This window comes from Rhynchophorus ferrugineus, unplaced genomic scaffold (assembly GCF_030347505.1).
Source record: "Rhynchophorus ferrugineus isolate W39M unplaced genomic scaffold, kcgeb_rfMv2 rfM10, whole genome shotgun sequence".
Lineage (NCBI taxonomy): Eukaryota > Metazoa > Arthropoda > Insecta > Coleoptera > Curculionidae > Rhynchophorus > Rhynchophorus ferrugineus.
Genome location: NW_027472589.1, coordinates 31699692 through 31827180, shown reverse-complemented (window position 1 = coordinate 31827180; position 127489 = coordinate 31699692). Strand labels below are relative to the sequence as shown.

The 127489-nt window shown below is 33.2% G+C and overlaps 12 protein-coding genes, 1 long non-coding RNA gene and 1 other non-coding gene across 21 annotated transcripts in view; 7 read left to right on the top strand and 7 right to left on the bottom strand.

Annotated features, from left to right (window-relative positions):
- The window catches only part of LOC143203469 (ionotropic receptor 75a-like), a 17309-nt gene extending 11169 nt beyond the window's left edge, over nt 1-6140 (top strand). Inside the window, exons 8-9 of the mRNA XM_076415641.1 lie at nt 5436-5703; nt 5827-6140. Coding sequence (XP_076271756.1) covers nt 5436-5703; nt 5827-6076 — 518 coding nt within the window. The 3' untranslated portion in view covers nt 6077-6140. The remainder of the gene's footprint in view (nt 1-5435; nt 5704-5826) is intronic.
- Nucleotides 6141-6600: 460 nt separating this feature from the next.
- On the top strand, nt 6601-8556 carry RnrS (ribonucleoside-diphosphate reductase subunit M2). Of its 2 annotated transcripts, none has more exons than XM_076415638.1 (2): nt 6601-6719; nt 7170-8556. In XM_076415638.1, the coding sequence occupies exon 2, from the start codon at nt 7174-7176 to the stop codon at nt 8311-8313; it is 1140 nt and encodes a 379-aa protein (XP_076271753.1). In that variant the 5' UTR covers nt 6601-6719; nt 7170-7173; the 3' UTR covers nt 8314-8556. The 2 variants fall into 2 exon arrangements, with proteins under 2 accessions (XP_076271753.1, XP_076271752.1); XM_076415637.1 differs by having other exon boundaries at nt 6687-6903.
- A 695-nt stretch (nt 8557-9251) lies between these two features.
- On the top strand, nt 9252-15017 carry LOC143203465 (uncharacterized). Its single transcript, XM_076415635.1, has 9 exons — nt 9252-9410; nt 9467-9624; nt 9685-9841; nt 9896-10251; nt 11167-11389; nt 11448-11567; nt 11624-11794; nt 14431-14539; nt 14600-15017. The coding sequence occupies exons 1-9, from the start codon at nt 9359-9361 to the stop codon at nt 14769-14771; spliced, it is 1518 nt and encodes a 505-aa protein (XP_076271750.1). The 5' UTR covers nt 9252-9358; the 3' UTR covers nt 14772-15017.
- Nucleotides 15018-15763: 746 nt separating this feature from the next.
- LOC143203466 (putative serine protease K12H4.7) lies at nt 15764-18277 on the bottom strand. 2 transcript variants are annotated; one of them, XR_013007338.1, is made up of 8 exons: nt 17888-18272; nt 17548-17838; nt 17366-17495; nt 17096-17314; nt 16785-17027; nt 16488-16735; nt 16036-16428; nt 15764-15981 (listed from the first exon to the last, which is right to left on the bottom strand). XR_013007338.1 is itself a non-coding variant. In XM_076415636.1 (8 exons), the coding sequence occupies exons 1-8, from the start codon at nt 18092-18094 to the stop codon at nt 15872-15874; spliced, it is 1503 nt and encodes a 500-aa protein (XP_076271751.1). In that variant the 5' UTR covers nt 18095-18277; the 3' UTR covers nt 15764-15871. The 2 variants fall into 2 exon arrangements, 1 of the variants encoding a protein (XP_076271751.1); XM_076415636.1 differs by having other exon boundaries at nt 16036-16135; nt 16533-16735; nt 17888-18277.
- Nucleotides 18278-18280: 3 nt separating this feature from the next.
- RpL36 (Ribosomal protein L36) lies at nt 18281-18982 on the top strand. The gene is made up of 3 exons (XM_076415640.1): nt 18281-18419; nt 18542-18746; nt 18811-18982. Exons 2-3 carry the CDS (start codon nt 18543-18545, stop codon nt 18937-18939), a joined length of 333 nt encoding a protein of 110 aa, XP_076271755.1. The 5' UTR covers nt 18281-18419; nt 18542; the 3' UTR covers nt 18940-18982.
- A 1111-nt stretch (nt 18983-20093) lies between these two features.
- On the bottom strand, nt 20094-37927 carry LOC143203463 (uncharacterized). The gene is made up of 14 exons (XM_076415633.1): nt 37796-37927; nt 37618-37744; nt 36514-36682; nt 32675-32847; nt 30574-30761; nt 30265-30514; nt 29074-29214; nt 27190-27414; nt 26918-27136; nt 25944-26857; nt 25736-25889; nt 24846-24968; nt 24545-24788; nt 20094-23125 (listed from the first exon to the last, which is right to left on the bottom strand). Exons 4-14 carry the CDS (start codon nt 32834-32836, stop codon nt 22989-22991), a joined length of 2757 nt encoding a protein of 918 aa, XP_076271748.1. The 5' UTR covers nt 32837-32847; nt 36514-36682; nt 37618-37744; nt 37796-37927; the 3' UTR covers nt 20094-22988.
- Nucleotides 37913-40741, top strand: Polr3E (RNA polymerase III subunit E). The gene is made up of 7 exons (XM_076415634.1): nt 37913-38253; nt 38566-38926; nt 38979-39443; nt 39774-39982; nt 40040-40162; nt 40216-40415; nt 40470-40741. The coding sequence occupies exons 1-7, from the start codon at nt 38188-38190 to the stop codon at nt 40591-40593; spliced, it is 1548 nt and encodes a 515-aa protein (XP_076271749.1). The 5' UTR covers nt 37913-38187; the 3' UTR covers nt 40594-40741.
- Nucleotides 40742-41116: 375 nt separating this feature from the next.
- On the bottom strand, nt 41117-47804 carry LOC143203462 (HEAT repeat-containing protein 6). 3 transcript variants are annotated; one of them, XM_076415630.1, is made up of 16 exons: nt 47721-47781; nt 47321-47612; nt 47124-47270; nt 46972-47073; nt 46696-46926; nt 46428-46643; nt 46219-46373; nt 46022-46166; nt 45779-45966; nt 45318-45544; nt 44678-44991; nt 44179-44619; nt 43349-43768; nt 43158-43295; nt 41483-41644; nt 41117-41422 (listed from the first exon to the last, which is right to left on the bottom strand). In XM_076415630.1, exons 2-16 carry the CDS (start codon nt 47468-47470, stop codon nt 41168-41170), a joined length of 3291 nt encoding a protein of 1096 aa, XP_076271745.1. In that variant the 5' UTR covers nt 47471-47612; nt 47721-47781; the 3' UTR covers nt 41117-41167. The 3 variants fall into 3 exon arrangements, with proteins under 3 accessions (XP_076271745.1, XP_076271747.1, XP_076271744.1); XM_076415632.1 differs by having other exon boundaries at nt 47321-47551; nt 47617-47742; XM_076415629.1 differs by having other exon boundaries at nt 47321-47804.
- A 98-nt stretch (nt 47805-47902) lies between these two features.
- Nucleotides 47903-49813, top strand: LOC143203470 (uncharacterized). The gene is made up of 6 exons (XR_013007339.1): nt 47903-48035; nt 48093-48405; nt 48465-48615; nt 48673-48817; nt 49186-49510; nt 49632-49813. It is a non-coding gene; the product is annotated as an uncharacterized LOC143203470 (long non-coding RNA).
- A 1653-nt stretch (nt 49814-51466) lies between these two features.
- Nucleotides 51467-53367, top strand: LOC143203414 (uncharacterized). The gene is made up of 4 exons (XM_076415532.1): nt 51467-51494; nt 52024-52064; nt 52112-52151; nt 52224-53367. The coding sequence occupies exons 1-4, from the start codon at nt 51467-51469 to the stop codon at nt 52571-52573; spliced, it is 459 nt and encodes a 152-aa protein (XP_076271647.1). The 3' UTR covers nt 52574-53367.
- Nucleotides 53368-56217: 2850 nt separating this feature from the next.
- Nucleotides 56218-81008, bottom strand: Aplip1 (JNK-interacting protein Aplip1). Of its 4 annotated transcripts, none has more exons than XM_076415627.1 (10): nt 80868-81008; nt 71816-71940; nt 71645-71758; nt 71441-71591; nt 71231-71383; nt 71073-71173; nt 57353-57469; nt 56899-57062; nt 56492-56667; nt 56218-56437 (listed from the first exon to the last, which is right to left on the bottom strand). In XM_076415627.1, the coding sequence occupies exons 2-10, from the start codon at nt 71868-71870 to the stop codon at nt 56365-56367; spliced, it is 1104 nt and encodes a 367-aa protein (XP_076271742.1). In that variant the 5' UTR covers nt 71871-71940; nt 80868-81008; the 3' UTR covers nt 56218-56364. The 4 variants fall into 4 exon arrangements, with proteins under 4 accessions (XP_076271742.1, XP_076271743.1, XP_076271740.1 ...); XM_076415628.1 differs by having other exon boundaries at nt 71819-71940; XM_076415625.1 differs by lacking the exon at nt 80868-81008 and adding an exon at nt 74772-74913.
- Nucleotides 80749-93767, bottom strand: Trhn (tryptophan hydroxylase). The gene is made up of 9 exons (XM_076415624.1): nt 93404-93767; nt 91875-92105; nt 91724-91814; nt 85284-85449; nt 85170-85220; nt 82911-83192; nt 82731-82857; nt 81224-81456; nt 80749-81169 (listed from the first exon to the last, which is right to left on the bottom strand). The coding sequence occupies exons 1-9, from the start codon at nt 93671-93673 to the stop codon at nt 80881-80883; spliced, it is 1740 nt and encodes a 579-aa protein (XP_076271739.1). The 5' UTR covers nt 93674-93767; the 3' UTR covers nt 80749-80880.
- An 8864-nt stretch (nt 93768-102631) lies between these two features.
- On the bottom strand, nt 102632-108100 carry LOC143203459 (methyltransferase-like protein 22). Its single transcript, XM_076415623.1, has 6 exons — nt 107953-108100; nt 106593-106683; nt 106431-106541; nt 106106-106291; nt 105876-106043; nt 102632-103801 (listed from the first exon to the last, which is right to left on the bottom strand). Exons 2-6 carry the CDS (start codon nt 106678-106680, stop codon nt 103524-103526), a joined length of 831 nt encoding a protein of 276 aa, XP_076271738.1. The 5' UTR covers nt 106681-106683; nt 107953-108100; the 3' UTR covers nt 102632-103523.
- Nucleotides 108101-121545: 13445 nt separating this feature from the next.
- On the bottom strand, nt 121546-121627 carry TRNAS-AGA (transfer RNA serine (anticodon AGA)). The gene has a single exon. It is a non-coding gene; the product is annotated as a tRNA-Ser (tRNA).
- Nucleotides 121628-127489: the final 5862 nt, after the last annotated feature.

The window sequence follows — 127489 nt, the reverse complement described above, 5'->3', positions numbered from 1 at the left end:
TTTCAGCAAGATGGGACCACAGCACACACAGCTCGTTCAACAATTCAATTATTGAATGACGTTTTTCCACGTCTAATTTCGCGAAGTGGCGATTTAGCAGCCAGTCAGATCTCTAGTTTTACCAGCACCAGACTTTTTCTTATGGGGTTTTTCAAAATCAAAAGCTTATATAAATAAGCCCCAAAAGATTCAACATCTTAAAGACAATATACGTCACGAAATTGAAGAAATTCATGAAAAATGCCGTCCTAACGAAAAAAAAATAAACTAAACTAGAAAAAACTAAAATAAAAAGACCAAATAAACTTGTTATGGAAACTAAACTTACTTATATTTTCTTTGAGCAAAGTTATAGGCAATCAAAATGGCAGCATGACTTTTGCCCCGTGTTGTATTTAATTTGTATTTTATTTTTTGAGTAGTTCAGTTCCAACCTTCGTAGGGTGAAGACGTATTTTCAATACGGTCCAAGCTATAAAAAGATACCTTTCTTTAAAAAAACCCAGTATTTTATTACGGTTATTTAATTGAGTGTTAAAAACGCATAACAGATGCGGCTACCCGTCTCTCAGTGGACCTAAAGTGTAGTGAATACGTGTTTACGTGACCAGACAAAAGGACTGCATCTCATTTTTATTAGTGTTAAAATTATTTCATCTTATTTTACAACAGTCCTTTTGAAATTCATTTATAGTATTTATAGTAAAAAACGTGCTAAAATAACGTAAGTGAAAAATGAAGTGCGTGAAATAAACAATGTATTTATTTTTTTTTATCCTCTGGAAGTAAATTAAATAAAATATTAAAAATTAAAAAATGGCAAACCATAGCGATTCAACCAAATCACCTGCACACTTTGATATAAGATTAGAACAAACAGCAATAACGCAAACTCCACCATCAGAATGGACTACAGTCATTAACAAAAAACGATTGAGAAGTCCAGAAGAAGAAATCGCGAGGAAACAAACAAGAATCAGTGACTATTGGTTGCAGAAACCGATAGAGACAAAAAACAGTTTTAGCAACCTGCCGGAAGAAATTGAAGAGAACATACAACCAAGCCCTGAAAAAGTTGTTCCCAAACCACCACCAATAACAGTCTATAAGGTAGGAATAATAAAAAACATCCATGATTTATTGAAAACCATTACTACGAATTACACAATTAAAACAGTGAGCTCTGAAACAATTAAAATCCAATTGTTCGAAGCGGATCACTTTAAAGTTCTTATAAAAGAATTAGATGAAAGAAACACCCAATACCATACATTCAGGCCAAAATCCGAGAGAACATTTAAATTCGTATTAAAAGGATTACATCACGGGACGGACTTTAACACCATCAAGCTAGCACTAGCTGAAAAAGGCCACGAGGTCGTAAATATTCACAATATACGACATCACACGACAAAAAAACCTCTGCCTATGTTTTATATAGACATAAAACCTAATGGAAATAATAAGGCGGTGTATGAAATCACCAAATTGGAAAATAATATTATTAAATGCGAACCACCACATATAAAAAGAATCATACCACAATGCACAAGGTGTCAAGCGCACGGGCACACAAAGACTTACTGTCGCAAATCATATAGATGCGTAAAATGTGCAGGAGAACATAAGACAGGAGATTGTACTCGTAAAGTTCGCGATGAAAAAGTGAAATGTGTTAACTGTAACGGAAATCATCCGGCGAACTACAAGGGTTGCGCAGTTCACAAGCAACTACAGCAGAAACTCTATCCTGCATTAAGGGAAAAAAGGCATCAACAAAAACAATCCACTACTGCCAATCTACCCACCAGAACAAATCAACCAGACATAACTTATGCCCAAATAGTTGAAAATGGTTCAGCACAAAAACGAGAGACAATATCTCAACCTACTGAAACTAGCAATATCTCAAGATTAGAAAATATGATGGCCAAACTAATGGATCAAATGAGTACGATGCTTGGTCTACTCACAACCGTCGTAAGCAAACTTGCCTAATGCCTGAAACCAATAGCTACAAAATCGCCGTCTGGAATGCCAATGGGCTCCAACAACACGCCAGGGAACTAAAAATGTTCGTAATTGAACAAAATATTGACGTTATGATGGTTTCCGAAACACACTTTACGGACAAAAATTATTTGAAAGTTCCTAAATATAAGCTTTATCATACAAATCATCCTGATGATAAAGCACATGGAGGTACAGCCATAATAATTCGAGATGATATAAAGCATTTCGAAAAAGAAAAATTCCGCAAAGACTACCTGCAAGCCACCAGTATAACCATAGAGGAAGCCCATGGACCATTAACAATTTCTGCGATTTATTGCCCACCCAAACATAACAACAAGGCAGAACAATTTCAAGAATTCTTCAGTACGCTAGGTAATAGATTTATAGCAGGAGGAGATTATAATGCAAAACATTTAATGTGGGGTTCAAGAATAATAACCTCAAAAGGTAGAGAACTGCTCAAAGCAATAAGGATAGATAACTTACAACATATCTCTACTGGTGAACCAACATATTGGCCTTCAGACAGAAATAAAAAACCAGATACAATAGATTTCTGTATTACAAAAAATATTGATCCAAAAAAGTGTCAGGCAGAATCATGTTTCGACCTGTCTTCTGATCATTCACCAATAATAGTAACAATTTCTTCAAAAATTACCATCAAAGATAAACCCCCTTCTCTGTGCAATAATAGAACTAACTGGCCCTCATTTAGAGAAAACTTAGACCAAAATATCTCTCTAAACTTACCGTTACAAACTGAAATGGATATAGAAATAGCAGCAATAAATCTTACAAAAAATATACAGGAGGCAGCATATTCCGCGACTCCCAACAGTGAAACATTTCCAAGAAAAAATACACATATATCATGTACAATACAGAAAAAGATAGCAGAAAAAAGAAATTTACGACGAAATTGGCAACAGTAAAGGACTGAAGAGAATAAAAGAAAATTTAATAGGGCCATAAAAGAGCTGAGAGATCTAATCCAAATCGAACAGAACCAAGGCATTCAAGAATACCTAGAAAACTTGACATCAACTGAGGCTACAGACTATTCGTTGTGGAAAGCAACAAAAAAGCTTAGGAGATCCCAGCAGCATAACCCACCTATTAAAACAAGCGAAAATAATTGGGCGAGAAGCAATAAAGAGAAGGCCGACATTTTCTCAAAACATTTAAAGAATGTTTTTAAACCTTTCCAGTCTCAGCTACATAAAGATGATGAAAATAAAATTACTAGCTTTCTAGATTCGCCATTTCAAATGGACTTACCGCACGAGAAATTAACGGTCAAAAAAGTTAAACATACAATAATGAGAGAGATTAATATTAAAAAAGCTCCTGGTTATGACTTAATTACTGGCAAAATTTTAAAAGAACTATCAGAAAAGGCTATAAAACTATTAACATATATATTTAATGCTATGCTACGAATTAATTATTTCCCTAGTATCTGGAAAGTAGCTAAAATATTAATGATACTTAAACCAGGAAAAATACCAGAAGATGTGACCTCCTACCGACCTATAAGTTTATTACCAATAATCTCGAAAGTTTTCGAGAAATTATACATAAAAAAACTAAACTATATAATAGAAAAAAGAAAAATTATTCCAGAACATCAGTTTGGCTTTCGCAATAAGCATGGGACTATAGAACAAGTGCATAGACTTGTAAACCAAATAAACGCTGACCTAAATGCCAAAAGATATTGTTCGGCTGCTTTTCTAGATATATCTCAGGCTTTTGACAAAGTATGGCATACGGGCTTGCAGGTTAAACTAAAGAAACTTCTCCCTCATCCGGACTATCAGCTACTAAAATCGTATCTCACTGACAGACATTTTATTGTAAATCAAGGCGATGAACATACCGAATTAAATCCCATATATTCAGGAGTTCCGCAAGGTAGTGTACTGGGTCCAGTACTGTATCTTCTGTATACGGCTGATCTGCCCACCACAAAAATAACTACTGTGGCAACATATGCAGACGATACAGCAATCTTAGCATCCCATGAAGATCCAAACACAGCATCAATAAACCTACAAACCCACCTGGAGCAAATACAATTATGGTTGAAGACATGGCGCATTAAAGCCAATGAATCAAAATCCACGCATATAACGTTTACCCTGCGTAGAAGAACATGTCCACCAGTAAATATCAATCATCGTCAACTCCCCCAAGCAGACCATGTTAAATACCTTGGTATGCATTTAGATCGACGCCTAACCTGGAAGAAGCACATACTCTCTAAACGGAAACAACTAGGACTAAAATTATATCAAATGTATTGGCTCATTGGGCGCAAATCCAAGTTATCATTAGATAACAAGGTATTGCTGTATGAGTCTATACTCAAGCCCATTTGGACATATGGAATTCAACTATGGGGTACCGCTAGCAAATCTAATATATCCATCATTCAACGGTTCCAAAATAAGGTGTTGCGTGCCATTGTTGATGCTCCGTACTATATTTCAAATAAAGTGATACAACGCGATATTCCTCTAGAACCTATAACGAGTGTAATCCAACGTGTTTGTGTGAAGTACTTCGAAAGAGTGTCAGTGCATCCCAATGTACTCGCTAATCAGCTAAATATGCGACGTGATAGTGAAGTGCGTAGACTAAAACGTTTAACACCACCTGATCTGATTACTGGACATATGTAGAGTTTAGAATAAGCATTAGAATAAGACTAATTAATTAAGATAATATTTTATACAGAAGATTACTTAATGAAGTGATTTTCTACATGCCATGTATATATAATATAAACAGAAGAAATACTTATTGCCAATAGGGCAGATTGTGGACTCACGAAGAGTAATAAAAAAAAAAAAAAAAAAAATTTTTTTGAGTGCATATAATCGTTCAGTATTGTTGGAAGCCCATTACTTCTAGTTGACATTTAAATCTTGTTATTAAAATAATATATCAATAAGACTTGTAACCATTCAAACTGTCGATTGCGACCAAAACAACTACGTCACACAGAGATGTGAAGCATTTTAGCGTGCCATTACATTATTTCAAACGTCAGTTTTTCTTCCGAATCCTTTTTTGAGGAAAAAAAATGTATATCAAGAAAAGTAAATACGTGGAATTGTCATAAAATAGTTTCAAAATTAGTCATCATTCATCACTCCCCATTTGACTATAATATTATCACTTTTGGAAACTTCCTGTTAAAATAATTGATGACCTTATGTCACTGAACAGTTCGATGAAAGCAGCGCAATAATCCAAATAAATCCAAAATCGTTTCAAACAAAATCTAGCCCAAAAGAACTTTTAACAAAAAACAAACTTATCTTAGGTAATTTCATAAGTATATTTAAAAAAAAACATCAATGATAATCCCGATTTGTGAAATCAAGTTATTCAAAATACGTAATTCGCAGGTGCTACCGATTATTATCTGCGCTTATTGAACAACACGAAGATATTCAGCAACAACCAACCACATTACCTGTCCGTGGAAGAAGGGATCCACCGAGTGCGCCAGGGCGGCTATGCCTATCATACCGAATCGATTAACGCTTATCCACTAATATCGAAAACATTCGATCAGAGCGCCATCTGTGACCTGGCCGAGATAACCCTGATAAAAAGCGCCTCCTCACTGGCCACCCAGAAAAAGAGCCAATTCAAGAAATTGTTTCAAATCAGGTGGGCTGCTTTAATAGTTTTCTGTATTCAGTTGAGAGATTTTAAAAGGAATCTGTTGAATAATAGTTTTCATCCAAAAGATGGCGCATTAAGACAATTTCTAAAAAATATTCATTTTTCCAGCTTACGAAAGGCTTGGGTGAGCGGTATATTGAAGAAACTACTTCTGACGTGGATAGCAAAGAGACCCGAATGCCTTTCCAGTTCTCGTGTTATCACAGTGGGAATAAATGATTTATTTTTACCCTATTTTATACTGGGGTTTGGTATGACTTCAGCTTTGGTCATACTAGGCCTCGAGATAGCTTATAAAACATTTAAAGAAAGATACCAGTTTAGGCTTGATAATCCCAGAATTCATTTTATTAATTAGTGTTATTCGTATTATGATCAAACATTCAAGTACAAGAAGCAACTTTGACACAATGAGAAGGAAATTATTATATAACATTAAAAATATTCATCAAAACAAAATTAATAGGAAATGATACAAAATAGAACTGCAAAATATTGTATAAATTCATTCTTTTATGTAATTGAAATATGCGGAAAATAAAAATAATTGAATGTTCTGTTTCTGTCTCTTTCACGCACAAACACATAAATATACATATAGGAAAAAATTGCTAATATGTTTATATAAAATATTTAGTTTATGTATGTGTAAATATTTTTTTATATTTCAGTTTGCATTTTAGATTAGTCATCTGCATATATCCTAATTGTAACAAAATATATGGATTATTGTCCTATACATTTATTAATTAATCAAATATTTGAAATAGTTCATTAAATGTAAACTGATATTCAAGGGTCACAGTCGTATTATTTTGTCGATATCCTACAAACCTAAACTCCTAGAACAAATTAACTATGACAGGAAAAAATTCCCGCCAAATATACCACACTCGTTACAAGGTGCTTTAACAAATTGGCTGGGAGACAGGCGAGGAAGGATATTGCCAGTCATATGGGAGTAACAGAGACAAAAATAGTTGTGGGTGAAGTTGGAAGAGGTAAATATAAAACTAATGTAATCCAATGCATAATGCCTTAATTTCGCGGTATTTTCATTGTCGAGTTGGAAGCCTTGTTAAGTAAACGTATAACTTGCATCAGCTTTTCTATTTTCATTTTCTAGTTGTTCTTTCTTTAGTTTCCATACTTGCATAAATAAAAGTATTCGTTTTAATATTGCCGGTAAGTTTTATTTATTTTTACTTTTTAACGAATTTTTTCTAAAATAAAAGAAACAATTTCTATCCCGAGTCAATAAGACGAGATATTCACGTGTCTTTTACATGTTCCTACAAAGGAAGTTTTAAATTAATTTACCTATAACCCCCTTTCTGCGTATCATCGATTTGTTTACACTATAAAATATCGCTGAACAGAAAATTATGAAATATTTCACAAAATTAGCTATAAGTGTAGAAATTTTATGTAACATGACGTTTTGTCTTCAGAACGATGTCTTTCTCCAACAAAGAAAATGAGCTTATCACCGAGAACCGCCTCTGCACCAAGACGGGTCGTCTGGTCCTATCACCCAGTAAAATGAACGTTATTCAGAACGACAAGAGGCAGGATTGTCCAAACCCCATCCAAGAAGGCGAGAGTTATAAAGAATTTGACCCAGAGATCGAACCCTTGCTGCAGTCCAATCCCAGACGTTTCGTTATCTTCCCCATTCAGTATCCAGATATCTGGGAGAAATACAAGAAGGCCGAAGCTTCTTTCTGGACTACAGAGGAAGTTGATTTGTGCAAAGACCTGGATCATTGGAGGAACTTAACCGACAATGAGAGACACTTCATTTCACATGTATTGGCATTCTTTGCTGCTTCTGACGGTATTGTAAATGAGAATTTGGTGGAGAGATTCAGTCAGGAAGTTCAGGTAACTGAGGCTCGTTGTTTTTATGGTTTCCAAATTGCTATTGAGAATGTCCACTCAGAAATGTACAGTATTTTGATTGAGACATACATCAGTGATCCCCAGGAGAAGGAATTCTTATTCAATGCCATTGAAACATTACCCTGCGTGTGTAAGAAGGCTGATTGGGCTCTGAAGTGGATCAGTTCGAAGACCTCCACCTTTGGGGAGCGGATTATCGCCTTCGCCGCAGTGGAAGGAATTTTCTTCTCTGGCAGTTTCGCCGCGATCTTCTGGCTGAAGAAAAGGGGCCTGATGCCAGGACTTACCTTCTCAAATGAGCTCATTTCCCGCGATGAGGGTCTTCATTGCGATTTTGCTTGCCTTTTGTTCTCGTATATCGTCCAGAAACCCAGCAAGCAACGAGTAGTCGATATCATCAAAGATGCCGTAATGATTGAGCAAGAATTTTTATCAGAGGCATTACCAGTCAGTCTGATTGGCATGAACTGCAATTTGATGTGTCAATATATCGAATTCGTCGCGGACAGATTGCTATTGGAATTAGGCTGTGAGAAGATTTATAACGTCACGAACCCATTTGATTTTATGAACATAATCTCAACCGAAGGTAAAACAAACTTCTTCGAGAAAAAAGTAGGCGAATACCAAAAGGTTGGTGTCACAGCAGCGGCTGAAGACAATAGCGTATTCACCACAGATGCCCAGTTTTAATTTGATTTTAGGCCCCGAGAATACTTAATTTTTATTTATACAATTTTATACTGTATATTTAGTTTATTTTACCGACAGTTTTAAACTGCCGTGATAACGTAGGCTTTAGTAATATGTCTGTGTTAATTTTTACTAACATTTTTTTAGCCTTATAATATTTTAATAATTTAGATTTTACGTTTTAGAGTTTACCCAGAGTTTGTATATTTCGTATCGTTTTAGAAATAAAATTAATTTTATATAGGATAGAATTTTATTTAAAATCAGTTTCCCAAAGTACACCTTTGCTGATTTGTGGTAGAGAGTATATTTTTTTGAAATGAATACGTTTCTGTCAATTTTGTTGTTAGGGGCGATCTTCGAGATAGTCATAAACACCATATGCTATATAGTATATCTTGTTATTCCTTTTACATTAAAAAATAACACAGGTGGAGGGAAAAACATGCGTTATAAATAATTGCTATCTATTTATGTAATTCAAAAACAAAAGTTTGAGGTAAATATAGTAAATTACTTATATAGTTATTAGAGGTAAATATAGTAAATTACTTATATAGTTATTAGCCAGTTCTATTCTAGGATATTTTCTTTGTAGCTTTTTGTCTTAAATTATTTATGAATGTTCGTTGACAAACTTACTAATTTTTATTTTTCCAAAAATATATTATAACTTTAGCTGATTTAATTGGCTTTTTAATATAAACTTTTAAATACATAAAGATTATTTGTACATCGCAAGCTGAAATATAGACTTTTAAAATACTTTGGTGGGTACGCCACAATGCGACCTTCAATTCTCTATTCTCTTTATTCTATGTACATCACCTCGTATTCACAGATTTGCAAAATAAGAACAGAATTATATTGTTAAAAAATAAGTATGATTAATTACCGCCGATCTTACGACAGGTGTGCTAACTGTTATCTGCGATAGGGACAGTCCCTTACCCTAAATAAAATTTATTTTAACCTAACCTACGAATCTGTCAGTGTCATCTTTGACGTTTCTCCAGTGTTTTTGTTTTAGTTAGCTAAAAAAATAATGGATTTCCGCATAAGCGTAGTTTTAATATTATTAGGCCTTTGTAGCGATGGTGAGTCTATAACTATTAAGTTTTACGGGGTTTATAGCCAAATCGATAATTTGTAGTGTTTTCATATCACTTGAACATGTCTTGTGATAGTCCCACTGTATTGGGGGCTACGATCAATTGTACAACTAGTGTGATTGATGATTCTGATAATTTGGCTTCCGGAAATTTTCGATATACATGGATAACTGATTTTCTGCATGTCGGTAAACGTGTGGTATGTACGGCGCAAATAAATGTGTTTATTTAATGATAAATACAATTTTTCAACAATCAGATAGAAACAGGTCCTACTGATACCTGGAATATTACCTATGACATGTCCCTTAACAATGCTGGAACGTTTGTGGTAAGAGTGGAGGTTTGTGAACTAATAATGTTAGGTATAATATGTTCATCTGTCGGATCCATGGGAAATATTTTAATTGTAACAGGTAAAATATTATCTAGTGAAGACAACCAATTTTAATATAATATTGGCATTATAGATACACTGAATGGGAAAATAGTGACAACCCAGTCAAAAACTGAGAGAGACACCTTCGTATCTGTTGCCGAGCCTCTTCAAAATATAATTTCACTGAAAAGTGCTGATAGAGACTTAATTTCTGGGGCACCCACTGTCTTGTCATACTGGTTTGTGGACTGTATTTATTACGGAATCACCACAGATTTCAGATATGACCACAATTTTACCAAGCCTAATGAAATCCATTACATTGAAGCATTGGTGATGGCAGATTTTACACCAATACCACCCCCCACTACTCAAGCCCCCTCAACAACTACCACCACCACTACGACGACAACCATAAAGCCAACTAGCTTACACTTACCTAATAATGTAAGTATAGTTATTTGTAATTGTTTATAGACAGGGACGTAAATCGAGTAGGTAATCAATAGAAAATAATGCAAAAATGAAATAGAGAAATGTATCCGTTTGGTCAAGTAAAATTATTGAAGAGCTAGATTTGGCATCATGCATAATTTCTAAAGCGATTAATTGGCAGACATGAATTTCCCTCTCTGTCTCTCTCATGTGAACCTGTGAATATTAGAGGAGAAATTGACAACTGGATATAATTTTTTTTTTAATAGGAATTTATAGGCATTCATTAAAGAGTTTAATTTTTATACCCCTCCGGTTTAGATCATTTTATATAATATTCTATTGTACGTGTTCTGTTCCAATTGTTTTTTAAAGATTCATACCCTTAAACAAATGTTATTTAAATTCTCTTACATCTGATTATTTTCCAATCGTTAATATTATTATTTACCTAGTGAAAATAAAATATTAGTTTGAGGATTACATACACCTAAAACGATCGAATTATATATCGATTTTTTAGATTAAATCTATTTTGAACGTATCTATTATGTAGTAGCATTTGTTTAGTGAAGCCATACTACAGCGCGTTTGAAAGATAGCAGTCCATGGAACATTCTAGATCAAGGCTGCTTGTCTTTTTAATCAGTTTGGCCAAACGGACGATTCAGAAATTTTTGACGAGCCATTGACGGTTCCTATTTTAGTAACAGAAGATTCCGGAAGGTCATTTTCGTTATATTTTGATTTTTTATTTCATGAATGATGAGCCTCGTCCTGGATAACCGGTCTCTTGACTAACGCTATTGAACCAGGGAATTAGAAAAAGGTCAGGATTGATCAAAAGGAAAAAAATCAATTCGATTTGAAAAACATAAAAAATAGAATAGAAATGACGTTTTCCCCAGCCCGTTATTATTCTTTTAGACCGCACCTGTAAACTCCACAACACCTCAGAGGATTAAAAGAGATGCTGCCGCGACACCCGAACCGACAGGCACGAGGAATAATACCAGCAAAATCAAAATGTGGCAGAACGGTACCCTGGTGCCCTATAACGTATCATTCCCTTATATTTGCAATAATACAAACGTTGCTACGGATGATCAGAAACGTTATGGATATTTTCATAAGTCAGTCAAAACGAAAGGTACCAATTTACGATATTTTCTGAACCTGATTAGACTTTAACGATACATCCTCCACAGCTCCTATTTCTGGAATCAATATCTCCGGAACGAATTGGCTCAGATATGGCGAATTGCTGGACCTGAACGTGAAATGCAGCGGTTCCGATCAAATGTCGCATTGTGTGCTCTTTAAACCAGGTACGCCCTCAACATCCTACCTTCAGAACTTCCTTAATACTCAGGTTTTCCTCCAGGTATTTACAACGTTACCGGTAACGAAACATGTCGCAATTATGAACCTCTGAACGTCTGCGACTTCCCCATCAAGAGGTTCCTGATGGTAGAGGAGAAAAACACTATCGTGATCATCATCAAGAACGACGTCAGCATAAAGGTTTCGTCGGTCACCGTAACTGTATATAAAGGTAAGTCTTTACAATACTCTTTTTGTTCCCATATTTCAGCTTCTTGTGCAACTGTCAAGTGAATACTCAAAGCGGATTCTGGATTGGTGGTTAATCGGGCGCTAGCCAATAAAAATCAGGCAGTTGTCATGACAACTGTAACAGTTTGTTGAGTTGGGAATGAAAAGTGAATCTACTAGGAATAGATTCATTGATTTATTAACTTTTTCATTGTTTTGGTGAAATTATTGTGTGACAAAAATTAAGTAACCTTCCAATCTGACTCTGAATTGGTCATAAATTGACCGCTGACCAATAGCCAGCTCAGATTTTTGTCATGCCAAAAGAAAACAAAAATTTACTAAAATGTGTTATTGTTTGGGGAAATGAATTAATTTTTGTTTATTTTGCCCGATAATAATAGTAGTGTTTAGGAAAGATAAATTTCGTTTCGGTTTTTTCCACGTAACTGTCAATAAACATTACAAATCTAATAGAATTATGTCGTAAGCGTCTTGTAGTTACCATCTCAAAATATATATACTGAGACTAATTTCTCAGAGATATATTAGGAACAATTGAAAGAATTTTTGCTAAAATCAAACCATTAACTCAACTGACTCAATTAACTCAACGTCACTTCTATGAAAATTTTAGACTATCAAAAAATCGTGGGAAAATCTGAATGGTTCGTTTTACACACCACAATAAAGATAGGAGAAAAGGTATTTTCGTATGCATCATTCGCTATACAAGTATTAAATTGACGTTTTTCTTTTAATATCCCGCTGAAATGCATCACGTCGCACATTATCAGCTATATAGAAAATATCACTTCTAAACTATTGAAATTTTACTTGCATGTACTATTTTTACATATATAATTTTTCTGTCTATGTATTCACTGAACTGCTAAATGGTTGGACTAATTTTGATGGACTTTTTTGTATGTGTTTATGTGAATTCGAGAATGGTTTAGATTTACAATCGGACACGGTAGTTGGCGCTGTGATAGGGCTTCAACATTTTTTTATCTTTTAAACATTGTTCGATTATAAGAGCATATCACAACAAATCAGTAATGGATGTTATTGTGATCATATTATAGTATTTGTTTTATTGTTGAAATACATTATTTCATCCAAAAAAGCCACTGTTCGGGCGTCTCTTGGGAGCGCTAATATCAATATATATATTTAAACAATTCTAAATAATATTAAATGCTTTTAGTGTTTGATAAATGTTATATTAACTAACATTTTGCCTCATTAAATAATCAGTGAATGATTCATCATGCTAATATGAAACTTTAATCGCTACCGATGTGGGTTGTTTGATATAGTGATTCATATTTATATTATTTCTGTTCGTTTTTGTAAACACTAATGTGGTTTTGATCGAAACACAGATCATAGCGGAAAAGCTTACCATTATTTTCTAATAAATAGTTGGATTATTAGGGAAAGAATAGAAATTTTATTACAGAAAATAAAGTATGATTGGCAAACATTATCTTAAATTAACCTTCTCGTTTAATTGAATCGAAAACTATTCTCGTTTAATTGACAAAGAAGTCCAGGAACCTCCCAGTAACAACAAATTAACTCTTGGCAAATTAGAGCTGTTTGCCTTTGCAAATCCTTGTTCCATGGCCAGCTTTTCTATCAACAACTCTAAAACTAAACATCTTTGGAAACCATGGAAAATGATAAACACAGGGAGTGCTGGACCTAACTCGCTCTGATTTGGTGTTTTATTTCATCAAATAAATTATCAATCTCAGCCTGAACATGAAAATAAAAACATTTTTATAAATCCGTTAGACCTATTTCATTAAGTAAGTTTCTGTTAATCACGTTCATGGTGCCCACTGTTGATTCATTAATCCCGTCGCTCATCATCATGTTACTTTTACGAGTTTGAGCTGAGTTTATGCCCATTAATTAATAGCACCAATGAGACTAGCACTAACAACACAGCCCAAGAATAAAAATGTTTGTAAAAACCTTTTAAACCAATTTACCTAAATTGTATGTCTTTTGTGCTACTTATATTCGCTTTATTTTCTTTACAATATGAAATAAAGAAAATGTAATGTATTAAATTCATTGTTTCAATATTTATTTTCAATATTTTTATTTTCTTGTAATTCGTTTGCCTTTTATCTTAACGAATTTTGTTATTCTCTCTTTGAAGTGATGGTGTCCTTTCTCGATTTCTTTTATATTCTGATGAAATCGAAACCGAAGTTGGAATCAAACATCAATTTCCTTCAAGTCAAACCCAATTTGTTTAGCTTCGGATAAATGAAGACATTTTCAATAGAAATATTAAACAAAACTAATTAAAACAATCGTCATCTTGAGGCCAAAATTGTAAAAAATGTTTCATTAAGCCTAACTTGATGTGTAGTCATGGTAGAAGAATTTTTTTAGAGTTTACCAAAATTTTATGGAAAATGCTCTTCCTTAAAAGAAATTTTAAAAATCCCTTTTGTTGAACAATAAGCTTGTTCCTTTATATAATCGTACACATTATAAACTTTTGATATTGCAATGTAAAAATGTGAAAATTAGGTGTGGGTGGTACTTTTTTCTTTACCAAAATTACCATTTTCGTTGAGATATTGTACTTAATTATTTATAATATGTTTACAGTGAAACCACAGGCTCAACTATCGGTAATCGTTGTTCCCGTAGCCTTCAGTTTAGTTGCCGTTGTGACGATAGTATTCGGCGTAGCCTACTATCTTCAGAATCGCTCCAGGTATTAATATAGATTAAAAAAAAACAATGGAATCAAACAAAAGTGCCTATCATCTTGTAGGATAATCGTCGAGGTAGCAGATTTCGATTTCGGCCAACAGTACACCGACATGGAATACAAGACATTCAAAGAAAGACTGCGAGACTCCATAGTGAACGCGTTCACCAGGGACCCGTCAACCTCTGAAGCCCCCAACTGGCCACCAGGTCACAAATATGGCAGCATGACGTAAAGCAACTGGAATATCCCATCAGCACGAAGTTATCTGTGGTTAATCATTAGTGAGACTTATATAGACTTGATAATTACATACTATTGTAATGGATCTATTTCTAAGGTAACTATTATTCAGTTTTTCTTATGAATTATGCACTCTTTTGTAGGAGTTTACTAATAAGCGTAATATATGATGTATATATATATAAATTTGTTTTATGGTCATAAGTGTTATTTTATTTTCAATAAAAAAATATAATAATAAGTTGTTTCTTCTACTATTTATCTAGATTAAGGGGCTTTTTTACTAACAATAACAATATAAGTTCTAAACTTTTTACTATATATTTCAACAGTTCCAAACCAAAATATCTATGAAGAAAGCTAAGCTGTCTATGGTATACAGGCTATAGCTGAATGGATTACATTACTATTAAAAGGTCAAATATGATAAGAAAATACAGACTATGAAATATTTACTCACCATTATTCATATATACACGGCCCATAGAGATCCCTCCTTTCATCTCGCACTTAGTTTAATCTGACGCCATATGCACTAAGATGAATATTGCAAAAAGTCACAAGCCCATTCTCCATGTTTATAAGAATACATATATTAACAGGTCACGAACACAGAGAACTCTATGGTCATAAACAACAAACCGACAGATTACACTCACATTACCAGACTATTGTTAAGGGAAGAGTTTTTTCTAAAAAAAAACCGATTTGTGTCAATACCGCTTGAAACCGATTTGTTACTAAAATTCAACTGTTTACATGTTCTTCCGGGCAACTGTCAAATAAATTTTCAAATCTGACCATGGCCTTCTATTAAAGTTAAGTCGCCACTAACCAATAGAAGACACAAGTTAAAAGATCAGCCAGTTGTCATGACAACTGTTTTTTTTTGTTGGGGTGTTAATGAAAAACTAGAAACGGAACGTTAGATTGTCATAGTATTAGGGTTGTCAATTTCCTGTGCCAGGCAATAACATATATAGGTTGAAAACCAGTATTTAAATCTATTTATTTTATGGCCATAATTGTTATTTTATATGTAATAAAAATATATTATAATATGCTTTCTCATCAACATGCTTCAAGCTTCAATCATGCTTGAAGCCATTTGGTAATATATTCTAGAATTTGTGCTCTAGCTGCTTGCAGCTGTGGCAAATCATCGTCACTTGGTGGGTACATGTTAGCACAATGAGCAGTACCTAAACATTGAAGTACTTTTATGCTTTAAATAAAAACACACTAAATATTGTTACCTTTAATGTATATGGCTGGTGCATCTTCATTATCTGACTGTGTTATTCCCAAAGCATGCCATGGGTCGACTGAACCATGAACAAAAACGACATTAGTTACCTGAAATGTTAACGGTCTTAAAAACGAAAACATATAGTATATATTCTGCAATATATAAACACAACTCATACAATTTGGCAATGTTGCGAACAAAAATATATTATTTTATAAAGTACTTTGGTGGTTGCGTTATTTTGTGAAACGGTTGGGATTACAACACTTATTCCGTATTTGAAGGAAACGCAATGTTACCAATTTGCTTCCATATATTGTTTTAGTAAGTACGCCCGCCATATATAAAGTGACGGGCTTCTTTATATTATGTGCCCCATATATAATCTGGTAACTGCGAACTGAAAAATATTTTTTAACATTTTATTTTTTCCATTCAAATTATAAGACATTTGAATACCCGCTTGTCATAAAAACTCCTTTCCCTACAGCTTGCCATACTCACTTTAATATCAAGGGCCCCATAATTAATATTGGTAAAATCCACAGCCCTATTTACGTAAGACGCGCTGAATTCCGAACCATAGACGTCGGCGCATTGTTGCAGATAAAACTCCACCGGAAACATGGTCCCGAAAATCTGGGGTTTCTTGCTCGACGTTTGGTAGAACCCGAATTCGTTGCACGTTTGGAAAGTCCACTGTCTCCCTAAATCGAAATCTTTACCATCGCACATCTGCTAACAGAATTAATTTACCCCCTTCCGCCTCGGGTCCTTCCCAACTAAAGTTACGCATATCTCTGATCATATTCGAGTATTTAAAATCCAAGCAGGTGTCGTTGGTGGCGTTTAACATTAGAGAGTTGAAGTGGGCTAGTCTCGTGATTTCCGATTTTTCAGTTTCATTCGTCATTATGTCACAAACCGTGTCCAATGTTATGTTCCCCAACTTGGTGCCTTTAGTACTCAGTCTGTTATCTTTATTATATTGGGCAATGCCTAGGTAAAAAAAAAACGGATAATAAATAGGTACTTGAAAAAACACTTAAAAGTTTTTTTTTTAATACCTGCAAAATTTCCTGCTAAGTGATCATAGAGATTTGCTATATCATTCTTGTTATTAATGCTGTTTTCAATTGGATCACACAATTGGAATAATTTAGATAATGTCCTTTGACCCACCATGTGTTGCAAAAATGTATCAATCTGTGCTGTGCCTTTCTTCACAGCTAAGTAACATTCTTCACTGATACCACGAAGGTCATCTGCTACTACTTGAAAATAGTCTAAAAAACAACAATTATGTGGAATCTTGTCACTACTGCATTAATTAATACCCTGAAAATCAGCAATTGCCAATAATGGTCCACTAGTACTGACAGCACCATGGATCAAATGAGGATATTTTAATCTTGCCCAAGCAGCCAAAGAACCCGGATATGACCCACCAAAAACAATCCATTTCACCTAAAAATAACAAAACTTAAAAAATTACATATTATCTCTATTAATGAATTACATCAGGAGCTAAATTAAACTCCCTATTTGTTTCTGTAATGAAGGCAGCTATATCAGCTAGTGCTTGCTGACTGGTAAGGAATTTTAAATTCTCCACACTCAGATCTTCAGTGGGATGACTTTTTCCATAATATCTGTGCTCTAATTGAAATAAAATAGCGCTAAGATTCTTGCCATAATTAGTCCAAGCCCCGTTCGTCATCCAAACATCCGTTGCTTCTCCTTCTCCACCAATCATTAAAAATGCAACATTTCTTGAGCTACTTATAAAGTCGTCATTTACGTAGTATCTCTACAAAGTACCATAATTATCTAAAATATTTTTGTAATTTTATAACCACCTGCTGCCAAGTAGCAAGATTCCCTATGTCAAAGTGGTCTAGTGTTTGGGTAAACCATCTTGTGAAATTCCTGGCCTCCCCATGTAGCGTTTTTCCCTTTGGCTGGCCCAAATTGCCACCCCTCATTCGACCATTATGAAATATTCTATAGGAATAACCTGTTGAGATTAGAACACACAATAAAATGTAACCAAGTAAGAGCTTCATGATTAACTAATTGATACTACTTAATATTAAGTAAAATTATTTTTTGATATATTTGAGATTCTTTTATCACAATATCTAAAAGCTAATTACAATCATTGATGAACATAATGTTTACTCATATTTGAATGATAAACATTTAAAAATAGTTAAATGTCATACATAGAGAAAATGTCACAAAGAATCATTGTTGAACTACGGTGTATCAGAGCTACAATAATTTTGACGTTGCGCTTGCGGAAATCTCAAAACGCCATCTTTCTTTCCTTGACAAGTATTTAGTTGAAAAACACGCGGTGTGATATACCTCCGATAATAACGGAATAAAGTAAGTTTTTTTACAAAAGTTATCGTTATAATTTGTATTAAATCCCTTGATAAGTGTAGAAGGATATTAGTGACGTGTTAAATTAAGAAATATTCAATATAACCTCGTTTAATTTATCGTAGTATGGCACCACGATATGAAATAGCCGTTGGGCTCCAAAAAGGCCACAAAACCACGAAGATCCCGTCTGGTAAGACAAAGGCGGACAAAGTACGCCCCGCCAGGTTGAAGGGGATCCAAACAAAACATACAAAATTTGTTCGTGACTTGATCAGAGAAGTGTGTGGTCATGCCCCATATGAAAAGAGGGCCATGGAATTGTTAAAGGTACAAATGAAACACCATAAATGTATTTTATTTTTTTATTATTATTGTGTTTTTAATTATTCAGGTATCAAAGGATAAGAGGGCCTTAAAATTCTTGAAGAGGCGTTTAGGAACACACATCAGGGCTAAGAGGAAGAGGGAAGAACTATCCAACATCCTTACCCAAATGCGTAAAGCTGCTACTCACAAGTAGACTTTATTTTATATTCCCAATTAAATAAAGTTAATTATAAGTTCACTATTGTTTTATTTCATCACTGTCTATGGTGTAAAGGAAGATGAGAAAAACTCTTTTTTAGTTTTATATAACAATTTTAATATGCAACATTATAAGCTTTATGAATACAGCTTGAGGAGGTTGAATGTATAGCAGGGGTTTGCGGGGCTTTAGGCAAAGGTACAATGTTATTAAATTATTTTTATTAATAACATAAGGCATTATATATATACACATGGAGGAATTTTATAATAACAGAGATATAAAGGCAATAAGACATTGGTGTACAAAAAATTAACTTACAGCCTATTCCTAGAAACAAATCATGGATTTCGAAATATTTTGAAAATAGCGGTTTTCCAGATGGGAGAGAATTCGTCTAATGTAACTTTCCTAAAGCATTTCTATGCCTAATGCCCGTTAAAGAAATAGAAAAAAACAAAATAATACTTCTAATTAACAAAACAAAATTATAATATATATTGTATATATATATTTATATGTATAGATACAAAAAATCCAGTGTTTTAAGTGCTTAAGATGATATAAACAAAACAAGATGTATCCCCTGCTGCTACAGTTCTTTTTCCTAGTGACTGGATTTGTTGAGCTGACGATGATCGAAACCGGGGCGGTCGACCAACTTCAGGGAAAGAAACTAAATTAATCGGGTCAGAGTTGTGTGCCGGATGGCACCAGGGCACAGGTCCAATGTGTCGTACGACGATCGAAACAAAAGAACAACGAAAACAAAACCACACGACATGGGACGAAATTTCAACTAAGATTAAACATACAGTGTGCTTAAATTAACGTTCTACCGATTACTTATAAAAAACATATAAGCTATGTTAAAGCACTGATTTTTTTGGGGCATGTTTCTAGAGCGTTTAGAATGTATCTCTTTGTTCCAGTCTATTTGGGTTTCTTTAGTTTATTTTATTTTGATTCGTATGTACAAGTTACTCTCCTGAGAGGTCGTCGTTCCTTTACAACTGGCGACGTTCGAGTATTAGTGCCGGGCACGTGACCAGTTATTACAGAGTATTGTGAACGTGTGCACAAGGGGAGGACCGAAGAGTGAGAGAGAATGACGAGACGTTTTGTTCGAATGATTAAAAATAGTCCGATTTTCAAATATAATTTATTGAATAGCAAAAACAGGGTCAAAATTAAACAATTCCACTCCAATATAGACTATTAGTTGGCCGAATTTGACCTCAAATATAAGCATTGACTGTTTCCTACGAGAACTTTATCCCTGTATGAACCGTTTTTTTTTGTGTCTCTAAAAATTGGTGACTTGATTAACTATGCTCGATCTTATATTTGCTGCAAACCGACATGCTCAACTATTAAGCTATATCTTTGATATAAAACGTGCTTACAGATACCCCAATGACCTCTTATATCCTAAACTTTATACAATATTTATACATTAAAATTTTAATAGTCAGTCTAGTAGACGATTTCCTTCTAGTCTAGAAGCCCCGTTGCGGGTCCGCAGAGGGGGGACCCGCGATATCTTTTGATTATTCAGTTAGTCGGTTGTCCACAGACCCTTTTGCGAGAGATTGAGGAGGAGAATTGCGTGCCTGCAACGGTAACGGGGCGCCCTGCTCGCCCGCGGACCCCCCTCACGTCTTATAACACGAATATCAGCGTCTCTAACGTAGGCGAGAGTCGTTTAGTACTTCATAGGTAGCTGAAATTATTGAAGAGCCGCGGCGGGGTCCGAGTGACAGGGCGATCCAATGAGGTGGGGGGAAGGGGTAAGGTGCTGGACCAAACTACACGTGAGGATCGTGGCGGTGCTCGTTCTTGGGGTTTGAATTTAGATCTACTCAACGGCGGGGGTGATCAGAGAGAGATGGAGATCGCGCGCAATAGCAAAAACACATCTACACGACAGTACATCGAAAAAGGTATAGGAACAAAACTACCCTACCTACCCCCTGACGTAGGCGCGATAAAATAAAGAAACGGATCCGGTTACGCGACTATGTCTGTCTAGAAACATGCGTTTTTTCATCTTAAGTATACTTCTTGGTCTCATATGTTATTTGAATTGTGTGAGTGTGTGTTTAGGGATGGGGGACGAGAGGGGGAGGAGAGAGACAGAGAGGAAGCGACGGGGCGCGGGCCCCGTCGCGGGACCGTCAAGAAAGTAACAATTCTCTTAAAAATATCCACGATCGGCTAACAGTCTTAAATTAAGTTTTTTTTAGTTATATATAATACATATTTCTGCGCGTCCGCGTCGGCTCGGGGGGGCCCGGTCGGGAAGCGGGAGCCGGTGCCCCCGCAGCCGTCGCGAGCGCGTTTCCACCTCCTTACTTAGTTAGATTACGGGACCTGACGCAGATCGATCCGCTGCTCGGGCACGGAACTCTGTTACGTTTAGTATTATGTACAAACACAGCCTAAGATAATACCGTAACGTCGGTCGCGATCATCATCGACGACCGCATTACCAAACTAACCGAATCGAATAATTTTTTTTTTGTCATATAACATCCAGGGTGGCGACGAAAACTCAATTTAAACAACAAAAATGAGCAAAAAAAAATAGAATGGGGGGGACATCACTAGTAATCGTGTGAGCAGGTCAAACGCACGCTGAATATTATAAATGCTTTTTCTTTTGATCGTCCGTTAAATCATATCCTAACAAACAAATTTATCCTAAAAAATAAATTAATTAAAAATTTCAATAATAATAATAATAATAAAAACAAAAACAAACCAATACTAGCAACAAATTAAAAAAGGTATACGTAGCCGGTGTGCATCTCATCAATTCAGAGACCCGCCCGATGTCGAGCCGGGTTCAGACCGTGGCCAAAAAAAGGGAATAATAATAATAATAACGTAAAAATAATAAATGATAACGATAACCGACCCCGCCGGATCGAGGGGCGGGTTCCTTCTCTTGGAAACTTCCGGGTCCGTTCGAATTAAACTTAGGCCTCTCTTTCTCCGTCCCGGGGTCGTGCACCGGACGAACGGACCGCCGAACGTTTCCGGCGGGGGCGGCGAGGTCGCTGGATCCGTTAAAAAGAAAGAAAGAAAAAGACACGGTGGTGTCCGAGCAACGGCGAATGGATGCGTCGTCGTCCATCTCCGCTATGGAAAAAGAAATTACCCAACAACTTTTTTTTTGTTTATACATTATACCTATCATTTTTAAACCCAACTATACAGCTTATACATTAATTGGTAATATTTGTCAAAAATAATTTTTCAAACAGCCTATACATAGATAAAATGGCGTAAAGTTCGAAATAGCCGCGCGCACGTAGAAGGGGCAGCCCGGGCGAGAGAGGGACGGCAGGGCGGCCCCATCGCGATATGTATCGCGACGAACAAGGGGCGGCGCCTTATCGCGCCCCCCTGCCCGAACAAGCGGACGTCCACACATATCTTTTGTTAATTATTATACAAGTTAATATTAAGAGCTCGACCAATCACAGACTGTACCACGCGGGCTGAAACTTGACATCACTGCCGCCAACACCACCTTATATCCTATATATTTTTCTCTAAAGAACATCTATTATTTTTTTCGTTAAATTTCGGCCGGCTCTAGGAACAACACATAATAAATTTAAATCGCAAGATGCTTTTTAGTCTTTTAAAGATAATAATAACAGATTGGCGTGGGTGTGTGTGTGTGTTTGTTTGTGTAAGAGTGGGGGGAGGGGGTTATTTTTCAGAGAGAAAAGGGGGGAGAACAGAGAATGTCCGGAGTCCGTCAGCGCTCCCTCGTTCAGGTCGCATTTTTTTGCCAAACCATTTTCTTCTTCTTCTTCTTCAAAAAACGAAAAAAAAAACCTCGAACACTCAAACAACCTGCGCACAATATTAACACCTAGAAAATGCCTCCGTGTGGGCAGTAGCGGTGAAGACCGTTCCGTTGTGTGTATGGGGGCGATGGGCCCTGTGTTACTGTCGACAGGGCCGAGCGGCCGACGCGGCCCCCTGTATGTGGGGCCCCTCGTGAAGGCGTGGGAGCGGACGGTGGCCTACTTGGGCGAACGAGGCGTGGCGTAGTCGCGCAGTTGCGACTGACGGGCCTCCTGTTTCCGGCGTGGGGGACGATCGTGGCCGCCCTGGCGATTGCTGGGGTTGGCGCGCGCCCCGCCAACCTTATGACCGGCATCTGCGAAATAAGAGAACAAATATTAATAAACAACTGACGCTGTTTAACCAAACGAGAATAGTTTTCTGATCGAGTTTCTTTCTAAGACTCTTTCAATGTTTGTTCAAATTTTTTGAACGTTAAAGCTTTTTGAACTAATTAATCGCATGTTATAAAAAGAAGACTCGTTATTTTAGAGAACCTATTCAGTATATCTGTATTTTTAAATCCAAAATTTACGCACATTTCGCATTACCAATAATGCTGATGCAATTCAAAAACTTATCATAAATGAGTTGCCATTCCTGCTTTAAAAATTGCAAACGAAATTCAAGATAAATATTGATAAAGAAAATGCTGATACCTACACTCACCTTAATAAAATAGCTAGAACAAAAAAATATAACAGTAACCATACAAATTTTAAAATGAATGGTATCAGGAAAAATGATATAAATAAGTTAAGGAGGAAGGGGGAAAACATGAAAGAAGATAAAAGAGATAAAGAAGATAAAGTGGTAATAGAGCAAGCTTGCACAAAAAGCTATAGCAAAAGGGCAAGAGAATGTTAACAGAAAAATGGCAAGAATGAGCTCAAAAAACATAGAAACAATGATCACAGAAGAAAACTAAAAAAGGAAAATGGGAAAATTTAAGAAAAAAATGTTGAATAAAAGAATGATGGTAGAAGCTATGGCAACGAAACAAAATTGGAACTGGACAAAGCCTGATCAACTCCTAAGGATAAAGCTTCTATAAAAGCAGCTTACTATTCAAAATTTACAATCAATGAAATAGTTATTTTATTTTAAAAAAATATGACAGTTAGTACCGGGCGTATAGGAAAGACTTTTCATTATTATTACTCACTGTTACCATTCTTATTTAATCAAAAAAGAAAAACCGCTAAAAGTCGTTGTTTGCTGGCAAAACTTGTCCGTGTCATAAAACAAAACTGGCCAAGGAAGCACTCAGATAGGATATATTATCGCATCCGCCATACTATCCAGACCTTGTTCCGTCCGACTCAAATTTTCGCATCAATGGGACAAATGCTTGCAGAGCAGCACTTCGCCAATTTCGAAGAAGTTAGAAAATGGCCCGAATTTGAATGGTTTTGCTCAAAGTACAAACAGTTTTTTTGGGATGGCACCCATAAATTGCCTGAAAGATGGGTAAGATATATAGAATCAAATGGTCAATACTTTGAATACATTTTTCAATATTCTTGAAAATCACGTAGTTTTTTTTTGAAAAACCGGTAATGGCTTTCCGGTACACCTGGTAATTAGACGTCAAGGACCTAATAATAATAGATCTTCCTCAAAATTAGTTGAAATAATTCGAATAACTATTTTCATTCGGTCACTTTTTTAAATATCGAATGTTTGGTTAGTTGGCATTCGAAAACTCCGATCGCTAATAGAAACAAACACTTACCTCTATTCTCTTTAACACTAGTATCACGTTCGGCTGGCTGTTGCGGAGGCGTGGACCGTACACCCTGAGCTTGCGGCGTGACGATCGCCGCGACACCCTTCGAAGTGGTCGTCTGTACCGCTCCTCCGACCTCCGTCGGAGTCTTCTCGTTGGGGGGCTGCTGTTTGGCTGGCTTGCCTTGGTTGTCTCTATGATGCTGAGCTACTTGGGCGTAGCTCATCCGCGGCGGATGACCCTGTGATTCCTGCAAAACGATGATGATTTATCTCTGCGGACAACCAAAAAACAAACAATTATGTACCGGCAAGGGAGGCGACGGTGCTTGTACAGGCTGGGGACATCCCCCTTTCGAGTCTTGCCGCGAGTAAATCGAGTTCGAGGTTATGGTATTTGATGGTCTTGCGGGAGCTTCCGTTGGCGAAATCTATGAAAAAACAAGCTTTTACGTTTTACCTTCAACATCGTAGACTATATCATTAAATGTAGGTTATTGTTTTTCAGTTATTGTGTAGGAAGCGATCAAAGCGGGCTGTTTCTATCACATAAATATCTTCAACAAATGGCTGGTAATTTTGCTCCAAAACCAAAATCAATCCGCCAGTTTTGATTCAAATGTTATAATTTTCAAGAGAAACAGCACCTGGTAAAATATCTTAACAAAGAATGGTTCTGGGTATTAAACAGTTTTTCTTTTGTTCATTACATTCTAGCCAAATAACAAGGTTTCCAGTCACACTCACAACATTATGGCACAAGTTTTGTAACCTATATGCGCAACTCATCGCCAAAACAATGCTGGTCTAAACCATCTTTATAATAGTCGTTAGTTACATTCAATATATTCAACATATATAATATACATTCACAAACTTGTGAATTAAGTTTTGTAAGTTGTCGAATAGTTGAAGCAGCAATTCCAAAGAAGAATTCTTCAAAAAATGAACTATTTCCATGCCTATTCACTGCCTATGAAGAACTAACAGAACTACCTCAAATAAGATGTAATTTTTTTTTATTTGTTCATTATTTGCTAATATTAGATGTAACATATCAATGGAAAACCTCACTATAATTATGTATAACTATCTATTAACCATTTCATAATTGGTTTTTTCTCAAAAGCTGGAATTCATATAAAAGAAAACTACACGGAAAAAGATATACTGGCGACTTTGATATATTCATACTCACCACAGTGGTCATGGTAGCCGCGTTAGTGGTCGTGGGACACAACGGTCCCAAATCTTGGTCGCAACCATTTAACAACGCGTCATCGGTCTTGGTCGATTTATCCGCCATAGTGCATTTGGTTGTTGTCGTAGCGCTAATGGGCTTGCTCTTAAAACTAAATAAAAACAATGTTACCGATTACTTCATAATAATCACCGAACCAACATACCTGTGGGGAGAATCGGGAGGAGATCCAGCCGAACTGTTGACGGCCACCACCTCCTCCTTCTTTTCCGCGACCGACAACTTGGGCGAAACTGCTCGGGGAGACGCCTCGCCCTCACCGACGCCTCCCGCTTCCTTGCCCGGCCCCTCACCCTTTATCTTGGCCTTGGCGACGCCCTTGACGACGTCCGCCAGTCTGTTCTCGCCCCAAGCCGCAGCGGACGCGGACTCGCCCAAAGATCCGCCGCTGTGGTTCACCGTCTGGGTGGAGCCCTCGGCGTGTGACTGCGTCTGTTGCGCTTGATGTATGTGCTGTTGCTGATGGTGGTGGTGCTTGCCTGGCAGAGGTCCATTGGCGTCTAGACCTTTACGGAAAACCCTCGGATTATTACCAAATCGCATCGGCGTTTCGGAAGGCTCACCGGGCAGCGGGGGGAACGCTTCGTCGACGAAATCGAACTGCGACTTGATCGCCTGGCTATGCGTCTGGGTCTGGGTGGTGCTTTGGCCGTTCGCGTTCGAGCTGATGCCGCCGCTACTGCTGCTACCGTTGGCGGGCTCCTCGTCGCGCTTTTTCCGCCTATGACGCTGGGCCTCCTTAATACCGAACAGTGGCGGGGCTGCCACGTAACTAAACATGTCTAGGCGACTGTCCGGGTGCAGGATGGGCACAGCAGCCATGGGCGGCATTGACGCAGAGATGTAGTGTGCGCCCACCGCCTCCTGCGGTTCGAGCGAGGCCCTGGGCGCCGCGCACTCCCCGCCGCTCACCTTGGAAGACGTCTTTACGTTACCGTTCGAAGGATGGCCGCCCGAAAACTGGTGATTTTGGTGCGCGTGGGTGGGGGAAGCGGCCCGATGGCCGGCTCCTTGCTGGGCGGTCGAGGGAACCCGGGTTTGTTGACTATTCGATGGACCCTTGACGAAAAAATAAAAGGTTCATAACGACGTCCCAGACCATCCCAAGAGACCACTCACTTGTTGCTGTTCACTAGATCCTGTCTGTTGTTGCTGCTGCTGCTGCGGGGCGTTACGTTGTTTATTTCTTGGCCGGCCCGGTGTGGGTCTGTAGCTCTGATGCTTGTATGCCTGCGGGGCCAAACCGTTGACTTGAAAAACACTGCTTAGGTCAAAGTAGCTTGGCGCTGACGGTGCCCAGGCCATGTATGGGAATTGCTGCTGTTGAAATGGGCTGGGCTGTGTAAAGAATGAAGATGAGCGAGGGATACAATGGAAAAACGCGTACTTACGTAAACCATTTGATTGTAGGCCGCTTGTGCCGCTGTTACCGGCTGTCCGGGCGCCCCGTTGGCATAGACGAACCTTTGTTGACCGGCGGGGAAAGCCGCCGTTTCAAACACCGCTTGCGGCGGGGGTGTGGCGCGGAAACCGTTCTTCGGCGGTGGTGGTGGTACCACCGGCACAATCGGTCTACACATCGGTTTCGCCTTTATGCGCGCCATGATTGGACGACCCTGCGTACAAGAATCGTTAAAAATATATTCCACAATGTTACAACACAACACATAAGTTGAGTATACTTGAAAACAAACAATATGCGCTATTATAGAATTGTTTACGTTCATTATTTATTTATTTTTATAAATATAATAGGGACTCGCCAGCCATATAGACGTTTTAGGGTCTATACATAATACCATATAGCTGTTAATTGGCTAAATCTTGTCTATGTGTGTAGATCTAATCATGTGTGTATGTATAAAGTAGACGTTTTAATCTCTCTGCAAATACACGTATATCCGCCAGTTCATTACCAATGACGCCGACCTGGGAGGGAAGCCAAAGAATACAGGCGCTTTCACATACTGCAAGCAACCATGTGTTTTTCTAAGATACATAAGCTCAAAGGGTGACGAGGGCAACAGGAATCGATAGGATCGAGTGAGCTCTTAGAATCAGAAGCAACCACAAATAGTAAATGGCTGTTTGCCAGGACGAGCTCGAGAGCACAGTTGATGGCAAAAACTTCGGCCGTTAAAACTCCTATCATAAGTGGAACGCTATGTCGGGGATGTGTAAGCAGCTCCAAAGAAATCCTGCTCTTGGAACCATCAGTATAAATGTAAATTTTAATTGCGACAATATCAACAAAATTACTAGGTTAGGGTAATTTTCAAAACACCCATAAAGAAAGCGAAAGAAAAAAGTTATAAACACTGTTTGTGTGGGCACGTTTTGTATGTATTGATATTAGTGTCATTGTTCATAGTAGTAGAAATATATAGGCCCTGCCTGAACATAAAGTAACAATGAAAGATTTCTATGACATACGAGGTATGTTTAGAGCTTATATATAGTAGAAAATATGTCAACATTTCGTCAATATTGAAATATACCACATATAACATCAAATTTGTTTTATTTATATTATTTTTAATTATTTAGCGAAGAAGGGTGTATATTAGTAATTTTAAGCAACATAACAAGTATCCATTCATATAAGTTTGATTTTATTTTGGGTAGTTGTTCAACTCTCAATCCCTTTGATTATCCCAAAATATGAATAATCGTAATCTCATTGCCATGAAGTGGACTTCAAAGAGAATCTTTAAAAAAAAGCTTAAATAATGAGGCAAACAACAGCGTTAGCTAAATTCAGTCGTCAACGAAATATGGACCTTTAAACAATAAAAACGTCACATATAAACACATGCATATAAGTACGCATGCGCTCAGTAAACCAAACATAACTAGATATTGTTTATTTCCCTCTAGCCTCAGGACCTGCCTCGAGTTTCCGGAATTATTTTCTCCCGAAAAATAATCCTGGTTAACTTCCGAGACAAACCCTGTATTTTTAAAAATTATCCCGATCCCATAAGATTATTAAAAACAAATCTTAAATGTCTTGGTTATTTCGCTAATAAAAATAATGAAATTTGAAATATTATCAGGAAAGATACCGTTCGTCATGTACTGGGGAGTTACACGAGCAACGACATCTTTGGTTATCACAATGTTATCAAACTATTGTAATTGACTGATGGCGACAAAATTCGAGCATCCATTGTGATCGTGATTTACCGTTATACTAATTATTATATATAGATTGATGATACTATTACTAATTGTTATCTGCACTAAAAATATTGCTACAAAACAAAGGCGCTTACCTGGAACACACGTACTTCCTCGCGGAGGAAGCGATAAGCTTTTTGCGCATCGTCATCGGATTCGAACGTCACATACCATGACCCATTGTGAGCAAATTCACACGAAATCACACGGGGACAGTTCTCGCCAGAGAACAAGTTCTGAAACAGCAAATAAAATTTAAATACACATTACGATACAGATATTAAATTAATTAATTAATTCCAAAACCCTAATCCCTTTTATGGGGATGGTTTCATAAAACTTTTGACGCTTTTTTCTCTTGATCATTTCAAACCGTAAATGTTGCGATAACGGGCGTCTCTCCCGTTATCCTCCCCCGATTAGTATCAACCGCATGTGAAAACTTCATTGCTTCATCTTATCAATGGCTTATTATAACAAAACATTAACCCACAAATACCACCAAAAGCGCTATTCGCTTGTTTTTACAGGAAATACTAATATGCATCAGTTTAATTATCTATTCTTGTTAAGTGCAACCCAAAATAAAAACAATATCATAAATTGATATTACTTGTGGTTAATCCTCTCGAAATGCTCAATAATTTATACATCTTGCACAGTGTTACATCATGTCCAATCCCATATTTATCTTATAATAAAAGCAGGGTTAAGGATAAAGGTTTTACAGTAAAAAAGCAAAATAAATGTTTATGCTTTTGTTGGTCTCAATGCGAATAAAACAATATATTCATTCATTGGTCATTTGGATGAGCCATCCATCGCTAACTTGATTTATATTATTAAAATTATTATGATAGATAAATATGTTTAAAAAGTGGTCAAGATATTTCTTTCTGCGTTAAGATATTCAACTAAATATATATTTTATGACATATTTAATAATTTCCCTACAATACTTCGTACACTTACAGGAAAATCCTGTTGAATTTAAGCAATCACCAACTTCTTCGGTGTTATTATAATTATCATTATCATTAAATAAATGCAATCAAGATTCTAGTAGAAATAAAATGTACATTCATCACCTAAGTGTTAAGTGATTTTAAACAGCATGAGAGTTACAAAGTAAATTAGCATCAAGATTTTGTCCATTGAAATTAAAATTCTGATATCGTAGATAACGTAAGATACCGATTATCTCGTATCCATTTTCATTTTTTCCTTAAATAATTGATTTGAATCGCGTCATCTCAATATGTAACGATAACCATCCTTTAACTTACCTTGACTTCTTCTAATGGTGTATTGTCGGGTATCTCTCGCAGGATCACAATGCACCTCTTGTGATTTGGCCGCACCTTGAGGCCCTCCTCGTCGACCTGAACGTTGGGCGACTCCCGCAGCACCTCCGTGATCAGTTTAATATCTTTGGTCAGCTTCTTCACTTGGTTGAAGTTGGCCACCGTCCATATGGGGACGTATTGGTCGTTGTCCATTTGTGAGAGTAGGTAAGTGTCGTTCGCTAAATTTTCGCTGCAACGGAAAATGGTAAATTAAGAGAAAGATTTCGCGGACGGTTCGTTCGTGCTTACCGTGAAAAATAGTACTCCAACTGCTGAGAGAGCATCTGTTTGAGTTGCGTTAATGAGTAGGAAGAAGACGGCGGTTGCTGGGACTGGGCCGGATGAGCTGTGGGGCCTGATGCCTCCTGTGGGCCCATCATGGAGCCGTCCGCTATTTCGGCTACCCCGTTAACGATTGGAACGTGTTGTACTGGGACCTGGAATCGACACGACATGGTTTTAGCGAAAATGCACTCCTAATCTCACCTATCGTAAGTGCAAATTATTATTACTTTCAATAAATACTAATCTGAACAACAATGAAATAAACACAGTTTTTAATCTATACATATATTTCCATCTGGACAAACTCCTTTATGATATAATGAGCAATTGACAAGATCAAATCATCTGTGATTAATAAGATGCTATAATTAATTTGATGTTTGTGTATCAAGTGACGTTGAATCACGTGTGCCGTATTAAGGTAATAGTGTTATTTCGATTAACAGCACAAAGATGGACGGAGAGATAAGATATGGGAATGCTGTTCGAAAAATAATGCGGTAGTCAATGTAATTGATTATTACGACTGTGATGAGTGTCCCGAAGGATATTTGGTGCTCTATACTTATAAAATTATTATTGCCTAAGGTTGGGGAAACAGTAAATTTAAGGTTCTCTTCTAATAGTGACTTCCTAGAAATGACCAAAACGATACAAGATTTAAAGTAACAGTTTATCAAAATGGATTTTTTTCTTCTTCCACAGATAAGACAAAAGTGCTAATGATAATATTCATCTCTGACCAGGTTTTCGATTGTACCAAAATAAATAAATGATCGGAAATAGTGAATAAGCCAATAAATATAACGAAAATAACACCAATACTAATAGAAACTACTAAAATTACACACAACAGGGTAAAAACACAATGAAAAATCGAAAGTAAACCAAGAGCTAGAAGAGGCAGAGATAAAGAGAAAATGGAGAAAAATAAAAAATAAATCAAAAATAAAATCAAAATCATAAAGACAACAAGTAAACGTAGAACACAAAAAATGTTACAACAAAGATCAAAGAATACAAATGCAGAAAAATTTAAAGATAAATGAATTGAAAAAAAAGTACGTCTAATAAAACAGCTGATGCCGCATCAAATTTGGTTATTCGTTTGCAACGTTTGTCGGTTTGTAACCTCTATTTATATTCACTAAAGCTTTGAAAAATGATCCACTAGTACTAATCCAACGTGTTTGTTATTGTTTTAATGGAAAGGCTTTTAATTATAAGTCGTTTTATTTAGAATCCTAATTATGTCATAGAACAATTAATTTTACTTTACTTACACTTCTTTTAGTCATTATGGTCAACACCGTCAATATGGTACTGTGATGAATAGGAAAAACCAAGACCAGTTCTAATCAAAATAGGAGTTTTGTATGGCCATATATACAAAAAACAATACGGTAGTCAAGATGATTGATTGGAGTCAGAAACTTATAAAATTGTTATTACATGGAGCTGGAAAGAAAGCCGATTTCGCTTTTTGTTTGACAGATAGAATAATCCATAGAACGTTCTACGGTCCATTGGTGAAACGGATGAGTATGGAATGAAGATTAAAAATGACTACTGATAATACAACGAAGAAAAAATAAAAAAGGGTTCTGGGAAGCTCCACAAGCGGTTGCTAAATTACCAGGATGGTGTAATGCAATTTTGAATCAATCGCCCAGAAGACTGCTATAGAATAATTTATTTTACTTTACCAGTATTTTTTGTCACGCAACTTTTGTACAGCAAAACCAAAGCTTTTATAGCAAAAAATGTAAAATACTATATATAAAAACAAGTACAAAATATAGTAAAAGTGAAAGACATTTATTTAGAAGGCACTCAATAAATAGTAAGGCATGCAGGAAAATTAAACATATATTTTTGATTAAAACTAAATAGATAAACAGATTTTTCAATCAACTAGTGTAAAATTTCTTCCGGTTGTGATTTAAAAGAATTACAAAGAAACAACTGACGTATAAAAATGGAACAGAAACAAAAATTCTTAAAAAAACCTCACAAACTTCCCAGGACAATTAAACATTATACATTTTTCATTTACAATACTCACCACGGGTCCCTGTGTTGGAGGTATATATTCGTGATGGTGAATGTGGGTCTGGTGTGGTGCCACGGCTCCTCCTGGTGGTCCTGCCATCGAAGTCCCTGAGGGATCAGGAACGGCGTTGACGTACGCTGCTCCTGAACTGTGTTTGGCACCTTCCCCATTCATATAGCTAACGCCTAAGATGCCGGGCAGAGAAGGATAGATAGGCATTAGTGAACGATTCCTGTGATGCGTCCCGTAGAAAGCGAACAGGTTCCGACCGAAAACCGAAAAATCAAGTGAAACGTGCCACGAAAACACGACTAAAAATCTTATCGGAAATCGATAGGGCGGACCGAAATTAAGTAATACGTCACACGGAAACACGACCAAAAATCTTATCGAGAATCGATGGGGTGAACAGGGAGCAAGTTCAAAATCCACTTGAGAACTGAAAACCGGAAGTGGAAAACCAGCTATTTAAGGGTAATTGTAATTTATAAAAATGTATACGACATCAAATAGTTAATAACAAGAGTTAAAACGACAACAGTACCATAAAGATCTAACAATACCCCGGTACTTTTCACAGGTACAACAAATATTAATTACCAGTACATCCCCGAGCTGAACGGCAATATATCAATATATAAAACGGATCGAGACTAGTAGACACACGTATTTTCGCAAGTGAATGTGCTTGAAGGTTTTTGGGCTTTCAATTTTACATAACAATATTCACGCTATCTCGCTCTATATGAACCTTATCAGAATGTATGTAACGTATTGTGTTTGCTCGATAAACGAAAAGAACCGAAAAAGTGGTACTGCATCGAGAAACCGTTATTTCTCAACGATGCACCACACTGCAACGAACGTGAGAAGCCAAAAATCGATAAATCAACGAAAATAGATAAACACGTTATTATAATATTGATTCGTCTATTTTTGGCAAAGAAACATGGTTAAATATAAAGAGTAAATAACGTTGCAACGTTAGGGACGGACGACCGATTTTTTTTTCATATGGGCGAAAGAGAGAATATTGATGAAATCACCCTAACAACACAGGACACCACCGGTTACATTTCTATGCGGTAAGAGATCTACGATCCTTTCATTTCGCTGCAAGTATCGCATCCCATTATCATAGGAATTCCTTGAATGGCGATCAACAAACCTTTTACGAAACTGATTTCGCCGAATCATTAGGAAAATGAGCTTTAAATCTATTTCGAATATCTTCCTGGAACGGTCAATAAGATAAGAAAGCAAATGTGTAATTTTAACCTATGCCCTAAAACATCTTTCACATTAGTCAGATACCATAAAAGGTCAGCTTATTACTCTATTATTTACAAAGCTATAAAATAATTTCGAATACTGTTTCAATAGTTGTACAAACACCACGTCGACTGAAATGGTGTATGAAAACCTTGATGTCGGCCAATGCAAACTTTTTTGTTGTTGTTTTATGACAGGTAATAATATCGGACCCTTCTGCCAAACAGAATTCCTAAAATCGTTAAGAAAAACATATATATTTTTAAATAAAATGAAAAAAACACGCAACAATGGGCATATATGACTAGTGTTCAATAAAATGAATAAGAACCGACTAAATTATAATACATAGCGTATGATATATATCATATTAATATCATCACAACACATCATTCAGGTTTTATTTAATTTCATAATATGGCAAAGTTATGTTCAGTTCCCTAAAAACCGAAGAAAAGAACTTGAAGAACATCTAATATGAAGAGATTTTTTTAAATAATGAATCTCCACTGGTTTATTCATTCATCAAGAAAAGTGTATAAAAACACAATATTTAATCAAAATGATGAAATATTATTATACTATTATTATCATAATTCCATATCAAAATTAAGAATTAACTTGGGCCAATTATTAAATTTGCTTGATGAACACTTTGCGGTAGTGTTAAATAATACTCAACGAAATGTCATGCAGAAAAACCGAACCAGTGCCACCCTGTTTATTGTCAGCATAATTCGCACAGCCTTGAACAATCCAAAGCCTGTTCAATAAGATTCAAGTCAGGCAAGTATGGTGGCCAATCCTTTATGTGGGTAATACCACTTTCCCTAGGTTTTAATACCGGTAAAAATAAAGCATTTTCTTCACAATCGATCTTCTCTCAATAATCAAGAGAAATAATATCGAGAGAAGAAAGTTCTATCTGGGACGCGATCTGAAATGTCTTAATAACCAATCTGCATTTTTATCTATTTCTTTTTTATTGTCGTGACGCGATCGAACAATGCCACGATTAACAATAAAATAAAATACACTATTTCTAATCAAGTGTGTGCAAACAATAACGTTTTAAAATATTTATTACGTTCACAGATTGCCTGTTTCAACGCCTGCTTGGAGAAAAGTATTGAACCACGGTACAACTGATTATCAATAACTTTTTTTATCTGTTAGCTATACTCTTAACAGAAAACGAGATATTTGTACAAGTTCCTTAATAATGTAACGTATGAAAATCTCAATTTCAAAAAACACAATTATAAAGAAATTTTATTAATCCTACTGACTGACAGACGAAATTAAACGCTTGGTAACCAGGTAGGAAAAATAACAAAATAGGGAAATATAAAAAGGGCCATTATTAATACGATTTAAAAACTATACGATAATCCTGAGAACTATTCGAAATGATCATTTAGAAAGCCTGGGTAATTGTAAAATACCCGAAACAAGCAGTCAATATGGAAAACAAAGTGAAATAAAGGTCTAGAATTTCAAGTATTTCTGCCAAATCATTGGCTGACAGTTTGGCGTGGATTTTTAACTCGCAATACGAAATACGAAAGAAAAAACTGATGGGTGAAAGTTAGTTGTATTCAACGTATAATATATATAAATATGTGAATCTAAATATTATAAAAGTACATACCATGCATGGTATTAAAGGTGGTGACAGTAGCAGCAGAAGTGGAACCTAACCTTATTTTGAAAGTGATGGGTGTAATATTTTACTTCAAGGTCATTTACACTGAACTAACTCGAGAACTAATTCTAGCAATCGTAATGGCATTTACGAAAATGCATTTCCGCACAAAATATCCACGAACTGAATAGGCCCGACACAAAAACGCCGATCTATCGTCTGGAGGCTGCGAAATCGCCTCGGGTTTAATTTTACCAATCGGTTGGCATATTTTCGTGTTGACACATATCTGTCAACTTCAAAAGCGGAGAAGGTACGGTCTATGGCAAATTGGCGACGAAAAACAGAGACGGCAAGGCGTGCGAATGCCCCCCGAGATACGTAACAAACCGCCCTAGCGTTCGCAAAAAAGGGCAGGGACGGTTTCTCGGCGACACACGGATTCTCGTCGGAATTACAGCGTGCGGGGACCAGCGGCCGAGACAATTCACTCAATCTACAAAAATAAACCGCGTACGCGAGGTGCCGTTGGCGATCTTTAAGGCGAAAGCGGGCTCGCAACGATACGGTTCGTCCTTACTGGTGGCACGGGACATAAATCGCCGCTGCCGCAGATGTTTTCGTCGCCGTTTGTCGATTTTTGACACACGAACCACGACCGACTCGGATGCACCTCTACTAACCACAAATTAACCTACACAAACAACAGGGAGCTTGGCTTACCGCTTATAATTACTTTGGAAAACTCAACACAATTTCACACCGAACTGGCAAAATGGCCGTCGCAGGGGCACATGCCACACAGAACTGGTAAATCTGGACGAAAATAGTGCGCGTGGCGCCACCTGGCAGCCGACGATCGAACCCGACCCGTTCCGGCGGCAAGTTTGATTCGGTCGACTCGGTTCGCGCGGAATTATTGCTTGGGGCTTACCGTCCGCAGTGTGATGACACGTATAATCCGGATGGGGCGCGAGGAGACAGTGATCCCAGCCCAAATTCACACCTGTCTCTGGACCGCTCGCCTCGATTTCATTGGAGAAGGTACCGCACGTCGCTGGTCCGAACAGTGGCGGGGAAAGGGGCAATCCTGGCGGGTTCACCTGCAAAAAGGACACACGTATCAGGGGAGTATCGCAGCGGACGAGTTGGGTGGCGCACGTACGATGAAGAAAACGGGCGTCTGAACGCGAGAGACTTTATCATCGGCTGGCATACTTTACGAACTGAAATCATTATGCCAACGGACGTTGTTGGCATGTTTCTATCGCGCCAATCGGCACAACAAGGGAAAGTATAGGCCAACTTCCTGCTTCGGCCGTATGTTTTTCTTTATTTCGAATCTAACCGGCGATCGTGTCGTCGAATCGACTGCAGGCAAGCTACACGGAGCACCACGCAAAAAATACACCTTGAAAGAAAGACCGTCTCAGTCAGTCAGTCGTCATACCTTGGCACCAGCCCGCTTCCATCGCGACTGATCCATCCGAACGCGTCCGAAAAAAAAAGCAACACAAATAATAAACAACAACAAAAGGAGGCCTTGAATGGATTTATTTCGAGCTGAAATCGCGGTATCAACACCAGACGCTATTATTGTATAATATTATTATTTAACAGCTGGCTCCTACCTTTTTGATTCATTTTCTGTGCGGCTAATGTAAAATTATCGATATCGATACCCATCGAATCTCCCACATACTTTTATCAATAACGTATCGATCTTGAAGAAAAACAAATGAATTTACCGCCCGTTACCCCCATTCATGACATACCACAAAACGATGCTATTCGGAAGAACAACAAAAACAACGTTAGCGACGGAATTCGAAAAATGTCATTATGGTTTTGATTTTTAAACTTTCACGGCGCTTATTCCATAAAAACATTAAAGTAAATAAAGCTTCCACTAACATTAACGATTCCCGTCACTTTATTTCCTATCGTTTTCGCATATTCCCGGATTAAAGCCCATCCATAAAGGAACGCACAAGGATTAAGTTAACCTAGCCCCCCAAGTAAACATATGGTAACTCACCTTCTGAATGATATAACATCTGGGGTTAAACGCGGTACAGATGTAGGTACCGTCCGCGTCCAAGCAAGCTGTGAGGGGGTCACTGGGGGCCCTGCCGGCGTGGCGACTTTGCGGCGAAGGGCCTTTCCTAAAGGGCATTTGGGTTAGCGCGGGGCACTAGGTCTAAAAGCATGCCGACCTGTTGAGCGGAGGGACATTTCCAGCTGATTGGGAGACGCGCCGGCGTCGAACGCCGTCCCGACGCCCAGAACAGTCCTTGGCGAGATTCAAATTGGCCGCATTCCCCGGAACCCGAAATATCTCAAGCGCAGATTAATAATCGGTATTCATGAAATCGAACCGACCGATTACGTTCTATCGTTGATGTACCCAAATACAGAAAACAAAACCGGAAAGATCGAATTCTAATTATTTTTTAATCAATAAATACCAAAAAAATATTCGGAGCTTACTTCACTTGTCAACCTCTGCCAAAAACTAACTTCACTTTAGTTTTTATTGTTGATGTCAAACTAGGTTATGTTACAACCATAGAAAAAAATTTTTTTGCATTTTAAATACTTAATAGACATGGAAGAGGCAGGACCTAGCTCTAAAACAGATAATAGCGAAGAAGATGATCCGATAATTAAAGAGGTATTTGTTGTTTTTTAATATATTTTCAAAATATGTTTTAAAGATCATTTAAAAAGGTATGACCATGTGAAATATGGTCTAATATTGAACATATATATATTAATTATAGATTACTTGTATTAAAGATAGCAATTTAAATAAATAAAGTTAATACATATCTTTTAATTTTAAATCTTTTAGGTAATTGATCACAAACAATTTTAAAATATTTATACAACTTAAGGGCTGTCATTACTTTGAATCGTTTCAATCATCCAAATAACAAGGTAATATTTGTTTTTACAGACTTTTTATGGTTATTAATGTTTACAGATTCCGTTAATTCATTCGACCAGGCTTGAGTCGATGTTGTGTTTATTCCAATTCCCATTTAAAAGAAAAAAATGTCCGAATGAGAACAAAATTAAAAAGTGCTTGTATAAACCACAAAATAAGGAGGTGATGTTAGAGATGTCTATTAATACAGACTCTCCTAACTTTGACTCGGGTCGGGCCGAATTAATAGCTAATGAAATTGATGGAGATTCTTCCAGCAACAACAAAAATAAGAAGTATTTTGAAAATGACGCGGTCGATAAGGTTTTCTTGAAATCCACGAGGGGTGTGAAGAATGCCAATAATTATGCAATAGCTGCTTATAATGGAAGAGAGGTTCACATTACATCAATTACAGGTACTTTGTGTTAGCTAATACATATTTTCAGTGTAAAATAGATGTATTTTAGATGTTTACCAGTTAAGGCCCCATTTTCCTTACCTGGACAAAGGCCTAAGGAAAAAGAAAGATGTTCTGAATAATATGGATTCAGATGGGGAGGAAGCTGGACCCAGTACTGCCCAACAAGTCACTGTGAAATTTAAACAGTCTGAAGATCCAGACAAGAAGAAGTTCCAAGATCTTAGTTATCATGCTTTGCAAGCCCGAAAAGAACAGGAACCCTGGATTGAATGTGCCTGGCATGACGAGAATAGCACCTTGAGCAATGTGGAGAAATTAAAATTAATTTCAGACAATGTCTTGGCTACTGGTCAAGCCCAAAACCTGGGAACGGAAGATTATTTGAAGCTCCTGGTCCCTGAAGACAAGGAAGAGAAGCCTTTGGAACCCACCCTACCTAGTCACATTTTATCACTCCATTCTTTGAGAGGTGTGCCTTTACAGGAACAGTGCAGTTTATTACTGAAAGAAGGTAAGTGTTACATTAGCTAATCTAGACTTTTCGTTATTAATAAGTACATGTGATCAGAATCATTTTTCACCTTTTCCCATGACATATTAATTAATATCTTTTAAATGTATATATATATATATATATATATATATATATATATATATATATATATATACATGTATTCTTTATTATCAATTAAATAACTCGTCTATGGTTATTAATTTACTCAAGGAAGAGAGAAAATAAATTGTATTTAAGTTACAACCTTGTTTTCTCTCCCGCATCTCAACAGTAAATGATGATGACTTAATTTCATGTTAGCCTTCAATGAATTTCATTTGTTTCTAGCACAAATTATACAATTTCAGCAAGTAATGTTGCTGTTGGCCGGGGTCGAGGGAGCCACGGCCGATTCCTTACTGAAAACTCTTCAGAAAGTTGCTGTGTTGGTGAGGGGTAACTGGGTAGTGAAATCTGAGGTCTTATATCCTGATAATAGTCTTTCAGCCGTTAGTGGTGTACCCGCCGAATTGATGTGTAGAGCCAGAGATTATATAGTAGGTATAACCACCCTGGCGAAGTTCATTTGTACTGACATGTTCACTTGTTTTCAGTTGTATTTATTTACAAAGCATCAATATGTGGAAAGAAAAAAAGTATCGTCTTTATTGAAGATCCCAGCTGAAGAAGTTAAAGAAATATTTTCCGGGATATCGAAACTCAGAACCCACAATAAGGTACTGCAACTTATATCTTAATTTTTTTAACCGACCGCTATCCATTTGTTTAGGGCTGGGAGTTGTCACAGCCTACTGATCAAGACTTCATCAACAAACACGCTGACTTAGTGCAACGACAGAGTCAGTTCTGGGAGAACCGATACGATCAACTCTGCCGGTTCTTGAACCAAACCAACCGACAGAGGCGGAAGAGTAAAAGCACATCGGAAAGCGAAGGAGGTAGTAAAACCAGGACTAACAGCATTAATTAGTAAGGTCAATTACCCTATAATTGAAAATTATTTGTTGAACGTGAATTTTTTAGTTCCGACAACGATTCGGGTACCGAAGGTAAGTCCCCGATCTTGGCCAGGAAACGGATGAGACAGGAAAGCTGCGGTCCAGTAACCCAGGTCAGTGTGCCAGCTGATAGTGTAGCTGCAAATTGAGAGTATTTATTTATAGTTTGTAAGACTCGCTGACTGTTCATTTTTTCTAATATGTTATTTTTTATAACTGCCGATTGATATGGATATAGATGTATATGGTAAAGCTGAAGGACAGGTTAATAAAAACCACCTTATTGACTCGAAAAAATAGTGATTTTATTTCAGACTTATCTACTAGAGTTGATTATCATAAATCTAGTTGTCATGTTGATCAATTGTTTGTTGTTTCTGTGACATTTAAATTTACCCTATTAGCCTAGATAATAATATAACGTTGCGGTTGCGGCAATCTGATTTTAAAGCAAAATTGTAATGTCATTTTTATTTTAAATTTTTAAACGTAACTTTGTCTTACGGCTAATATGAAAGCTTTGCGGATTATTTTAGGTTTGTTGCTGATTTGACAGCAAAATGATATTTATTAACTGTTCTATAAATGAGTATGACTTTATCTTATGAAAATTATTCTTGTAATTCATCTGTTTACAAGTTAATGTAGTGTTGAATGAAAACTAATTGACTCTTATATAAAATATTGTATTTTTTTATAAAAATGAGAAGTAATTACAATAAATTAAATCACAGAATGGGAGAATATAGTTTTAAGGCTCCGTATAACGTCCTTTTTGTTATCGCCACACGAATTCTCAAGGCTATCCAGATAGCATGCCGCGGAGGACAGTTCCGTCGATTTTTCAGGCACCAGGCGCTCCAAAACCCTCAACATGTGCGCTCTGAGTAGGTCATAGTACAGTGCGATCGTGTTCTCTAATGACGTGAGGTCCTGCATCGTAAGGAGGGCTGTCAAGTGGCCTAAAGTCAGGCAAATCTGAAACAAAAGAATTTGTGGTAACATACAGGTTGGTGTGCGACGTGTTAGTGACTGTACCTGTTCGATCAAATTGTCTCTATGCTTGTATTCCGTAAAGTTGTCCATATGTTGAGAATTCTCCAGTGCTTTAAGCAGATACGTCCATATCGGAACGAAATACGGACCGTAGTGAGATCTCGAGTTGGGCGACGCTAACGCTAAAGCGGCATTGATTCTGACCTGATGAGGATTAGGAAATTAATAAAAATATGCTTGTGTTTGTCTAAATATCACATTTCTCATGCCTCTAAAACATTTTCTTAAACCGATGGCGTAAAAGTTTAGGAAAGAGAAGTTGCTGGTGTTATTGAGATGGTGCCAGTCGCAAGATGATACCTCCAGAGTATTATAAATATCAAAATTAATGCAGTGTTTGGAATATTATTCGCATTTGGAATTAAAGAAAAGCAACAGAAAGTTGTGTTTCCAGTATAAGTTTGAGACGACAGTTAGGAAAGGCGACAACCAATCTGTTGTTGAAATGGTGACCAAATTCAAGAGTAAATCTGACCTGAAGCAATATATGCCACTCCAACTTGTTAAGCAGAGAATGAAGGTTTCGCAAAGGTGCGACTCTTAATAGTTAAATCTACACTGCTATAAAGCTATGCTAGGTTTTTTAAAAACTTTTAAAGTGGTGATTCCTCAAATCCAAATCGTCGGTTGATTTAAATGTTTTTAAACTGAGGCTGGAACCAACTAAGACAATCATTCCAAGACTTATTGGGCAAAACCGCAGCCCAAACCTTCAAAGTTTAACGGTTGAATCAAGATCTAAAGGGAGGGAAAATGGCTACCACTCGAATTGACTGAACATTTTGACTATTTTATTGTTTCGTATGTAAAAGGAAGAGTTTCCTATGACATTATGATTAGAAAATGGATCTGCTACAATTCAAGCCAAAAAATATAATCGATCTCATATAATCCACCATAAGACGTAAAAAAAACGTAAAATTTTAAAACTTTTATCTACTTCTTTAAACGTATGATTTTGATCTAAGAACGTGACTGGAAAAGTAGTGATATTTTGGTTGTTACACAAAGGTTTTAGAAATATCGTAGTGAAGATTGATTCGGGAAAAGACCACGTCCGTCCATGCACCGTCCATGATGGAATGGAATAATTAGATGTTAAAAAAATAAAGAGACGTCATTGAAGAACTTATCCGCTTAGCATCACACCGACAATTGCAAATTACTTACAGATTCATTTTTTACTGAATATTAGACATCATTTGGCAGTCTGAACCTTATGCCAACGACGCTGCGTAAAATGCGCAGAAAAATACATTAAAAGATTATGTCCGGTTGTTCAAATAGTGCTAAACCATCGTGCCAAGCCTCCTTCACTTCGTATGATTCATAATTTCAATTTTTTTACCTCCTGTTATATTCGAAATCTCTACATTTTCATCTTTTCTCTGATTCCATGAATGGATCTTTTAAATCAACATTTTATTTGTACCTTGGCCATAAATAATTAGCAATATATGAATATTATAACTTTATAAATTGGAACAAAAAAAGTTAGGTAGTGTTGTGATTAACTAAAAATTTAAGAATTAATTCCGATACATCACACTATCAATTGAATTTTTATGAAGTTAATTTTTTAAAATATCGAATAGAATATTTACTAGATAAAATACTTTCTCGACCTATCGGATTATATTCACTAATATATACTTACCTTAAAGTTTTTGAAATTCACTACCAGTTCTGTTAGAGTGGTAAACACGCTGGACTGCCACATATTCTCGCTTAATTCGTCGTATAAACACGGATTCTTCAAAGCATTTCCCAAGGCATAACAGGCATTCCATCTCACCTGAAGAATCGAAATAATAACAACCCACATATTATGTACGGTTAACCAGTTACCTTCATATGAGAACCCGATGACGTCGCTTGTACCAGAGTGTCCAGAGCCCGCTCACAGACCAGCCTAAACCGTTCTTGCTTCAACAGGCAGTGGTTGGCCAACTGGAGCAGATTCCCCAGGGCCCTCACTATATTCGTCTTGATCTTGTCGCAGTCCCGGGAACACTTGATGCTCTCTTCGAACAAATCGAACAAGACGCTTTCGGGAAGACGGTCTTCGGCCGGGGGCTCGTTCAATTTGTTGTTGAGAACTAGAGCATCGCTGAGGTTACCCAGCGACCAGGACGCCTTGATCCGGACGGTCAAATTCTCGTCTTTCAACGACGTCAGGATGGATTCTGCCGTATCTACCACGAATCCCGGATCTTCCCTCAACGACGGGTACAGGACGCAGAGGGCCAGTGCTCTGACGGCGGCTCCCTGAAAAGTACGTGAGTAAAATGCTGAAGGATGTAACACATGAACTGACACATGGCTGAAAAGTCCCGAACGTAACAAAGAAAACGCGTTTTTTTGTTCAAAATTGGTTTTATTCATTAACATAATCTCCATCAAGAGCCACACAATCATTATAGTGTCGCTCTAACATTTCAATACCACTTTTGTAGAACGATTTATATTTTGCCTCAATGCTCAATGCTCATTGTTTTGAACAAAAGTAGTATTTTAGCCTAATAATTCACAAAGTTATGAGTAGAATATCATGAAATTTTAACAGCTTTCTTTTGAAACTTAGTATTAACTTAAAAATCAGTGAATGCAAATAAAACTAGCGACATCTATGTGTTAGGCCCGGGACTTTTCAGTACATGTGTTAAAACGAGACATACCCTGACGGAGTGCTCCTCGTCCCTGGCGCAAGCGAAGAGCAGCGTAACGCACAATATCTGCTTGTCCCTCGGCAGTTGCTGGAAGATATACGGACCGATGCTACCGATACAGTCGCAACCCACTGCTCTCAAGGCGTGTTGCTGTTCATTCTGGAGGAGGGAAACCAGGGGCCCATCTAGCAGAGCCTGCCAGAAGTCGAGACAGGCCAGAGAACCGTCGCTCTCGGCCAAACGCCCTATGGCCTGTCCCAGGAAATCCACCGCTCTGCCCGCGTGCAGCCTCAGATCGATATACCTATCCACCAGGGACATCTCCAAAGCTCTGGTGATGAGACCGACGTGAGGCAGCATCAGCGAATCGAAATAATTGCGACTCATGGCGGAGATAATTTGCAACGACTCCAACTTCACCGGTGCTGGTACCACGCGCTCTGGATGGTCCTGCGAGGGCGATATCGACACGTTAACACCTCGTCGCTCATGACGCAATCGTACTCACCGTTTTAGCGGCACGCTCGTTTTGATCGATCTTCACTCCGAGGTTCCTGAGACACTTGTGCAGCAACCAGGGCACCTGACCGACCTCCCGATCGCTTTCCTCGTCATCGGAAGAGAACTGGGCGTAGTCGAAGTCTTCCGTTTCCTGGGTCGGCGTCCGAGTCGACGAGACCGTCGCGTCGCTCCCCGTTGGTTCTGCTTTAGCCCTGCTGTACCATTCTAATGTCGTCATCGATTGTAGAGTTTCGGGAACGGCCGGTTCAAAGGCCAGGATGCAGCCCAGCACTATAAGAGCCGTTACTTGCACAGACGCATCTAAAAATTTGTGGGATTATACCGAGACAACCGGATTAATTCTATATATACTGAAAAACGTATATTTGTGTCCTCAAAACGCGAAAATAGTGGTTGTATTGGCTTCAAATTTACTTAAAACATTACATTTTAACACAAAAGTGATTTTGTACGCTTTTTATTCAGAAGCTCCAAGGAACTATTGAGTTTTTGCTGTATTTGTGTTTTGAAAACACAAATAGTTGGTCATGCATTAACTTCACTCAATACAGAATGCTGCTATATATAATTTAATTCTAATAATTAGTATAAGGCCCCCAGAGAATAGCCCGGTGAAGAGTACATACCTCTGTGATAAATGAGACTCTTCACATTTCTGATTATATCCGTAACCAGGCCGGTGTTCATACGATGATATGGCGTGGCCTGAACAAGGGCGGCCATGCATTTCAACACCAGCGCCAGCACAGGCACCGATATCTGATAAACCAAGGCTATACTGAGGCTTCTGTGGAGTTCGATTAAACTGAGCCCTAATTCTACCGAGAAAGGTGTGAAGCTAACTGATTTTTCGCTGAAAGAGAACAAAAACGTGTACTTTCCGATAACGATTAATCGGGTTTGCAATTTGCAAAATAGTTATTTAAAAATATCATATTACAAAGATCAATATTTGCTACCTCGCAACCAGCTTTTCATAATAACCAACTGCCATCTGAAACCTGTAGTTATATACTAAAGTAGAAATAAAAAGATTTCATAAAAAATCTGAGCAGTTCTGGAAATAAATCAAGTTTACACGATTTACCTTGACTCTGCTTGTATCAAATATAATTTCGATGAAGTCAACAGCAACAATAAGGCATTCAGAGCGTACATTCGCCCTCTGACCGAAGCTTCTTTGAGGATACAGGTGATTAGATTGTGTTTGTTCAGAGAAGATGTGTCTGGGATGAAACTGGTCCAGTACGAGAACATGACGGGTTTTTCGGTATGCTGTAAATCGAAATTGGTAAACATATGTTTTCAAATAAGATTCGAGAAACGTTACCTTTATCGTATTGTACAGAAGATCAAGGGCGGCCTGGCGTATTTTCCCGAAGCTGCGATTCAGTTTGGCTAAATTCCCCGCCTCGTTGTCGGAGAAATCAGAATCTGACGTTTTTAAACGAGTGTTTAAAAGAGAGAATGGAGAACTGTAAATAATAACTCTGTACTTTTACATATTTGCACAATATAACCACTTACTTTCCACCACCATTGTCTGAATTGTAATCCAAACTGAGGGTGGCTGGGGTATAACTGGAATTGGGGGAAACTTCTGCCAAATCTCCATTCCTTTTTGGCCTCTCCTTCTTTCTGTTGTTGGATCCTGAGGGGATGGGCTTCCTTTGTTTTGTAATCTTGACAAAATTAGTGGTTAGTATATTTCAGTGGAGTATAAGACCTATACTAACTTTTCCACCAGATTTTTCTCTAGCAATTGCACTGGGCAATTCTGGCAAGGTCAGGGTGCTAGGTTTTAATTTTTTCACAGGTAGATGACTTAGATCTTTAATGTTGTACAACATATATGTTTTAACTATTCCCAAAATCAGACCTAGTTCTATGTGTAAATAATCTTGATGAAGAATTACAATATTTCGGAGACCTATCAGACATGTCTCCAACATCTGGAAGATAAGTTCTTTAAAGCTACTTAATAAAACACTTTGCCCAACAGACCTTGTTATAAAATACACTTGATGTGTCTGGTTTTACTTTACAAAGAAATGAAATAAATATAGCCGCACATTTTTCAAAGTACACAAAGAATTTTTCAATATTTTTGTCAGACTTGTTTTCATTGGAGAATACAGTACAAGCTTCTAGGCACTGAAGTGCAATAAGAGAAGTCTCCTCATTTTCTGTTTTCTGACCTTCTAGACTCACCTCTGCGATTACTCTGTCTAAAATCTACTAGATTGTATTGAACTGCTGGGTGATTAACATGATACTTACTATTAAAACATTTTGGACATTGTTTCTTAATAATGAATCTAAAACTCTAAGGATATCTGGTGCCGTTTGCTTGGGGTTATTCTTAAGAGCTTCCAAACACCACTGAAATCAATAATGGCAACTTTTACCTAAATAACTTGTTGAACACTTACTTGTATAGAAACAATCAATGTTCTCCCAGTTATTGTGATGTTCTGATTCTTCACCAGTGAGTTTAACAACTGACAACATTTTGGAACCAACAAAACGTCGTCAAATGGAATGATAGTGCAACACTGGTTTACCAAAAGTACTGCTTTCTGTTTAAGAAATATGTTATCAATGATATCATAATTGTTAAGATTATTACCGTGGGATTTCCTATTATTGGATAACGGTAATTTATAGAGTTTAATTCATCCAGAATCTGCGAAATAATATGTCTTTCTCCTTCAGTTCTGGAAAACCTTAATTGTCCAATTCTTACGGACAAATGGTCAAATGTTTGGGAGCTCTCCATTTTAAGCGATATGATAGTTTAGCAGAACATAGTCAATGCAATAATAACAAAAAAAAATTAAAAAATGACTAGAAATTAGGTCTACAAAAGATTGATATTTTCAATAAATAATTTTAAGTTTGCGATCTGACAGTACGGTAACCTACAAATTGGTTGGTTATTTAAACAAACAATTCGCTAAAGCTGAAAAAATACTATAGGGTGAAATATTATTAAAAACTCTATATCGTATTACAATGAGATGATATACCCTTTAGTTTTTGTGATTAATTTGGTAATAATATTTTTACTAAACTTAAATATTCAATTATGAATTCTATAATCGAAATATATCGATCATATGGATCATAAATCACAATATATCCCTGAAACCGAGATATTATTCCATTATGGTAATAATATGATTGAAATAATCCGAAAATTTTAAAACATATTAATTTAATAACAAAAATTGATGTATATGATATGTAAATCCAATTGTATATACCTTAAAACTTAAAATAATTCAATGGGTGTAATCGATATGTATAATAGAGTCGAGAATGATTATAAATTTTGTACTGAGGTAAACAAAACAACCTCTTTTTTTAATTTGCTAACTAATACAGATTTTTGTGTTTAGGTGATGAATTTAAAGTTATTTTTGTAGTATATTAGTAAGTTTTTAACAATATTTAGTTACGATGAATTACTCCGGTACAATTACCCACAAAGTATGTCCCGTTCCTGGATCTTCAGATACAGGATGGTACTATTATTTCCCGAAGGATCCAGAGCGGGCATAAGAGTGGCTTTTAAAAGTGAATAACGAAAAACGTATGAATCTTCCAATTAATCTTTTATCTAAGAGGACAATTTGTAATAAACATTTTCTTGAGTGTGACTATGCTCCCAAATGCTTATTAAAACTGCAGTTCCTTCATTGGATCTAAATGGTAGGACATATTTTATTTGCTATTAGATGAGTGATATAAGTAATTGTGTTTATCTGTAGAAACCTGAGAAATATCTCAACCACTTGCAGATAATGTGTAATGCATAAGCCTCAAGTTCCACTTGGGGTCCACTAGAAACTGTTCCATCTCCTTCCATGCATAAAGAGATTGTGTCCGATTGTAGTGACAATGCTTCAAATGTATTAAAGAGTAAATACAAAATGTCAAAAAATAATAGTAAAAGGGATTATTGTTATATTGTTTTAGAACAAAGGCCTTTAATATTAGGTGAGGTTTCTGGACAAAGGCCAGCCTCACAAACAGATAAACAGGTGTATGTGTTTGGTGAAATGTGCATTGATTTGGCTTAGCATCACCGGCTTATTGTATCAGACGAAAGGAAAATAATTTGGTGCGTTAGTTTTCATTTGTTTGCTATTTACATGACTTTATAGTAAATTTAGTCGGTAGTTTTGACACTGTGTTTTTAGCATTACTGTTTAAGCCATTTTTGTTTGAAATGTACATAATTTCAAAATGTTTGTTGATATATTTTTGTGTGTTATACATTTGTAAGATAGATCTTTCTATCTTTTTTGATAAGTTATAATATATTGATCAACGTTGGGGAAAAAGTAATTTCGTTCATTTTGATAATTTTTTCAAGGATTTCGATGATCTTTTATCACTTTTCTGATAATATCATCATTTTATCACTGCAGAACTTTTTACATATATGGGTGAAAAACTGAACCAAATGCAATATTAAGTGTTTTACAGAGTAGAACGAGTTGTTTTTGGATAGGGAAGATACAGCCACAGCCAAAAAGTCAAAAGTGGATTTAGCGTAGTTGTGATAACATTGAATAAGATATACCTGCTTTCAAAGCCATCTTACCATTAGGAGAACTTTTTCCTCAATCTTTTAAATTAATGATTACCATGATTACATAACTGTGACAAATTCTAAATCAAACTAAAATGCTTAAAATGTTATGTTTTCATTGGTATTGAGGTATTGAAAAACACCTATTTAAATGGTTCTGCACGGAACTCCTCAGCCAGAAGTTGGCCAATGTAATCAAGAGGATTTTGGGCAACTGGAGTAAGTGTACTTATTATTAGTTCTGTGAATTAGTTTAAAACATTTTTTTTGGAAAATAATTATAATGTATTTTATTCAAAGTATTGTTAATCGATAGCTGCTACTTTGTCCAATATTTCAGGCAGTTTATGGATTCCATCTCGAAAGAACGATCGGGGCTATACACGAATTGACCTATTTTTTGGTATCTTTGTAAGAAGCGAAGCGCTGTTCAGACAAGTCATATCGAAACAAGCAATAATCAAGAAACAAGGTTTGGCGATCATGGCAATGGTGTAGCATTTCCCATTTTAATGTTTCCAGGTATGTCTTTAGCGGTTTTGCAACATGTGATGGAGCGTTGTCATTTTTTTGTAATTTATTTATTATTCTGTTACTAGTCGCTGTCGACTAACCTACAATTTGTCTTTATGTTAACTTATATCTAGGAAAACCCATCGGTCCTGTCTTAGTCTCTGGTGTAATAATCTTTATGTATTAACCCTACTGTTTTTCTATTAAATGCACTTCACTACTCTACATCAATAATACATCATCATAGATCAAATGGTTTGATTCTTGTTAGTCTGTGTCCTGTTCTGGTTATATCGAAGAGTTGTATTACTTCGATGTTGACAAGAGATTGATGTTCTCGTGTCTCCTTGAAATTCTCTTGATTTCTTGGGTGAAGTCAGCATCTGAATGTCTCGATGGAAGTCATCAGTCCTGTAGTATCTCGGTGCGCTTATGATACTTCTCAGAACTTTGTTCTGGAAAACTTATGTTGTATAATTGTCCTATATTTTCCATTTTCCTATATTTTAATTTCACTTCTTTCCTTTTCTCTTTTCTCCTCTTTTCAAGGTTTATTCTGAGATACTTGGCGTTGTTGCTATATAGAATGATATTATTATTTATTGTTACTGACGGTTTGGCGTCTGATTATACATGAACTGGTTACTGTCGTGAATGATTTTTTTTAAGTTTGCGTTCAATTATTTATATTGTTACTTGCCTGTTTTAATTTCGTGTAGGTTTTTCGTAATTATCTCAGATACCAAGAATCGCGGTGTCATCAGCAAATGTAGCCATCGTGATAATTCCCTTTCGTGGTATATCACATGTGTAAAGTAGTAAAGAGCGTTGTCATGGTGAGGAATAACATCGTTGTGTTTTTGCTCGTATTGCGGATGTTTTTCGCGCTTTGTTTGCCTCAAACAAAGCAGGAATTGTCGATAGCGATCTCCAATAGTGTTAAAATGTATCGATATATAACTACTGGTAGAACGCACACATAAGTAATCAGCGTTGCCAGTAACCCACAAAAAAAATTCTATACCTTGACTCTTACTCGCTGTAAAATGGCAATATTATCATGTGTCTTCTTTTCTTCATTAGCGAATGTCATACCTGTCATCCTGACGGTTTTTTGTGACGCTTAAACTAAAGCAATGCTCACCGTACATTTTAATATATCTAATAGTACATCCACTTAGGGATTTTGGCCACCGAAAAAATATCCCAAATTTAAAAAATATCCAGATATATTTTTCGATATTAAAAAAAAAAATAAATGAATATATATTTTTTGCAAAAAGTATAAAAACATCAATATTTTACAAAAAATATATCGATACTTTTAAGAAAAAATAAAAATATTGAAATATTAGCCTAAAAATATATTTTTTCTTTAAATATTTTAAGGAATAGTGATTTTTTGATAGACATTTAAAATTCATAAAATTAAATACCTATTTTAAAGGCTTTTTGAAAGTTATAATTAGTTCAGCATTTTTAAGACACAGCGCCATCTCTTGCTGATGACGACTTTTCATTCTCAGTTAAAATTATATATTTTACATAGTTCTGTTTTCATAACTTCAAAAACAGGAGTCTGTATGATTAGTTTAAAAGTAAAGGTAGCTCTTGAGGTTACCGCTAGATGTCAGTAATATCAGTTCGACCAATCGTTAATAGATGGCAGACCAAGATAATTTCTTTAAAAGTAATTCTTTTATTGATTTATAGGGTGTATTACTTTGCCATTTACACAGAGTAAAAGGAACATCTTTAATTATATGTATGCATATATTATTTAGGCGTTTTTAAAGCATAATCGAACTGTTTTTTTAATGATTATTACCCATTTCGTTTTGGTACTTTACACAGATTGAGTTGCTTTTTGCTATTTTCAAAATATTTAATTTTATGGGGAGAGTTTTGTAGAGATCAGAACAGACAAATCGATGGAGGAAATTTACTATTAGGTGTACTTTCTGGTGGCTCACGGGGCTCAAGTCGTGAAGAATTAACACATAGAGCTTCTTTTTGTAATTAGCCTGGTTTGTGAACAATGTCTAGCTTTATATCGATATCGATACTGACTATATATATATATATCATATTGACTTGATGAGCTTTCTCGGCTTTTTTCGATATAAAAACGAAATTTTTTCCCCAACTATATAAATTTTTTTCCGATTGTAAAAAATCTGGGACACGCATAAATAGTAATTCGTTTTTTTTTTTGCCAGAATGCCAAGTTAACGTACACCAAGGGACCTACGTCACAGGAGTACTGCTGGGATATATCGATCAGCTGTTCGACAGTGCGAATTCTAGGCGACTCACCACCACGTCTGGAAAGCCGCTAAAGGTTCCTGTTAGTATTAACTCTAGATACTTTGCATTTTGGAGAGACGGTATTACAGACGATGATTTTCTACTGCCATAGGTCAAAGAAAACTTTCAGGCCTTCAGGCCCTTTCATACCATCTTCACCATAAGAGGCCTGTTGATTTATGCCCGAAATTGTTGAATAACGACGAACATCAGACAGCTGGGAGCACGGGAGTGTTCTTTTTTGCCATTAAGTTTCTCATATTGAATAATTTGAAGTCGAAACATACCCTAGCGGCGAACTGCGAGAAGGATTTTTTCGAAGGTGTTCTGGATAATCGGCGAGGGTTCATAACGGGAGAGTTAACTAGCGGTGGAGCCAGTACGTTCAGACAATCTAACTTGCGGCAAAAAAATATAGAACTGGAGGAAATAACGAGGACCGAACCGATCTCTGCGTTCTAATAGCCAAGAAGATAACCGAGATGGTCCAGTGTATCACTTGCAAGACGAAGATGCTGTTCGGCATAAATAATCCAGTTCGAGCAGAACGGCAAATGCGGTATAGACACCCCCGACATCTATTTCAAATTACTGGTCAAACAGGCGCTGACCCGACTGTTCTACTGAACCTGTGCACCAGGCCTCGTATTCTGAAATGCCTGGACGACATGTTGTACGACTACATGACCCCCTTTTTTAAGACGATAAATTGTCCAGAACACCCCGACCAACACGCTCTGGTCAGGAGGACCATAATCAAGAGCTCGCTGCTTTCTTGGTGCGAGGAGGTGAATAAGATCGCCAACGACCTGGACGTGTCTAAATCGAGAGTGTCTTGTATGGACGGAGTTAAAATGAACGCCCTTAAGAAATGTCTAGCCAAAAAGAAGCATAAATTAGATAAGATTTAATCGCCTTAGTTATTCGTAAAACCCCTGGCATGTTGACTAATTTCACGAAATTGTTTTGTGATATTCTAATGTATTTTTACTATTCCTACAGGAAATAAAATTTCCAGAAAAGAGCCTGTATGACATCACTTTTACGTAATTTTTTTTTGTAAAATAAAATACCCTTCTCATCAGCTTACGTAAAAGTGACATAATGCGCTTTGATAGGTGTGAGATTTCACCATATAAATCTGAAAAAAACCTACATTTTCTGAATCTGTTAATCCTATTTTGTTAGATAATGATAATTTTATTGATTATGATCATGCCTAACCATGCCTTCGTTAAAAATTGTTATACCAAAAATATTTTATAAATTTTATATATATAAAACATGTTGTTTAATTAAAAATAGGAAGATTGACTTTAGAATTAGGGATATTTCACAGGAAATATCCATTCTTTAGAAATTTAGTAAACAGTCTGATTATTAATAATCATTTAAAATTAAGTACCGACTAATGCACTAAAACCTTTAAAACTAATAAATTTCTAGTACTAATTTCAAAGATTTATCAAGAATAAATAAGAGGTTTTTTAACACGTTTTAAAAGGTACTTTTAATTTATATTTGGGGAAATATAAGTGTCTTTTGAAAGTGTTTTGATGATAAATCGATATTTTTTCGATATCCCTATTCAAATTTTTATTTTTAACCACAATAATTTCCTTTTTCTGTAGTTAAAAATTGTCATAGGGCTGGCAATAATTATTTAGGAAAAGTTGGCCTAAAATAATAACTAGACCCAAACCGATTTTCTTTTAATCTTATGAGTAATTAAAGACTAATTTGTTGAACGTATATTTAAAAAATTACTAGAAGCAATTCAGCATTTTTATCACACAGCACCATCTCTTGGTTATGACGATCTTCATTTCCCGTCAAAATTGTATGATTTACAGGGTTCTGTTATCATAATTCCAAAAACAGGAATCTGTAATATTTGTTCAAAAAAGCAATGTAGTTCTCGTGGCTACCGCTAGATGTCAGAAGCATCGGTTCGACCTATCATTAATAGATGGCAGACTAAGATAATTTCTTTAAAAACCATCCTTCTATTGCTTTATATAGTGTATTATTTTAGGACTAATTTAAATGTTTAATTATATTTAAGTATATAGAGCCATATTAAAAAATACGGATTTTTTAAATTATTTTTTGCTCCATCAACACCTGTTAAATTTTGGGTGAAAATTGGGATTTTCGTACAGTAATTTTGTTTTTAAATTTTTTCATACATATATGCAGATTTTTTGTAAAATTTTTTACACTATCAACACATGTATTAAATTTTTGCAGAAAATCGAGATTTACATATGAAATTTTTTAAACCATTTTTTCATATACATATGTGGATTTTTTGTTAATATTTTTTGCTCCATCAACACATGTGTTAAATTTTGGTAGAAAATCGGGATTTACATCTGAAATTTTTTAAACCATTTTTTCATATACATATGTGGATTTTTTGTTAATATTTTTTGCTCCATCAACACATGTGTTAAATTTTGGTAGAAAATCGGGATTTACATCTGAAATTTTTTAAATCATTTTTTCATATACATATGTGGATTTTTTGTTAATATTTTTTGCTCCATCAACACATGTGTTAAAGTTTCGCAGAAAATCAGTATTTGCATATAGTAATTTTTTTAACAATTTTTTTCAATATATATATATATCAATATATATAGATGTGAATTTTTTGTTACTTTTTTTTGTTCCATCAACAAATGTGTTAAATATTAGGAGAAAATAGTGATTTGCATATGGCAATTTTTCAACTTTTTTTTTGATATGCATATGTGAATTTTTTAAATTATTTTTAACAGAAAACTTAAATTGTACCTAAATCGTTTATTGTTGTACTGGCGAATGCCTTAGGGAATTCAAAATAAAATTTTCCAAATAGGTTTTTAAAGTTTTTTATTTTACACACATGAAAATATTTTTTTTCCGATTAGAGTAACATAACTAATCATAAGCGAATTATCAAAATTAATATTTTTCAAAAAATAAACAATACCTATACATAAAAAAATTCTTATGATATGACAAATGCGCTGGGAAGTCAGCGCTCTTAACACGTGGCGACATCTATTGACGATGATCTTTATTTTACTATTATTCATTAAATATTTTACAGAGTTCTGTTCTCGTAATTTTGGTAACAGGAACCTATTTAATATTTTGACTTAATTCTGACAGCTCCCAATAGATGTCTGCGGTGTCAGTTCTGTCTCTGGTTAATAGATGGCAGAATAATAGAATTTTTTTAAGCGATCGCATTTTTCCTCTAAGGTATATATGGTGGCCTGAATATTGACAAAGTTATTCTAGTTGTTTAAAATTTATTTTAGAATTTTTCAAAAAGTAAGAATCAATAATAATAATTAGACGCAATAGTACAATTGTGAAGAAATTAAATATTATACAGTATATAATGGTGGTAAGTAAATTGGTAATTTGAAATATATTATTTTGGTTGTACGATATTTGTGTATGTTTACTATTACAATATAACTATAAAATAAAATAACATGTAACAAAATGGTATAATATAAAAATAACTAATCACATACATGACGTTTTAAATTATTATTATTAATTGATATTATTGTTATTATTGCTAGTAATAATACTCACATTTTTCATATAATATTTATTAAATGAATTTATTGGCAATAATAAACCAATGATAACAAAACAGAAGAGATAAAGTCTTAACTGTAATATATAGTGGAACAGAATTTATAAAATCATGCGATCAAATAATATCAGATTACTCGATAGCTATATCAAAAATATACAAAGTTTCATCTAGTATTCACATCTCAGCCGTTTGTTTTTATTGCACTCTTTCAATCAGAGACATAATTTATAATAGTGTCTTTCCGAGAGGGGGTGGCAACACGAACCAAAAATAACCGTACAATCAAAGGAAACTAAACAATATAAAAGGGTCCTATAAACTGATCTCTTATAAGGTAAACACTTGATAATATTCGAGATTCGCTTTTGAAGCCACAATGATATGACAAGACATGGGGGTGAATTTACAAAACCGATACAAAAATGAGCAATGAGAGATGAAGGGTAACGGAACATAAATCGCCTATTTGATCATATGTACATGTTTGTTTAATGTAGTTTGAGTAGTTGACGTGTAGGACGAAAGCCCAGCTGACCGGATGGTTGACCAGCGGTAGAGGACCAAGGGGCCAGGGACCTCCTATCTCGCCACGCAAGGCCGTAAGTAGAGTATAAGTTGAGGGTATTCTATATCTATCGCAGAGAATGGCTTATTCTATATAGATGTCCTCTACGGGATACGCAGTCTCTATGAATTTCTGGTAGAATCGTTGGAAAGCTCGCCTGCGTGTGAGAAATAACTATTAGACGTGACCACATTAGGCGAGTGAAGCTTACCCGACGGCTTCGGCAACTGGTCTGGTCGAGTCTTGACCTCTAAACACGTGACAGGCGAACCTCTGCAGCGTGGGGTGCTTGGTGATGAATCCTAGGTATCGGTGATCGCGGGGATGAAAAGCGCAAAAACTGACGTTCTTCAGCGAGTAGAAATAGTCTATACAGGGTTCGCTTTGCTGCAACACAGAATCATTATTATTAAAAACAGTTATAGTATCATTTTCAAATATTAAAAGTACCTTCACCATTTTCACCTCAATATTGAATAAAATTATATTAATCATACTTTTTAAGTACTTTATTTAAATAAGTATTCGAATTCAATAAAATAATATAACCGTTTATTAATAAATGTTTTAATAAACTGCCTGATGCAGGAAATGATAACAATGTACCAATAAACTTACATTTCTTTTTCGCCTATCCACCATCCTGAGGCCCTGATCGGAGACTTCTAGAGTGCAGGGTTGTATTTCGGGTTCAGTTCCTCCATTGCCAATTACCCTTCTCACAGCCTGACACACTACCGATGTACCTTTATGGGCTAATGTTTCAACCGAACCAATGTAACCTAAAAAAGTAACATCAATGTTAGTAAAAATAAAATTCATATTACATTCACTGTGGTGTTGTTGGAATATTGTGAATATGGTAACCATTTAGCTTCTTTCATTGAAATTAATGTTTTCTAAATTTATGTTCTGTTAATTCTTGTAATTATTATAATCACCTACATCATTTTCGATATATATTACTTACAAAAACATGATAAAAGTATTGAAATATATTGAAATATTATAAAGAAATTCTAACGTTTTATAATTCTATGTTGCTATACAAGAAAAGCCTATTTTGTCTTACCTAAAACATAACGTTCCCTCCTGCCGTGTTCCGTTGAAGAATCCCAATCACTGTAATCACAATCCACTGTATATGCTGAAGGAAATATTCCCATCCTCCCAGTTCTCAAATTTACACCTTAAATTATAAAATACGCAATTAAATTACTGTAGATTATAATAGGTGCAATTAGAAATTAGTTTTATAAATGAAATGTAAAAGTTCCTAAATTTAAATTATTCACTATCCATTATAAAGATATTGTAGAAATAAAACGTTTTTTAAACTACCTTCGCCATTTTGTAAAGAATATAATATTGTCAAAATATATATTGTTATACTATATTATAGCAATTTTATACATTTTATAATTTTTTCTACATATATTAAAAATAAAATTTCCACAGTCATGACCCTAATAGTCAAAATTTTATTAATAGTCAAAATTATATATATAATATATATATATATATATATATATATATATTGCACTTCATGACAAAACAGGCTGTATAACATTTAAAAATAAACTTTTGTCTATTATTATAGTCATTACTGTGGAAATTTTATTTATAATATATGTAAAACAATATATATATATATATATATATATATATATATATATATATATATATATATATATATATATATATATATATATATATATATTAATGCATTATTACATATTTAACAAGTTACCTTATACATACTAACAACTATAATCCCTATCCTCATAGTCATGAGAAAAATTAATATAACACGAAAAAACAATTTTTATTTTGAATTTTACTCTATTTTGATATTATTAAAGGTAGCTTCACCATTTTGTCATTAATTGTGGATGTTTTATATTATTAATATTTGTTATGGTTATAATATTATAGTTTAAATTATAATAACTATACCTTCACACCACAGATCGTATGCTTCTTTCTGTACATATACCGGGTCCCCAATTATAAATTTAAAAAATTTATTAATAAGTGAAAACTCAGTTTCTATTTTTATTCTTTCTGAAAAATTTGATTTATCATTGCCATGATGATGGGTACTGTAGTCATCAATATATATATATATATATATATATATATATATATATATATATATATATATATATATATATATATATATATATATAATTTCATGACCAAACAGTCTGTATAACATTTAAAAATAAAATTTTAACTATTAAGGTCATGACTGTGGAAATTTTATTTTTATTGTAAAACAATATATTTTCACTTATTAATAAATTTTTTAAATTTAATATTGGAGGTACCTTGACCAATTTGTAAAGAATAGCAATAAATTATATTAAATTATGATAATTTGATTATTATATATATATATATATATAATATGATTAATGATGATATGATATAACACGAAAAAACAATTTTTATTTTGAATTTTACTCTATTTTGATATTATTAAAGGTACCTTCACCATTTTGTCATTAATTGTGGATGTTTTATATTATTAATATTTGTTATGGTTATAATATTATAGTTTAAATTATAATAACTATACCTTCACACCACAGATCGTATGCTTCTTTCTGTACATATACCGGGTCCCCAATTATAAATTTAAAAAATTTATTAATAAGTGAAAACTCAGTTTTTATAATATAAAAAATTTCATGACCAAACAGTCTGTATAACATTTAAAAATAAAATTTTAACTATTAAGGTCATGACTGTGGAAATTCTGTTTTTAATATATGTAAACAATATATTTTCACTTACTAATAAATTTTTTAAATTTAATATTGGAGGTACCTTGACCAATTTGTAAAGAATAGCAATAAATTATATTAAATTATGATAATTTGATTATATATATATATATATATATATATATATATATATATATATATATATATATATACAATTGATTATGAAACTTACAGTAATTTAATTTATAACTTTAATTTTATTTACCTTGATTTGAAAAATTTGTTAAAATATATTTTAAAGTTCTATTGTATTGCATATTTAACAAGTTACCTTATACATACTAACAACTGCAATCCCTATCGTCATAGTCACGAGAAAAATTAATTTAACATGAAAAAACAATTTTTATTTTGAATTTTACTCTATATTGAAATTAATAGAGGTACCTTCACCATTTTGTCATAATTATGATTGTTTTAGATTATTAATATTTGTTATTGTTATAATATTATAGTTTAAATTATAATAACTATACCTTCACACCATAGATCGTCTGCTTCTTTCTGTACATATACCGGGTCCCCAATTATAAATTTAAAAAATTTATTAATAAGTGAAAACTCAGTTTCTATTTTTATTCTTTCTGATAAATTTGATTTATCATTGCCATGATGATGGGTAATTAAGGTCATGACTGTGGAAATTTTATTTTTAATATATGTAAAACAATATATTTTCACTTATTAATAAATTTTTTAAATTTAATATTGGAGGTACCTTGACCAATTTGTAAAGAATTGCAATAAATTATATTAAATTATGATAATTTGATTATTATATATATATATATATATATATATATATATATATATATATATATATATATATATACAATTGATTATGAAACTTACAGTAATTTAATTTATAACTATAATTTTATTTACCTTGATTTGAAAAATTTGTTAAAATATATTTTAAAGTTCTATTGTATTGCATATTTAACAAGTTACCTTATACATACTAACAACTGCAATCCCTATCGTCATAGTCAGGAGAAAAATTAATTTAACATGAAAAAACAATTTTTATTTTGAATTTTACTCTATTTTGAAATTAATAGAAGTACCTTCACCATTTTGTCATAATTATGATTGATTCAGATTATTAATATTTGTTATTGTTATAATATTATAGTTTAAATTATAATAACTATACCTTCACACCATAGATCGTCTGCTTCTTTCTGTACATATACCGGGTCCCCAATTATAAATTTAAAAAATTTATTAATAAGTGAAAACTCAGTTTCTATTTTTATTCTTTCTGATAAATTTGATTTATCATTGCCATGATGATGGGTAATTAAGGTCATGACTGTGGAAATTTTATTTTTAATATATGTAAAACAATATATTTTCACTTATTAATAATTTTTTTAAATTTAATATTGGAGGTACCTTGACCAATTTGTAAAGAATTGCAATAAATTATATTAAATTATGATAATTTGATTATTATATATATATATATATATATATATATATATATATATATATATATATATATATATATACAATTGATTATGAAACTTACAGTAATTTAATTTATAACTTTAATTTTATTTACCTTGATTTGAAAAATTTGTTAAAATATATTTTAAAGTTCTATTGTATTGCATATTTAACAAGTTACCTTATACATACTAACAACTGCAATCCCTATCGTCATAGTCACGAGAAAAATTAATTTAACATGAAAAAACAATTTTTATTTTGAATTTTACACTATTTTGAAATTAATAGAAGTACCCTCACCATTTTGTCATAATTATGATTGTTTTAGATTATTAATATTTGTTATTGTTATAATATTATAGTTTAAATTATAATAACTATACCTTCACACCATAGATCGTCTGCTTCTTTCTGTACATATACCGGGTCCCCAATTATAAATTTAAAAAATTTATTAATAAGTGAAAACTCAGTTTCTATTTTTATTCTTTCTGATAAATTTGATTTATCATTGCCATGATGATGGGTAATGTAGTCATTAATATATATATATATATATATATATATATATATATATATATATATATATATATAAATATATATATATATATATATACATATATAAAATTTCAAGACCAAACAGTCTGTATAACATTTAAAAATAAAATTTTAACTATTAAGGTCATGACTGTGGAAATTTTATTTTTAATATATGTAAAACAATATATTTTCACTTATTAATAAATTTTTTAAATTTAATATTGGAGGTACCTTGACCAATTTGTAAAGAATAGCAATAAATTATATTAAATTATGATAATTTGATTATTATATATATATACATATATATATATATATATATATATATATATATATATATATATATATATATATATATATATATACAATTGATTATGAAACTTACAGTAATTTAATTTATAACTTTAATTTTATTTACCTTGATTTGAAAAATTTGTTAAAATATATTTTAAAGTTCTAACAAGTTACCTTATACATACTAACAACTGCAATCCCTATCGTCATAGTCACGAGAAAAATTAATTTAATATGAAAAAACAATTTTTATTTTGAATTTTATTCTATTTTGAAATTAATAGAGGTACCTTCACCATTTTGTCATAATTATGATTGTTTTAGATTATTAATATTTGTTATTGTTATAATATTATAGTTTAAATTATAATAACTATACCTTCACACCATATATCGTCTGCTTCTTTCTGTACATATACCGGGTCCCCAATTATAAATTTAAAAAATTTATTAATAAGTGAAAACTCAGTTTCTATTTTTATTCTTTCTGATAAATTTGATTTATCATTGCCATGATGATGGGTAATTAAGGTCATGACTGTGGAAATTTTATTTTTAATATATGTAAAACAATATATTTTCACTTATTAATAAATTTTTTAAATTTAATATTGGAGGTACCTTGACCAATTTGTAAAAAATAGCAATAAATTATATTAAATTATGATAATTTGATTATATATATATATATATATATATATATATATATATACAATTGATTATGAAACTTACAGTAATTTAATTTATAACTTTAATTTTATTTACCTTGATTTGAAAAATTTGTTAAAATATATTTTAAAGTTCTATTGTATTGCATATTTAACAAGTTACCTTATACATACTAACAACTGCAATCCCTATCGTCATAGTCACGAGAAAAATTAATTTAACATGAAAAAACAATTTTTATTTTGAATTTTACTCTATATTGAAATTAATAGAGGTACCTTCACCATTTTGTCATAATTATGATTGTTTTAGATTATTAATATTTGTTATTGTTATAATATTATAGTTTAAATTATAATAACTATACCTTCACACCATAGATCGTCTGCTTCTTTCTGTACATATACCGGGTCCCCAATTATAAATTTAAAAAATTTATTAATAAGTGAAAACTCAGTTTCTATTTTTATTCTTTCTGATAAATTTGATTTATCATTGCCATGATGATGGGTAATGTAGTCATTATATATATATATATATATATATATATATATATATATATATATATATATATATATATATATATATATATATATATATATATATATATATATATATATATAATTTCATGACCAAACAGTCTGTATAACATTTAAAAATAAAATTTTAACTATTAAGGTCATGACTGTGGAAATTTTATTTTTAATATATGTAAAACAATATATTTTCACTTATTAATAAATTTTTTAAATTTAATATTGGAGGTACCTTGACCAATTTGTAAAGAATTGCAATAAATTATATTAAATTATGATAATTTCATTATTATATATATATATATATATATATATATATATATATATATATATATATATATATATATATATATATATATATATATATATATATATATACAATTGATTATGAAACTTACAGTAATTTAATTTATAACTATAATTTTATTTACCTTGATTTGAAAAATTTGTTAAAATATATTTTAAAGTTCTATTGTATTGCATATTTAACAAGTTACCTTATACATACTAACAACTGCAATCCCTATCGTCATAGTCAGGAGAAAAATTAATTTAACATGAAAAAACAATTTTTATTTTGAATTTTACTCTATTTTGAAATTAATAGAAGTACCTTCACCATTTTGTCATAATTATGATTGTTTCAGATTATTAATATTTGTTATTGTTATAATATTATAGTTTAAATTATAATAACTATACCTTCACACCATAGATCGTCTGCTTCTTTCTGTACATATACCGGGTCCCCAATTATAAATTTAAAAAATTTATTAATAAGTGAAAACTCAGTTTCTATTTTTATTTTTTCTGATAAATTTGATTTATCATTGCCATGATGATGGGTAATGTAGTCATTAATATAAATATATACATATATATATATATATATATATATATATATATATATATATATAATTTCATGACCAAACAGTCTGTATAACATTTAAAAATAAAATTTTAACTATTAAGGTCATGACTGTGGAAATTTTATTTTTAATATATGTAAAACAATATATTTTCACTTATTAATAAATTTTTTAAATTTAATATTGGAGGTACCTTGACCAATTTGTAAAGAATAGCAATAAATTATATTAAATTATGATAATTTGATTATTATATATATATATATATATATATATATATATATATATACATATATATATATATATACAATTGATTATGAAACTTACAGTAATTTAATTTATAACTTTAATTTTATTTACCTTGATTTGAAAAATTTGTTAAAATATATTTTAAAGTTCTATTGTATTGCATATTTAACAAGTTACCTTATACATACTAACAACTGCAATCCCTATCGTCATAGTCACGAGAAAAATTAATTTAATATGAAAAAACAATTTTTATTTTGAATTTTACTCTATTTTGAAATTAATAGAGGTACCTTCACCATTTTGTCATAATTATGATTGTTTTAGATTATTAATATTTGTTATTGTTATAATATTATAGTTTAAATTATAATAACTATACCTTCACACCAGAGATCGTCTGCTTCTTTCTGTACATATACCGGGTCCCCAATTATAAATTTAAAAAATTTATTAATAAGTGAAAACTCAGTTTCTATTTTTATTCTTTCTGATAAATTTGATTTATCATTGCCATGATGATGGGTAATTAAGGTCATGACTGTGGAAATTTTATTTTTAATATATGTAAAACAATATATTTTCACTTATTAATAAATTTTTTAAATTTAATATTGGAGGTACCTTGACCAATTTGTAAAGAATAGCAATAAATTATATTAAATTATGATAATTTTATTATATATATATATATATATATATATATATATATATATATATATTACAGTAATTTAATTTATAACTTTAATTTTATTTACCTTGATTTGAAAAATTTGTTAAAATATATATTAAAGTTCTATTGTATTGCATATTTAACAAGTTACCTTATACATACTAACAACTGTAATCCCTATCGTCATAGTCACGAGAAAAATTAATTTAACATGAAAAAACAATTTTTATTTTGAATTTTACTCTATTTTGAAATTAATAGAGGTACCTTCACCATTTTGTCATAATTACGATTGTTTTAGATTATTAATATTTGTTATTGTTATAATATTATAGTTTAAATTATAATAACTATACCTTCACACAATAGATCTTCTGCATCTTTCTGTACATATACCGGGTCCCCAATTATAAATTTAAAAAATTTATTAATAAGTGAAAACTCAGTTTCTATTCTTATTCTTTCTGATAAATTTGATTTATCATTGCCATGATGATGGGTAATGTAGTCATTAATATATATATATATATATATATATATATATAATTTCATGACCAAACAGTCTGTATAACATTTAAAAATAAAATTTTAACTATTAAGGTCATGACTGTGGAAATTTTATTTTTAATATATGTAAAACAATATATTTTCACTTATTAATAAATTTTTTAAATTTAATATTGGAGGTACCTTGACCAATTTGTAAAGAATAGCAATAAATTATATTAAATTATGATAATTTGATTATTATATATATATATATATATATATATATATATATATATATATATATATATATATACATATATATATATATATACAATTGATTATGAAACTTACAGTAATTTAATTTATAACTATAATTTTATTTACCTTGATTTGAAAAATTTGTTAAAATATATTTTAAAGTTCTATTGTATTGCATATTTAACAAGTTACCTTATACATACTAACAACTGCAATCCCTATCGTCATAGTCACGAGAAAAATTAATTTAATATGAAAAAACAATTTTTATTTTGAATTTTATTCTATTTTGAAATTAATAGAGGTACCTTCACCATTTTGTCATAATTATGATTGTTTTAGATTATTAATATTTGTTATTGTTATAATATTATAGTTTAAATTATAATAACTATACCTTCACACCAGAGATCGTCTGCTTCTTTCTGTACATATACCGGGTCCCCAATTATAAATTTAAAAAATTTATTAATAAGTGAAAACTCAGTTTCTATTTTTATTCTTTCTGATAAATTTGATTTATCATTGCCATGATGATGGGTAATTAAGGTCATGACTGTGGAAATTTTATTTTTAATATATGTAAAACAATATATTTTCACTTATTAATAAATTTTTTAAATTTAATATTGGAGGTACCTTGACCAATTTGTAAAGAATAGCAATAAATTATATTAAATTATGATAATTTTATTATATATATATATATATATATATATATATATATATATATATATATATATATATATATATATATATATATATATATATATATATATATATATATATATATATATATACAATTGATTATGAAACTTACAGTAATTTAATTTATAACTTTAATTTTATTTACCTTGATTTGAAAAATTTGTTAAAATATATATTAAAGTTCTATTGTATTGCATATTTAACAAGTTACCTTATACATACTAACAACTGTAATCCCTATCGTCATAGTCACGAGAAAAATTAATTTAACATGAAAAAACAATTTTTATTTTGAATTTTACTCTATTTTGAAATTAATAGAGGTACCTTCACCATTTTGACATAATTACGATTGTTTTAGATTATTAATATTTGTTATTGTTATAATATTATAGTTTAAATTATAATAACTATACCTTCACACAATAGATCTTCTGCATCTTTCTGTACATATACCGGGTCCCCAATTATAAATTTAAAAAATTTATTAATAAGTGAAAACTCAGTTTCTATTCTTATTCTTTCTGATAAATTTGATTTATCATTGCCATGATGATGGGTAATGTAGTCATTAATATATATATATATATATATATATATATATATATATATATATATAATTTCATGACCAAACAGTCTGTATAATATTTAAAAATAAAATTTTAACTATTAAGGTCATGACTGTGGAAATTTTATTTTTAATATATGTAAAACAATATATTTTCACTTATTAATAAATTTTTTAAATTTAATATTGGAGGTACCTTGACCAATTTGTAAAGAATAGCAATAAATTATATTAAATTATGATAATTTGATTATTATATATATATATATATATATATATATATATATATATATATATATATATATATATATATATATATATATATACAATTGATTATGAAACTTACAGTAATTTAATTTATAACTATAATTTTATTTACCTTGATTTGAAAAATTTGTTAAAATATATTTTAAAGTTCTATTGTATTGCATATTTAACAAGTTACCTTATACATACTAACAACTGCAATCCCTATCGTCATAGTCACGAGAAAAATTAATTTAATATGAAAAAACAATTTTTATTTTGAATTTTACTCTATTTTGAAATTAATAGAGGTACCTTCACCATTTTGTCATAATTATGATTGTTTTAGATTATTAATATTTGTTATTGTTATAATATTATAGTTTAAATTATAATAACTATACCTTCACACCAGAGATCGTCTGCTTCTTTCTGTACATATACCGGGTCCCCAATTATAAATTTAAAAAATTTATTAATAAGTGAAAACTCAGTTTCTATTTTTATTCTTTCTGATAAATTTGATTTATCATTGCCATGATGATGGGTAATTAAGGTCATGACTGTGGAAATTTTATTTTTAATATATGTAAAACAATATATTTTCACTTATTAATAAATTTTTTAAATTTAATATTGGAGGTACCTTGACCAATTTGTAAAGAATAGCAATAAATTATATTAAATTGTGATAATTTTATTATATATATATATATATATATATATATATATATATATATATATATATATATATATATATATATATATATACAATTGATTATGAAACTTACAGTAATTTAATTTATAACTTTAATTTTATTTACCTTGATTTGAAAAATTTGTTAAAATATATATTAAAGTTCTATTGTATTGCATATTTAACAAGTTACCTTATACATACTAACAACTGTAATCCCTATCGTCATAGTCACGAGAAAAATTAATTTAACATGAAAAAACAATTTTTATTTTGAATTTTACTCTATTTTGAAATTAATAGAGGTACCTTCACCATTTTGACATAATTACGATTGTTTTAGATTATTAATATTTGTTATTGTTATAATATTATAGTTTAAATTATAATAACTATACCTTCACACAATAGATCTTCTGCATCTTTCTGTACATATACCGGGTCCCCAATTATAAATTTAAAAAATTTATTAATAAGTGAAAACTCAGTTTCTATTCTTATTCTTTCTGATAAATTTGATTTATCATTGCCATGATGATGGGTAATTAAGGTCATGACTGTGGAAATTTTATTTTTAATATATGTAAAACAATATATTTTCACTTATTAATAAATTTTTTAAATTTAATATTGGAGGTACCTTGACCAATTTGTAAAGAATAGCAATAAATTATATTAAATTATGATAATTTGATTATTATATATATATATATATATATATATATACATATATATATATATATATATATATATATATATATATATATATATATATATATATATATATATATATATACAATTGATTATGAAACTTACAGTAATTTAATTTATAACTATAATTTTATTTACCTTGATTTGAAAAATTTGTTAAAATATATTTTAAAGTTCTATTGTATTGCATATTTAACAAGTTACCTTATACATACTAACAACTGCAATCCCTATCGTCATAGTCACGAGAAAAATTAATTTAACATGAAAAAACAATTTTTATTTTGAATTTTACTCTATTTGAAATTAATAGAGGTACCTTCACCATTTTGTCATAATTATGTTGTTTTAGATTATTAATATTTGTTATTGTTATAATATTATAGTTTAAATTATAATAACTATACCTTCACACCATAGATCGTCTGCTTCTTTCTGTACATATACCGGGTCCCCGATTATAAATTTAAAAAATTTATTAATAAGTGAAAACTCAGTTTCTATTTTTATTCTTTCTGATAAATTTGATTTATCATTGCCATGATGATGGGTAATGTAGTCATTAATACTTGTACCTTGACCTTGACCAATTTGTAAAGAATAGCAATAAATTATATTAAATTATGATAATTTGATTATTATATATATATATATATATATATATATATATATATATATATATATATATATATATATATATATATATATATATATATATATAAACAATTGATTATGAAACTTACAGTAATTTAATTTATAACTTTAATTTTATTTACCTTGATTTGAAAAATTTGTTAAAATATATTTTAAAGTTCTATTGTATTGCATATTTAACAAGTTACCTTATACATACTAACAACTGCAATCCCTATCGTCATAGTCACGAGAAAAATTAATTTAACATGAAAAAACAATTTTTATTTTGAATTTTACTCTATTTTGAAATTAATAAAAGTACCTTCACCATTTTGTCATAATTATGATTGTTTTAGATTATTAATATTTGTTATTGTTATAATATTATAATTTAAATTATAGTAACTATACCTTCACACCATAGATCGTCTGCTTCTTTCTGTACATATACCGGGTCCCCAATTATAAATTTAAAAAATTTATTAATAAGTGAAAACTCAGTTTCTATTTTTATTCTTTCTGATAAATTTGATTTATCATTGCCATGATGATGGGTAATTAAGGTCATGACTGTGGAAATTTTATTTTTAATATATGTAAAACAATATATTTTCACTTATTAATAAATTTTTTAAATTTAATATTGGAGGTACCTTGACCAATTTGTAAAGAATAGCAATAAATTATATTAAATTATGATAATTTGATTATTATATATATATATATATATATATATACATATATATATATATATACAATTGATTATGAAACTTACAGTAATTTAATTTATAACTATAATTTTATTTACCTTGATTTGAAAAATTTGTTAAAATATATTTTAAAGTTCTATTGTATTGCATATTTAACAAGTTACCTTATACATACTAACAACTGCAATCCCTATCGTCATAGTCACGAGAAAAATTAATTTAATATGAAAAAACAATTTTTATTTTGAATTTTACTCTATTTTGAAATTAATAGAGGTACCTTCACCATTTTGTCAATAATTGTGAATGTTTCAGATTATTAATATTTGTTATTGTTATAATATTATAGTTTAAATTATAATAACTATACCTTCACACCATAGATCGTCTGCTTCTTTCTGTACATATACCGGGTCCCCAATTATAAATTTAAAAAATTTATTAATAAGTGAAAACTCAGTTTCTATTTTTATTCTTTCTGATAAATTTGATTTATCATTGCCATGATGATGGGTAATGTAGTCATTAATACTTGTACCTTGACCTTGACCAATTTGTAAAGAATAGCAATAAATTATATTAAATTATGATAATTTGATTATTATATATATATATATATATATATATATATATATATATATATATATACATATATATATATATATATATATATATATATATATATATATATATATATATATATATATATACAATTGTTTATGAAACTTACAGTAATTTAATTTATAACTTTAATTTTATTTACCTTGTTATGAAAAATTTGTTAAAATATATTTTAAAGTTCTATTGTATTGCATATTTAACAAGTTACCTAATACATACTAACAACTGCAATCCCTATCGTCATAGTCACGAGAAAAATTAATTTAACATGAAAAAACAATTTTTATTTTGAATTTTACTCTATTTTGAAATTAATAGAAGTACCTTCACCATTTTGTCATAATTAAAATTGATTTAGATTATTAATATTTGTTATTGTTATAATATTATAGTTTAAATTATAATAACTATACCTTCACACCATAGATCGTCTGCTTCTTTCTGTACATATACCGGGTCCCCAATTATAAATTTAAAAAATTTATTAATAAGTGAAAACTCAGTTTCTATTTTTATTCTTTCTGATAAATTTGATTTATCATTGCCATGATGATGGGTAATTAAGGTCATGACTGTGGAAATTTTATTTTTAATATATGTAAAACAATATATTTTCACTTATTAATAAATTTTTTAAATTTAATATTGGAGGTACCTTGACCAATTTGTAAAGAATAGCAATAAATTATATTAAATTATGATAATTTGATTATTATATATATATATATATATATATATATATATATATACAATTGATTATGAAACTTACAGTAATGTAATTTATAACTTTAATTTTATTTACCTTGTTTTGAAAAATTTGTTAAAATATATTTTAAAGTTCTATTGTATTGCATATTTAACAAGTTACCTTATACATACTAACAACTGCAATCCCTATCGTCATAGTCACGAGAAAAATTAATTTAACATGAAAAAACAATTTTTATTTTGAATTTTATTCTATTTTGAAATTATTAGATGTACCTTCGCCATTTTGTCAATAATTGTGAATGTTTCAGATTATTAATATTTGTTATTGTTATAATATTATAGTTTAAATTATAATAACTATACCTTCACACCATAGATCGTCTGCTTCTTTCTGTACATATACCGGGTCCCCAATTTCTAATTCAATTTCATCCTCGTGCCTAGGTAAGAACTTGTGTAGGGCTCTGTAATATTTGATTGCATCTAGAAAACGATCTCCGGGTCAGTTAATATCTAATTACCTGTGCGTTGCTTCGAGCATTTCGACGTCATTATATAACATACCGCCAACCATTGAGGGACTGCTACCCATCAGAGGCGACATGGATTTAGGGCCATCGGTGCCGGTTGGCGAGTGAGCTGTGGAATGACCACTGTCAGCATCAGTTAGTAATCTAAAATTGATATATAGGAACGTTGGTGTGAGAACTGCGGTTTAGAAAAAATATTACCTATCGGATTCTGGAGAATCGTCCCACAAGTATCCACATTTTAGTACCAATATCGAACTAGGGCCACTACTACTGGTTCCACCCATTTCGTCAGCCAGGGACATCTCTCTGGATAATTGTTGTTGTGCATTATACATGGTTACTAGTGCGGCTAGAAATTAACATATCAGCTACATCAAGAGAGAGTTGTATAGAAGGACTAACATTTTTTATTTTTGGGTATCTCCGGCAATTTTCGTCTTCTCCTCTCACCATTCCATGGGGGTATGGGGGTAGGTCTTCCAAAACAGTCCGCAGGCTTACTCTGGTTGTCTTTTACTAAAAATCATTATTCCTATTATTGTTTAGATTGTGAGGATAATCATCGCGAATTACCACCTGAACTGAGGCCATCTTTGTCTTGTAGGCTGGAATGGTTTTCCCCAAGCATATCACAGTCGTTGAGTTCATTGTCGGGAGAGGGGGATGTACTAGGGGAGTCATCATCAACTTGCACTAATCTGGAGAAAATAGGAAGGAAGTATAGTAAATATCAAGGAATACTTATTTTACTGAATTGAAAATGGTCAATTTTATTGTAATAAATATTATTAAAAAGTTTTCCTTAAATACAGCTTGTAACAAAAGATTTCCAGGATTTAAAAAAAACAAAAAATATGAAAAGAAGGACAAAAATCCATTCAGTTTCTTATATTAATTGCTATTGGAGATTTTTGAATATTTTGCGCCCCATCCAATCTGTACGTTTGGTGGCATCAGAAACGTGGAAGCATTTATAAAAAACAATTGATCAACGATTATATATATATATATTATAGATATTATATCAAACTGTCATCAGCCCAGGTACTTTTAGTCCTTGTTTGGACAACACTAAAAGCATCGATAATATATGGGAGAATCCCATCCAAAGAAAGACGAGTTCTACAGAGAGGGAATTTGTTAGAGAGGGAGAGGAATATATTTGATGGAGTTCTTCCAAGAAATTAATTTCAATCATATTAAACTACCTTATACTATTTTCTAATTTATGTTTATATACTCATTAATAAACATGGCAAATGACGAATAAATTAGTATAATGTATTTTATTTAAAGTATTATCTGGTGTTAGTTAAGATTTTTCTTGTAAGACTAAAGTTCAAATTAATAACAGGATTAATGGGAATTAATTCCTATCACTGTCACGTGTTAACAATAATTTTCATATCGTGAAACTTAACGATGATGTGAACTCTAGTTTGAAGGTGAAACAAAATGCGAGTATTATCGAATATAAAAAATAAGCCAAATGCATAAAGGCTTGCAGGCCAGCTCAAAATTGATGAATTAACAGTTAGAAAACGTTTTTTCTGGCTTCAGAGGGACCGAAAAGGAAAAATATATAAACCTGTTTATTATCAGGCCATTCCTATGTTTTTATTAGAGCCAGGAAAAAAGGAGAATTTTCAGTGACGTATTGTTACTGGTCATGAAAAATAGTTATGAAAGAAATTTTGGAAAGTGTTGAACAAATATTCTTTAAAAATTAAGAAAAAATGCAAACCTACTTATCATGTTGCCAAAAATACAGTTATACTGTGGTTAAAAAAGTCTTTGAATGATTTTTCTAGATATTTGGACAAAGACAAAGGTTTATTCTGCTCGATATACAGATTTCGAAAATATTATGATATGATAATAGGCAAAGTTCGTGGAAAAGTAGCCAGCATTTCGTAAAATAAAAGTAACAAATGGCTAAAAATAGATTTATCAAGATTGGCTAGACGTTTGTTCCTAAGTTTACTCTTGATCTTGTTTAAGTACAAGAAGAGAAGTGGGGTAGTAATTGGCTGTAGAACAGACAAAAGAACTAGTTTTTCGAAGGTGTTAAACATTTTCTAGTTTTGATACGTCAAGTAATTTTAAGAGCCATTAGATATCGAAAGAGTTGGCTATAGAAAGTCATGAAGAACAGTGAAGAAACTGTAATCCATTTTCTCTTAATATTTTAGAAACAATTGAAAGGATAATAACAAACAAAAATGTTTATTGTATGTAAGGTTTATTGTATAATAAGTGCTGATGATTCTGATGACGAATTGGATTACCTATTATTGACCCAGCTGACTACATGTTCTTCAAACGGAACAAGAGGTGCTAATTGAGAAAGACGCATTAATATCAACATTCAACTCATCACTGCTAGTAATCTACTCAGTAATATCATTATCGAGATTTTGGTTCCAACATAAATAACACTAGACGAAGAATATGGAAAGCAAAAATAAAATTAAAATTTAGATATAACAATGTTCATTTAAACTCTCCACAAAAAATAATGTAATATTAGAAAATTAAAAAAAAAGCATATTAACAAGCAAAGTGAGTTAATGTTATACATATATCTAACATTGTCTAGCAGTGCTTGTACACTTTCTGGGTGTAACGAAGACATTATAAGAAGACATATAAACATGAATATATACACTCAAAAGGCACAAACTTTGTTATTTTTTGTGAAATCGACAAGGTATCCTGTATCCTGAGCAGTCCTGAAACTTGAACTTGTATGAAGAGTGGTGTGGTGAAGGTTAGCAATATCGAATAATACCTGAACATTTGAGTTCAAATTCAGGATAAATTGTTATTGTATAAAACAAATTTTGAAGCCTACAGTCTGCAACCATTAGGTTGCACAAAGAAATCCAACATCAAAATGATCCAAACTTAACAAAACAATGTTCTTTGGAGTATGTTAAAAGTGAGTACATCCACAAAGACCTAAGTGTACTTACATTTAGTGAAGAAATTTAACAGTGAATTTAGCGATTTGGATATTTTTACATAGTTTAGCTATGTGTCGTGTTTTAAGCTTATGTGGAGCACACCAGTGGGAGTACATCCATTAAATTCTAATTAAGTTTAGGTCAGAAGTCTTAGATCTGAATTTGAACATTGTTAAGCAAAATTACTAGATAGATATGATTTTTGATTATATTTTTTTGTTTCAAAATATAACTATCGAGCCTATCTGAGTATATAAATGTTCCGATAGCATAAAATAAGATACAGGGGATAAGATAAAGTGAGTCATGTTAAATGATTATGACATAGAACACCAACATTGCGTTGTGACGCGAATATGACATAATAATCGAACAAAAACAACCAGTCTAATCCGTTTAAAATACGTAAAACACCTATTCTACACTATTTCCACCGGGTGTAACGCACAGACCTCGCGTGGTGTTGGTGGAAACCGGATTTTTCCGACGACCCCAGGCCGATTACCACGCGTCTTACAATTAATACGAGACAAAGGGCAAGCTCAGAGGGTAACGGTACTTACGAATAGAACGGCGAATTGTTTCCCGAGGATTTTCTACAGTTTTTTTCGAATTTCTGCCCCAACTGCTCGAACTCGAAGTCAGCCATGTTTAATTTTCGGCAGCGAGAGGGGCGATTGATTTTCTAGTGCGTTGGTACGGTGTGCGAGCGGTCCAGAGATAGGTCAATACTTAGAGGGGGGGACCGGGTTTGGGAAAGGGAAGGGAAGAGTCGGGCGGCCGGGTCGCGGTGGGGATAACGGGGGTGGTTTTCCTGAGCGCGGCAGTTTCGAATGTTCGCGTCATAGAGAAATACAGATTTAACTTCATAGGAGATTTTGGGGAAATGTTTCGCGACGTCCAACATGTAGATGTCGCTACTTTTAACATATTACTTGTTTTATTCGCTATGCTAAGAGCCGCGACGGGATCTGATTGGTTCATTTCGTTCTGTGATTTGTTTATTTTTTTGTACGCCATTTTCAATGTACCTTATATAGAGAAGAGTGTGGTTAGCTTTTTATAACATTTATACATTAAATTATTATTTTATTTTATTAGTAGATACAAGTCGGTAGTTGAAATGTATTCTCGTTATAGAAAGTGTTGTGTGCCCGGATGCACAGATAGTGAGGAAAAGCATCATCGTTTTGCGTTAAAGAAGTACCCGGCGATCTTTAAGGAATGAGTAGAAAACATTAAAAATCCTAAACTGGTAAGGTTAAACATGAAACAGATGTATGATCTTTACCGCGTGTGTCATAGACATTTTTGTGATACATTTAAACTTTGCTTTAAGTACTTATGAACAATTTAGTGATGGTGAAAATAATACCACGAGTCCAGAATATGTACAAATGAAAGTGGATCAAAATGCAAATGATATAGAAAGTAAATTGAAGAAGCCAGTCATATTTCTCTTGATAATTGTTACCATTAATTTCTAAACTGTCTCACTATATTGGTAGTGCCTATTTCTATCGTTCCAGGCCCACAACCAGGGTGTTCGAAGCAAGTGTCATCGGCGTTTGAACAAACCCCAGAAGGTAGCGGTAAAGTTTGTATTAATTTGGCCAGTATCCCCCTCTGCTCATTCTTATCGTTAATTACTTGACTCTATAACTTCAGTTCCAGATGTTCCTATAAGACCAAACAAAGTTTTACGTTGTACCATAGCGTACATCTCAGGTTATTTAGTAAAACTTTTCAGAAAAGAAATTAAGTGTGATTTTTGTTTACCTACAATTATGAATAAATCAGTAGACCCACAAATTGAGACTGATTTTATAGAGGCAGGGCAATATCCTGTGCTCCAGACTCCAACAAAATTGTTTTATTATACTGCCAGTAGGTCTTTGGGCTATGTCTTTTATATATATATATATACATATATATATATATATATATATATATATATATATATATATATATATACATTTTTTAGATATATTTATTTTTATATTATATTTATATTTATTTATTGTTACATATTATATTTACATTTAATTGAATTTTATTTAATAAATTTATTTCAGAAAAAAATTGTTTTTTATTTAATTTCATTGGCCGATTAAACATGACGTCAAGGCTGTCACGTGCTAAACATGACTAATGAGCCAATCAAATGTCTTCGCAGTAAAATATTTCTTGTTAAAAAGTTAAAAAGTTACTTGAATGGTTCATTATGGCGCCCTCTAGATGTTGGGCAAAGCAAAACTTTGCGCCAGAGTCCCCTATTGAGTTGCATCTTTTTTATTCTATGGTTCGCGTGACGGTTGCCGGTAAATCGGGACGAACAAATTGTGCTTGGGGAAATCAGTTCAAAGTCGTCATTTTATGATTAAAAGATTGCGATATTTAACTATAAATATTCTTTCATCTATCCAATTGCCTATTGGATAATATTAAAGGATTTACAACATATGGTGTTGCTGTTTATTCGATCGCCCGTTACATTTGTAACGAGCTTCATGATGAGGCTTTACTTTTCAGTTTGTGTCGTTTCGTCGAATTGTGAACAAAACCTTTTTCCATTGAATTGAAAATGTCTGAATTTGTACCGAGCAAATCGCATTTGCGGGAAGTTTTACTTTTTTGCTCCAATTTGAAGGAGAAAGATGGCCGAAGGTCACCGAATGTTGTGGGAAGCTTATGACAGCTATGCTCTATCGATTTCAACATGCGTATACTGCTCTCGACGTTGTAAAACTGGTGATTTCGACACCGAAGCCAAGAGTGTTCTGGACAGCCAAAAAAAAAGGAGATAAGGATTTGAAGGGATTACTCTATGTAACACAACATGGAAATGGTCCAAAAGCTGGGATATATTGTGCCCTATGAATTAAAGCCAAAAGACACTGAAAGGAGTTTCGTCTTGTGTGAAATGCTGCGTCGACGACAAAATCGGAATAGTTTTTGGCATTGTATGGCAACAATACAGGATAACGATTAACTGAAAAAAGAGCCAAATCTTGTGTAGTTGTCTGTAGTAGTGTATTAAATGGTAAAAACACTGAAAAGTGTTACTAACCTTTATTTTATTAAAGACTAAGTAAGGACCAAAGGACCTACTTCCTAGAACAGTACCTAGTTTTAAGTCACTATAGAAATAAATGGTGAAGTATTCGGCGAAGATTACTAATAATATATCAATAAAAAAATGAAAACGTATATTTTTATAAGCCCTTTCAGAAAGAAAATATTCCCTATAAACTACGGTAATACAATACTTCTCAACATTAGTTTCTCCCGCAAAAATAACGGGAAAATTTTCTAGTTTATACACTTTTTCAAGGGCACAATTTGGAGTTCTAAAAACAGGAAAACACTGTTGTTTTCTATAGACTAGATTTTTCGAGATAGATGACATGATATCTCAAGTTCTACTGAACTGACTTCCGTGTGTATTCTTATATTGGATCAAAGTAACAGTACGACGAAATTTGCTTCTACTTTTACTGTTTTAAAATTATTCCGAAATGTTAAAAATGGTAAAAAAGTACTGTTTTCCCGAACAGCTGTAACTTGCCGCTTTAGCAAGTCATTCCTAGCTCTAACTCTATATTAAGAATATATTTTTGATTCAGGTCAATGGGCAATTGTATTGCCGAGGTCGTGTCTTTTTTTAAACAAAAGAAGCTAAAGCAGGTGTAATAGAGGGAACTGCATTGAGAGCAATTCTTTACCTATTCTATACTTGTGATATATCATAAATGGAAAATATCACGATGGCTACAGTTGCTGATGATACTCCTATTCTTGCTATCGGATACAATAGCGAAGAAGCCACACGAAAATTATAACAAGCAAGTGGCAATAAAAGTAATTGGACCCAAACTTGAAAAACGCAAATTAATGAATGTAAACCTGTGCATGTGCAGTTCACGTATAATCAGACTGCTCAAACACCAACAACAATAAGTAATACTGTGATTCCATATAGCAACAACGCTAAGTATCTCGGAATGAATCTTGTCGCAAAACCTTGCTGGAAGGAACATGTAAAGAAGAAAGGAAAGAACTGGATTTCAAATATAGCAAAACGTATTCGTTGACTGGAATAAAATTACAATTATCAGTCGATAATAAATTTTTATTATACAAGCAAATATTGAAACCTATATGGACATACGGAATAAAATTATGGCGATGATCCGCGGAAGCAACACAAATACAAGTTTTCTAGACCAACGTCCTGATAAATAATGTAGGTGCACCCAGATACTACAGGGCTGAATACTTAAACCGAGACCTTCAGATTCCAACTGTCACTCAGAAAATCAAGAGAATCGCAAAAAATGAGGAGAAACTAACCTCCTAACCCAACTGTAATCATAAATAATAAAAAAATGAGATACCACCTTTTAAATTTTTTTCATTTATTTTCTTTTGAGTAGTCTTTAAATTAGGAATGGCAAAAAATATCGATATTACAAATATATATCGATATTTTTGGCCGATATATCGATTTGTTTTTCAAACAAATAATTTTCAAGATAGTTTAAGGTATTTAAAAGATATTCCTTAAACATTATAGAAAATCTTTCAATTATTTTTAGTAAATCTACTAAATTTTAAAGGCTCAGAACATTTCAGGGCTTAATTTTAAAAGTTTATTAAAAATGTAGACACTTCTTAAAATATTTAGAGCATATCGATATGTTTTCGGGTCGATATATCAATATTTTTATTTTTTCATAAAAATATCGATATATTTCCTAGTTGTTGCAAAGAAATCGATTTTTTTTTCTCCCCGATATATCGATATTTTTCCTTAAATTGTTCAAAATATCGATATATTAAAATATATATATCGATATTTTTTTTAGACGATATTTTTCCAAAAAAAAAAAATTTAAACGTAGTTTAGAGCATTTAAAAGATTAAATTTATTGAAATTATTTTAAACATCATAGAAAACCTTTCAAAAAGTTTATTAAAAACGTAGCTACATCTTAAAATATTAAGAAAATATCGATATATTTCTGTGTCGATAGATCAATATTTTTATTTTTTCTTAAAAATAATATCGATATTTTTCGTTAAATTGTTCAAAATATCGATATATTAAAATATATATATCGATATTTTTTTAGACGATATTTTTCCAAAAAAAAATTATTTTAAACATAGTTTAGAGCATTTAAAGAGTTAAATTTATTAAAATTATTTTAAACATCATAGAAAACCTTTCGATTATTTTTAGTAAATCAATTTAATTTTAAAGGCTCAGTGAATTTCGGTACTCCAATTTTTAGAGGTTAATTAAAAACGTAGCTACTTCTTAAAATATTAAGAGAATATCGATATATTTCTGTGTCGATAGATCAATATTTTTATTTTTTCTTAAAAATATCGATATTTTTCCTTAAATTGTTCAAAATATCGATATATTAAAATATATATATCGATATTTTTTTTAGACGATATTTTTCCAAAAAAAAATTATTTTAAACATAGTTTAGAGCATTTAAAAGATTAAATTTATTAAAATTATTATAAACATCACAGAAAACCTTTCGATTATTTTTAGTAAATCTAAGTAAATTTTTAGTGAATTTCGGTACTCCAATTTTTAGAGGTTAATTAAAAACGTAGCTACTTCTTAAAATATTAAGAGAATATCGATATATTTCTGTGTCGATAGATCAATATTTTTATTTTTTCTTAAAAATATCGATATATTTCCTAGTTCCTAGTTGTTGCAAAGAAATCGATTTTTTTCTCGCCGATATATCGATATTTTTCCTTAAATTGTTCAAAATATCGATATATTAAAATATATATCGATATTTTTGTTAGACGATATTTTTCCAAAAAAAAATATTTTAAACGTAGTTTAGAGCATTTAAAAGATTAAATTTATTAAAATTATTTTAAACATCATAGAAAACCTTTCAAAAAGTTTATTAAAAACGTAGCTACTTCTTAAAATATTAAGAGAATATCGATATATTTCTGCGTCGATAGGTCAATATTTTTATTTTTTCTTAAAAATATCGATACATTTCCTAGTTGTTGCAAAGAAATCGATTTTTTTCTCGCCGATATATCGATATTTTTCCTTAAATTGTTCAAAATATCGATATATTAAAATATATATATCGATATTTTTTTTAGACGATATTTTTCCAAAAAAAAATTATTTTAAACATAGTTTAGAGCATTTAAAAGATTAAATTTATTAAAATTATTATAAACATCACAGAAAACCTTTCGATTATTTTTAGTAAATATATTTTTTCTTAAAAATATCGATATTTTTCCTTGAATTGTTCAAAATATCGATATGACAAAAAATTTTCTCGAGGCCCAACAAATGGGTAATAAAAATGTTTTTTTTTCAAATTTTAATTGAAAAAATACCTAAAATTCACGCCTCCAGGCTAGAATAAAGAAAAACTCTAAGGCACAATTCATACGCAACAAGATAAATGTATTTTATTGATATTTAGTTGTTCTTATTCGACTGGTCATTGCGAGAGGGTAGATACCAACACGTTAGTTTCATATGCCTTTATTTTATAAGTCGTTGCGTTATCTTATATATCTCATTTTTACATTATTATCTGTCTTAACACTATATCATGTTATATATAGTAAATATAAATATATTTTACCATCCAATACATTTCACTGCTTGGCATCATCCTTCTTGGGACTTTCGGTGTCTCCATTCTCTTCGATCGGCTGCTGATTTTCGGTAATCAATCCGTTCTGCAGCAAGTTCGCTATCCTGTTGATGTCCAGGGTGGAATCCCTGGCGCTGATCTTCTTCAGGGCGCTGTTGACGATGCACAAATCACCCCTGAGCTCCGAGACAACCGCGGTGATCTTCTGAGCGTTGCTCAACACTTCCACGCTTTGAGTGTACGGGTTGTACCGCAATCCGAAGGGTTTCTGGATGGTTTCCGCGAATGTCCTGCAATAACTCGATCGGTATCTTGTTTTAATTGTGTCGGTCGGTGGTACGTACCTCATTTTCTCTTTGGCCTCTTCGAACGAGTCGGTGTACCAATAACCCAACTGGTAATCGGTGATGATGCATTCCTGCTGACAGGTCAGGTCGGGATCGAACCTCTTTATCTTGGTGTCGGTGTTTTCGATGGCGTGCTTCAGTTCCGCGACGCTGCTCAACAGTCCTGCGCCGTATACCTTCAGTTCGCCTTCCTGCTTGCACAATCCGAATTCGACAGTAAAGAAGTATAACTACAAAAAAGCGTAGTTAATAATGTTGTCGTTCCCTAAGAGTGTGAATTATTTTTGAGGAAAATGCATGTCGTAAATCATAGTGATAGCATTTTGTTCTTACCAAATGACAGAGGAGTTGAAATACTTTAAAAAACAAACAAATACTCAGCACACCTCAAAAGAAACCTAATCATAACTGTTAAATTCGATGGTTCTATGATTCTTCTACATAATAGGGCAATTGAAAAGTCCCCGGCCTGATACATAGATGGCGCTACTAGAATTAAATCCATATGTTTTTTAGTTAGTCCAAACCCTCAAAACATGCGTAAGATGACTTGACAGCTGTCGGATTATTAGTTTCTGAATTATAGCATTTTAAGTGAAGCAACTTTTGTTATTATGAAAAAAATGGATAAAAAGGAATTTCGCGTCTTGATAAAATATTACTTTTTGAAGGAAAAAAACAATTCAAGCAAAAACTTGGCTTGATGCCGAGTTTCCGGACACTGCCTCAGGAAAATAAACTTTTTTGCAATCACAATTCATTGAATTTGTTCAAATGGAGTCGGTAGACATCTGGAGTAGCAGTTTCATTCGGTTCTAGTAACTACACGTACAGCAAGTCTTTATGACCATGAATATTCCGTTTCAGTGTCGATGTCGAAGCCTCTCCGGGGGTAATAACATACATGACTTCTTGTACTTGGGATTGTCATTTTCCCTCCGTTTGGGTATTTCCCATCGTATGTAAAAGTCTGGAGCCAGTTGCTTCATCATCTGCTAATCTTTATGAAGGTAATTTGGGAGTTTGAGCTGGATTTTCATCAAGTAAGTCTCGCAATTCATTATCTTCGAACTTATTTGGTCCATCAATATAATCACTTTAAATCGTCGAAAATAAAACAAAAAATTCGGATCTGACAGAGTAGCATCACCATTTACCAGTTTCCAGAAAGCGTTTGATGAACTTCGGCAGCAAATTTATTCAAATCGAAGACAAAAGTAAGAATACCGAAAGTGCAATTTTGAGAACTGTGGTCCTATATAGAGAAATGTTAAACAGATAGTGTTGATACTTTACATTTTCATCAGTAGATATCGTTGCAAACACTTAATACTTGTTCTAGACACAGGTTTCGATGGTTTTCAAGCACGCGTTATTTTTAGTACTTAGAATTAGAGTACTGATAGAAAAAGATTTAAAAAATACGATTATACGATATGTCGCAGAAATAATCTCTCAAAATGAATTCACAATACTAATGATACTATTGTTCAAGAACTATTACTGTTGCCAACTTGTTGACGTCTTCGTCGCTGGCGCCTAGACTGGCTAGACCGATCTCCTGCGAGAACTGGGCGAAACTCGTGTTGGCTAGAAGGGGCATGTGACCCAGCAGCTCGTGACAGCAGTCGCTGAAACGTAAACATCGTCGCCTGGTCGCGTTTACATCTACTTTCGTACTTACGGTTCCGGAGTGTAGAAGGGATCGCTGGAATGTCGGATGTACTGGGTGCAGTGGAACACCCTGAAGGCCAGACCGCTGAGGAAGTCCCTAGGACTCAAGTACCCGGCGACCGGGCGTAGTTGAAAGCCGGTTTTACGTTTCAGGAACTGGCTGACGTCCTGGAGTTGGGGAAGGTTGTCCTCGCGATAACCGCAATACTTGACCAGTTGGGGCCAGTTCTCTAGGTACTCTTTGCAGGCGTGTTGTTGATAGAGCTTCTGTAGTTCACGGAAGACTACGCCCCTATTGATGAGAGATATCAAAGCGTTTTCGAAAATATCGTATTTCATATTCACGGTTTCTTATATAAGGCGAGGCAAAAGTACCGCTGCCATTTTGATTTGACACTTAGGTGGAGCAAAAGTCTCGATTGGGATCTTGGTTGTGCTCACTTAGCAACGTTTAGCTCAGTTTCGCTTTAACCATTGTGAGACACCAACAAGAACGAGCAGAAATAGTGACAATGTTTATGGAGAATAATCGTTCCATTATTGCCATTCAGCGGCAATTGCGTCAATGAGAATATTTTTGTCAATGGTAAAAAAAAGTAATTCCGCTTATATCCCCATCAATGGCTGCTACATCAGATATAACAGGTCAATTGAAAAGTCTCCGCCCTGACAAAAAGATGGCGCTACTACAATGTAATCCATATGTTTTTTACTTAGCCCTAACCCTCAAAAGATACGTGCGTAAATTTGACAGTTGTCGGATCATTAGTTTGTGAATTATAGCATTTTGAGTGAAGCAACTTTTGTTATTGTGAAAATAATGGATAAAAAGGAAATTCGCGTGTTGATAAAATATTGCTTTTTGAAGGGAAAAAATACAGTTGAAACAAAAACCTGGCTTGATGTCGAGTTTCCGGACACCGCTCCAGGAAAATCAACCATCAAGGATTGGTATGCTAACTTTAGACGTGGTGAAATGAGTACCGAAGACGGTGAAAGCAGTAGATGCCCAAAAGAGGTTGTTACCGACGAAAATATTAAAGAAATCCACAAAATGATTTGGAATGACCGTAAATTGAAACTGACATCATATTATTCACGAATATTTGGGTATGAGAAAGCTCTGTACAAACTGTGTGCCGCGTGAGCTCAATTTTGACCAAAAACAACGATGAGTTGATGATTCGGAGCAGTGTCTGAAGATAATCAACCATAATAAACCCGAGTTTTTCCGTCGATATGTGACAATAGATGAAACATGGCTCCATCAATTACTCCGAAGTCCAATCGACAGTCAACAGTCAGTTGGCAAGGTTATGGCGTCTGTATTTTGGGATGCGCGTGGAATAATTTTCATTGACTACCTTGAAAAAGGAAGAACCATCAACAGCGACTATTACATAGCGTTATTGGACCGATGCTGCTTCACCAAGACAATGCACCGTGTCAAAAATCCATGAATTGGGCTTCGAACTGCTTCACCATCCACCGTATTCCCCAGATCTACAACTACTACTAACATTTTTGTTCAATTATTTTATTTAGATTAGAATTTTCTTGTATGTCAAAGCCAAACTGAACAAAAAATCGGAGTTGATGCGACAACATTGCGACGTTTTGATGTCACAAATTTCGATGACGCATATACAAATAAACTTTAAATAGACTATAAGTAATATAAGCGATTAAGAAACAGTTTACTTTTATTTAAAGAAAGATACACAGGAACTAATTGATGTCAGTTTCGTGAATCACTGACATCTCTGAGAACAACCTATTTTTGACCCTATTGAATCAGCGTTCCGGTACTAACGGATGTAATTCAACATGGTACTTCGAGAAGTAACAGATATAGATTCAACAAAAAAGTTCAGACTCTGAAGTGCGGAAGTGACTTAGTAATCACACTTGTAATATAGCTGTAAAGATTGTAAAAATAATTTGTAATAAATGGCTTTTAAAATTAAAAAAATGATTAGAATACATGCAAGTACTTAATATGTCCACTAAAATTTCTATGATACGATGAAAGAAAAATTGATTCAGCACTATCCATTGAGTATCAAAACAGAAGTGAGAATATTCACAGGAAAATATGAAGTCGGAAATGTCCATATTTTTTCTGTAAGAAACACCAACAAAGATGGGAAATAAGTTGTATTAAAAGGTGGTAAATATTTCTGTTGTTGAACCATAAGTTATTAACAAATGCCTTTTTTTAAGCAACGATCACAATAGATGATATGAACATGAAAACTAAGATGCTTACCAGGTCTTTACTTCCTCTTCTGTGTACTTTACTTTTGGTATGGTTTGACCGCTAATACGAACAAAATCAATTCAATTAGACATAGTAAATAACAAACTTAACGCTGTATCTCACTGTTTGTAATTCATAGCGATTCTGAAGAACTGTTCCCGTCTCTTCCTGTATACCGGGTCCTTGAATCCGGGATGGTCGGCGTCCAACTCGCTGCCGTACATCAGAACGTTCTGGGCGTTGTCCAGTTCGGAGATCTTCTTCGGAAACCAAGGCATGTCGTCGAAATCTGCAACAGCGGGACGATTGTGAAGCGATCTATGCATTGTAGTAAACTAAAAATCGAGTATGTCATTACAGAGCTACTAATAGTCGGATAAATATAGACGTCGATGATGAAAGCTTGTTTTGAGATTGCAGAAAGTCTATTTGTCATCAATTCTTGACTATCAGACGGTCAATATTGTACGTTGCTGTTTAACCGAAAGAAAAAAAAACTACGTACCATGCAAGTGGCACATTTATGTTACACTTTGTGTTACTATTACTAAAACATATCCCTGACTGTTCCCAAGGTAACATAAATAAATACAATAAATCATAGGAATTTCGGTTTTGTTGATAGTGATACGAAACTATTTTTATGTTGTTAGTATGGTGCAAGAACTGGTAATGATAAGGTAAAGTGGGCACGAGCAATAACAATGAAATTGCAAACAAAAAAATACTGAATGAGACTAAATCTGTCTTTTTCAATCAATCTTGCAAATAAGAGATATCAGTAACGGGTCAATTGAAAAGTCCCCGGCTTATCATAGTAAAACAAATTTTTTTGGCAAAATTAGTTTTTTCATTCAACATGGTGAATCTTCAAGGGTGAAAAACTGATTATAGCGACCCTTCAACTTTTCGATACATTTTTTTGTAGTACGAATTGTCCTTTGGTGCATAATAGGCCTCAGTTTCGTCGATCACCTCTTCATTCGACGAAAATTTCTTCTCAGCGAGCATTCTTTATATATATATCTTATGTTTATATATCTTTATATATATATATATATATATATATATATATATATATATATATATATATATATATTATATATCCGAATAAGGATAGAACTATCGACATATAATAAATTACTGTTCTGTCGACAAATTCTCTAGCCCATATGGATATCAGTTATGAAATGTGAAGGGACATTCATTTACTTTAAAATAAATTTGTTTTGAGAGAAGAAGAGACGACTATTTCTGTTGTTGCTACTTTGAGGCATCTCGAATTTATATCGAGGAATAACAGTCTACAAAGTACCCAGAAATATAATCCCATATATTCCAACTAGTACACTTTTTTTATTATTTAGTTAATATATTGTTACTAGTTGTTCCCGTCTAACCTACAATTTGTCTTTATAATAACTTAAATCTAGGTATATAACTAAGAGGACCTATCGGCTCTATCTCAGTCTCTGGTGAAATAATGTTTATACATGTCACTGCTGATTTTTTTAATATATGCACCTCACTACACAAACTACACAAGATCAGATGGTTTGATTCTTTTGAGTCTGTGTACTGTTCTGGTGGTATCCAAAAGTTGCAATATTTCAATATTCGTATGAGAATGGAGTCTTTCCTCATGCCCCCTTGCAATTCTCTTGATTTCTTGACTGACTGTGGGTATCTGAAGGTCTCGATGTAGGTAATTAGTCCTATAGTATTTGGGTGCACCCACAATAACTCTCAGGACTTTGTTCTGAAAAATTTGTATTTTATTTATGTTACTCTTTGCAGAACATCCCCATAATTGAACTCCGGATGTCCATATAGGTTTCAGTATTTGCTTATATAATAGCAATTTATTATGTAATGATAATTGTGATTTTCTTCCAATTAGCCAGTACATTTTCCTATATTTCAAATCCAGTTCTTTTCTTTTCTTCTTTATATGTTCCTTCCAGCAAAGTTTTGCATCAAGATTCATTCCGAGATATTTAACGTTGTTGTTATATGGAATGATAGTATTATTTAATGTTATTGGTACTTGTAGGGTCTGTTTATAGGTGAACTGCACATGTACAGACTTACTTTCATTAATTCTTATTTTCCAAGCTTGTGTCCAATTACTTATATTGTCACTTGCCTGTTGTAATTTCTGTGAGGCTTCTTCACTATTGTCTATGACAGCTATAATCGCAGTATCATCAGCAAATGTAACCATCGTAATATTTTCCATTTGTGGTATATCACAAGTGTAGAGTAGATAATGGATATATAGTACAGTATATGGATCTATGCGGGACGAGCTTCGAGTAGCAATATCAATATAATACGTATTTCATAATAAAAAAGTATTTCAGGATAAAGCCCTGAGAAGTATTTTGGATTACGAGCAACAAATTAGATTTGATTTGTTCGAAATTTAATTTTTTGAATGTCACAAAATTACATTATTATTTTTGTATTTTCTGGGCTCGGAACCGACTTCAAACTGCTCAATTGGTAGTAGTTAAGATAATATTGTAAATTGATAAATTGGTTTAGATAGGTATTAAGCTAAATTGTGTGTGTATGTAGTAGAATATAAAATACGTGTAGTAGATAGCTTAAATCAGGTTTTTGTTTATTTTGTTAGTTGTTACAACGATTATTACGTACATATATCATTTTTAAACGTTTTTTTTTGTTAAAAATCTAAGTTTGTTTATCTTTTACTTTTTGGTGAGTTCCTTATTTATTTTTTGAAGTCGGTTCAATTTTTTTGTTAAAAATATTTTATTTTTCTCTTCTTAGTGTTAGATATTTACTCAATAAATTACACAGTTATTTTATTAAGTACTACAATGGGTAGGCCAACTAAAAGTGCAGCTCATATGAGGAAAAATAGAAATAAAGAAACAATGATACATCTACCAAACTAGAATAACAACAAAAACTCGTTGACCCTCTCTGGGAATCGAACGCTTGACCTCCGCATGTGAGCTGAACGCTTCAACCACTACATCATGTGCCTACAATATTTCTACGGCTTCCCATATGATATGGTTAGTGCTTAAAAAGCAAACTGACCCGCTTTTGCACTGAATGACTTTGGTAAGCAAACCCCTATTAAAAACTCCTTAAAAACACCTGAAAGATATAACGGTCCGGTCCATGCTTTCATTATCAGCTTACCTAAATAACTTCAAAGTATACAATTAGTTGTCTGTACATCCCCATAATATTTAAAGAAATATCCTCTAACCCCTAACCGTCGAGGGGCTGTATCTTGTTATCACTATGTGTATTCAGCAATAACATTATACATAATTATTTGATTATTTTAGCTAAATAATATGTGAAAACATTGTACGTGCGTCTCAGATACTGATTTGGTTCAAATGGGACCACATAGGAAGTGCACTTTTTCGAATCAAAAACTATTTTGAAAATCGCTCCATAAATGACGCAGAAATCGGCGAACATACATACAAAATATACTCGTCTTTTTTTGAAGTCGGTTAAAAAGTAATAAACATCGAAAATGCAGTATAGAGCATTTCATGGTTAGCGCCAGTACACTTTGAAGGACTCACTAATACCAACTGAAACGGTTATTTTATTTAGAACAGTGTCAAAACCATCCAATTTAACAGTTGATATATTGATACTTGATACGCATTTGCATCAATAGAAATCGCTGATCAACCAAAATACCCGCCAATCAACCAATCACCCATTATATTCTCCAACATTTTCAGCAACTACTAAACACCCGGTATAACAACCTCCTCGAACAAGCTCCACTCTAGATAAATAGAAATTCTATTCCGACTCTAAAATGTTTGCTTGGTATTCATTAAATCGCCACCACTTCTTCGAGGGAGTAGCTGAAATGCGATTATCTATTAGCCGGAGAGCATTTCCCAGAGATTCTTCCAAATTTACACTGTTTCCGCCGGTTTATTTACGGAGATGGAAAATCGATTTATTTCCCGGCCTTACGGGAGATAAAAAATGTCCGTTACAATCGGGCGATTTTGATTTAATGATTGGACGGTGTGGCAAGAGTGATTCCAAGTTAGATGGAATTAAATGTTTATGCGAGCGTTAGGATTGTGTGTTGGTGTAATGGTTTTTGATTTTATGGAAGTCTATATAAACGGAGAATGAATATAGTATTTATGTTGGAACGTTATTATTAACAAAAGGTTTCGTACTAATTTCTGAAGTTATTAGATTGGCAATAAAGTAATTTTGATTTATATTATAATATAATGTAATCACTACATAGTATAAAACAAAGTCGCCTTTTCTGTCCCTATATCCCTATGTGCGCTTAAATCTTTAAAACTACGCAACGGATTTTGATGCGGTTTTTTTCAATAGATAGAGTGATTCAAGAGGAAGGTTTATATGTATAATACATGCATAATATACTAAGGCAACATTGCTAATTTTAGAGGTTTCTAACGTGATGTCGTAAATTAACCTATTTTTTTAGGCTTATTTAGCAATTAGCAAAAACGCTGCCTAACCCTACGAGTTAGATCAAATTAATGTACTACAGTATTGTACACCATAAAAAGGTCTACAAAAAAGTCCGCGATGGTATATGTTTATCTTTTAGGGATAACCCACATTAACCATTTTTATTGTTTACTTTTTACGTGAGAAAATGGCTTATTTACGAAGCTATTTTAAGCAATACGGCATTAATCCTTATCGAATTAAGTACCTTAAATACAGTGTGCAATTAATATAGATCAATATGGTTCCTTACAGCATGTAAATTAAACAAATATTTTCGGAGATATTACAAATTTAAAATTTGCGTTTAAAAATGTGTAATGTAAAAAAAATTGTATGAATTTAGATATTCCAAAGATAGCAGGAAATCTTCATAGTAAGTATAGGGGAAGAGGAATTGTTTTACTCCAAATTTAATGCGTGCAGGCCAAGGGCAGTAATGAATGAACCAAAAATACTGGATCGATTTTAATCATGTTTTCATTGAGTGACATAGGCATATATATTTTATGCCCGTGCAAAGTCGGAGCGGGCCGCTATGTTTTTATATACAACGTTCATATTTTTTCTGTAGTGTATTTAATTTAGTATCAGCATCAACAAAAGGAATTTCGCATGTTGATAAAATATTGCTTTTTAAAGGGAAAAAAATACAGTTGAAGCAAAAACTTGGCTTGATGTCGAGTTTCCGGATACTGCCCGAGGAAAATCAACCATCAAAGATTGGTATGCTAAGTTTAGGCGTGGTGAAATGAGTACCGAAGACGGTGAACGCAGTGGACGCTCAAAAGAGGTTTCTACGGACGAAAACATTAAAAAAATCCACAAAATGGTTTTGAATGAACGTAAAATTAAATTGAATGAAATAGCAGACACTCTAAAGATATCAACTGAACGTGTACATCATATCATTCACGAATATTTAGGTATGAGAAAGTTCTGTGCAAATTGGGTGAGCTCACTTTTGACCAAAAACAATGAGTTGATGATTTGGAGCAGTGTTTAAAGATGATCAACCGTAATAAACCCGAGGTTTTGCGATATTTGACAATGGATGAAACATGACTCCATCATTTTATTCCGAAGTCCAATCGACAGTCATCCGAGTGGACACTATGAGCTCGCTCCAAAGCGTGGTAAAATGCAATAGTCGGCTTGGAATAATTTTCATTGACTACATTGAAAAAGGAAGGACCATCAACAGCGACTATTATATAACGTTATTGGACCGTTTGAAGAACGAAATCGCCGGAAAACAGCCGCATTTGAAGAAACAGAAAGTGCTGCTTCACCAGGACAATGATGTGTGGCCTGCCTTGATTCTCTTAAGAACTAGATTAGATAGGCTGTGGGATACCAATTTGAAGTATTCGAGGCATATTACGTTGCTTGCCAGAAGGCATTACCACAGACTCAAAATGAAACAGACTTGAAATTCATACCTTAGGGGCTTTAAATTACAAAAAAAGACATGAGATGATGCCTGGGAGTAACAGCAGTAGCAGTACTAGTAAAGATGATCATTTTTATTGTTTTTGTAAACAGGTACAGTAATCGATCATAAATATAAAGAATGGAGTTAAGGTTAGTCAGCTTCCTAAACGATTAAAGCAAAAATCCTTGAACTCTATCCCAACATAAAAAATTTGTTCATACAATATAACAAACACTTCCAAAATGTATACTTAAAAATTATTACTTGTTAAAAGAAGTGTTAAAAAACTCAAGAAATATAGTAGCATCATTACAGTGTTATTACGTATTAGAACAGCAACATATTTGTATCATTCTCTAGGTTCTTCACTGCGACTTTGATAAAATTTTGAACTAGTTTCTTCTTTATTGCTTTTGATTGAATATATTAATTTAGTTGCACATGTTCTACACTGTTTTGATTTAAACCAATTAAGAAAGAATAACAATCGGTCAATGTTTATGAGATTTAAATGTTTCTGAACTTTTCAATTAGCTTTTTCTTGTACAAATCTTGTACAAATTTGGTGCAGTGGCGCGCTTATATCGATTAATATAAGTTAAACAAAAAAACTCACCAAAACTAGCTGTTGCACTAAGAGGCGTTGGTGGCGGAAATTCCTCCACCCCACTACCATAGGAACCAATCACCATTGTAAGTACCTCCCTCTGAAACAACATAAGAAGCAACATGCGCGCCATCGCCACGAAGATCAATGAAATCAATACCTTAAGCATTCGTCCGAGTTGTTCGATTTTCTTACTATCAGTCTCGATATCCACCAGAAAGTCCACCTGATTATCACCGGTTTGACTTGGTCTGGATTCAATATGTTGCACGCTGATGCCCAGATCTTGGAAGGCTTGTAGAGCGCGTACCAAACCACCGACCTGATTCTTCAGGGTGAATATGATGGAGATCTTTTCAAGGTCTAATGTAGAGTCCTTGGAATCCGAATGCTAGCAAACAATTGTCGATGATATTAGATTTTTACTAGTAGTTACTGACTAACTTACAGTTGGTCGTTATAGTAATTTAAATCAATATATATATATATATATATATATATATATATATATATATATATATATATATATATATATATATATATATATATATATATATATATATATATATATATACTTTGACCGTCCCCGGCCTGACACATAGATGGCGCTACTAGAATTAAATCCATATGTTTTTAGCAAACCCTAATACCCAAAAGATGCACACGATGTCGACAGTTGTCGAATCATTAGTTTGTGAATTATGGCATTTTGAGGAAAGAAAGTTTTGTTATTGTGAAAAAAAAAAGGATAAAAAGGAATTTCACGTGTTGATGAAACATTCTTTTTTGAAGGGAAAAAATAAAATTGAACCAAAAACTTGGCTTGATACCAAGTTTCCGGACACTGCCCCAGGAAATCAACTATCAAGAATTGGTATGCTAAGTTTAGCCGTGGTGAAATGAGCACCGAAGACGGTGAATGAAGTGGACGCCCTAAAGAGGTTGTTACCGACGAAAACATTTAAGGAATCGTCAAAATGATTTTGAATGACCGTAAATGAGCTATTTTGAAGCAAAGGACAAATCGTACTACAAAAATGGTATCAAAAAGTTGGAAGGTTGCTATAATCAGTGTATGGTGTAAATGTGTTTTACTATGGTAGACCGGGGACTTTTCAATTGACCTGTTAAATATAGAGTATAAGTCAAGTGTTATTTTGTCCTTTCGCTGTATTTCCCATACGTCTTTTAACTAATGCCATGCCAAGATATAAAAGAACAGATTAAAAAAAAATATGAAAAATAATAGTTCCACAGGTCTTAACACGAAGTTTCTTGATGCCAAATTGGTGGGTGCCAGGAAGTGTCGGAAAGTTGTGTCAACTATTCTAGAATACTGAATCTCTGGAGTACAACCAGGACGCCCATCTTCATCCATATGTTCTACGTCTTCTTTAAATAATGTATAGCAACCAAAAACACTTTTCTGGATAGAGCACTATCACCAGATAACGTTTTATCATTTCAATGTTTACGGAAACCGAAAAACTATTTTTAAAACAAATTATCATGAAACTTCTTTCGAAAATTGTCACTAACGCAAGATCATTTTATTAACTGTTGACACTGTAGATTTAAAATTTGACGTAGATGGTAGTTACGGTACTACCTAAAAGAAACATGGATGGTTCATTGCATTTAAAAGTTTGAATTTGTTTATCCACATCACTAAGTAATATCGAACGGTACCTGATTCTTTAAAGCTATCGGGCTCTCCTCCTTGTAGTTCCATTCCTCACCGCTACGATACAACCACAGTCCCAGCAGGGGTTTCCCGGAACCGCTCATCCTGTCCCGTTCAGTTCGAGGCACCACCGATGACCGTAGACGTTGCTGGATCAAAGCGGTCTCGTGGGGACTAGGACGATTGCATCCATCACTTGCCTTATATAAGTTCGATGGCGGGCAGCTCACGCCTCCGTCCCCGTCTCCCGATCCCTCCGCCCTCCTCGGATTCATCCCCTCCGCGTCGCGTCTGATAGACGGGCGAAGGTAGCAGTTTCCCTTTGATTGGTCAAATTAGAGAAATGCAACGTAACGGCCGAGACGGTAGTTTTTTTTAGCAGGGAAAGATATCGGTAACCGTTTCGCTAGTATTGGTCGATGAATCGACGTGAGTGCCAGAAAATCATTGAAAAAAAGACGTGACATTGTTAGTATGTTATATTATAATAGTACATAGTGTTCTTAGGAATAATACAGAACTTTTAATAGGGTTAAATGTTATTTGATATACGCCGGATCATTTTCTTGGTGAGAACCAATCATCAAGAAAATAATTGGGTACCTAGCTCAAAAATAATCGAGTAAAGGAAGGGTTCGAAACTATTTTATGGTGATGAGATACAATATGTTGGTCTATCTCGATCTGTATCTCAATTTGGAAGTTAATATCACGAAAGTGGCCTTCTGGAATCAGCATATTACAAAATAACTTGATTGTGTCAACGAATGATGTTACCTTTATATTTAGGGTGCTCTATGGAGTGTTACCTTTCAAATGTGTTACAATATGACTTTATTTATTAAACAAGAAATAAATAAATACAGGAGATATGCGACTTTAAATCAATCTGTTAGATTCACATCAAAAAGAACATTTTTGGCGAAATTTCAGAAGCATTTAATTCGAAAATAAAAGTAAGACAGATTGAAGGATGTTTTCTGCATATACCAGTATATTTATGGTTCAAATTTAGATCATTCCAATGTACTAAGCTAAATAACAGTTACTATTTGGAAAGAAGTGAATTAGAACGAAATAAGGATAAACCATATTTAAAAACATTTTTTATATTTCTATGAAATCAAAAGTAGAATTTCTTTTTCAGAAAATTCAGGTCTTCAAATGAGTTATACAGCAGAATAACACAGCAAAAATAGGATCTCTGTTATTAATTAACTACATCTTACATTAGATCCGCTGAGTACCATCTTAATTTACAAATTAATTTGTTACTACTATTCTATTGTACTTGTATCAATGCACAGGCAAGACGGGATAAATACATCAATATATATTTCCTATATTAAAAAAAATTAAACTATTTCAGCCAAAGTTTCTGATTTACTGCGTGCTGTCTAGTAGCTGTATTGTTGCTTCGACGTTGCTGTGATTTAATAACATTATTTCATGCTTTAAAAGAAATCTTGTATAACTTCGTAAACCCATTTGATTTCGAGATCATCGTGCAGCTCTTCGTTAGTTACGCAGCCATAAATATTGACAATTAATCGTAGAACTTTGTTTTGGTAGTGTTGCATTAGCAGTTGGTTTCATGTTTTAGTGCTATATTTGGACCCCATATATCCAAATTGGTTTTATGATTAACTGATAAGCCAATCTCTTTGATTTTAGATCAATATGTTAGAATATTCCAATTTAGTTGATTCTGTTCGAGGAATCCGGCATCCGTCAAGTGATATAATTAGATTTTTGTCATTTTGCCGCAACGCAAAATTTACAAAGACAGATTTGGAACTATTAAACTGTATTTTCCAGTCCCTATTTCATTTGTAGATCTTGTTGACTGCTACTTGTACTTTTTTTCTACAGCCTTAGGCCCAGATATACCTTTTGCCATAATAACTGTGTTGTCGAAAAATGTTCCAAGTATTTTGTCAAAGGAATGATTCCAAGACACTACTATGAGGAACTCCAGCTGAAATAGGTTTAAGTGTTGAGAATGCCCCTTCATGCAACACTCTTTACACTTTGTAAAATGTATGATTTCAGCAGTGGATTATAGTTCCGTGGTTTGCTCATCTTGTAGATTAATCCCAAATGCCTTACCCGGTGAAAAGCTTGTGAGACATCCAGGAATATTGTAGGATAATATTTCTCTTATTCAAATGCCTCAACAACCTCTGTTACTCTGTGTACTTGGCCGATTGTTGAGTGGTGATTTCAAAATCCAAACCAAAATTTTGGTATTTTTATACATGGTTTAACAGCAGTTTCTCAAACAATTTTGAAATAGACCTGTAAGATCTGACTTGTTCTGTTGATTTGGCTTCAGTCTCAAACATATATTAAATAAGTGTGTAAATATGATGGTTGATTTTCGTGGCAGTTCTTGCAATCAGGAGCCTGTTCTAGAATTCAGGTTTCTTTCAATTTCCGTAGCAACTTCCATTAGAGAAATCAGATTTGCAGCTGTATAAAAGTTTCATTCAAAGGCCTTATCACTTTGCAATATCACCTTGCTAATCCCACCATATGCAGTGTCATACTTCAAGATAGGTCATGAATATTCCGCTTCGGTGACAATATGAATGATTCTATTGAAGCAACTTATCATTTTTATACTTAGGATTGTCGTAGCAGATTCACTTTTCATTATCAATCACAATACGTCGCAAACTTTTACTTTTTGTAAGAAACTGTCTACTCTACTTATTTCCCTTAATCTGCATCACATGTAAAGAAACATTTTATTTCTTATCCACTAAGTTATCTGAAAGTTTCTTGGAAATTTGAGTTGGGTTTTCATGCAATGCAAGCCTTGGACTCGATTGTTTATAGACTTGTTTGGTCCTCCAAGATGTTGACGTCATTGACTCAAATTCGTTATCTTTATAACGTTGAAACCGACCTTAATAGGCTTCTAAAAGCGCACGATGGGCTTCGGCAGAATATTTCAAGTAACGAATATTAATGAATCATACCTCAATAACTTACTAGTACTATGGAAAAATATTAAAACCATCGAATTTAACAGTTAAATTAGGCTGTTTAATAGTTGTACACAAGAGATGATGCTGAAGAAATGACAAGTAAGAAACGAACTGCACGTGACTAGTCCTTTAATGATAAAATAAATAATAGATTTTCAGTTCCAACGAAAATCAACATAATCATTTAATTTAAAACTGTTCAATGAGGGAAGTGCACATTTATGACCGACCCTTGTACGATATTTTCTAGAGATATCCTGCAGCAAGTCGATATATGTGCTGCTTTTACCCCTATGGTTAATTCATAAGAACATAAATGAAAGCTTTTTCTGATTACCTTCGGGACCCTTCTCTTTGTTTTCGCACTATTGGGAGTTGGTCGCTGTTAGAATATCTACAGGGCGAGTATTTTCGATGTTGATCAACAAATAAACATACTATTATCAATAATTCGAGGATTGTTGGTTAATTTTTAGTTTTCTTGCATTATTTTTGACTGGTTACCACTTTTCCATGGTAGCAATGAACAGGTCAATTGAAAAGTAAAAAGAAAAGAAAAAATACAGTTGAAGCAAAAACTTGACTTGGTGCCGAGTTTTCGGACACTGCCCCAGGAAAATTAACTATCAAAGATTGGTATGCTAAGTTTAGACGTGGTGAAATGAACATCGAAGACGGTGAACGCAGTGGAAGTCCAAAAGAGGTTGTTACCGACGAAAACATTAAAGAAATCCACAAGATGATTTTGAATGACCGTAAATTGAAATTGAATGAAATAGCAGACATTCTAAAAATATCAACTGAACGTGTACATCATATCATTCACGAATATTTGGGTATGAGAAAGTTCTGTGCAAAGTAGGTACCACGCGAGCTCACTTTTGACCAAAAAACTACGAATTGATGATTCGGAGCAATGTTGGAAGATGATCAAGCGTAATAAACCCGAGTTTTTGCGTCGATATGTGACAGTGGATGAAGCATGGTTCCATCATTTCAGTCCGAAATCCAATCAACGGTCTCCGAGTGGATTGCACACGATAAACCCGCTCCAAAGCGTGGGAAAACGAAACAGTCGGCTGGCAAGGTTATGGCGTCTGTATTTTGGGATGCGCATGGAATAATTTTCATTGACTAGCTCTCTTCAGAAGGATGTAAGAGAGTCAAATTTTTTAGTTAATGTAATTGAATGCTTATAATTTCATTTTGTAACTTATAAGTTATTTTGTTTTTAAACTGTATACACCTCTTTAGTGACTGTTTTTGCTTCACTGATTTATTGTCTAGCCTTCACTATTATTATCATTCTGTCATGACTATTAAGTAGTGATTATTTCCTACTTCTGCTCCACGTCTCACCCTTGTGTCTATATTCTGTCTCCAGTTTCGTCTTTCTACTAATATATAGTCTATGATTGGTTGTTCATTTCTGCGTTTTTACATCTTTTTGTATTTTGTTGGACTACTTCAAGTTTGCTACACCCAACCAGGCGAAACGGCTTCAAATTTTCCAAAATAAGCTCCTAAAGAGAATCTAATGCTCCATGGTTTGTCAGAAATAATCAAATTCACCGGGAAACTGACACTGCAGAAATCAAGCACTTCATATATGAATCCTTTCACAAAGAACAAATCAGCTCAAGTACTTCTGAAATCACCGCTAACTTCCTCTTTTCCAGGCTGAAACGAGCTCATCCGTGGCTGCAGTTAACTTTTGCCCCCATGCGACAGCATCCAGGCGTGTGTTAACGGAAGTTCGCGAATTTATAGTTAGTTTAACAATCTTTTTTTTCGCCGGATCCTCGTGACCAATAACGGCTGGCCGGTTGGCGGGTACCATATCCCAAACATTAATGCAGTAGCAGTAGCGACCCACAGGAGACAACTCTAAGGCGGTTTTGGTTTAGTTTATTGGTAAGCCCAGAGGCAGTCTCACATAACTTGTCACTCCAGGGTAAGTCGTCGCGACCAGAACAAAAAGAAATTGTTGGAATTTTCATGATCAAATAATGTATTTGTAATTATCATGTATGCAAATGAGAGAAAAAACACGCATTCTTTTACCGTCATAATTTCTCACATCTTTGTATTTTCCGATTACTGTGCTATTTCTGTTATAGGTACCACCTTTCTCTGTGTTAATCTACTATATCGTTGAGAAACCTGTGCATAATAATATTGAGGATATTTCTTGTACTAAATTAAAGACTTCATTGTAGAAAATCAGTCACTAAATACAAAATGTGATGTTCACTTCAGCAAGAAACAGGAGCTCTTCTTGAAATGAGTTGTTCTTGACACATACCTAACACCAGATACTGAAACTCCAGAGAAAAAACCCTATAAATTAGTTTTAAAGGTTTCAGACAACACCTCACACATGACCTTTCAATGTTTTTTAGCTCCAATTAATATGGCACAAAATATCCAAGCTTTTGGATCATTCCCATGTCCTTCAGACGATAGTAAATAATTTCTTATGCTGCTCTCAACAATTCTGCCTATTTTTCTTGCATTTCACATAGATCATCATCGAGTAATGCCTTCAAATACTTGTCTTAAAATTGTTTTGCTTGTCCAAAACGGTCTATGTCTTCATCTACGTCTATGTTAAAATTGCCATTTTCAAACCAGTATTCGCGTGCCAAAATTAATGGAGCATTAATGGAGTAAAAAGTAATACTTTTTAGTAGTTTTTAGAAAAAGTGACACATTTTCCACGCACTGAAAACATGTTGGTTACACCATCGATTGTAAATCCTTTAAAATTCCATTTATTCCATAAATATATATATATATATATATATATATATATATATATATATATATATATATATATATATATATATATATATAGATCTAATATACTAGTTGATAAAATGGCATCTTTATTAATTAGACTGGATACATGTTTAGTGATATCTCTGTAAAACAGTACGAGAATCGTATCCGTATAAGAGTACTCGTCGAAAAGTTAAAACGGACGAACAGAAATTAGGCCGTAATATTCGGAATATCGCGAATTAAATTTATCCACAATGGCGCCCAAATTGTATCCCGTGGATGGAGATAACTCGATCAGATCGGCGTTTGTATTTGCAAAACGGAGTCGACGACGTTAACGATTTTCCAGCTCGTTTGCTCTCTATACAGCCTTCGGATGGGGAGGCTCTTGTTTCGTTTCGGTCCCATAGTCAAAGATTAATCAGCTTTTGTATTCGGCATATGCAAAATTACTCTATTGTGCACTGTTCCATCGTTACAGTGAGCTAATAACAAAATATATCAAACAAAATTTACAGTATATCTGCTATTACTGATCTTAAATTAGGGCTGTGAAGTTTGAAAGATTTACTTCATCACATTTGAACATTGATTTTTGTAACTATTAGGCGCTGGCGGGAATCCTAATCGGAGATATCTAACAGGTCAATTGAAAAGTCCCCGACCTGACACCTAGATGGCGCTACTAGAAGTAAATCCATATGTTTTTTAGTTAGCCCTAACCGTCAAAAGATGAGTGAGTGAGTCATTAGTTTGTGAATTATAGCATTTTGAGTGAAGCAACTTTTGTTATCGTGAAAAAATTGATAAAGAATTTCGCGTGTTGAGAAAATATTGCTCTTTAAAGGGAAAAATACCTGCCCCAGGAAAATCAACCATCAAGTATGCTAAGTTTAGGCGTGGTGAATGGACGCCCAAAAGCGGTTGTTACCGACGAAAATATTAAAAAATCCACAAAATGATTTTGAATGACTGTAAATTGAAATTGAATGAAATATCAGACACTCTAAAGATATGAACTGAACATGTACATCATATGATTCACGAATATTTCGGTATTTGAAAGCTCTGTGCAAAGTGGGTGCCGCGCGAGCTCACTTTTGACCAAAAACAACGAGTTGATGATTCGGAGCAGTATTTGAAAATGATCAAGCGTAATAAACCTGAGTTTTTGCATCGATATATGACAATGGATGAAATATGGCTCCATCATTTCACTCCGAAGTCCAATCGACAGTCATCCGAGTGGACTGCACATGATGAACCCCCTCCAAAGCGTGGCAAAACGCAACAGTCGGCTGGAAAGGTTATGACGTCTATATTTTGGGATGCGCATGGAATAATTTTCATTAACTATCTTGAAAAAGGAAGGACCATCAACAGCGACTATTACATAGCGTTATTTTGCCGAAAAATGTGTTCTACTATGGTAGGCAGGGGACTTTTCAATTAATCTGTTATAGGTGGCTATAAACAATCTTAGTTAACTGTTAAATTCAATGGTTTAGACATTTATGTACGTTGATTGATTTGTTCAATGTATACATACGATAATCATAATCAACATTCATTACGGTCTTGGTTTCAATTACTTCAAAGTGGTGCTATTGATATCAATGACAAAAAATGGCATAGAGAACTAAAAAATCTAAGATAACAAATCGCAAGACTTATTGGACAAAGATCCAGCTCAAACTTTCAAAGAATTTTCAGATACCTCAGCAGTTGATGAATCAATTGTTTTCAAACGTTTACATGGGATGGGAAAGATCCAAAAGGCAGAAAATTTGCTGCCACACGAAAAAAAGAAGACTTATTTCTGTAGCGTACTGTAACTGTTGATGAAAAGTGTATCTACTACAATAATTTCAAGTGCAAGACCTCATGGGTTAGTCCAGAAGAGTCATCCACATTCACACTGAAGCGGAATACTCATGGCCATTCATTCAATGTTGTTATTTCGTCAATAGCATTTAAGGGTTTCCTAATTAGTGTCTGTATACACTGAATAATTCAATAATACTAAATGGGAAACTGCTATATTATGTAGAGAAATGTCTATACCGTCCCATTTAACAATTAGGTTAAGCTGTTTAACTATTGTTTTCACTGATACTTTACATATGATTAAAATACATGCAAACACCTATTACATAAAGGCATATATGAAAAATGACGAATGCCATGATGCCATTGGAGATGATGTTGAAGATTTAATTCTTCAGTGAACTGTTTTGCAAACTAACCTCTTGGGGTGAAAAGTTGTTTTAAATTTGTTTTCATCTTTTCGACGAGGAAAATCATAGATAATAAGCAATCCATAAATATACTTGAAGATTTTTGGAAAAGCTTGATTGCGTTAATTAATTAAATATCATAATAATCATTATTAATAAATACAACAGTTCAAAGCATTGAAGGTGCATAAAACTAGTTAACTAGGTTGTTTAAGTATCGCCGTTTCCCTGAAGTGAGAAATTGAGAAACTTTGGAGAATCATTATATCGAAAGTTTGGTGAAGCTAGGTTAATATAAGAGAGGCACCGAGCAAACAGAAAACACGTATCTAGCAAAAAGGATGTTGCATCGGCTCGTTGTCGGGATTTCTGGATAATGGGGGTTCTATCTTTCCCCGAAATTCTGAACGAATCGGGATATAAAAAAGGGTTTCTTGAACCTATCTTCTCAGCCACCACCAAGAACCAGAGGGAGTTACAGAACCAAGACCAGAAACAGTAACATAATTACAGAAATAGTAAAAAAACACGAATTAAGAAACAGTCAAAAGAGTCAAGAATTAATCAGAATTAAGAGGAACGATGAATTATCAAGAATGGAAGTTAAGAATCAAAAAGAATTCTTATATATCATGTGCATAATCATCAATTGGAATCAGTATTATTTTAAACTAGACAGACGATAGAGTAAGACCAGATTTCCATCCAATTCATAATTCTTTCATCATTACGTATCGATTTAACATCTTTAAGTGTATATATTTTTAAATTATTCATTTAAATAAACAAACTCGTCTTTGTGCATTAATTTACACAAAGAAGAGAAACATATTTTTTTCTGCAGAATATTTGAATCTCCTTTGTGGAAAAAGTTATTTTACCATCTCGGGGTTAAGCCACGAATAAAGCTATTTCCTGTAGTCTTCTTGAACTCAATAAATTATTTCATGATCAATTTTGACTGGCCGATTAGAAAGTTTATTTCCAATAAATTTGATGATTCAGATGATTACTAGGAAAAAATGATATTTATTATTACATACATTAGATATCACACTGGGTGCATATGAAATAACATCGTACACATTTTACCGCTGATCTTTGGTCCGTTAATTGTAGCTTTTTTTATGTTTCTTTGAAGCATCCTTGAATATTTGTGGGGTCATCTTCAACATGACTCTGAACGATTTTTGTAGGAAAAATAAATAAATTTTTACTATTTAATAGAAAACCCCTTGTGTAATTAGCCTAAAAATCGCTTAAATCCCGAAATATATGATAACATTAGTTAAATATATTCAATGTTAAACATACTAAATGTTCAATATCTTAAACTGAAAATAGTAATAGTCACTCTGAGTGAAAAAAAAACAAATATTACCAAGAAATCCTATAACAAGTTTCCAATAGTATGCAACCGACTATACTTATATAAAGCTATACATTTGAAGCCCAAATTACTTGTTGACATTGGTTTCCACGTCTGCTATTAATTCTCAAATGCCGAAATAGATAAGACAACTCCAGCCAAATAAATTCTATGTTATATACGTTAAACTGAATAATAGCATGTTATCCTGAATTAAAAAACAAACTATATATTAGTAAGAAAGCTTATAACAGGTTTCCAACAGTATGCAACCAACTATACTTAAGTAAAGCTAAAATTACTACGATTTTGGATGTCACGTCTGCTATTAAGTTTCAAATCCCTAAATATATAAAAAAATCCTGACAAACATATTCAATATGATATATGTAATAATAGCATGCTATTCTAAATATTAAAAAAAAAAACTAAATATTACCAAGAAAAGCTAAAAATAGGTTCCTAACATTATGCAACCGACTATACTTATGTAAAGCTCTAAATTTAAAGCTCAAATTACTTGTCGATGTTGAGTATTCTGCCTGTTATTAACCAATGTAGTAATAATTTAACCACTACAAATATATATAGTATCGTTTTTTGGTAAGATTTATTGCTGTCTTATCCAAAAACATATTTAAACGTATTCAAATATAACCGCTATAGTATTTATATATAATAAAACAAAAATATATATATTTATAATACAAGGAAACATCACGAATCCAACCGAAAGTCTCCGTCAAAATTTCGACGTGATCTTCCACAGCACCAGCTCCTTCACCTTTTCGTAGAGAAAATACTGGGGAAAATCCGTGTCCAGCTGTTCGACGTTGAGATTCGTTAGGGTGGCCAGCCGCTCGGTGAAGTAATCGTAACAGGGGGCGCTCGTGTCGCAGTCGCGGATGGTAAAGACGTAGCGCTTCTCCAGGGCGACGTACAGGGTTCTTTTGGGGGGAATGTCCATGAGTTTTTGGACGGTTTTGACGAAGGCCTCAGTTAAGTGGTCGTCGTATATCACTAAGAGGTTAAAGAGTGTTCCTATTAATTCAGTTCATTGTTCAAATACTCGCCTAGTACTGTGTGTTTTTTATAGGGGTTCAATTTCAGAATAAGAGGTTATACCAAGTTTTATTGGTTTATGTGGAAGTTATTATAAAGGTATTTCTAGCAAAAACTTGTTATAGTTACATGAGAATCTGCTTTAATGTTGGTGTTTCAAAACCAATGAGAAAATATATGATTAAAAAAAAAGGAAACATGTTTGTTCTAATATTTTTTTAAAGTTTTGACAAAATTTCGTTACCAATAGGAAGTTAATTAAGCGAAGATCATCAAAAACAGACTTGTTAGGCGAGGGCAGTTTGATAAATCAGTGGCATTTTGAACTCAACTATTACTCTCAATTACCATATATTAACAGATTACTGTGAGCAAGCTGCGTTGTCTAGTTTTTGTCGAATATTAACAAAGTTAAAAAAAAGTGTACTGAACAGTATTTTTACGCCAAAAAACATCACAAAAACCAAGGAAAGGCTTGATAAACGCTCCACACCATCAGTTTCATTTATTAAGAAGTGCTGAGTTACGCTATAGTGATATCAACAGAGTGACACTGAACATTAAGGGTGTAAAAAGTCATAACGAAAGAAATTATTGATAAAATCCACAGAATAATATTGAACGATCGGAGAATGAAGGTACCTGAAGTGATGGAACTTGTAAATAGTGTTGGGAACTATCGACTGAAACTGACTATCGACTGTTTAGTAATTGACTACTTTTTACTATCGACTGTTCCAGTTCGCTATTTTTGGTCCGACTGATTTTACTACTTTTTACCAGTAACTGTTTTCGGTCCAACTGATTTTGTTACTATTTACTATCGACTGTTTCAATCGTATCTGTAGTTACTATTTTTGGTTCTACTTGTTTCACTCGACTGATTTTTAACGTTCTGGCTCCGTCGTCCTAACCGCGAGCTTGACAAAAATGTACCCAATTTATGTTTACATAGATTTATATGTAATATATGTAATTTTATGATTTTTTTGGTAGTTTGTTTGTTAATAACAATATGTTGTATATTAATATTATAGCATTTTGGTACGATATTTTTCAAGATTGTTAATATAATGGGGTAGAAAGATTAAAATTGGGAATGATAAATAGTAAAATATTCTGATCTCTATTTTTCTTGATTTTGTCAAAAAATAATTTCCGTTCAATAGTAAATATATGTTTTTTTTCTATGTTTAGGTATGTTTAATTTTTATTTAGTATTGATAGTTATTGTACATCTTTAGTTTTTAGGTTTTGCTTAAGTTCTATTGTATTGTTTATATTTTATTATAGTATATTATTTAAAAATAGCAATTAATTCATTAAAATACAATAAAACTTTTGTGGGGTGTTATTTCATTCCATAGAAAAAAATCCATTCCTTTTTAGAGATCCACAGAACATTCAAATATAAAAGTAATTCTACATCGTTTTTCTTTTTTAAAGTTAGTTCTCTTAGTAATTACTATTTTCAGTCAGTAGTTTTTTAACTACCGACTGTTTCGGCTGTTTTGCGACTATTGACTGTTTCGACTGTTTTCAGTCGATAGTTCCCAACGCTACTTGTAAGTATCTCAATTGAGTAATGGGTGATACATCACGTTTCACAGGAACATTTGGACACAATTGATTTAAAGCAAAAACGGTCGTATTTGACGAAGAAAAAAGTGTTGGTTCATTAACTTTATTATGTGTGGTTGCCATGGTAAAGATGCAGTAGCTGGGCTACGAAACTTCTAAGAAAAACAGGAAGATAAAAGAGTACCAAAAATAATATTAAAGAAATGGGCGACACTTTTCCATCTTTGACATCGTTGGTTTTAAAAACAAATCAGGACTCAATACCTTATTAATAAATAATTATTGTGTATATGTCAGTACTTCCCTGTTCTTGAGATAATTAACAGAAAGGAAGAAAAGCAAATATTTGAATTTAACTTTACCAGTCATTTTTTAGGTCTTCTGGACTTGAACATCGAAAAGAAATATAGTAGTGGTGTTAAATGATGTTGCCTTCACAATTTTTACTCACCATCAGCAGCTAATACAATAGTAACCTTAGGTAATATAGAAATGATGTTCTCAGACAAATTATCAGCCTTAAAATCCAATTCCTGAACATCAATCGGATATCGAACAACGTGCTTGTTTCTGGCTACATTTCCCTTGATCAAGCTGAATATCTCACCTCTGTTGATATCTGTAAATGTACAATAAACCCGATAATTTATTAATTTTAATGTTTCCTAAAAAATCAGATACCGGTACAAATGACTGGACAGAACATAGACGCTATTATGGAGGTGAGTCCTACCCCACTACCCAATTCCAGAATATAGTCATTACCGGAAAGGGTTTGACCATAATGAAGCAGCCAGTCGGAAAGGAGAAGAGCACCTCGCCATACTTGTAAACCAACTAAATTTAAACTTGTGCTATAGCTATGTTCTGAAAAGAAAAAGCAAAAGTGTGACCTGCATGACTTATATGGGCGGTATAATGTGGAAATGTAATTATTTTCAAAACTTTTCGAGACGGTTGACATGATATTTCAAGTTCTACGGAACCGATTCACGTTAGAACGTACCAATTTCTATTGATTCTCCATGTCCTATTTTCCGTCGAGGTAGTATGTGATCTCCATCAGAATCTTGTATGGAATATTTTGGCAAAGCAAAGGAAAACGTGCTTACCACATCTGAAAAATCACGGAGCTCGTATATTCGTCAAATCTTATTTAAATACTTACTCTTTGGATCAACCGTTGGCTTGGATTTAGAGCTATAGTCATGTTCTTCATAAAGCTCCGACGATACTTCATAACATGTGTCGTCCATATCCTGAAACAATGAGATTTCATATGGTATGTGGACATTTATAGGGATAGGAACAAATCGAACATGTACTTATTGGAATAGTTGTTAAATGAGTTGTATAATAGAGCCTGACACACGTTTTACTTTTTATAATTCAAGATTTGGGAACAAAAACTGAAGCTACTATATAAGATACTACAACAAAATCTACAAATGGACGAAAGATTGGAAAATTCAACTTGATAACTCCAAATCTGTCCACGTTAATTTTGCATTGCGGCGAAATAATAAAAACTTAATTATATCACTCAATGGATGCCCGATTCCTCAAGCAGAATCAGCAAAATACCTTGGAATCCATTTTGACGGTAGACTAAATTGGAAGCATCACGTTAGACAAAAAGCAAAACACATTAGAACCTGGTTAGTCGGAAGATACTCTCAACTTGATCTAAAATCAAAAAGGTTGATTTATAAGACAATCATAAAGCCAATTTGGACCTATGGGGTACAAATATGGGGTTGCACTAAAAATTCAAATGAAGTAGTCATTCAACGCTGTCAAAACAAGGTTCTTTGATTGATTACCAATGTCTATCGCTACGTAACCAACGAAAAACTGCACGATGACCTGGAAATCAAATGGATTTGCGAAGTTATGCAAGATTTCGCCTTGAAACACGAAAGAAGATTACTAAATCATACTAACGTGGAAGCAATACAACTGCTGGACAACGCGCAGGATGTCAGGAGTTGAAGCAAACCAAACCATACGAACTTATATAAAGTGTATACTTTTAGTGTAAACTATAGCTATAAGTTATTATAATTTTATAATTCAGGAATACATATTGATGTATTTTCACGCACTCGTCTTGCTTGTGAATTAATCCAAGTACAAATGAAATGTAGTAATAAATTAATTTATAATTAAGATTGTACTAAGCGTATCTAATAGATGTTATAAAAAATGTCTCAAATTATAATATTGCATACTTAGCCTAGCGACATTTCTTAGAAAAACCGGTAATGACTTTCCGGTACACCTCGTAAATTTCATCAAATTCATAATATTTTTAATATCAATGAAATTTTACAAATAAATCAACTATCTAAAGTAAAAAACAACATCAATCAACTAGTTGAGTTATATAAGCGGCTAGCGCATAGAGGTCACGCAAAAAAATCTTCAAAAAAAGAAAAACAACAAACAATCGAACGGGATTCGTCGAAACAAGCGCAACGTCGAAACATGGACGACACATCGAGAATAAGAACACGCCAAAAACTAACCTTATTTCTTCCTTTACTCTTGCCCTCCGCCGCCGCCGTCAACGTCGACCTTAAATTTTTAACGCTCCGTAACTTTCTTTGTCGGATCCCCGTCGTTACATAATTTAATGTCGGTCGAAGCCGACGCGGCCTCTGCACCTGTTTATGTATTAATTTTTATTGGCAAGAATTCCGAACTATTTTCGTAACGCCGGACAACGATCGGTTTTTGTTTCACTGCGTTTGGCAATTAGTCGTAAACATTTAAACTGAAAACAATAGTAATAATAGCATATGCGTTGCGAACCCATGTTGTTTTTCATATAATAATAGGATGTTCAGAAACGAAAAGATGCCTCCATCAATAATTCTTAAAATAATTTTATTTATCAATATAATTTCCTTCGACAAACCTTCTTTCAGACTTACATCTGTGATCTAGTGATTTTCTCATCTTTCTGGCAACATGGCGATTATGCGTCCAAAGAACAATATTGATTTGGCAACGATCCATTTCGAACTTTTTTAGCATTTCGAAGCCGTGTGCCAGCCAAGTCATGTTGCATCGATCAGAACAAATGGTACTCAGAAAAAGCTATGCCTGGTGAGTACACAGTAATTTATTCGCAAATTCTGCACCGTATGGCCGAGTGCTGTCATGCAAGTTGACTTTGGGTCTGTTACTGGCTATTGCTGGACTTTTTGGTAACGATACATCGTTCAATTTGTTTAACTGACGTCCACAGACCATATAGAATATTTCGGGAATAGAAAAAAAAAGTTAGGCTGCGAATATATTTTTATTGTTTTTCAAAGTACTCGTCACGATGATCGATACACTTTTGCATACGCTGAAACCAATTTTCAAACCATTTATGTCATTCCGAATGATGTATCTTCAAAACATGATTTTTGAACGCTTCAATAGCTTCTTCGGGCGATGAAAATCGTTGACCACGCAGTTTATTCTTCACGGATGGCAACAAAAAGAAGTCATTGGGTGCCAAATCAGGGCTGTACGGCGTATGACCCATCAATTCGATGTGTCGACTGCTCAAATAGTATCTTGTTTGAGAGCTCGCATTGTCATGATGAAGAACAATCCGACGTCTCTTGTTTGTTTTCCTTATTTCACCGAAGACTTCCGACAAATAAATGGTTGTGTACCAATTAGAATTTACTGTTCTACGATCCTCTAGAGGCACTGTTGCAATATGACCAGTTTTCCCGAAGAATTAGGCCACCATTTTCTTTGAAGTGCTTCAAATTTGGTTCATCTTGGAACACCCATACAATCGACTGCTGCTTGCTTTCGGGCTCATACAAATATATCCACGATTCGTCACCTGTCATGATTTTATAAACGTTTTTCGAAGCATCGCGATGAATTTCTTAAGCATTTCTTTGCACCAATCGACACGAGCCTTTTTTTGAGCGATTGTCAAATTGTGTGGGGTCCAACGCGAACATAACTTTCGCACAGCTAAGTGCTTATGTAAAATCGCTGGTGGAACTAATGCTTAGGGATGCCTCAATCTCACAATAGGTGACATGATGATATTGCTTAATCATTTCGCACACTGCATCGATGTTTTCTGGTACAAGAGCCGATTTTGGACGACCTTCACGAAACTCGTCGGACAGCGAACTACGACCACGATTGAATTCTAAACCAGCGATACACGGTGTTTTTTGATGGAGCTTTATCGCCATCGCATTCTTGTTGTGATAATCCACGTCGAAAATCGTCAAAAATCATCGCACGAAAATGTTCACGATTCAGTTCCATTTTTTGCCGAGGCGAAACTTAGATATAAAAAAGCTGCAACCTTATTGAGAACACAAGATATCTCCTAACAATTCAAATAATATGGATCTATTTGTTCTTTCATACTGAAAGAAGACTTAAGTCTATGTCTGTTAACACTTTATTTAATTGTTCAAGACAAAAATGTATTGAGACAAGTTATAATTATTTTATTGTTAATGGGAAAACAGATAATTAAAATTGTATGATATACGTCAGACTGAATGAGAAGAATAGCGACAAAAAATTTAAATATATGATATAACATGTTTTAGGGTAAATGATGTGGCTCGGTGAATGGAGGTAAATCGAAATGAAACAGTGGTGTTTACATGATGTGACCGTTATTTATTGACAATATAAAAAATTAGAAAAATACAAAGATAAAAAGGATGGCAGCGGAGTTACCTGTTGACGAGGCTTGGGCAGTCGATGGTGGCACGTCTTAACCGAACGAGGGTTGAGCACTGAATGACCGATATACCCTTCATTAATATCCCAGATAAACGTCTCGGGGTTGCCGCCAGCTATTCGTTGTCGGGTTTCAGTTGGCACCCCGCCCGTGTTCAACATCTGGGATTATATTTCTGGGTATTTTGTAGACCGTTATTCCACGATGTAAAATTCGACATGCTCAAGGTCGCTACAATGTTATATCAAAATTACTGCTGTGCTCTTATTATGATAAAATCGAAGAGTTAAACAGACAGTTTAAAGACCTATTGACAATATAATAAAATAATCATGAGATATTATCTTGTCTATACAATCAGTCTCAAATTCTTGGTCTACGAATTGTATTACTACTTTAATATTAATACTATTGTATTTTGTATTCATGTATTTTTTAACATACCTGTTGAAGAGTCAAATTTTCTGACTCTATGCCTAAACCCAAAAAAATCCACCTATCTCGGTAAGTATTTTAACCAATATGGATTTGTTTAGGTAAATGAACCCCGTAAAAAAATAATAATAAAAAAATGAATAAAAAGTGGTCACAGTGTACATTTAGAATGACAGTTCTAGTAGACTAGTAATATTCCGTTACAGTGTCACAATAAGCCACGATAGTCCACTAATGAACAGAAAGTTTCTGTACATTGGTTTGTCAGTTTTAGTGAACTGAAAGCTTCTGTCCAAACTCCAGTGGACTAGTTCACGTTATTGCAATTTCAATAGCTTTTGGTGCACCTTTAGGGATCATTCAGCCTGAACTGAGATGCTTTTGTCAGAACTCCAGAAACTTTTTGAAATTTATTAATATGTTATTCCCAGTCATCGCCGACTAGTTAACTAGTAGTTCAAGTTAGAATAAAGTAAAATGAGAGGTAAGAAAACTGAAAATTATAGGACACGTATTCTGCACAAATTCCTTTGAAACAGACGCATCTGTACCTTCATCATCATTAAGACAGGAACTAGACAGTACAACATCAAAAATACCAAAAAGTTAGCGTATATGAAGTAATATTGAAAAGGAGAACTTTTACATATATTTATATGATAGCGTAGAATAGCTCCAGACACTTTCATTCTGCATCACTACATAGTATAAAACAAAGTCGCCTTTTCTGTCCCTATATCCCTATGTGCGCTTAAATCTTTAAAATTACGCAACGGATTTTGATGCGGTTTTTTTCAATAGATAGAGTGATTCAAGAGGAAGGTTTATATGTATAATACATGCATAATATACTAAGGCAACATTGCTAATATTGGAGGTTTCTAACGTGATGTCGTAAATTAACCTATTTTTTTAGGCTTATTTAGCAATTAGCAAAAACGCTGCCTAACCCTACGAGTTAGATCAAATTAATGTACTACAGTATTGTACACCATAAAAAGGTCTACAAAAAAGTCCGCGATGGTATATGTTTATCTTTTAGGGATAACCCACATTAACCATTTTTATTGTTTACTTTTTACGTGAGAAAATGGCTTATTTACGAAGCTATTTTAAGCAATACGGCATTAATCCTTATCGAATTAAGTACCTTAAATACAGTGTGCAATTAATATAGATCAATATGGTTCCTTACAGCAATGTAAATTAAACAAATATTTTCGGAGATATTACAAATTTAAAATTTGCGTTTAAAAATGTGTAATGTAATAAAAATTGTATGAATTTAGATATTCCAAAGATAGCAGGAAATCTTCATAGTAAGTATAGGGGAAGAGGAATTGTTTTACTCCAAATTTAATGCGTGCAGGCCAAGGGCAGTAATGAATGAACCAAAAATACTGGATCGATTTTAATCATGTTTTCATTGAGTGACATAGGCATATATATTTTATGCCCGTGCAAAGTCGGAGCGGGCCGCTATGTTTTTATATACAACGTTCATATTTTTTCTGTAGTGTATTTAATTTAGTATCAGCATTGCACCCGTGCGAAGCCGGGGCGGGTCGCTAGTATGTAAATAAATGTTATTTAAGGGTGTTAGGAACCTATTTTAATGAATTAATGAATGACGATCAATATTGAATTTCTTTATCAACTATCAAAATTATGAAATAGGATCTATTTTAATTAGCAATTTTTGTTATACAATTGGATACTCTACAAAGAAGCAAACCTCTATGAGATAAAATCTGTAAATTACCTGAAAGATGGTAGAAGCTTGATGTTTTTGTTATAATACTATTGATAAATCTACACTTTAAGATGTTAAGTGAAAGATGTTGAATTAGATATCCTAACCAAGATGCTTGAACATTTCGTATAAATTTCGATGTCGAATAGCCTTGGTTGGGTTTCTGCTGCACTTGGTATTAAGCCAACCTGTTATAGAAACTTATTGGCCACCAACGAGTTGCAACCTTATAAAAATAAACATGTTATTGTGTAATATAAAACTTAGTCATCGGTTATCAATTAATACCATATATTATTTATATGGATTATATTAGAAATATGGCTATTTACATAGATTGTTCAAATTTATTTGGATATATAACTTATTTTAGATGTTTATAATAGATAATATAATATTATTATCGAAGAACATTTGTAATGAAATACTTTATTTCATTAAATACATATAATGTAATAGAAAATAGAAACTCTTTTAGAGCTGCTTCATTGGTCATGTGTTTATTGAAGATAACACCAACAATTATGCATTGTTTTTTTTAGTAAGAGTTTTTTAATTGAGAGATAACAATGATTCAGTTATAGATAGTACATTTGAATGACTAAATAATGCACACTAACTTATTAGGAATGAGTTATGACAATTTGTATTACGTGATTGCATGTGTTTTGATCAGAGAGATTTAGTGATGGTTTTAACATTTCTTTCTCTACCTGTTTCTCTAAACTAACAGTTTTTTATTTAGTATTATTGAATTATTAGGTGCATATAGACGCTAGTCATGGATCGCTCAAACTTGCATTTTTGCTGCCGAGGACCATCAAATACTTTTAGAAACTTATGATGATATTACTCCCTCATTATTCCAACGAAAAAGGAGGACGAGGACCAAAAAAATTCGAAGACAATGAATTGTATAATTTATTGGACCAAAATCTCAACTAAAAAACATATGGATTTAATTCCAGTAGCGCCATCTATGGGTCAGACCGGGGACTTTTCAATTAACCTGTTAGTAGCTGATAAAAGAACTATGACGAGGGAAGAAAGCTACTACACGTATTGACTGAAAGTGTAATTTCGAATAATTTCTAGCGATTTAGGGAAAATATTGAGAATATTTAATGGGATATATCAAAAGTAACACCACCAATTGTAAATCTATCAAGCATTAAAATATATTGTAATAAAGGTGCCTCTTTTCAATTAAAAAATTGTTTAGTTGGACATTATTAATCTTGTCAATGCATACTGGAATTTTTTTTAAAATTTTTTATAACATCTTTATTAGATACGCTTAGTACAATCTTAATTTACAATTAATTTATTACTACTTTTCCTATGTACTTGGATTAATTAACAAGCAAGACGAGTGCGAGAAAATACCTCAGTATGTTTTCCTCAATTATAAAATTATAATTATTTATTAATTATTAACCTATAGCTATAGTTTACACTAACAGTATACACTTTATAGAAGTTCGTATGGTTTTATTCGTTTCAATCTCCTGACATCCTGCGCGCTGTCCAGCAGTTGCATTTCTTCCACGTTAGTATGATTTAGTAATCTTCTTTCGTGTTTCAAGTCGAAATATTGGATAACTTCGCAAATCCCTTTGATTTCCAGGTCATCGTGCAGTTCTTCGTTGGTTACATAGCGATAGGCATTGGTAATCAATCGAAGAACCTTGTTTTGACAGCGTTGTATGACTAGTTGATTTGATATTTTAGTGCAACCCCATATTTGCACCCCATAGGTACAAATTGGTTTTATGATTGTATTATAGATCAACCTCTTTGATTTTAGATCAAGTTGAGAGTATCTTCCGACTATCCAGTATAGTTATTTTATTTTTGTTCTAATGTGTTTTGCTTTTTGTCTAACGTGATGCTTGGAAAATGAAATGAAGAAAATGAAATATAGTTCTCTTCGAGCTGATAAAAAGTGAAAAATCCTTTGATTAACATGCGAAGCCCGTTAATAATTGTCAATGGTCGGCTGATAAAAATCGATGGTACCTGTTGCACGTATCGCGAACCTGCGAAAAGGTCGCTGTTTAAATTGGCTGGAGGGACTCAGTCGCTCGGAAATAGAGCACATGGCACTGGAGATAATGGTTGCAGCTGCGACAGCTGCTAAGCACAGCGGGCCAGCACGCATCTCGGCTGGCGGACGCGTGCCGATAAGACCAGGTACCGTCCAGTGGCGTGGGCTCATTGGTACCACCGTATTTTAAGGTATTATTAAAACATATATTTATTTCTTTATGCTTTCAATATGCTAGTTAGAGTAACAACTTCATCATTGGGGATGTCGTGATATTCATTCACAGAAATTGCTCATAAGCTAATCAAACATTTCTAAATACATACGATGACTTTGTTCTGTCATAAAAGTGGCGAATTTGATGTTAATGACAAATAACGAACTGGGGGGAACTCAACTCTCAAGCTCAAACTCTCAGAAAGAACTTTTAGATAGCTGAGCAGTTGATGAACATGTAACAGATACCATTTCGCTGTTTCATCGTCTGGCAGACAAAAAGATAAACAAACTGTTAAAATCGGATGAAACGTATTAATGCAAAAATACTGGGAACATTAAAACAATCGCGAAGGACCACCAGACATAGCACCTTGTGATCAACACGCATAACACCTTTTTTAATTCAAACTGGTATGGAGGAATCTTAGCAAAAGAAGTATATTTCTGTAGAATGTGCAGCTAATATTAATTATAATGCGCAACAATAAAATGTTTTAAAGCAACACACATCAGATACCGATCAAGTCGAATGTTTACAGATTATATATATAATTTTTGTGCCTAGTTATTATCTGTTAAATACTCTATATCTGAAAAGAAAAAGCGTTTGTATCAGAATACCAGGAATATGTAATCCAATCCATAAATTGTGATGAAACAACATTTTCGACACCTTTTACGACTATTGTAAAGATTATTTTAGTATTAATTTGATACAAAAATGGGGAATCAGGAAAAGCCTTAGTTTGCGTATATCTGTACAGTAAGGACGTTAGAGTGACTGAAGGAGATCAGTGGACATCAGATTTTTTAAAATTTAAATAAGTTTTTTTTTATTTATTACTTGATCTACAGTGTAATGTGGGCTCCGAAGCACGGTTCTCGGCATTAAACCTACCGACCGGCGAGTGACCAACTTAAAAATTATCCTAGGAGACATCCGGTCTTACCTAGCCTGGTTACTGGCGTGACTGGGATCATTTTTCTTGTAGGATTTTGCACTCTCTCTTAGGACAATTACAAACATACATTTACGACCCAGTCCTAGAAGGATTCGAACCCGCGACTATATCAACAATAGGAGGACCATCATGTCGTCTTTACCACTGCGCCAACCAAGCCAGTTATTACAAATAAACTATAAGCCTGCTTGATGTGAGTTGTCAATTGCGGAAGAAGTTCCAAACCTAATTTATTTAAAACATTTCTGTATAGTCTTTTTTTCGTGAATTTTTCCGATATTTTAACAATCATCCTGCTATTCAGAGCGAAAACAAATCCAACAAATTAGAGAACATTAAAGTCTGTCTAGGTGTTCTTGAGTAAATGGTGTAGCTAACTCAACTTTGTTTTGTGTATTAAAACTTTAGACTAGATTACTATAATTTGTTATATCAAGTAAAGAAAATATTTATAAAACCGCCTCTTTTTGTGCCACTTTAATTTTTGTGGTTTCCATGCTGTTTGACCATCAGTATAAAAAAGCATTATTTTCTACTCATTCATTACCTTGTATTTAGTTTTCTATACTATACTTTATCTATATCTCATTTTAAGACAGTTTATTCCAAATAACAAGAGAAATAAAAACGATATTTAACATATTCCTACACTATTATGTTAGCTTACAACACTATTATGTTACGATAAAAGAACTACTAAACATATCTTATCATAAATTGTCGCCATTCTTGTTTCCTATATATAAAAATAGATCTCTCGGTTATTTATTTCAATAGATAAAACTTGTGTCCAAACATTTGTTGATGGCCGTTTCGGATAGCTATTTATAGTTGTTAAAACTCGTCGGTCGAAAATTTGGAAATTCTTTTGGATGCTTTAAACGGTTTCTGTATTAAAATAACTATATCCGGCGAGGAATTGTAGACGGATATAATAAATTTATCTAATTCGGCTAGGTTCGTTAATTGAGGAAAAGGTTATCTAAAATTTCTCAAAGAGATGGCTTTGAAGTTTATATTTCTGGCAATTTTTATTTAATGAAGCCATACTATAGCACATTTGAAATGTAAAAAACAATAGAATACTTAAGACACAAAAGGATAAAGGTAGTGTACACAGAAAATCTTTATTGAGCTTGCAAGTATAGGTCACGTTTGTTATTGTTTATGTAGCTAGATAGACATGTTTCATCGTGTAATTTTTTTCATTTAAAAAGTACATGACACACATATTACAACTAGTTATTACTACAATTTTGTAACAATATTTTCTTCATGTTGCTCTTAAAATCCAGATCTAAGACGTCATATCCAACGTCCGTACTCCACGACATCCAGGGTCATGCCCAAATATCTATTATTTGAGAATCTGGCTCGTCTGGCAGGTAACTTGTTTACCAACTACAATTGGACGACTCCATGTAAAGGTCTTATAAAAACGTCCAGAAATATAGTTGAATAAATTTGCCCTTCTTTGTTTTTTCAGTTATATGATGTACCTGATTAATTGTCAAGTAGAGATTGTCGATTTTAATTCAATAACTAGATTGATGCGTTTTTAAACTAGTAGTGGCAGACTTGTATATTCTCTGTAATAACTCTTGTATATTCATAAATAATAGAAAGCCGGATATATATTTATCGATTAAACTGTATAATATAGTATCTCTAAAATATCGAAGTAATATTCATATTTTTGGACTGGAAAAATAAAGGCAGTGCATCCATAAAAATAGAAAACACTCTGGTCTATATAAGTATATATAGAATGTAAAATGGTGTCAAGTTATGATTAAAATTAGTTTACGTTTCTCAGCTGCCGAGCATTTTTGTTTGACGATTTTTTAGATATTTTTTTTTGGTATTTATAATAAAAAATACTTACTACTAAAATTACCAATATAACTATATATATTAGGTGCTTCTATTGTAACCAACGAGATCTATTGGCGAAATTGCAAAGCCATTATTGTCAATATAATCAATAAACAACAAACAACAAAAGCAGGGAAAACGAATTTTGAACCGTTTCATCATTACGATTTCATTATTTCCAAGAAAAAAAGAATAGTGTAGTTTTGTGGCTAGGAATAAAATGTGAAACTATTATGATAATCCTAAGATTGCAAAAAGACATGTGTTTGTCCGGGCCATATCGACAACATAATGGAAAATGTTTTGATTATTATATATTGTATCAAATTTTCTCTATAAATGTCTTTATAAAGCAAAACAACATTCATAATATCAGGTTAATGGAAAAGTTCCCGGCGTGACACATAGATGGCGCTATTAGAATTAAATCCATATAATTTTTAGTTAGTGTATAAATTTGACTGTCGGCTGTCGGATCATTAGTTTGTGAATTATGGCATTTTGAGTGAAGCAACTTTTGTTATTGTGAAAAAAAAATTAATTAAAAGGAATTTCGCGTGTTCATAAAATATTGCTTTTTGAAGGGAAACAATACAATTGAAGCAAAAACTTGGCTTGATGCCGAGTTTCCGGACAATGCCCCAGGAAGTTTTGACGTGGTGAAATGAGCACCGAAGACGGATTCGGCGATTTCTTTATCACATCTATTACGAAAAAAGTAACATTAACTAATATTTAGTAAAATAAGTGTATGAAGACATAACGAAATACAGTACGAAGAGGGAATATATAGTTGTCCGCCTACGCCAATGGGCAGCAGCCCGCATCTGATGCACGAAAATTGGAAAAAACAGGATCCAAGTCGGGCGGACGGGCATCTGCCCGTTCCGTATAATGCAATGGCCCTCAGGTTGGGCGTCGTGTCTGTATCCGCGCGCACCTTGTCTAAAAGACATCCAAAACAACGTTGTTTTCGTTTGACGGCCTATCGACGGCTGGCGTTCGACGTATAGTTCGCAAAATACCCCAGATGCCACCCTGAATACAAAATACGAGATCAGACATATGCTTCTCTACGTATAATATTACGACAAAGCCATTATAATAAGGACAACAAAAAACTATTTTTTGACTGTTTCCTACTCTTATTCCTCTATTACATACTCTACTCTACTCTTAATAGAACAAATTATACTAATCTTATAAACAACATTTAAAATAAGTCTGAAATAAAGTGATTCACTCTAGATTATACGATATATATTCACATGGGCAGGAAAGTTCTGGGCGTATGGCGTTTTATCTTTTTAAAATTGGCTTTATTCATTACCGTAATCTCCATCAAAAGCTACACAATCATTACAGTGCCGTTCTAACAGTTCAATACTACTTTTGTAGAACTATTTATCTTTTGCCTAAAAATAGGCCTGTAACAAGTTGTTATCCACTCAGATGACGATCACTTTGATTCCGGAAAGAACTGATAGATCCATGTTTCATCCATTGTCACATATCGACGCAAAAATCCAGTTTCAGTTTGTTACATTTAAACATGGACAAACATTGCTCCGAATCATCAATTCGTCGTTGTTTTTGGTCAAAAATGAGCTCGCGCGGCACCCACTTTGCACAGAGCTTTCTCATAGTCAAATGTTCATGCAATATAAAACCAACACGTTCTTTTGATATTTTTAATGTGTTAGCTATCTCACGCAACTTCACATTTCGATCAATCGATTCTGTGGATTTTTTTCTGGTTCTCTGGTGTTACAAGCTCATTTGGACGTCCAGTGAGTTCTGCATCACCAATGTCTCTACGATCATATCTAAAGGTAGAAAAACCAATATTTCATTGTTGATTCTAATGGATCGAAATCCTTATAACATTTTCAAGCCATTCTTTCGCTTGAACGGTATTTTTCCCATCAAAAAGCAGTGTAAACTTAAAACACCAAGAACACGATCGGCTTTGATCTATTGTTTTGAAATTAACAAAAATAGTATCACTCTTAGCATAATAACTCAGAAGTTTATGAATATCATAAAATTTTAACAGCTTAACTGTTAGTGCTTAGCTAACAGCTAGAGAAACTAGCGCTGTTAGGCCCAAGACTTTTCAGCCAATGCGTTTTATATATATTAACATTACACCTTAAAAAACCTAATTATTGAGAGAAAATGCTCTAATATATATTAATCAAAACCCAGAGCAAAAGTTAATCGAATGAAACAAGAAGCAACAAAAAAATATGGATACTATTTGGAGAAAGGATGGGAAGAAGCAATAAAGAAAACCTAAAGTTTTTACAAAGTTTTAAAAATTTACGGTAAAAAAAACACGTAATTATAGATATGTAAAAGGTAAGAAAAGGGGCATAATAACTGAAGATGAAGAAATAACAGAGCGATGGAAGGGAATACATTCAGGAGTTGATGTCATTGCACCTAGCATTCACTGATTTGGAAAATGCATTTGACAAAGTAAGAAGAAAAAAACTATGGGTATTAATAGAACAAAGACGCGTAAGTAATAAAATTGTAAGAATAATTCAAGAATAGAACAGTATCAATACCAACATCGTCATTGCAGACAGCATCAAGTCAAAAACCTTCAAAAACTAAGGCAAGGCTAATCCTGTTTGTAGAATTAATTGATGAAATAATAAAGAAAAGCCAAATAGTTCAAACACAATATGGAGAATACAAATATGGAAAAATTTATATGTCGGTAGGAGCTTTTGCAGATGATGTAGTAACTGAAACTTACAGAATATTACAAAGAGATGGAATATGACACTAAGAGAATAGGGAAGGATAGTGTATAAAAGCAAAACTAATGTTATGGTGATGGGAGAGCTAAAAGTAATAAATATCCAAATTGAGGGTGTACCAATAAACAAGTAAATACATTTCAGTATCTGGTATATTATAGAAAAATATATTTAGGTCTATATGCTATAGTTAATGCTCAGAAAGCAAACTGATTGGTTTTTCTGTCATATAACATTATACACAAATATCTGATTATTTTAGATAAAAAAATATGTGAAAACTTTGTAAGTGTCTTTAAAATTTGAGGGTTTCCCTCGATCTCCTTCTTGCCCCCTCGTGATGTCCTGACTTGGTTCCAATGGGATCTCCTCAGAAGTGCACTCTTTCGAAAGGTTTAAAAGAATTTTGAAAGTCGGTCTACATTTGATGGAGAAATCGGCGAAAATACATTATATCCGAATTGAGGAACTACCAATAGACAAGTAAACACATTTAAATATCTGGCATATTATAGAAAAATATATATTATCAAAAAAACATGAATTTATACTTCGCTATAATTAGCAAATCCTTTAATAAAAAGGAGATATCAAGCAAAACTAAACTAAAAGTGCACAAAGCATTCAGTTCCAACACGTGGGTCATTCAATAATTAGTTAATATTTATTATCAAAAGTTATAACAGCAAAGAAGTTAAATTTACATAAAAACTTATAATCCAAGAAGAGTTTAAAAAATGGTTAGAGAAATAGGTTTTCATTAATTCTTGGAACTTGGTTATTTTTTTATTGAAATTAACTTTTCCTGGGTATGACACATGAAAATCTCTTTAATTTTATGTCTAATAGGTAAATACATTATTGGCATTTCTATTTAACTATTTTCTTTACTCAAGACAGAAAACCGTTAATTTTTTTTAGTAGGTTTTAATACAAGATCGAAATTGATACGATACGATAGATATGATTGTTTATTTCATAGAATTTTGATTATGTCGAAATTAAATATTATCAGTTTGATAATATTTCAACAATTTAAACATTGAATGACATGGTGTTTTTTGAACTTTCTATTTTGAAGTTATATTATTGTTTAATTTTTTCGATAACGATAAGGGTTTGAACCACTAATGACTCCAAATTGCACAATAAAAATTCTTAATTAGAGTTTCTCTAAATAAATGACTGGTAACTAATCCACCATCAAAAAATATGAAGTTTACGTCCTGGGATGTAAAAATATCGAAAATTAATTGACAAAATTCAAACGCCTTTATAAATAACATTAAAATTCAAAATCTGAAAACTCTGCTAAAACTGAAAAGAAAAAAAACGCAGTTGGTAGGATTCGAACCTACGCTCCCAGAGGGAATCTGATTTCTAGTCAGACGCCTTAACCGCTCGGCCACAACTGCTACACACTCACTTTCTCATTATCATCCAAGCATCAGCGATGTTGTATATTAACATTAGCTGCTAAATACTTAATATTTAATTGACTAATCTCCGGTAAATATATATAGAGTGTCAATAAACCAGCTAATGTTTTGCGATATTGTTTTAAGCAGAAATCTTTGATATAATACATGTACAAATATTTTAATTCCTACAATGTAATACAAAGAACAAATGAAACGTGATTAAAAGCAGGATATTTTTCTCGTATAAGACACGCTAAAAACATTTAGTTAAAATGCCATTTGTTTGTGAACTCATTCTAAAAGTTTTATTAACTGACAATTTTTCTCTCTGATGATTTATTGTTAAAAATGGCGAATATGATCAGAGAGTTTTGGGAGTTGCATTGCTTCTTTTAAGATATTTCTTCGTTCTACACGTTTGAGAGCCCGATTTACAGTTTTGATCTTTAAGATTATGCCCTCAAGATGCTATTTTCAAATACGAACTATTTTAGCATCCAGGAATATTCATTGTGTATACTAAAGTTCTAATTTCTGTCATTTCAGTGAGAACCGTCATGGTGTCCGTTGATGAGTTTCGAGAATAATAGTTAGATAGTAATTATAAGCTAATTTTACGTATAACAGGTTAATTGAAAAGTCCCCGGCTTACCATAGTAAAACATATTTTTTTCGCAAAATTAGGTCAAATAAAGCTATGTAACAGTCGCTGTTGATGGTCCTTCCTTTTTCAAGGTAGTGAATAAAAATTATTCCATGCGCATCCTTAAATACAGAAGCCATAACCTTGCCAGCAGACTGTTGCGTTTTCCTACGCTTTGGAGCGGGTTCTTCGTGTACAGTCCACTCGGATGGCTGTCGATTGGACTTCGGAGTGAAATGATGGAGCCATGTCTCATCCATTATCACATATCGACGCAAAAACTCGGGTTTATTACGCTTGATTATCTTCAAACACTGCTCCGATTCATCAACTAGTCGATGTTTTTGGTCAAAAGTGAGCTCGCGCGGCACCTACTTTGCACAGAGCTTTCTCATACCCAAATATTCGTGAATGCTATTTCATTCAATTTCAATTTACGGTCATTCAACATCATTTTGTGGATTTTTTAAATGTTTTCGTCGGTTAACAACCTCTTTTTGGCGTCTACCGCGTTCACCCTCTTCGATGCTCATTTCACCACGTCTAAATTTAGCATACCAATCTTTGATGGTTGATTTTCCTGGGGCAGTGTCCGGAAACTCGACATCAAGCCAAGTTTTTGCTTCAACTGTATTTCCCTTCAGAAAGCAATATTTTATCAACACACGAAATTCCTTTTTATCAATTTTTTTCACAATAACAAAAGTTGCTTCACTCAAAATGTTATAATTCACAAACTAATGATCCGACAGCTGTCAAATTTATACAGGCATCTTTTGAGGATTAGAGCTAGCTAAAAAACATATAGATTTAATTCTAGTAGCGACATCGATGTGTCAGGCCGGGGACATTTAAATTGACCTGTTACATTATTTTTCAATCGGTTTGCTAAAATAGTACAATTATTTATTATTTAAGGGAAAAATTGCAGTAGATAATATGAAAATACGTGTCCAAGCTATGAATTATTAGTAAAATGTAATTTTGTAATACTAATTTGCAGATTGCTATTGAACAAATATATAATTATGGAAAATAACTTATTAAAACTACATAATTTATAGATGTAAATAAATAACTAAGAACTCAATACTCACTCAGTGGCACAATTGCATAAAGACGAAATATTATCTTGATCAAGGCACAACAAAACTTTTAAACTTGAGGAACGAAAACGTTGGAAAAGTAATATATTTGTATTCAGTAAAAATATTCAATTATTTTCAGGAATCCACATATCGGTAGCGTTTTTTTAGTAGGTTGGCTATTTCCACCAAAAATTCTGCATTCTTTTTTTGATTGTTGTGCCTTATGAATGTTGATGTGTTTGTCAGTCGACCTGTAAATTTCTTGTATGACTAGTTTTTGTCAAAGATGTTCTAAATTAATAGGAATTCTAATAACTTATATATGCTATTTATAGTTCAATTGTTTACGATTTATATTATATTCTCATATATTTATTTTATGTGTGTTATGAATGTTTATATTATTCCATTTATTACAATGATATTTGCTATATGTATATTTTCAAAATATATCTTTTTTTTTCATATTATTTATCTGTTCTAGACAGAAATGCGAAACGTCTAGAAAATTGAAAGTAATAATGGAAAAACTTATCAAATCTTATGTAACCATTTAATTCACCCAATTTCTGTTACCTATCTAATAGTGTGTTAAAAACCATTATATTTTATACAGATACCTTCCATTATTTCTTAATCTTTTCAAATATCTGCAAAATTAGAGGGATAGAAGTATTTTTGAATTAATAAAAAGTCAATCGAAAAGTCCCCGGCCTACTAAAGAAAAACACTTTTTTTGGCAAAATTAGTTTTTTTTATTGAACATAATTCCCTTCAAGGGTGATACACTGATTATAGCGACTCTCCAACTTTTCGATAGCATTTTTGTAGTACGATTTGTCCTTTGCTTCAAAATAGGCCTCAGTTTCGGCGATCACCTCTTCATTCGCCGAAAATTTCTTCCCAGTGAACATTCTTTTGAGGCCTGAGAATAGGAAATAGTCGCTGGGGGTCTGATCTGGAAAATAAGGTCGATGGGGAAGCAATTCGAAGCCCTATTCATAGATTTTTGCCATCGTTTTCATTGACTAGTGACATGGTGCATTGTCTTGGTGAAGCAGCACTTTCTTTTTCTTCAAATGCGGCCGTTTTCGGCGATTTTGTCCTTCAAACGGTCCAATAACGTTATGTAATTGTCGCAGTAGATGGTCTTTCCTTTTTTAAGGTAGTCAATGAAAATTATTCCATGCGCATCCCAAATAAAGACGCCATAAACTTGCCAGCCGACTGTTGCGTTTTTCCACGCTTTGGAGCGGGTTCATCGTCTGCAGTCCACTCGTATGACTGTCAATTGGACTTCGGAGTCAAATGATGTAGCTATGTTTCATCTATTGTCACATATCGATGCAAAAACTCGGGCTTATTACGCTTGATCATCTTTTTATAAAATCATAAAAAATATTCGTGAATGGTATGATGTACACATTCAGTTGATATCTTTAGAGTGTCATATATTGTATTCAGTTTCAATTTACGGTCATTAAAAATCATTTTGTGGATTTTTTAAATGTTTTCGTCGGTAACAACCTCTTTTGGGCGTCCACTGCATTCACCGTCTTCGGTGCTCATTTCACCACGTCTAAACTTAGCATACCAATCTTTGATGGTTGATTTTCCTGGGACAGTGTCCGGAAACTCGGCATCAAGCCAAGTTTTTGCTTCAACTGTATTTCCTTTCAAAAAGCAATATTTTATCAACACGCGAAATTTCTTTTTATAAATTTTTTCACAATAACAAAAGTTGCTTTACTTAAAATGTTATAATTCACAAACTAATGATACGACAGCTGTCAAATTTATACACGCATTTTTTGAGGGTTAGTGCTAACTAAAAACATACACATTCAATTCTAGTAGTGCTATCTATGTGTCAGGCTGGGAACTTTTCAATTGACCTGTTATATTGTTAGTAGTCGTTGCCGAGTAACTTGCATTTTTTCTCTACAATGATTTAAAACTAGGAATTTATCTGAGAAGACCCCTTAATTAGTCTCCAATAAAATAAAATAAAAGTCCGTAACACCTTTCAGTGTTTTAACAACTTAGTATAAATTGCAGCATCTACCTGTTGTGGCATCTCAAGCAATTAATCCGTGAAGATTCACGAACAAATTGATAACCTTGAAAACCTAGTAGAAGATGATAATAATGTAATGATTGCCTTTTATATTTCAGGATTATTCTAATCTCGTAGTGTTTACAATTTGATATTTTTACTAGCATACGTGTTAAGAATGTCTGACGTACGAACGCTTTTCACCTTATTGGCAATAAATGGAAAAAATAATCTCAGTTAAAAATGGGATTAGACCGTGCGCATCTTCCAGCGATTATTTTTACAACTTTCGACGTGGATTAACTCTCAGTATATCGATGAGTTGATGTCTATTTTAAGAGATAGAGCACCATCAAGGATGAGTATTTGTCGACGGTTTGCTATCTTTAATCATAGTCGTAGTTCATCAAAAATATCAAAATTCGATTCCTGGTTTTCAGCACTGATGCTATATTTAAGTTAATACTACAAAATTTTATATAACTTATTGTGACATTGCTGTATTCTTTTATGTACATTGCCTTTAGATGAGTGAAGCATCTAAAAGTATATTGTAGAACATACATGGAAAAACCTTAGAAAATTAGTAGCCCCACCAGCAGTATCCTCCAGATATTGTCCCATTCGATTATTACTTATTCAGATCAATTCGACATGCTTCAAATGTTTCAATTTTAATGAAAACCCAGGAAAAAGGAGTCCATTCGTTCCGTATACAAATTACAGAATGTTCCGAAGAATGATATATTCAACAATGCCAAGTTTCCAGTGAAAACGTCAGTTCAGGTCTACACATTTAATGCTGTCAAAACCAGAGATATAAATAGCGATCCTCGTATATTAATAAAAACATTGATGAAACTAATATAAACTCCCAATAAAATGCTACAGCGTTTCAACGAAAACGAAACCATTATCTAAACCGTTGGCAAATAAATAGAATGCAATAATAATAAAAATGTAAGTATTGTAATGGTAATTTAAACACAGCCTGCTTTTATTTTTATATGTATTCAGGAATTTGTATGCCTACATTGTTCTGAAACGAAGCAGATAAGAGGATGACATGATGTAGGTCTATGTGTTATCTTGGAATAAACGCCGTATTTTTACGATCCAAGGAATTTTTTATTGTTTTATGTCGTTCTCTGACAACTTGTTTCGCATTGAGTAGTTTAAATTCCGCGCGATATTCACGTACACGTGTTGAATGAAGATAACTTTTAAACGAACTAAAATTGGTGTTATTTGCAATATATATTAATAGTACTGAGTACTAGAAAACATTATTTAAATGCTTATTATTGCATTTCTTTCATTATAAAAGCTGAAAATTAATTTGGAAGTTTTTTTTTGGTAAATGTAAGATTATATTGAATTCAGCTTTCCTGAATATGGAGAAAATAGTTTAAGATTATAAGAAAACAAGCAAAAAAAGTAAAGAAAAATAACAGTAAACATAAATAAAAAATGAGTACTTCAGATATTTGTGTATAATGTTATAGGACAGAAAAACCAATCAGTTTGCTTTCTGACCACTAACTATAGCATATAGACCTAAATATATTTTTCTATAACATACCAGATACTTAAATTTGTTTACTTGTCTATTGGTAGATCCTCAGTTTGGATATAATGTATATTCTTCCACTAAATTTCTTCCTTTATCTTTCGATGCTATATAAGAGGAATAAAAAAACTGAGTATATACTATCAATATTTTATCGGTCTTCAATATATTCACTCGGCTTTCGATAACTCAATCATGTCGATGAGAAAAATGGTCAAAAAAACAATTAATATTATTTATATTAATTTATGCTGCAAAAGATGCTACCCCAATAGCAAGAGAGAAATCAGAATATGAAGTACTTTACCCCCTCGAAATTAGAGAAATGGTAAAAGAAAAGCGAAAAGTTGGAAGAGTATCGCACAGAACCAAAAATGCTGCAGACAAAACTACTTTTAATAGAATTAGTAATCAGACGAATCAAAAGATCAAAGAATATAAACAGAATTGCTTTCAAAACTATGTAAGTGAATTAAGCCCACAAGTAGACAAAGATTAT

What these genes read in the sequence shown, in the direction of transcription:
- RnrS (XM_076415638.1), top strand. Translation starts at nt 7,174, where the DNA reads ATGTCTTTCTCCAACAAAGAAAATGAGCTTATCACCGAGAACCGCCTC.
- LOC143203465 (XM_076415635.1), top strand. Translation starts at nt 9,359, where the DNA reads ATGGATTTCCGCATAAGCGTAGTTTTAATATTATTAGGCCTTTGTAGC. An exon ending in TTGTGTGCTCTTTAAACCAG is followed by an intron (nt 11,568 to 11,623) that starts GTACGCCCTCAA and finishes GTTTTCCTCCAG; the next exon opens with GTATTTACAACGTTACCGGT. An exon ending in CACCGTAACTGTATATAAAG is followed by an intron (nt 11,795 to 14,430) that starts GTAAGTCTTTAC and finishes ATATGTTTACAG; the next exon opens with TGAAACCACAGGCTCAACTA.
- LOC143203466 (XM_076415636.1), bottom strand. Translation starts at nt 18,094, where the DNA reads ATGAAGCTCTTACTTGGTTACATTTTATTGTGTGTTCTAATCTCAACA. An exon ending in AGTTTAATTTAGCTCCTGAT is followed by an intron (nt 17,496 to 17,547) that starts GTAATTCATTAA and finishes TGTTATTTTTAG; the next exon opens with GTGAAATGGATTGTTTTTGG. An exon ending in CTTAGCAGGAAATTTTGCAG is followed by an intron (nt 17,028 to 17,095) that starts GTATTAAAAAAA and finishes TTTTTTACCTAG; the next exon opens with GCATTGCCCAATATAATAAA.
- RpL36 (XM_076415640.1), top strand. Translation starts at nt 18,543, where the DNA reads ATGGCACCACGATATGAAATAGCCGTTGGGCTCCAAAAAGGCCACAAA. An exon ending in GGGCCATGGAATTGTTAAAG is followed by an intron (nt 18,747 to 18,810) that starts GTACAAATGAAA and finishes TTAATTATTCAG; the next exon opens with GTATCAAAGGATAAGAGGGC.
- LOC143203463 (XM_076415633.1), bottom strand. Translation starts at nt 32,836, where the DNA reads ATGAATGGGGAAGGTGCCAAACACAGTTCAGGAGCAGCGTACGTCAAC. An exon ending in GATCTAGTGAACAGCAACAA is followed by an intron (nt 26,858 to 26,917) that starts GTGAGTGGTCTC and finishes TTTTTCGTCAAG; the next exon opens with GGTCCATCGAATAGTCAACA. An exon ending in CCTCCCGATTCTCCCCACAG is followed by an intron (nt 25,890 to 25,943) that starts GTATGTTGGTTC and finishes GTTTTTATTTAG; the next exon opens with TTTTAAGAGCAAGCCCATTA.
- Polr3E (XM_076415634.1), top strand. Translation starts at nt 38,188, where the DNA reads ATGGAAGAGGCAGGACCTAGCTCTAAAACAGATAATAGCGAAGAAGAT. An exon ending in ATGATCCGATAATTAAAGAG is followed by an intron (nt 38,254 to 38,565) that starts GTATTTGTTGTT and finishes TAATGTTTACAG; the next exon opens with ATTCCGTTAATTCATTCGAC. An exon ending in AACTCAGAACCCACAATAAG is followed by an intron (nt 40,163 to 40,215) that starts GTACTGCAACTT and finishes CCATTTGTTTAG; the next exon opens with GGCTGGGAGTTGTCACAGCC.
- LOC143203462 (XM_076415629.1), bottom strand. Translation starts at nt 47,470, where the DNA reads ATGGAGAGCTCCCAAACATTTGACCATTTGTCCGTAAGAATTGGACAA. An exon ending in CAATAATAGGAAATCCCACG is followed by an intron (nt 47,271 to 47,320) that starts GTAATAATCTTA and finishes TTTCTTAAACAG; the next exon opens with AAAGCAGTACTTTTGGTAAA. An exon ending in GAGTCTCATTTATCACAGAG is followed by an intron (nt 44,992 to 45,317) that starts GTATGTACTCTT and finishes ACAAATTTTTAG; the next exon opens with ATGCGTCTGTGCAAGTAACG.
- LOC143203414 (XM_076415532.1), top strand. Translation starts at nt 51,467, where the DNA reads ATGGCAGACCAAGATAATTTCTTTAAAA. An exon ending in CCAAGATAATTTCTTTAAAA is followed by an intron (nt 51,495 to 52,023) that starts GTAATTCTTTTA and finishes TTTTTTTGCCAG; the next exon opens with AATGCCAAGTTAACGTACAC. An exon ending in GAAAGCCGCTAAAGGTTCCT is followed by an intron (nt 52,152 to 52,223) that starts GTTAGTATTAAC and finishes CTACTGCCATAG; the next exon opens with GTCAAAGAAAACTTTCAGGC.
- Aplip1 (XM_076415625.1), bottom strand. Translation starts at nt 74,857, where the DNA reads ATGGCTGACTTCGAGTTCGAGCAGTTGGGGCAGAAATTCGAAAAAAAC. An exon ending in ATGCTCGAAGCAACGCACAG is followed by an intron (nt 71,174 to 71,230) that starts GTAATTAGATAT and finishes CAAATATTACAG; the next exon opens with AGCCCTACACAAGTTCTTAC. An exon ending in GAGGGAACGTTATGTTTTAG is followed by an intron (nt 57,063 to 57,352) that starts GTAAGACAAAAT and finishes TTACTTTTTTAG; the next exon opens with GTTACATTGGTTCGGTTGAA.
- Trhn (XM_076415624.1), bottom strand. Translation starts at nt 93,673, where the DNA reads ATGAATCCGAGGAGGGCGGAGGGATCGGGAGACGGGGACGGAGGCGTG. An exon ending in CGATAGCTTTAAAGAATCAG is followed by an intron (nt 92,106 to 93,403) that starts GTACCGTTCGAT and finishes ATTGTTTGCTAG; the next exon opens with CATTCGGATTCCAAGGACTC. An exon ending in ATCGCTATGAATTACAAACA is followed by an intron (nt 85,221 to 85,283) that starts GTGAGATACAGC and finishes TGTTCGTATTAG; the next exon opens with CGGTCAAACCATACCAAAAG.
- LOC143203459 (XM_076415623.1), bottom strand. Translation starts at nt 106,680, where the DNA reads ATGGACGACACATGTTATGAAGTATCGTCGGAGCTTTATGAAGAACAT. An exon ending in CTGTCCAGTCATTTGTACCG is followed by an intron (nt 106,044 to 106,105) that starts GTATCTGATTTT and finishes GTACATTTACAG; the next exon opens with ATATCAACAGAGGTGAGATA. An exon ending in TATTGTATTAGCTGCTGATG is followed by an intron (nt 103,802 to 105,875) that starts GTGAGTAAAAAT and finishes TTAACCTCTTAG; the next exon opens with TGATATACGACGACCACTTA.